The sequence below is a fragment of the Teleopsis dalmanni genome, chromosome 1 (assembly GCF_002237135.1).
Source record: "Teleopsis dalmanni isolate 2A chromosome 1, ASM223713v2, whole genome shotgun sequence".
NCBI classification, from domain to species: domain Eukaryota; kingdom Metazoa; phylum Arthropoda; class Insecta; order Diptera; family Diopsidae; genus Teleopsis; species Teleopsis dalmanni.
In genome coordinates this window covers 68,153,522-68,282,453 of record NC_051846.1, presented here as the reverse complement: position 1 = coordinate 68,282,453, position 128,932 = coordinate 68,153,522, and the positions used below count along the sequence as shown (strand labels likewise).

The following is a 128,932-nucleotide window of genomic DNA, read 5'->3' as shown; positions in this document are numbered from 1 at the left end:
ACAAAAAGATCTTAAATGGTGGTCAAATAATCATGGCGTGAATATGGCAATGAACTGGCCTGCATTTATTGTAAATATAATTATTTTAAACACTAAATATAGTTGTGCTTTAATATAATAATAACATTTCTCTTTTGTCATTCAAATTTAGGAATATACTGAAGAATTCCGAGATATAGCGAAAGGTAGCAAATCAAAAGAAGCTCTTCCAGCAGCACCAATAATGCTCATCAATCAACGACCTGTAGCTGAGGATGTGCATGTAAATATAGTCTATTTATATATTATTATTAAGTTTATAGGATTCGACTTCTATGATTTATGTCTCAATTTCATACCTCTTTAGGAGTATCAAACAACAAATAGTCTCAAGAAGAATACATCGAACAAATCTAGTGGAAAAACCGTTCAACAGCAACAAGAATCATCCACAGTTACAACAACCGTTGGAAGTAACAAAAGCGCTGGTGCAAATGCAACGGCGGCGGCAGCTTCTAGTAATCGTAATTCAGGCGTAACGTAAGTGAAAATTGTTAGAACGTTTAACAATAAACCATTGAAGTGTGAAATTCTTCATATGCAAATACATATATGCTTGTATTCCGTATATATATTTAATCTTCATCCATTCCGCACCCACTTTTTATTAATAATAACTAATGTTGATAAATTCTTTACAGTAATGGTAATGGCAAAGCCGATCCCAATCCATTTGAAGAGGAAGAGGAATGGGATGATACTGATAATGTTTTGGTTGATAATGGTGAACCAGGTGTGCCTGTAAAAGCTCTATATGACTATGAAGGCGCTGAAAGTGATGAACTATCGTTTAAACAAGGTATTGAAAAGTTAATTAATTGATATTTATAATTTATAAGAGAAAAAATAAATGTGTATATAGCATATATATATAAACATAAAATAATTATATGCTGCGATGAAAAACCCTACTACTTCGTATCGTTAAAAATTAACGATAATATTAAAAATCTACGTAATTAATCTTGTTAATCTAGACTATTATTTTTTTTTGTGTATTGGTTACACAGCTAGTGACATACGTATTTACTGTCAGACAGTTGATCGTGACAGTTGAAGACGTGAATTAATATGTTTGGACATTTTTTATGTGGCAAAACACCGGATCCGAGAGTTTGTGTGGAATAGAAATTAAATGCAACAAATTATTGAAAATGTTAAAAAAAAGTATTTAACAACGACAATATAACAACAATCGCGAGTTTTTGAATGATAAATGTGCTTTCAAAAAAGCCTAAAAGTTATTGCACATGACATGAAATCCAGGTTGCAACCATGTGCGTCAAAATAAAAAATAAAAGTATGGAAAAAACTTAAACATATTAATTTTAAAAATTAAATAGGACGATAGTTATGTATATTATTGCCACGAAACAAGAATCAGCAAAATGATAAAAAATTAGTTGCATTATAATTCGCGATAAAACATAATATCAATGGAACCACCCTATTCTGCACACGTAGAAGCCGTGGCATTATTCTATTTCTCAAACTCAGAAAGATACTCAGAAAATATTTTTCAAAAATAAATACCAAGAAGGCGAAGCCGCAGTTCTTAAAAAATTAAAAAAATATTTATTAAAAGAATTAAAAATGCTCACTACTTTTTGATATATAATGGACTATTTATTTACATAAAAATACATTGCATTGTTTTTCAGTGTTGCCTCTCTTCCCAAGCCACAATATAGTTTACGATTGACAAGGTATTTTCTATGCCTTTTTTAGGTCTTTTCTAGAAGTTTAATTAACATATCATTACTGGAAACATAGACGTTGTCTAAAATCAAATATTCTCAAAAACTTTTTCTATTTTTATTTATTATTAACTTGGCCATCCTCATCAACAAGATCAGAACTACCGTTAAATTTGAATAAAACTCCAATATATTGTTTATATTCTATTCTATTCTATTCAATTCTATTCTATTTTATTCTATTCTATTCTATTCTATTATATTCTATTCTATTCTATTCTACTCTATTCTGTTCTATTCTATTCTATTCTATTCTATTCTATTCTATTCTATTCATTATATTTTATTCTCTTCTCTATTTATAAAAGATAAATTCTACATTTTATTCTATTTATATAATATTTTATATATATATATTATATATTTATATTTATCTTTATACTAATTTTGTTTTTTAAACCGGCTAATTGGTCAATACTTAAATACTTTAGAAAAAAATTTCTTTTGTTTTTTAAAAAGATTTTATTTAAGCCAATATTTCGACTATATATTATAGTCATATTCAGGGTTGGTACAACAAAACACAAATTGAAGACGCGTATAGCTGGACATAAACACAACGTAAAGTATAAAAATAATATGAAGTAAAGGGTTACACCAAGAAAATAATTAACGAAAACGCTCTTTCCTGAAAATCTTTATATTCTATAAACGTCAGACTCAATTATAATACTGATATACAACAACTTTCAACAAATCTTGAAGAGGATAAATATATTAATTCTTTATAAATGTATTTTATATTTTATTGTCAATGTATTTTATATTTATTCTCTCTATATTATTATTCATGTTTTGATGTTAATGTATAAGAACATTTTACTAGCCTAAAGATAACTGTTGAATATAGTCGAAATATTGATTCAAATGAAATCTTTTTAAAAAACAAAAACTTCTATAACTCGAATTTTCTATAACTCAAACTAAATAAAGTGCAAGAGGGTTTAGAGAGAGGTATACAGTTACAATAAAATTGTTTAACTCGAAGTCTCCATAAGTCAAACCTATTCTTTACAAAATGGTACTTCGAGTGATGAAACTTTGACTATATTTATATTTATGTTTATGTATATGTTTATATATATGTTTATATATATGTTTATATATATGTTTATATATATGTTTATATATATGTTTATATATATGTTTATATATATGTTTATATTTATATTTATGTTTCATTTATATTTATATATATATTTACATTTATATTTATTTTTATTTTTATATTTATATTTATATTTATATTTATATTTATATTTATATTTATATTTATATTTATATTTATATTTATATTTATATTTATATTTATATTTACATTTATATTTATATTTATATTTATATTATATTTTTATATATTTTATTTTGCTGCATTATAATATATAAAATAAAATACCATAAAATATATAATTTTTTTTCCATTTTAGGTGATATTTTCGAAAAACTCGAGGATGAAGATGAACAAGGTTGGTGCAAAGGGCGTATGAATGGTCGTGTCGGTTTATATCCAGCTAACTATGTGGAACCAATGAGTACGTAAGAAAATATGGTCGAAACTTGCAAAAAAATATAAATGTGAGAACATCAAGAACAACACCAACCACTATAAGCTGCAGCATTTAATTTCAACAATAATTTATAAACTAAAAAATAAAGCAAATGTAACAAAAGCAAAAGCTATAATTTTAAAAAAATAGCTTAAAATACAATATTATTTTTATTTTCTTAAGTATTTATAGAATAAAAATCTGAAGCAAAAACCAAACCGAATTATTGACAAACAATTTCTGAGCCTCTAAAGTGTTGAAAGCAGAGAATTGTTGCATAAATAAAATATATATATAATATAAAAAGAAAAAATTAAACTGAAAACCAAAATTTTTAGGGAAACAAAAAATCTAATTTATAATAATAAAAAAGGGCACAAGCGGCTTAAAGAATATTAAACTATTTTAAAATACTTTGTTTAAACAATTTATACAATAAAAAAAGCGATGCGATATTGTTCGTGTTCCAAAGTTTAATTAAGTTTAAATTAAAATAAAAGCAATATTAGTGAACAAAAATTTGTTTTAAAAGAATATTTGTTTAAAGTAAACTGAACAAGGAAGGAATAGTAAGAATACATAAATAAAATGAAATAAATAATATGCCCTCAATACAAAAATAATTTTAATTGTTAATTAATAAAAATATAAATTAGAGAAAGTAATAATATTGAGAACTGCATAATCATACATTTTTGAAATGAAAAAAAAATTATTTTAAATGAGAAATGTTATAAGTAGCCTGTTAAATGAGTTAAGAAACAAAAAATCACCAATTGTTATACATTAAAAGAAGCGATATTTACGTTTTTTTTTCTATAAAGATTTAAATATAAAAAAGGAATAATGTAAAAAATTTTGTAGGCATTGCTTGTTTACAAAACAATGTAGTATTTATTTATTTAATTTATATAATTTATATAATTTATATATATTGTTTTATAAAAAATCGCTTACTACAATTTCTTTTCGCTCAGTTGTTTTGTTTTTATACAATGCATAATATACAAAGTTTATTATATGATATTGAACATTTTCCACTTTATACTGTGTGAAAAAGAATGAAAATAAAGTAATTTTTAATTTTAAATCAATAAGCAAAAATTATTTTTGTATTTTTTTATTTTTGGATATTTTTAAATAAGTGCTTTAACTGGGTTAATAATATATTAAGAAATTAAATCCATGTAAATAGAAAAAAATTAAAGCAATACTAACAGTTTTGGTAAATGTGGTATAACACAAAGCAACACATTACTCAATAAGTCGTGTGATTGATACACAGATGGCGCTGCCATTGTCAAATCCATATGACGTTTATGAAGTACCAACATTCAAAATACTATGTGTAAAATTTCATGACATTTCGATTGGTTAGAAAACAATGGATTCAAAACAATTTCGTGTGTTAATTTATCATTGCTTCTTGATAAAAAAAATACTGTACAAGTTTAGCAATGGCTTCAAAAGTGTTATCCGGACTCTGCTCCATCGAAAAAAAACATTTGTTATTGGTTTGCTGAATTTAAACGTGGTCGTACATACTAGTGCTGTTCATATTCGAATTTACGAAGTATTCGAAGAAATTCGAATATTCGAATAGTAAACGAAGTCTTCGAAGTTGAAAAAAACTTCGAAGTTTTTGTGAGTTTTTGTTCTCGAAGTCTTCGAAGTTTAAATGTAGTGAAAAACTTCGAAGACTTCGGAAGCAAAAGGTGAAGTGAGAGCGCAAAATGCAAACAAACGTGCATCACACAAATTATTTGAGGGATGAAAGCATTTGCTTCGTTTGTACGTTTTTGTTTTTTTTTTTTGGTGTTCTATGCAGAAAATTAAAAACATGTTTTTTTGTTTTATTTTATTACATAAAATTTATTTTATTAGTAAATATGTATTATAATATATATTATTATTAAATATGTTATTATTAAATATTTTTTATATTCTATTCTATTCTATTTTATTCTATTCTATTCTATTCTATTATATTCTATTCTATTCTATTCTACTCTATTCTGTTCTATTCTATTCTATTCTATTCTATTCTATTCTATTCTATTCTATTCATTATATTTTATTCTCTTCTCTATTTATAAAAGATAAATTCTACATTTTATTCTATTTATATAATATTTTATATATATATATTATATATTTATATTTATCTTTATACTAATTTTGTTTTTTAAACCGGCTAATTGGTCAATACTTAAATACTTTAGAAAAAAATTTCTTTTGTTTTTTAAAAAGATTTTATTTAAGCCAATATTTCGACTATATATTATAGTCATATTCAGGGTTGGTACAACAAAACACAAATTGAAGACGCGTATAGCTGGACATAAACACAACGTAAAGTATAAAAATAATATGAAGTAAAGGGTTACACCAAGAAAATAATTAACGAAAACGCTCTTTCCTGAAAATCTTTATATTCTATAAACGTCAGACTCAATTATAATACTGATATACAACAACTTTCAACAAATCTTGAAGAGGATAAATATATTAATTCTTTATAAATGTATTTTATATTTTATTGTCAATGTATTTTATATTTATTCTCTCTATATTATTATTCATGTTTTGATGTTAATGTATAAGAACATTTTACTAGCCTAAAGATAACTGTTGAATATAGTCGAAATATTGATTCAAATGAAATCTTTTTAAAAAACAAAAACTTCTATAACTCGAATTTTCTATAACTCAAACTAAATAAAGTGCAAGAGGGTTTAGAGAGAGGTATACAGTTACAATAAAATTGTTTAACTCGAAGTCTCCATAAGTCAAACCTATTCTTTACAAAATGGTACTTCGAGTGATGAAACTTTGACTATATTTATATTTATGTTTATGTATATGTTTATATATATGTTTATATATATGTTTATATATATGTTTATATATATGTTTATATATATGTTTATATATATGTTTATATATATGTTTATATTTATATTTATGTTTCATTTATATTTATATATATATTTACATTTATATTTATTTTTATTTTTATATTTATATTTATATTTATATTTATATTTATATTTATATTTATATTTATATTTATATTTATATTTATATTTATATTTATATTATATTTATATTATATTTATATATTTATATTTTATTTATATTTATATTTATATTTATATTTATATTTATATTTATATTTATATTTATATTTATATTTATATTTATATTTACATTTATATTTATATTTATATTTATATTATATTTTTATATATTTTATTTTGCTGCATTATAATATATAAAATAAAATACCATAAAATATATAATTTTTTTTCCATTTTAGGTGATATTTTCGAAAAACTCGAGGATGAAGATGAACAAGGTTGGTGCAAAGGGCGTATGAATGGTCGTGTCGGTTTATATCCAGCTAACTATGTGGAACCAATGAGTACGTAAGAAAATATGGTCGAAACTTGCAAAAAAATATAAATGTGAGAACATCAAGAACAACACCAACCACTATAAGCTGCAGCATTTAATTTCAACAATAATTTATAAACTAAAAAATAAAGCAAATGTAACAAAAGCAAAAGCTATAATTTTAAAAAAATAGCTTAAAATACAATATTATTTTTATTTTCTTAAGTATTTATAGAATAAAAATCTGAAGCAAAAACCAAACCGAATTATTGACAAACAATTTCTGAGCCTCTAAAGTGTTGAAAGCAGAGAATTGTTGCATAAATAAAATATATATATAATATAAAAAGAAAAAATTAAACTGAAAACCAAAATTTTTAGGGAAACAAAAAATCTAATTTATAATAATAAAAAAGGGCACAAGCGGCTTAAAGAATATTAAACTATTTTAAAATACTTTGTTTAAACAATTTATACAATAAAAAAAGCGATGCGATATTGTTCGTGTTCCAAAGTTTAATTAAGTTTAAATTAAAATAAAAGCAATATTAGTGAACAAAAATTTGTTTTAAAAGAATATTTGTTTAAAGTAAACTGAACAAGGAAGGAATAGTAAGAATACATAAATAAAATGAAATAAATAATATGCCCTCAATACAAAAATAATTTTAATTGTTAATTAATAAAAATATAAATTAGAGAAAGTAATAATATTGAGAACTGCATAATCATACATTTTTGAAATGAAAAAAAAATTATTTTAAATGAGAAATGTTATAAGTAGCCTGTTAAATGAGTTAAGAAACAAAAAATCACCAATTGTTATACATTAAAAGAAGCGATATTTACGTTTTTTTTTCTATAAAGATTTAAATATAAAAAAGGAATAATGTAAAAAATTTTGTAGGCATTGCTTGTTTACAAAACAATGTAGTATTTATTTATTTAATTTATATAATTTATATAATTTATATATATTGTTTTATAAAAAATCGCTTACTACAATTTCTTTTCGCTCAGTTGTTTTGTTTTTATACAATGCATAATATACAAAGTTTATTATATGATATTGAACATTTTCCACTTTATACTGTGTGAAAAAGAATGAAAATAAAGTAATTTTTAATTTTAAATCAATAAGCAAAAATTATTTTTGTATTTTTTTATTTTTGGATATTTTTAAATAAGTGCTTTAACTGGGTTAATAATATATTAAGAAATTAAATCCATGTAAATAGAAAAAAATTAAAGCAATACTAACAGTTTTGGTAAATGTGGTATAACACAAAGCAACACATTACTCAATAAGTCGTGTGATTGATACACAGATGGCGCTGCCATTGTCAAATCCATATGACGTTTATGAAGTACCAACATTCAAAATACTATGTGTAAAATTTCATGACATTTCGATTGGTTAGAAAACAATGGATTCAAAACAATTTCGTGTGTTAATTTATCATTGCTTCTTGATAAAAAAAATACTGTACAAGTTTAGCAATGGCTTCAAAAGTGTTATCCGGACTCTGCTCCATCGAAAAAAAACATTTGTTATTGGTTTGCTGAATTTAAACGTGGTCGTACATACTAGTGCTGTTCATATTCGAATTTACGAAGTATTCGAAGAAATTCGAATATTCGAATAGTAAACGAAGTCTTCGAAGTTGAAAAAAACTTCGAAGTTTTTGTGAGTTTTTGTTCTCGAAGTCTTCGAAGTTTAAATGTAGTGAAAAACTTCGAAGACTTCGGAAGCAAAAGGTGAAGTGAGAGCGCAAAATGCAAACAAACGTGCATCACACAAATTATTTGAGGGATGAAAGCATTTGCTTCGTTTGTACGTTTTTGTATTTTTTTTTTTGGTGTTCTATGCAGAAAATTAAAAACATGTTTTTTTGTTTTATTTTATTACATAAAATTTATTTTATTAGTAAAATATGTATTATAATATATATTATTATTAAATATGTTATTATTAAATATTATTTATATTAAATAAAAAATTTACATTTTAAATAACTTATATTTATTATTTATATTTAAAAAATCATATTTGAGAAAATTTTTAATATAATATAAAATATATACGTAATAATATGAAAATATTGATATTGATGGATTTTATTAGTAATGGAATTTTATAAAAATTTTCATTTTCCTTTAAAAAGAAAATCACAAATTAAAACCTTGAAAATTAGTTATGGAAAAATGAGTTTCGCTCATTAATGCCTAATTATTTGACCTGTATGAGCTGTGATGATCACGCAGGTAAGCGCAAATTTATTTTTGCATTATAAAATTTTGAATGTTTTGTTGTAGTTACAGTTATTTTACTGTTTATGGAAAATTTTTAAATCCCTTATTCTAGGAAAAGAAATACATAATATTATAAGGAAGTATCTAAATAAAATGTAAATTAGTGTATAAGCAAAATTGTATAAAAGAAATTCCATCAAATTTTCATGTATTTTATATTATATTAAAAATTTTCATAAATATAATTTTTTAAATATAAAAAATAAATATAAGTTATTTAAAATGTGAATTTTTTATTTAATATAAAAAATATTTAATAATAACATATTTAAAAATAATATATATTATAATACATATTTAATAATAAAATAATAAAATAAATTTTATGTAATAAAATAAAACAAAAAAACATGTTTTTAATTTTCTGCATAGAATAACAACAAAAAACATAAAACCGTACAAACAAAGCAAACGCTTTCATCCCTCAAATAATTTGTGTGATGCACGTTTGTTTGCATTGTGCGCTCTCACTTCACCTTTTGCTTACGAAGTCTTCGAAGTCTTCGAAGTTTTTCACTACATTTAAACTTCGAAGACTTCGAGAACAAAAATTCACAAAAACTTCGAAGTTTTTTCCAACTTCGAAGACTTCGTTGAAATGCGAATATTCGAATATTCGAAGAACTTCGAATTTTTAAAAACTTCGAATAATGTGAACAGCACTAGTACATACACCGATGGTGGTGAACATTCTGGTCGTTCAATTGAGGTGGTTACTCCAGAAAACATCAAAAAGTCCAGAAATTGGTTATAACTGATCGTCAATTGAAATTGCATGAGATAGCTGAGACCGTAAATATATCAGAAAGTAGTGTGTTTACAATTATGCATGAACATTTGACCACGAGAAAGCTCTTTTCAAAGTGGGAGCCGCTTTTACTCAAAGTCAATCAAAAACAGCAACGTGTTGATGATTCAGAGCAGTGTTTGGAAGCAGAAATTGTAAAAAAACGACCGCATGTGGCGAAAAAAAAAATTTTGTTTCACCAAGACAATGCACCATGTCACAAGACAATAAAAATGATGGCAAAATTGCACGAATTGCACTTTGCTCATCCGCCGTATAGTCCAGATCTGGCCCCAGCGACTACTGGCTATTCGCTGATCTCAAAAAAATGCTCGCCGGTAAGAAATTCATCTCAATTTCAATTTCCAAGCTAAGGCTGTTGTCAGATTATTTGACGAATCACCATCGTCTAAGAATTGTGTTTAGTAATAAAGCTCATTTCTGATTAAATGGCTATGTCAATAATGAAAATTGCTATATATGAAGTGAAGATAAGGCATCAAACCGTGAACGAATGACCATTTCATCTAATAAAATTGATTGTTTAGTTTACTGGTGCGGTTTACACGCTGGTGGCATCAATTAGTTAAACCTTGATGACATTTGGTTCGACAGATATTGTCATACAGCGCAGTTAACAATCGATATATTTGGTAATCGAACACTTTATTTTCAAAAGTTAATCTGTTAATTGGCCACCTCATTCGTGCGATTTATCGCCTCTCGATTATTTTTTATGCGGTTATGTTAAGTAATTGGTTTATGCCTACAACCGACAAACCAGTAACACTTAAAGCATTGGAACCCAATGCTCATGCCACCATTGACACCATACGGCCACATTTATTGCAAAAAATAGGCAAAAATTTGACTGATCGAATGGATCACGTAACTTGTAACTGCGGCGTATTTAGTATTTAGCCAGAAAGTATTGTTTGAGAGTATTCACCGTTACTTGCTAAACAAAATCATACATTGCAACATTAACTTTTTTATTGTTCAAGAAATACTTGCGTAACTATTGCATAAATGTAGACATTGGCATGAGATTTCACTTAGATGCCAATGTCAATACAACCAACCTAAATCGATAAGCCCGAAATTAAAAACTAAACCTTATTATTTAATCACAGTAGTATATAACAGTGCTTCAAACCGGAATTTTTTCCTTTCTGGTTTTTGTTTCGGTTCAAAAGAAAAAAAATATATTGGTTCGGTTTTGGTTGTCGTTCCTGCAAAAGCATCGGTTTTTTTCGGTTCGGTTCCGGTTCGAAGCCCAGTTATATAAAATGATAAAGTTGATGTCATGCTTATATCAGTAACAAAATGTAATTTTTTTTTACAAGGAAAACTGTTAATATATTTATAAAATCTTCGTTAACACTAACATTTATAAAACATTTAAAATACATTTAATTCTTTAACATTATTTACTTAATTTATCATAATCTGCTTTATTGTAATATAAATACCATAAACATTGTTCGGCGCGATTATAATTTCGTAGCATATATCGTTTATTCTGCCACAGCCAACGTTCGTTATCATCATAATGATATATGCGACTGGCACAACATGGTACGCTTAAATAATACTGTGCAATATAGCTTAACTTTTTATAACTTAAGCAATTCTCTTGCCACCAATTTAAAGGACAACAGCCTAAGTCTAAAACCGGCTCACATCTATACTTATCGAATTCAATTTCTATACTAGATTTTCTCATTATGGACCTATTGTTCAAGCTGCCGGTTGAATTAGTACCATTAAATGTTGAATGAAAAAAGGATTTTAAACCTGAAAAAAGAAAATCAAGTCAATAAATTAATGTTTTTATAAATGCACAATGAATAATATTACCACTTTTGCGTTTATTACACTCAACATCGACTGTGGATGTATCAGGTACATTGTCATTTGTACTTTCAATAAATGACTTAAAACGATTGAAAATCCTTTCTTTTACAACCCCTCTATCATTTATTCCTGAATTGATAAAATCCTGCTGGAAGCGCCCATCAAGAAACATTGCTTCACTTAAAAATTTATTGTCTAAAATTCTTTTAAGCATAAAATAATAAATAGTAAAATTAAATTATATTATTAATTATATATTTTGTACAACATACCTTTTAGATACATCAGTACTAAGAATATTATGTGCTTCTATTAGGTATTGATTTTTTATATTATAAGTTAGAAAGTGATCTTTAAATAATTTCATTATAAATGGACGCATCATTGTACAAAAGGGAAATGGCTCTTCAACTAAAGCATTTAATATTAACTAAAAATAGTTAAAATTAATAAAAATTATTTAAAAATATATTTACAAAAACTATAGTTTATTTTTACTATACCTTAAGTGGTTTTAGAAATTCTGCGAAAGTACTCATTTCATTCAGTAACTCAGTCTCATAAGGTGCATTGCATAAATCAATCTCTTCAAAAAAATATAACAAAAAATTCAACTTCGACCAAGGACAAGGATAAAAGAGTTCCGGAATATTCTAATAAAATATATTTTTGATATTAACATGTCAATAACAAAATATATATATGTATATAAACAAATTATTGTAATCATACCTTCAAATCATCTTTCAAATAATGTTTTTGTATCACTTTATATAAATTACTAAAGGCTGATGATATGATTGATATATTAAAAATCTTGGTTAAACATTCCGTTAACTCCGCATAAAGACATTTGAAAGCTGGTATATCTGAAATTATATGATAATTATTTATTTAAAATTTAAATACCTTAAAATGAATAATTTAATAGAAAATAACTTAAGCTTAACATAACTTAAATAAGTTTTTTAACGATCTCGTTAATTTAACTAGAAAATTTAGAAAATATATTATTTATGCATAAATTGAAAATGTAATTAACTCAAAATATTTTACACATAATCCTATAAGCTTAACATATCTCATAGAAGTAATGATATATAATAGTAGTTACCATATTTTGCCACAAAACTAGTGACATCCGATGTCCAAGAATTAGTAATAATAGCTGCACAATTATTTAATTCTAAATCATTAAATAAATGAATTGAGGCAAAATTGGAAGCTTCAACACAATAATATAATATATTAGATAGTTCACTGGAATCCTTGTTGTAGTAGTTAAAATATATACTTAATATATTTAGTTTCTCCACATTTTCCATATATTCGAAGCTAAGTGAGTATGTAGTTTTTTGAGATATTTTTTGAATGTGACTAGAAATGACTGCGAACATTTTGTCATAACTTTCACACAATCTGTTCATAATCTGAAATAGAAAATATAAAAATATTATTGAATATGTTAATTATATTTCTGTTTTTGTATATTACTATTATATCATTTAAATTCTCTGTATATATCTATGATGGGTTCAATAATATTAATTACAATTAAGTTTCAGAAACTGAACCTATTCAATTTCAAACCAACTTTAATCTGACTTATTTTGGGTTGAAAAAAGGTTGTAAAAATGTCGAATTAAAATTAATGAACTAGAATATAAACACGTCAGTCTTACTTTAAATCGGAGTACATCTCCAACAATTTTACTAAATAACATTCCCATATCACAACGTACTTAGGTATTCACCTTGACAGATGACTAACTTGGCGCAAGCATACTGAAGCCAAAAAAATTCAGATGAAACTCCAAGCCTCTAAGTTGCACCGGATCATTAATAACAGATCTTCGATGTGCCTAGAGTATAAAGTACTCTTGTATAACAGCATCCAGAGTCACACCTCACAAAAGGACTTCAGAAGTATGTCCCAGAGGATTACAACAACAACAACAACCTATTTAAGCAATGAAGTATCGCTCTCTCATTCCAATAACGACAAAAGTAGGAGGCATCATCGGTTTATGAAAACAACTTTAGAAGCATTATAGAGGCATAAAAAATCTTGCCAATATGTTTTGATTACTTTATAATACTGTTGTAGATTTGTATATTTTATATATTGTTATAAATGAAAAGGGTAAAATATATTACATATTAAAATATATTACATATTAAAATATATTAATAAAATATGTTGTCTGTTCCTTCTTTATATAACATATCATACAAGTTTTAACGATATATGTTATAGAATTAAATAAACTGTTAAACATCTATTGAACTATTGAACTTAAATTTCGAATTATAATAGATTCACACGAAAGTTTTGTTTATAATTTTAGCTGTCAATTATTGTTGTTTTCAATGCAAAATGAAAATTTTTGACAGCTAAAACTACAAACAAAACTCTAGTGTGAATCCAGTATTACTTTGTGATATGAAAACCAACTAGTGAAGAACTAATTCGTTAAATGAACTAAAGTGCAGAATTTGGATACTACTAAATAAATGCATATATAGGTTTCAATAATATATTTTTTGATTATACTGATCGAGATTCTAAACAAATTGAAAACCATTTCTCTGAAGAGAGAGAGAGAGAGAGAGAGAGAGAGAGAGAGAGAGAGTGAAAGCTTCTTATATTGAACTTCAAAATAGTTAGTGTATAAGCAAAAGTGTTTTTAATTTGATTTATGAGTCCTAAGATATTAGTATAAATTCTTAAATTTAGTATGACAAAATTAGGGACAATGAATTATAGTGTTATATTTTATATATATATATATAATTTTATATATAGTGTTATATGATAAAAAACACTAGTTTACAGCCAAAAATTTCCAAAGACGAGACCTACATTTTCTATAGTAAAATTTTCGGCAAAATTTGAAAATCAATGATTTATTTTTACTAGTGTACCGTCTTCCCGTTATTTGTGAAAAACCGTTACTTTAATTTTTCTCAAAACATCACTCTGCGTATGCCCCATACCGTGTTTTTGGGAAATTATCTATTATAGATATGTTCCAGGGGCTACTCAAGTAAGACATAAGTAAAGTAAAAATTGAGAGCGTAACACAAATAAAGTGCCAAATTACGCTCTTTACACAACTTTTCATGGAACTTTTCATGGAAAGCTTTGTGTAAAGTTTGGAGAGAACACAAATGCCGCAAAAATAAACAATACAAAAATTTAAATTCAAACCAAAACAGCTGATTTACACAAATTTTACTTGAAATAAATTGTAAGAGTAAAGTTTGTGTAGCATTTTCAAATTTCAATAGGGATATTACGCTCTCTTAGATGCTCTCATTTACTTGAAAATTTGCTGGTGGAAAGTATTTGTTATATATAGTTTTACTCAAAGTTACTACGAGTAGCTCGTGGAACAGACTTTATATATAGTAGTAGTATTAGGACTCTGGCAGAAATATTATTTATATATATATATATTTATATATTTATATATATTATATTATAAATTTTCTACTCACCAAATTATTGTCGATATCTTCTATATCAGCGATTAATTGCTTTATACCCTGCCCTCTAATCACATCAATGGGTAATAGATCAGTAACTAACATATTCACAATTCTGTCCAGGCCACTAGTATCATCATTTTTAGAAGCTAATGATTTGACTTCAGTCAGTATGAAAGGTTCCACAATTTCCATTTTGCCAGTGTTTACACTGTCGTTTTCATTTAGAACACTAACATGAAACTCGTGCAAATGTACATTGTCCATGTTAGAAAATTGCAAACACTTTTTCTCATTAGTGTCCATATAAATAATATCATTAGCTTCAACACTGGGTGTGCTAAGTTGGTTATTCAAGATTGTCTCATCTTCCAAAATATAGTCAACTCCGGCACTTTCATCAATAGAACTGTCGTCTTCGCAAGCTACAACCACATGCGTTTCACTGTCATTGCCCAAAAATGAATGTCTCCCATTTTCATCAAGATGTTCTTTATCTAGTTGCATATCCGTTTTTTTTGCTCTGATGCGAATCTGGAGTTCCTGTTGCAATTTCTCGGGATGCTTTGCAATGAGATGAGTACGCAGATTTGAAGTATTTTTATTATATGCAATCGCTGCGTTGCAGAGTGTGCAAATTATTTTTTTTCGTGTTAGAATATTATTTGAATTATCCGAAGGGAAACCAAAATATTTCCAAAATGGACTGCGCATCGTCGAGGGAACAATTGTGCGAGTGTACACAATATTATCTTCATCCATGTTTTTTAAATATATTGCTATTAATTATTAAAAATTAATATTAATTATTGTTATTAATTAAAATTAATTTGTTATTTACTTGCTTTTTATGTTCAAATTCTTAATAATATATTTACGAAAGAAACGCACATAAAATGTCAAAAAATATTAGTGATGCAAAATTTTAATGGTTACTTTCATGATTTTTTCATATTAAAGTAACGAATTATAAAATGTATATGTAAAACGATAGAAAAATAATTAAAATTCAATTATTAATTTAATTAAAATAATTTAAAATACATTAAATATATATTAAATGTGAATATTAAAGTAGTTACGGTATTTAAGCATTTGAGGCAATTAATATATAAAATTATTACATGTTTTACACAAACGACGAATAATAATCACTAGACTTTAGCCTGAATTACGGCTCTATAAGTTACCGTAAATTGGAAATAGTGCTTATTTTTTTTTATTAAAATCTGTTTTGTTTTTTAAGAATGTTAACTTTTATTTCGTGCGTTATTTTTTAGTATAATTCTATACGTATTTCGGCAAATTCGCTTTTGCCTTCATCAGGAGGATTCCTAATATTAAAAACATCTATGCAACTTACAAGCTATTTATACTTATTACAGGTCTTATAATTTAAATCTAATTGGTAGGGTTATTGTTGTTTTTGTCCTTGAGGGTGTTAGGTAAAAAATGGTGGGATGGGTTAGTTTTTGTTGTTCAGGCTTAATCATGCGCAGGTAGTTCGGTCAACTGGTTGGATTTGTTTTTTGGGATGTATTTGAAAAGCCATGATGATACGTTTCCCTTATCGCCGTTGAGTAACGATGTTGCCTGATGTTTGTGTATTTCGATGCTCTCTGCCGTTTCTAATTTCCAGGTATCCCTTACGTTTTTAATTATTTGGGCATTCTCTTTGTTGATGTGGTGTTTTTCCGTTATTATATGTCTGGCGACATTTGATTTTATGTGAGGGTTTATTTTTTTCAGTGCTTCCCTCGCTTCTTTTAGGTGTTCTTCGAGCCTTACCGATAAGGGTCTTTTTGTTTGTCCGATGTACACTTTGTTGCAGGAGCCGCAGTTGATCTTGTATACCCCGCATTTTTCTAAGGAGTCGATTGGGTCTTTTGTGGATGGTAATAAACTTTCGAGTTGGTGTGGTGCTTATTTATCATAGAGTACATGCAATGCAAAACAATATAAAAACACAAACAACACATGCTTAATCCGATCACAAAATACTATGCAGACAAAGAAACGCAATGTAATTGCTCTATTTTTATATCAGCTGATTTAAAATTACTATATTGGAGTCATGAGAACAAATTGTAATTGCATCTAAATTAATTCAGTCTTGGATTAGTCGTGATGAAAATGTGGTAAAGAGAGAGAGGCGTACTGAGCCTCGTCACGTTGGTCAAAACAATGTTTTTATTTTGGTTCAAATCCAGGAAAAATCTTCTAAAAATATAAATGGTCCGTACGATTTGTATGCCCGATTCATGCCCAACTCTTTCAGTCATATATGCCTAAAAAGTTCCTATATTATTAGCTTAAAATCCTGGAGCTCCCTACTGTACGACCAGTTAAGGTAGTCTTTCACAGGGCAGGTTATTTAGCATGCTTTCACTCTGATTGCGTGATATGTATTTTGTCCGTTTTAACAATGTTTATTGTTCTAGAGATTATGCACTTGTAAAGACTCCAGTTTTCTGTGCTTGTCAACATCTGCTTTACTATAGAAGAAGCGTTGGCTTACCCGATTAGTGTCTCTAGATGTTATTCGGTATCTACGAATTTTATATAGTCTCTAATTATATGGGCGGGACTCTCAATTTTATCTGGACAAAACTGGCAGTATGGATTACTTGCAAGCCTAAACCGATATACCATAAGTGTTCACGGAAGCATCCATGCCCCGTAAGAAACTGTCAACTGTTAATTGAAATTTCAAGTCTCCAGTACCTCGATTAACCCAAACTTTTATGTTCGGAAGTAGCGAGTGCGTTCATCATAATTTTTTGGAATGATCCCACCAATGTTGCTATTTATTAAGAATTTTGTCTCTTATTTCTAGATAAGAATGTGAGCGCCTTAAGGTCTATTGATATACGTCCAACCACTAAACTCCCGCAGCGTCGTCCGTTACTGTACGCTAAGCACGCCAGATGCATAACTTTGACAGCCTGTGACCACTCAGCCTATGTGTGTTTTGAATCTCAGCTTACTACTTAGGCTAACACCGAAATATGTAAGTTGGTGGCAAGATGGTATGTCTACACCACCCACTTTAATTGATAGCTTTTCAATATTTTTGTTACTGCTGATTAACAGCTTCTCTGTTTTATTCTTAGCAAGCTCCAATCCACTGTATTGCAACCACGATTGAGCTACTACAATTGACCTACTACCACTTCATCTAAAGTTTTTTCCAACTACGTTTATTCCGTCCAGATTTTCGATTTGAAGAATACCATTGTACATGATATTCCATAGAATTGATCCTAAAATAAATCCTTGGGGAACCTACCCTTCCCCAACCTTATATGTTTTGGGTCCGGAGGCTGTATCATATAGTAGTAATCAATATTTAAAATATGATAAAATTATTTTCAAAAGATATTCCAGAACTCTTATTTTCATCAACTTTCAGTGTTACAGAGTACTAAATGTCAGAATTTTCGCCTATTAGGAGTAAATTTGTGCTTACATATCTACACAAAAAAATGAAGTTAAGGTAATAAATTGACAATTGTATTTTAAAATTGATCATATATGTTGTTAGTATAAAGAATAGGGGTATGATCAATATTTAGACTTTATTAGTTAACTCGGATGTCGGTTAGGTGATAAAATGACTGAATGCCTTTTTCCTATTCTTTCTCGGTAAAGTTGTTAAATGAAACTACCAAAGCAACTAATTTTTATATAGTTTGGTCTGTGGTTTAATTAAATTTTTTTAATTTTCAATAAATGAATTCCTTGGGCTGAACATACAGCTGTTTCGGATACCGCTAACATCCATAATCACTCTCTCTTAGGAAACCTCCAATATTAAACAAATATTAATTGTCCGTGTACAATTTTTTGACTGCAAGTGTCAGAAATTAAACTCTGTCAGTTAAATCGCCAACCCATATGTTAACACAAAAAATCAGAGTACACGGATTTATGAAGATATTCCGCGGCTATAACAGGGGTGAATAGAAATAAATAAATTATATAGCGCTTACCTATTGTATGCTAGGTCTGGGTAAGAACGCAAAAAGAGTTACCTTTGTTCTGTCACTAGGAAAAGTCATGAGCTGTTTGTATACCAGTGGTATTTTGTCAGTCATATGTTCCGATGCGACTTTTGCCACTTAAACACTTTAAAGCTAGCTTCCCAAATAACGAGGTCTAGAGTAAAGTTGAAGTTTTTCAAAATATCAAACTTGGATATTACATATATGAAAAGATTAATATATGTTAAATCTATTGAAGTAGACGTCTCTAATGCACCATTAATAATTTTAAACTCTTCAATGTAAATCGTTCCATTTCTGTGTTGAAATATGTCTTATATCAGAAATTACTGAAAAAGAAGTGCAGCTAAGACAACTGTAACTAAAAGTATTATCTAATATAATTTAGATCGTTGAGATGAAGCGCGCTAAGAAATATCATTAGTCTACACATACTCGTTTTCATAATACCTATTATACAATATTATATCAAAAATTGAATGAAAGTAAAAAATCTGTTTTTGAATGCTACTTAATTTATTAAATTTTGTGAAACATAATTGAAATCTTTTTGACTTGCTTTTGCTGCTAATTTTAAATATTGTAGATATGCGTATATCGTTTATCGAAAGAAATGATTAAATAAATTTTTTCTACTTATGAGAATCAATTTAATTTCTTCGAGCAGGACAATTATAGACATCACGCTTACGACGACATTCGCGCAACTCGTAATCAAACCATTGTCCTGCTTGACAACGAAGATGTTGCACTCTACGGTTTTGGCATACAAAATAACGGCGACAATGTCTTGGATGGAGTAAGAATGTACCATCGCTTAATGTTGCACAGTCATTGGGACTTCGTAAGATACGTGGGTTTATAGTGGGATTAGCAGTAGTAGAAGTTGTAGTACATGTTGTTGTGTAACACGGTGGAGTACATGGTGTGGTGCAAGGTGGAGTGCATGGAGTTGTACAGGGTGTTGTGTAACACGGTGGAGTACATGGTGTGGTGCAAGGTGGAGTGCATGTAGTTGTACGGGGTGTTGGAGGATGCTGCCAGATCGGTGGATGTTGCCAAATTGGAGGCAGTTGGTGATGTGGTCCAATTGGTTTTTGCTGATGATAGTGAATGGTTGGTGGAGCACAGGGAGTTGTGCAAGGTGGAGTGCACGGAGTTGTGCAAGGTGGAGTGCACGGAGTTGTGCAAGGTGGAGTGCACGGAGTTGTGCAAGGTGGAGTGCACGGAGTTGTGCAAGGTGGAGTGCACGGAGCTGTGGAAGTTGTTGTACATGGAGTTGTGCAAGGAGTAGGAGGCTGATGCCAGATTGAAGGCTGTTGATAGATTGGAGGATGTTGCCAAACTGGAGCATGTTGCCAGATTGGAGGATGTTGCCAGACTGGAGGCGGTTGTGTAGTTTGAGGGCAAGGTGTTGGTGAACAGGGTTGTTGGGTCGGTATACATGGTGTTGGTGTACAAGGCTGCTCAGTTGGTATGCATGGTGTTGGGGTACAAGGTTGTTCAGTTGGTATACATGGTGTTGGGGTACAAGGCTGCTCAGTTGGTATGCATGGTGTTGGCGTACAAGGCTGCTCAGTTGGTATGCATGGTGTTGGCGTACAAGGCTGTTCAGTCGGTATACATGGTGTTGGAGTACAAGGCTGTTGTGTTGTATAACATGGTGTTGGTTGAACCGTGGTAATACATGGAGTCACTAGTCTGTGAGGAGATGGTGGATGACGATAGGATGCCCATTGATTTTGTTGTGGAGGCTGATAATGAGATGGTGGTTGTTGGTACGATAGTTGGGCGTGATATTGTGGTTGATAATGGTATTGTGGTTGCGGAGCTGGAGCTGGAGGACAGGGAGTTGGAGTGCACGGCTGTTCTGTCGTTATACATGGTGTTGGTGTGCAAGGCTGTTGCGTTTGCGGGCATGGAGTTGGCCAAACTATTATTGAACATGGAGCTGGTGTTTGTACACAAGCTGTTGTTTCACAAGGCCGAGGTGGTGGAGGACACGGTGTTGTTTGGCATGGTGGTGGTGTTTGTGGACACGGAGTTGGTGCGCAAGGTTGAGGTGATGATGGCCACTCAATTATTTCGCATGGTGGTGGAGTTGGTGGACATGGTGTAGGTTGCCAAATAATATGGGCGTTTAATAATTGAGGTCCCAATAATATTGAAAAAAGTAGCAAGTAATCTGAAAATATAGTAAATAACTTCTATTATATTAAGCTTTACTAGGTGATATTATGCACACTTACAGGATTGCATAGTTATAAAGTATACAAATATGGTTACTCTATGGAACTCTTTTACCTTTCTACTGATTTGTACCACAAAATTAAACGACTTTTATACTATTTGTTGAATTTTAGTTATTTGGCAAATGTCTACATAAGTTAAGTACTTCCCATTTACAAGAAGTTCTCCAATTACTTAACTCACTTGAAATTCTTGTATGTTTAAGTATTTCATTATATTTAAAAATCATAATATCGGAAATGCAATTTCAATTATTTGTTTAATATATTTAAATTGGTAATAAGGTGAAGTTCGGAATGTTGTTAAAGTCATAAAAAAACATGGGTTATTAATAAGTTAAAATGTTTAAAATATATGTAAACAATAATAAAAAAAAAGTAAAATATTTGAGACATATGAACAAAGAGGAAATAATTTATTTTAAAACTATTAATATTGTATTTTTCCACAATGAAGTTGTGCTCAAAAATAATCCTCTATCAAAACCCCTCCTCACTGTCAAAATATCTCATTTTGTGATACATGAGACAAATACCATTTAAAATGAATCTGTGAACTAATTTATCAAATTGATTGAAATCTAAAGTGATATCTTGACATATAATCTTGTACATGATATACAGCTTAGAAAATGATACAAATATTATTACCTTTAAATTCTAGACAAAACATCCTTGTTAGTAATTTCGTTAACTAACTGCAAAGACCGCATAGATTTGCATAGATCCCGGTAAGGACACATCACTTTTTTTTATACTAAAAGATATAATAGTTTGTTCAGCAGCCAATTTCACAGGATTTCTTGAATAACTATTTCTACTTTTTTGTGTACTAAGACAACATCTAAGGAAATTGTAAATATTCAATGTGGAAATTGTGCACCATACGAATATAATTTGAGTATTCAAAGAGACAATTCGAAATTAGGACAAGTGACTGACTTCGGAGAAAATGTACAATGAAATTATAAAACAGTACAAACCTCAACTGAGCTCAGTGATTGGATTGCACAATATCCTTGATCTGAGATCTAGGCATCAAGGAGGGGCTAGGATGTGAAAAATCTAATTTAATATAGCTGAGCTACAATTGATCAAAAATGAATATCGTGCTAAACAGAATCAAAATCAAAATGTCAAAACCAATGGTGTATGTGGTCACCTGTGTTAAAGAATTTGGCGTCCCGTTTGACTAAGTATCCAGGTGTTGCAGGATAGAAAAATAAAAAGGTGAAGAGTCTGTGCAAATTCTCCCGCCATACTATTAGGAGATTAGATTTCTCATTTCTTAAGTATTTCGGAAATCTGTGAAAACACCTTGTGCCTTTAAAAATACGTAATTAGTGTCAAATAGAATATGAAGAAAATGTGTTATCGCTTGTGACCCTCTCCATCTAGTTTTGGAGATTCTCGACTAGATACTTTTCTGTAGAGGACGAAAGTCGAACCGACTATTTGAGCATGTCCGGTGAAGTCTAAAATTGGTGAAGTTCTAAAATTATCCCAGGAAGTGAGTGCTGCTTAATTGGGCTTGAATATAGTGGTTGTATTGCAAATATTAAGAAGAAATTAGCACGATTATTTATTCAAATTGTAACTGATAACCGAAAAGAGACGCGTACACTCTCTTTTCTATATTTTCTTTAAAAATTTTATAAAAATTAATTTTACAAGTACGACCCAGAAACGGGAGAACAGTCGATGGTGTGCTAATCCACCTTTCAAAGCCAGGCAACGAAGGTCAATAACAAAAGAAGTGATATTATTTTACTTTACCGTTTAAAATTGAGTTTTCGTTAGAAAATGGAATTAAAGCGAGAAAATTTTCCAGCGATGATTTAATACTACTTTCGACGTGGATTACGAGTATCAAGAGAAGAGTGCATCGATCAAGTGGCGATGAAGCTCCATCCATTCCCGCTGTGAAACGCTAATACAATGATTTTAATCGTGACCGCACTTTGCACACTAACGGTGACCGTAATTCGTGAAAGTCGTCCAAAATCAGTTGTTGTGCCAGAAAACATTGATGCTGTGCAAAAACTGATACTCGTAATGGAAGATCGCCATGCGACATACTATGAGATTGAGGTTGAGGTCGAACCCTAGGCATTAGTTTCACTAGCATATATAAAATTTGTACGAAAAAATTTTGTGAAAAACGTTTGTTCTCTTTGAATCCCCATCATCTGACGCATCTCAAATACTCACACAAATAATCAAGAACACAATGGCAATGCTTCAAAAGACGATACTTGTATAAGATTGTAACAGGTGACAGGTGAAGAATCATGAATATGTGCATATGAGCCGGAACGTAAACAGTAGTCGACTGTGTGAGTGCTTCAAGATGAACCAAATCCAACAAAAGTGGTTCGCACTTGAAACACTTCGAAACAAATGATTGCTTGTTTTTTCGGGAAAACTGGTCATGTGGCAACTATATTCGTACCATTGCAATAACGTAAACGGTCAATTTCAAATGGTATACAACCATTTGTTTTCCGGAAATTTTCAATGAAATATGGAAAACAAACAAGCGCTGTCGGATCATTCTTCATGGCATTAAGACAATGCGAGTGCTCACACATCTGTCCTGATTTAATATCCAATGAGTGCTGGACAACGATTTTTGTCGGCGGAAGAAACCGTTATTGCATTTAAAAAGCATGCTTAGGAGGTGTCTGAAGAAGATTTAAAGAAATGCTTTGACAAATGGTTCTAAGGCATGCAAAAGTGTATTAATCATAAAGAAGAATACTTTAAGAAACAATAAAGTAATTTTCAACGAGAAGTTAATATTTTTTCATTATTATGCTCAAAATATAAATAGTGACGACGATCCAGTAAATTATAAATGTACTATATATTTCTGTTCAATTTGACGAGGTGAATTAGTTAAGTTACGTCTGGTAAAAATTTTTTATAACTGTCATATATATTTGATAACGGGACGGACACAGATAATGTGCCTTCTACCAAAATCTTGCATGAAAGTTATTTGATTTATAGTTTAAATAATTATATATAAGTAAATTTTTAATCAAAAAAATGGAATGACTCTGTCCTGTCATAAGGCACCCCATATTCAAATCCTTTTTGAATGCAATTTCCTCCAAAAAGCCTATTTCCGAGAAGGTGAAAAAACACTGGAATGTCGTGAAAGTGAGTGTGTGAGTTTCAAAATACTAAAAGAAATCAGAACTCAGACCTTTCATTTGTCAGTGACATATCAAACAATTCTTATAGATACACATCAAATTTAATTTTTATGTATAAATACAGTATTTTAGAATAAATTTAAATATTTTAATTACATCAATACTTTGAATATTAAATCAAAGTCATTTATCAATGTTAAATTTTAATTTAATATCTTCGTACGGGGCAATTATAGACATCAAGCTTAATCAAACGATTGACATCCTTGACACCGAAGATGTTGCACTCTACAGTTTTGTTGTATAAAATAACGGCGACAATGTCTTGGATGGAGTAAGAATGTACCATCGCTTAATGTTGCGCAGTCATTGGGACTTTACTTGACATTGACTTTGACACCGTTGTGATGATGTACAAGGTTATTGGTGCTAGGGTACGAGGCTGTTGTGTTCTATAACATGGAGTTGGTGGAATTGTAGTAATGCAGATCACTGGTGTGTGTGTAGATTGTGGATGGTAATAGGATGCCCGTTGATGTTGTTGTGAATACTAATATTGAGAAGGTGATTGTTGGTACGAAAGCTATTGGTGAGATTGTGGTAAATGATGCTGTTGTGGTTGTGGAGCTGGAGGACAGGGAGTAGGAGTACATGGCTGTTGTGTTGTATAACATGGAGTTGGTTGAACCGTGGTAATGCAAGGAGTCACTAGTCTGTGCGAAGATTGTGGATGGCGATGGGATGCCCATTGATGTTGTTGTGGAGTTTGATATTTAGGAGGTGGTTGTTGGTACGATAGTTGAGCGTGATATTGTGGTTGATGATGGTATTGCGGTTGCGGAGCTGGAGCACAGGGAGTTTGAGTAGACGGCTGTTGTGTAGGTATACATGGTGTTGGTGTACAAGGTTGTTGTGTTGTATAACATGGCATTGGTTGATCCGTGGTAATGCAGGAAGTCACTGGTCTATGCGAAGATTGTGGATGACGATGATGTTGTTGTAGAGGTTGATATTGAGGAGGTGGTTGTTGGTATGATAGTTGGGCGTGATATTGTGGTTGATAATGGTATTGCGGTTGCGGGGCTGGAGGACAGGGAGTTTGAGTAGACGGCTGTTGTGTCGGTATACATGGTGTTGGTGTACACGGCTTTTGAGTTGATATACATGGTGTTGGCGTACAAGGTTGTTGGGTCGGTGTACATGGTGTTGGTGTACAAGGCTGCTCAGTTGGAATGCATGGTGTTGGTGTACAAGGCTGCTGTGTTGTACATGGTGTTGGCGTACAAGGTTGTTGGGTCGGTATACATGTTATTGGTCTGTGCGAAGATTGTGGATGACGATGGGATGCCCATTGATGTTGTTGTGGAGGCTGATAATTAGATAGTGGTTGTTGGTACGATAGTTGAGCGTGATATTGTGGTTGATGATGGTATTGCGGTTGCGGGGCTGGAGGACAGGAAGTTTGAGTAGACGGCTGTTGTGTCGGTATACATGGTGTTGGTGTGCAAGGCTGTACAGTTAATATACACGGTGTTGGTGTGCAAGGTTGTTGAGTTGATATACATGGTGTTGGCGTACAAGGTTGTTGGGTCGGTGTACATGGTGTTGGTGTACAAGGCTGCTCAGTTGGAATGCATGGTGTTGGTGTACAAGGCTGTTCAGTCGGTATACAAGGTGTTGGTGTGCAAGGCTGTACAGTTAATATACACGGTGTTGGTGTGCAAGGCTGTACAGTTAATATACACGGTGTTGGTGTGCAAGGCTGTTGGGTCAGTATACATGGTGTTGGTGTGCAAGGCTGTTCAGTTAGTATACATGGTGTTGACGTACAGGATTGTTGTGTTGTATAACATGGAGTTGGTGTGCAAGGTTGTTGGGTTAGTATACAGGGTGTTGGCGTACAAGGCTGCTGTGTTGTGTAACATGGAGTTGGTGGAACCATAGTGATGCAGGGAGTCATTGGCCTATGAGGAGACAGTGGATGATGATGGGATGCCCATTGGATCAATGGTTGAGGATGATATTGGTATGGCGGCTGTGGAACTGAAGGACAAGGTGTTGGTGTGCAAGGCCGTTGTATCGGTAATTGTGGACATGGTTTCGGTAAATAATGTCGCCAATATGGTATATGTAGTAAAGGTGATTGGGTTGTTTCACGCTGAACTACCTTTCTTGATTGCATTGTAGTTGTAACTGTTGTAGTTGTAACTGTTGTAGTTGTAACTGTTGTAGTTGTAACTGTTGTAGTTTCTTCAACTGCATCAACTTGATTTAAATCACAACTAACTTCTGATGCCACATTACAATGGAACTTTGTGCTGTCAAACAAAAGCCCAGTGGCGCATTCTTGAGGAATTGGTTCTCCATCAATGCACATATAAAAACTTGAGCAGCTTGTAGGATCTGGTATAAATGCTCCATTTGCGAATCTAGAGCAGTCTGGTATTTCTCTGTAAAATATTGGCTGCTTGCTAAAGCGTCGACGAGTTATATGACGAAATTTTTGGTAAAAATTTTTATTACGATAGGCATCTATTAATTGAGGTCCCAATAAAAGGGTTAATAGTAGCAAGTAATCTAAATTTTTTAAGGAATTCATTTGAATTAGTTTGCTTATTTTCATTGTATTTTTACTTACAGGTTCGCATAGTTGTAATTGAGAACAGTTATTACTCTATGGATCTGTCTTACCTTTCTACTGATTTTTACTTCAAAAAATCACAATTTTTATACATTTATTTGATTTTATATATTGTCAAATATTTGCATAAGTGTAATTTTTTCAACTTACTTATGCATTACTGTTTTCATTACTTAAATCACTTGAAATATCTTGTTTTTTCAAGTTTTACATGATTTGCCAAAATCTTGTTGTCACATAATGGAATCTACTTACAACAATTTCAATTCTATATATTATAATTAGTAATATTTTTAATTATATAAACTTTCGTTTGTTGTATCAACAATCAGAAATATTAGTTAATAGTATTAACAAATACTATTTTTTTTTGTGTGTAAACAAGAATACTATTATATTACTACTACAGTAGTATATTATATTATACTTTTATAAAACTATTACTAATATTAATAGTTCCAGCATATCTTGATCGTTAGTTAAATCAATTCATTCTTACGCCTTCTTTACTATAGCTATCATTTCTGAAATAATTTATTTTATAATTGAACCAATTCTTTTATGCAACTACCTATTGCGGTCTTCTATAAACGGACTGCCATTCACGTAGTAATAAGAACTCTAAAAATGAATCTAACTTAAACATTATTAGCAAGCTCTGGTACATTAAGGTTTCATATGGTTAAACCATTTCTTTCTATTAATCACGATACTCTAGTTACATTTTCGTAAAAGAATGAAGTAAATAAGATATGAATTACTGTACAATTATTGTACTAGCACGGCTAGGAACACCGATAGAATAATGACTCTATCAAAAGCATTCCCCGCTCTCAAATCTCAAATCGCGTAGGATATAACTTACAAGATTATATCCAAATTTAATGTGGTATGTATTTATATTTTAAATGTGATTTATACAAAAATGAATTAAAATTAAAGAGCTTCATTATTATAACATCATATTATTAGTATTTTATTTAACAATAAATGCAACAAAACTCCAAGCTATTTTCTTTCATAAAAGTTAGCGAAACTGATAAAATTTAAAGTGTTTAGTTAGAAATTTTGCAAAACTATTTTTAGGTCAACTTGATTGTAAATAAATTAATCTACTTCAACTTCACAATGGATTTGAAAGAGTAAATAATTGTCATAATCTGTTTAATAGAAGAAGCCTATAAAGCAATCACGCCAAGGAATGGCAATTAGTAATTGTTATTTATTGACAGTAAGAAGTCATAAAATATATATATTTTATTAATTATTTTAACTAACTGATTTTATAATGAAAAAAGGTATTTGAATGATATTTAGATTTATTGTTGGAGTATATAAATAAAATCCATGCCCAGTATTTCTTTTTTTCATAACGGCACCATTGCTGAAATTATTATGTGGTGAACAAATTATTGAACAAATACCCGGTGATTTCAATGAGAATAGATTGAATTTGTGGCCGAAAACTCAATGCAGCGATCAAGAAAATGGTCGGAAATTCATTGATGAAACGGATTGTACGGCATATATTCAGTGTTGGAACAATAAATTAATATTGCATTATTGCGCTTCTGGAACAAAATTTGACATGGACGCACAAAATTGTGTAGTCGGAAAATGTCCACCATGTCATTGCTCTATTGTAACTACAACACCTACTCCAACAACCACAACTGATCCAACAACAACAGATGATCCATACAAAACGTGCCAAAATCATGAACATGGTTATCGTTTTCCAAATAAAGATCATTGCCGCTTATTTTGGATTTGTGTGGAAGGAACACCCGTACAACAATTTTGCCAAATTGGAATGTGGTATGACAGGGAAAAATTTGTGTGCGATTTTCCTAAAAATGTACGCAATTGTCCTGCTAACAAGGACTAAGTTTTTAATACAGAAAGAAGCGTTAAACTTTATTCATTAAATGTATTACTCCATATTTATATGGAGTATATATATTTTGTAGTTTACCTGAAGTGACCATACGTTATAAACTTAAAAATAAAATTTAATAAAACAAAAAATGTTTTTAAGCTGAAATTAATTAATATTTTATTTTTTAATATAGTTTTTAATTTTTTTTCATATATTGAAACAAAAATTTAATTACATTGTGCAGGACAATTGTGCACTTCGAATTTTGGTCGACATTTTTGTGCTTCGTAATCGAACCATTCGCCAGATGAACATCGTAGACGATGCACTCTTCGATTTTTACACACATAATACCGCTGACAATGTCTGGGATGGAGTAAGAAAGTCCCATCTGCTAAAGTTGAGCAATCTCTTGAATTATGCAATATACGTATTTTCTGCTTTATTGTTTCTGGCTTAGGAGTCGTAGCAGAAGGAGCTTTAGTAGTACATGGTACAGGTGTACAAGGCGGTGTACATGGAGACGTGCATGGAGGTGATTCATATACTGGTATATGTGGTGGGATATACGTATATGTTGGTATATATGGATGCACAATATATGGAGCTTCAGTGCAAGGTGGTGCAATGTATATTGGAGCAGTATATGATGGTTCTTGACAAGGTGGTGGACAAGGTGTCGTGCACGGTTGTTGTGGGCAAGGTGTTGTACAAGGTCTTTGTGGGCAAGGCGTTGTACAAGGTAGTTGTGGACAAGCTGTTGTACAAGGTCGTTGTGGGCAAGGCGTTGTACATGGTAGTTGTGGACAAGGTGTTGTACAAGGTCGTTGTGGGCAAGGCGTTGTACATGGTAATTGTGGGCAAGGAGTTGTACAAGGTCGTTGCGAGCAAGGTGTTGTACAAGGCAGCCGTGAACAAGGTGTTGTACAAGGTAGCTGTGGATAAGATGATGTACAAGGCAACTGTTGATAAGATGATGTACAAGGTAGCTGCGGGCACGGCGTTGAAAGACATGGAGGAGGACATGGTGTTGTATAGCATGAACCAGAATGAGAATAATGACGATATGGTCTTATTAACCTTCTACTATGTGTTGTTGTAGTTGTTGTTTCAGTTGTTTCAGTTGTTGTGTCAGCTAGCGGTGAAGGTGTGGTATCACTATCATCGTCATCTAAATCACAATCAACAAGTGCGGCAAGATTGCAAATATACTTCGTACTATCAAATAAAAGTCCTGATGCACATTGACGTTTTACCGCCTTTCCATTAACACACATATAATAAGATGAACAACTTGATGGATCTGGAAGAAAGGCTCCATCGGTGTAAAGAGAACAATCTGGTATTGTCAAGAATACTATTGGATGCTTAATTAAAAGTTTTCGAACCAGTGGACCATTTATTTTTGTTAAAGTTTTGATGCGGGCAGCGTTAGCGCAATGCAACAAAAACCAAATCGTTAATAATAAGAAAAAATCTAAAAAAAAAATTATGTATTATTGAGAAATTTTATGGTCCTGGTAGTACTTACAAGATTTCATTTTTATACTAAGGCCACAAGTTGAGCTTGAGTTCGAAATTCTTCTATTTCTCAACTAATTCTTCAACAGAAAAGATGTGAAGTTTATATATTTTTGGAGTTTCGCCGAATATTAACGAATTTGACACCTCTTCAAAACTTACATATCAATTATTTTAACCTCTTCAATATGCTTGTTTATGTATGTTTTCGTAGAATTTCATGTAATAGTCATTTTGTGAACAAAGATGTGAACAAAGTATTTTATAGACACTTCAACACATGTTCTGTTGAAAATGTTAAAACATGGATTTGATACTTTTACTTGTAAAACAAGTGAACAATTAACCATTGGTTATTCACGTAATTTAACATGAGTAATTATTTCATTAATTAATTTACATATGTAAACAGTTTTTTAAGTGATGAAAATAATACAACCAACTAAGGAGTAGTGCAAAGTACTACGCTATATCAGACTCTGCTCATATATTTAAAGGGAACTTAACATGCTCACATTTATAAAAACTAGGCTCGCCAGTGTTCGAAATTATACCAATAGAAAATACAATTTATTAACAATGTTAAAGTAATTCTATATTTTATATTACAAAGTTCTCAAAAGTTCAGTGTAAACAATATTTTTCGTAAACAGCCTTTTATCATTAGTCAAATGACCTTGTCCACCTTCGTTACTGACATAAAATTTAATTTTAATTTAAAAACAGGTCTTCCCAACAATATTTCAACTCTATCAAATGTATGTCCTTGGGATTTCTTGATGACTGGTAACTGTGTTCTTTGAAAATTAAGTCGCATTGCAGTCCCTGAACACGTCAAGTGTAAGCGTGGAATCAAAATACGTTTTCCGCGAGCAACTTCAGTGAGCACTTTTATGTTATTATGCATTGCTTTGACTCGTTTTCTCGTCCCATTCCCATTCACCAACCAAAGTCTCCATTTGGAAATAGTAAAGGATATGCCAATGGATCCAAAGCAGAATATAATACTGATACATTCTTAACCACACCCTTTGTGCGGTATCATATTTCATATCATATCATCATATCATATTTATCATATATTTCTCTGAAATGGTGGTTCATCATCTACAGTTGTAAATATTACCGCAATATCAGTTCAAGTTGCGTCATTATATCTTCGTATATCTGTATCACGATTTACTGTAATTGCCATATAAATCTCATTCTGTACATTGTATACTCTACCTCAATGTTCCTTCATTGTACGAAATGAAAGAATAAATGGATAGAATTAGAAGCCTTAGAAGTCTCTCGGTGTTAAAAATCTATTTCTTAGGTGTGAAAAGAATTCAGAAAACTGCCATTCGGATTTAATATGACGAGAAGAACAGTGTATTCTACGAATAGTTATCAGAAGCATGTATTGAACTACAATGAATGCGGTTTCTACAGTAACGGTTTCTACACAGTGACGATTGCTCTAAGGTGCGGAGGTGTGCGGTGAACACCCTAACATAATTTGCAAAATGTCAAATAACATAGGTCTATAAATTTATTAGGTATCTTCACATCAGGTGTGCTCATATATTTGCAGCTCAAATCACAGAACATTTCTATTTTATTTCGTCTCTCCCCTTTGTGTGCAAAGAAGTTGGCCGCACATTCATACGTTGCATATGAACAAAATAATGTGCGTGTGCTCCCATTCGTAATATCAGAGATAGAGATTTATATAGTGGGAATTGTATGAGAGTAAATTTTTGTTGTATTCGAATATCAACTGCATGCATACGAATCCAACATTATGATTTGCCAAAGTAGTTGCATGAGCTGCTGAAGTTTGCAGCTCATCTCACCATACATTTCTATCACATTTCGTCTCTCCCCTTTTAACAGCAGCACCCACGAATTTCTGTTCTTATGGTGCGGGGTACTTGTGCGCACATTGCAAGTGGTTTCGATTTTGTTTGATCACTGCACAAACATGTATGTTTCTAAGTACAAACTCTTTTGTTTGAAAAAAGTTGGTTTGATGTTACAAGTATATGAAAAGTTTTGTTTTTTCCATATTGATATATATTAAATTTATATATAAATTATTAATTTAATTTGTTTAATATGTTATTTTGTTAATGAATTGTTAATATAATATTGCGAATATATTGTTGCCTAATATACAAGGTGAGATGAAAAAACTGCAACAAAGTAAAACGCCATAATTTTTTCATTTTTTTTAAATTTTATTGAATGAAAGCAAAAAATGTCGGAAATAACATCAAATTTGAGAATCGGTTTAGATTTGTTCGAATTGGCCACCTTTGCTGCCCGAAAGTGGCTCTGCGGTATTTTGTCCCATTCTCGGCGAAGCGCTTGCTTGAGATGATCGACACTTTGGTATTTTTTAGTTCCAACCTTGCTTTCCAAAATACCCCAGGCACAATAGTCCAACGGATTGGCATCCGGAGATTTTGGTGGCCATTGTGCGGTGGAAATGAAGCGAGGAACCTCATTTCTTAACCATTCTTGGATGGCGCGTGCTGAGTGCGATGGTGCTGAGTCCTGTTGGAATGTCCAAGGTCTGCGGCCGAAATGTTTGCGTGCCCAGGGCTTCAGAACTCCCTCCAAAATATTTTCGCGATAGATTTGCGCATTTAATTTGACACCACGGTCGATGAATACGAGCGGCGAGCGACCATCGGCTGTTATGGCGGCCCACACCATCACCATGGCCGGCTTTTGAGTTGTGATGGCCAACCGAAGTTGCAAATTTTCAGCTGACCTCTCTGGCAAGTAAACACGATCATTTTGTTTGTTTACAAACTGCTGGATAACGAATGGTTTCTCATCGGAGAAAACCAAATTCGGCAGTTCACCACTTTCGGCCAAGCGAAACAACTCTTTAGCTTTTTCGAGTCTAACTTTTTTTTGCGCATCAGTAAGATCTTGCACTTTTTGGAACTTGAATGGCTTTAGTCCAAGCTCATTTTTCAATATTTGCCGAATGGCATATTGCGATATGTTCAGCTCACGAGCCATTTTTCGTCCACTGCGACGCGGATTTCGTTCAATTCGCTTTTTCACTTTTCGAACCATTTCTGCCGATGTTGCTGTTTTTTTTCGTCCACTTCCTTGACGTCGGGCTACGCTACCAGTATCATGGTAACGAGCGATGGTACGAGACACAAAACATTTATTCACTTCTAAATGCTGGAGGGCTCTAACGATAGCCACTTGTGGTTTTCCAGCCAAATGCAAAGCAATCACACTATCACGCTTGAATTCCATCACAAATAACTTTTTTTTTGAAAAATTCCCACCAAAATGCTTTTGTGCGCTTGTAAACAATATAATGAGCTGTCACTAGAATAAATCTGACAGCTGTGGGACGAGCGGTTTAGAAATGACAGCAGTCTGAAGTTGGTTGCAGTTTTTTCATCTCACCTTGTAATATGGTTATTATTAATAAAACATCTCATATATTTTAATTTAAGTGGTACATGTAAAAAAAACATTAAAGAAGAGCCGCACACCCTTCCAAATAGGGCACGCGTCGTCAAATTCTACAGTATCCTAAACTAATACACCGATTTAGTTGTCACGAATTGTCAAAAAAAAAACAGGTTTTGGATTGGTAGTGTTTCGATTAGCGACGTTTTTTTATACATGCGTACAGAGTGAAATCCGATTTTATTTCATGTAGGTCAAATTTTTTAAAACCTAATTTACATGTACCTTATGCTCAAAAAGTATCAAAGATTTTGTTGTTTGTTAACTACTCCTTAAGTAATAGACCTTTTTCAAAAATTTTTTTTTTGTTATGGGTGTACCAAACCCTTTCTTGACATATGATACAAATTTAAGCGCCATCTGTCAATTAGTTAATGTGAGACTACCTCATTCTTGTTGTACGTGATTTTTTGACCAAACATGGCACCACTATCATCACTCAGGCACCATATTTGCCAGATCTGGATCCGTGCGACTTTTTCCTGTTCCCGAAACTCAAATTGAGCCTTCGTGGTAAGCGTTTTGAGTCGATTGACTCAATCGGTAAAAGAGAATTCGCTGAAGGAACTAAAAGCCATACCTTCACGGGCCTACGAAAAGTGTATGGAAGATTGGGTTAAGCGTTGGCATATGTGTATCGCTTCAAAAGGAACATAAATTTGGAATAAAATTTAAATTTGTGTGTTTTATTTACAAAATCCGGGTACTTTTTGAGCAGAAGGTATTAAGTTTTTATGTAAAACTTGTCAGTTTACATATGTGTGGTGAAGTAGAAAGTTAAATTTTTGCTTTATAAAGTATAAAAATGAGTCGAAAACAAAATTACTTGCAACAAAAGTTAAACATTTCAAATTTAGAGAAAAACCTGCTACTGTAAGAACAATTTGTAATCGAGATGTGGATAAGATAAAGGATTATGGAAAAGCTGACACACATTTTCAGGCCAAATAAGTTATAATAACTAGAAGTTTATTGATTCTAATAATGGAATCCCTTCTATCCAGTAGTATAGAAAACCAGAAGAAGAATGTCATTGATTCAGGATAATGTTATGTCGATATTTAATGTGCTAAAAGGTAATTTTCAAGTGTTAAAAACGCAGAATATTTCTGAACATTAAATATGTGGACAGATGTGATTCGATTTGCGTTTCATTTTGTCAGTCCCAATTAACGATGCAAATCCGGGTAATAGTGTTTTATATTTTTTATAAGTATTCATTCAGATCTGAATGTTGGGTGTTATATACTCTTTGAAACAGGTTATTTTCGCAGCACTCGACTGGGTGGTTGAATACTTAACGCTTTCGATTTTCGTGTTGACCTTGATGCCATGATTTAAAAACATCAATCGTTGACCAGACGTCTATTCAAACTATCTTAATGGATTGTTTTTGGTGCTTGTCTTTTTGTGGTGCTTATTGGAGTATCTAAATTTTCATATCACTTCACATTTAAGTAACTTCGATTGTTTGTTATGAACTGCTCAAATAGAGGCTTAATTTTGTCTATTGCTAAAATAATGAACTGAGACGTCGATATTAAATGGCTTGCGAAAAAAAGAATGAATTGAAAACTCGAAATTTAATTTTAAAATATTCTAATGAAAGCTAATATAAAATGGTGTGGATTTTAGTTCAAAGTAGCAAATAGATTTCGCTGCGTTAATATAATGTTTTATAAAACTTAATAATCTTTACCTTAAAAAATATTAAACAAATATTCAACTTATAGATTTTTTAATATAATTTTTTTACAACAATCATTGTAACTAAAATAGTCATAATTATACTTATAATTTAAAATAATGTAATCCAACGAAATTATTATATATGCCACACTGTGACGAGTTTTAGAATCTCGTCACAAACAAACATTGAATAAGGCAGAGAAAAATTACACCACTACTGAGAAGGAATGCCTCGCAATCATTTGGGGAGTAAGAAAGATGCGACAATATTTAGAAGGTTACCGGTTTACAGTGATAACAGACCATCTCGCTCTGAAATGGCTAAATTCAATTAATAACCCCTCTGGACGCATCGCTCGATGGGCCCTGGAGCTACAACAATATACCTTCGACATAGAATATCGGAAGGGCAAACAAAATATAATTGCAGATGCCTTGTCACGACAACCACTACCATTATTCGCACAAGCAGTTGTACAAGAGACAAAACCTACCTCATGCATTTGGTTGCAAAGACGGATAAACGAAGTACAAGGAGACCCAGAAAAACACCCAGACTACACCATCGAGAATGGCAACTTATACCGGCGGATATTATGCAGCAACCTAGACAATGATTCCCCTGCTTGGAAACTCTGTGTTCCAACCGAAATACGACAACGAGTGATGGAGGAATGCCACGATAAACCAACTGCCGGACATCTTGGGATTAAGAAAACTATTCTTCGCGTGATATCAAAGTATTATTGGCCTGGAATTTTCCGGGATATAAGGAAGTACGTGCAAAACTGTAGCTCATGTCAGCAGTATAAAATAAGCCAACTAAAACCTGCCGGGAAAATGTTAACAGAAATACCAAATGAACCGTGGGCAGTACTCTGTGCTGATTTCATTGGGCCGCTACCTCGATCATACAAAGGAAATACAGTAGCATTGGTTCTTCTGGATAAATTCAGTAAATGGACCGAAGTTATCCCACTCAAATCTGCTACAACAAATGGAGTAAAAAGAGCGTTACGAGAAAACATAATATCTAGAGTTGGAGTCCCAAAGGTACTACTCACAGACAATGGATCACAATTCAATAGCAGAGCATTGAGAAAATTTCTTGAAGATCTTGGAATTCGTCATCAATTCACAGCACCATACACTCCCCAAGAGAATCCGGTAGAACGCACCAATCGAACGTTAAAAACAATAATTGCACAAGTATCAGAACAGGAACAGCGAAAATGGGACGAGCATCTACCTGAAATAATGTTAGCACTCAACTCCAGCGTATCCACATCTACGGGTTACAGTCCAGCTTATATTATACACGGAAGAACCCCCAGACTCCCAAGTGCACTCTTCGATGAAACCACACTTGGAACAAACTGCGCACCGATACCCCTTGAAACCAAGCAACACGAAATGCAAGAAATACAACAAATTGTGAAACTTAACCTACAGTCAGCTTCCCAAGACCAAGCCAAGCACTATAATTTACGACATAGGGCATGGAAACCACAGATTGGCGATATGGTTTTAGTTAAAACGCATCCTCTATCCAACGCTCAGGCTCATTTTGCTGCAAAACTGGCACCTAAGTTCTCCGGACCCTATCAGGTGGTCAATTTTATATCGCCAGTCATTATCAAACTCAAGCATATGCAAACACATAAAGAGAGTAGAGCTCATGTTAGCGAACTTAAAACATATTACCATAAATAAATCAAAATACCGAATGTACTGCAGCAGGAGTAACGGGATCTACTTAATAAAAAATTCCTATAAAATGCGAAGACAATTATAGGAGGATTGAGTTGAATAGTATACAGCAACGGAGCAAGATGAAAGTCAAACAACGGATCAGCAATTGCCCATTAGAATACACTACTCTAAAACCAAGTACAGTAGTAGTAAGTCATCCCGAACAAAATAAGAAGCTCACCACCAGCATTCAAAAATATCGAAAGCGGCTCGAAACAATTGAACGAGCCAAGCCCAGGGCCAAGTTTTTAAAGGAGCCAATTCCAGTAAAACCAAGGTGTAAAAAACGAGTAGAAACCAAGCGGCCAGTGGTTAGTCCGCCAACCAAACCTAAAAAAGACACCGATTTCTTGGATATTACAGCCGCGGAAGACCTGATGAAAGAGTTACAGGAAATATGCCAGCTGCGACCAATGTCACCACTAGCCCCAGAACCAACACATGCAGAACTGTGGGAGAAAATAAAAAAGGACGCGGAAAAGCTAAAACGAGGTCGTCGCCATACATTTTTTGTACTAAGCGGTGCAACGAAGCATAAGGTGCTCATAGCTAATTCTGGTGCCATTCGGGTCGTTCCCCCTTTCCAATGAAGGGAGGGAGTGTGACGAGTTTTAGAATCTCGTCACAAACAAACAACAAGAAAATAAAATAAACAAAACAACAATAGAATTAAGGTATTATTAAGTTAGTATATAAAATCAGTATCATTAAGTTAATATTAATTTAATAAAAATTAAAAGCAATTCCTTTTAAAATATAAATTAAGTAATAACACACCTTTTTGTTTGAGGGTAACTATTTTGTAAAATTTTAAATGTGCAGCAACAGTAAGCATACCAAACGCAGACACTTAGAATGGACAATAACAAAGCTGTACAAAGTGCACTCAACAATTAGAAGTCCCGTTTCCAGAATTTATATAAAAAGAGGAATTTTTTAATAGAAAGGCACTCTATGGCAGGCCACGAAGCAGAACACTTGACAGAGCCAGATCAAGTGTATAAACAGGTAATTAAAAATATTTAAATAACATTTTCCTAGTCCATCAGTGTAGCCCAATCGGTAACACTGCTCCTAAGCAACGCAGCCTTGTCGGTAGCGTTGGTTCCAAGCTCATCAGTGTAGCCTAATCGGTAACACTGTTCCTAAGCAACGCAGCCTTGTCGGTAGCGTTGGTTCCAAGCTCATCAGTGTAGCCCTATCGGTAACACTGCTCCTAAGCAACGCAGCCTTGTCGGTAGCGTTGGTTCCAAGCTCATCAGTGTAGCCCTATCGGTAACACTGCTCCTAAGCAACGCAGCCTTGTCGGTAGCGTTGGTTCCAAGCTCATCAGTGTAGCCCTATCGGTAACACTGCTCCTAAGCAACGCAGCCTTGTCGGTAGCGTTGGTTCCAAGCTCATCAGTGTAGCCCTATCGGTAACACTGCTCCTAAGCAACGCAGCCTTGTCGGTAGCGTTGGTTCCAAGCTCATCAGTGTAGCCCTATCGGTAACACTGTTCCTAAGCAACACAGCCTTGTCGGTAGTGTTGGTTCCAAATCCACCATTAATTAAAAATTCTTATTATAATTCTTAATATGTATTATATATTTATTAGCAAATAAGTTATAAATATTGTAAAATAAATTCCGAAAACTAATAAAGAAATTAAAAAAAAATTAAGTGGCTTGAAAATTATTATACGAACGATTCAGGGTTACAGAGAAAAAATATTCTTGTAACGACTCTGGGATCCGGCGAGAAAAACCCCGGCATAAGAAAAAAGGTTCTTTACAACACTTAAAAAAATACCCCAACCCATAAAATGATTAAGCTATGCACTATAACTCGTATATGAAATTTAATTAAATTTCATTAAGAATAATGTTTTTTATTAGATAAGCTTTAATTGTATGTATAGATAAGCTTAAAGAATATTGAAACATAATAGTAAGATATAACTGATGAAATTCTATATAAAAACGGGTACTAATTATAATTACTTTTAGTAGATATTTCCGCGCGGACTACATAAAAGTTTTAAGTACGAAAGAATGTTTCGCAAAAGTTTGGTGACTATTTTATTAATTTTTGTAATTGGAAGTGTGGAAGTTAACAGTAAAATTATAGCAGAATGTGGAAATCAATCCGGTTTTATTCCCAATCCTGATGAAAATTGTGAATATACATGGATAAATTGTGACGGTGAAAATTCACAATATTGTAATACGGAATGCGAAGACTCATTCGATTGTAATCAAGGAGTAACAACATCAAATCCAACAACTGTTACCGCAACAACTGTTGCTGCTACAACTGTTGCTGCTACAACTGTTACTGCTACAACTGTTACTGCTACAACTGTAACTCCTACAACACCTATACTAACTCAGAGTACAACAAATATCCCTACAATAGTAACCGAACCCACAACAACAACAACATTGATATCAACAACTACAGTTTTTAATGTTAGAGATGAATGCCAGCCTGGAGTTGATGATACTTACCCATATTTAGATAACACAAATTATTATTATAGATGCCTAAATGGATATTTGCTTATATATCAATGTCCAATCGGATATAATTACGATCCTATTTTGAAATCTTGTAGAAAAAGTTAATATGTAATAAACTGTAACAAGTTTTTAAATTATTTTATGAATTTTATAGTTTAAACTAAATGTGTAGCCTCAATAGCGAAAAGAATAAATGTACAACCTTATATATTACAAAAGTTATTTATTGATCAAACTGTATCTCTAATGGAATGGTTACTAAGATATATGAGAATTGACACTAAACCTCTAAAACAGTGAAGCCCATCACTTCCTAAAGCGTGAAATCAAGTCAATGCATGAAAAAAGATTATGCCAACTTCGGAGTAAAAAAGCCTACCAAAATGAAGACTTCATTCCGTATGAACATTAAAAAAGTAGTTGCAACTACAATTGAATTATGTTAAACCAATTATGATCTTAATTTGTATTTTGGCTTTAAAAAAAATTACTGCTCGTTGCAACTTCACAAGACGTGCTTCACACTGATTAAAACATCTAGAAATAATTAATATCAATTTTTTTTTTTGACAGTAGGTGGATGCATCGAAAGCCACCGTGTGAGATGGAGAAGATTTCCAAAGCATTGCGAAAACTTCATTCAAGTAATCAGGGGAGAGAGCAGAAAAAATAGACTTAGTACTAGCGAGCTAAATTTATCTAAGCCAGAAAGCAAGGGCGTACATTAAGGAAATTGGGTTATAGAGAAGGGAGTGTGGTTAGAGCAGATGAGCGGGGGCTTGGTTAGCGGTAAACTTTGTGACTGGGATCACGAAAGCCGTGGTTATATAAGGGAATGGAGTGGAGGTTACGGTCCCATTCATCGAGATAGTGGGATAGGTATTGGGGAGGTTTAAAGCGCAAGGCTACAACAGATATTCAGTAAGGGTAATAGGAATAGAGACGTCAGGGGGGAGGTCATGGAGTCGGGTGAGGTACCTACGAGCGCGTTTCAAAAGGTACCTGTCAATGCGAGTGATCTTGGAATTGTCGTAAAGGAGAGAGATGGGGAAGTGCTTGCCGTCAGGCTTGCGATTATAGTTGGTGCAATCACGAAGAAATTTCCGCTCAAACAGGCGGATTCTTTCCATTTGGGCGCAAAATCAAAAATTTTTTATAGGGATAAAAATTTGAACAAAAGTTGTTTTGTTAGTGTTGTTATGTACAAACATTACTTCGCATAATGCATATAAAAATTTCGTTTGCCTTTGCACAACCATAAGACACTGTAATGTGTTAAAAATATGCAAAAAAAAATAATATAAATTAGTTTGTAAATAAAACATAAAATCCATATAAAATTTTTTTAAAATAATTGAAAAAGCGACGTCGACATTTTAAAAAGTAGCACAAATGCAAGGTCTATTCGGAAAGTAGAGCTCTTATTCAATAAAAGAAATTTACACTTTCTAGGTTAATGATCCTAACTGTGATTCTGCATATCGGAGAAGTATGATTGTTATTACAGAATGATGAAGCAGCAATGAGAGTTTACGAGGAAAAAGTTTCCATAAATTGTTTGGTTTTCAACGGGTTTGCGACGGCCACCACATCCACAAGAACCATGAGCTGTACGAACTTTATCACGATGTCGATATGATTCAGCGATTTAACATCCAGTGGCTAGACTGGTTTGGGCATGTCATGAAAATGGATGAAGACGCTCCAGCGATAAAGGTATTTGAAGCGTACATTAACGTAATCCAGTTGACGTACGAGACTGAAGAAAGCGCGTACGCAACAGAGGCGCCTAGAGAGACATACTACGGCAGGCCGAAACTCGGTAACGGGTTGTTATGGCCAAATAAGTAAACTAAGTCATTCTAGTTTCTGTTCCAGTTTAATTTAAAATATATACATACATAGGTTTCTATATTCATACCAACAAAAATAACAATTTATTCTATTTTTGATTTAGGCCGAGAAAATATCCACTTCGTAAACATTGGATAGTACCCGATTTATGCATTATGTCCATACATATTGCAGTAGATAATTTTTTCAAAGAGATATTTTTTTTAATCCCTGTCTATTTATTTACCGCCACAATTGTACGCCCATCTTGGTAGCGCATGGAGCTCTTCAAGCAAATAATATATGATGCGTATTATATTTATATATATATTATAATATATATTATATATATATTATATATATATTATATATTATATTCAATTAATAATTAATATCTGAGTATTAGATATTTGTTGATATACAAAATATTACATTGAAGATAATTACTCCAACTTACGTTTGAAGCTGTCGATATAAAAAAAAATACTCTATTATCTCTATGGATTTTTATTTAAGAATTTTGCATAAATCTATTTTAGTTATAGATATAGTAAAAAGAAAACAATTATTAATCCTTATACTCTATATTATATATTATTAGTTTAAATATTTCTTTTTAATTGTTACAATTCTTAACGAATTGTTTATTTTTACATATAAACTGCTCATTATCAAACCAATGCCCTGATTCACAATAGTGAGTTAGGGGTTGGCCATTAAAACAAACGTAATATTTTGCACAAAGTTCCGGATCTCTTATGTATGAGCCATTCGGTAAGTTTAAACATTTCACTGTATTTTCACATTGGGGACTTGGATAATCATTTGATGTTCCATAATTTTTCATATCAACCAAGTTTGCATAGTTGCAAACTAGTAACTGTGTATCAAAATGGAAACCAGGCGCGCAATATTCGGGTACAGCAAGTCCACTTACACATACATAGTATTTATTAAAATCGTATGTATCTCGGATAAGAGCACCATTTCGGTACATAGAACAGTCAGGAGTAGTTTCTTTATAAGAGTTAAGAGGGTTATCGGTACACTTTACTGGGCAAGAAGTAGGCTTACAAGTTACAGTTTGTGTAACTAAGCAAGTTGAGGTTTTTTCAGTGGTAGTTGTTTGTGTGGTTGGAGTTGTTGTTGTACTAGAACAAGACGTAGAATGGCTGGTGGTTGTTGTAGATTTAGTTGTTATAAGCCCAGTTGTTGTGAGTATTGTAGTTGTACCAGTTGTAATTGATTCAGTAGTACTTTGAAGCGTTGTAGTCTGAGTACTGGTCACAGCACTACAGGTAGTAGTACTTTTTGTAGTAGTAGTTTTAGTGCATGGCTTTATGGTACTAGTGCTAGTTGTTGTTAAAGAAGAACATGGAGTTTTATTTGTTGTTGTGCTTAATTTTGTAGTCGTTGGAAATGTTACAGAAACTGTGGTTGTACTGCAAGGCGTAGTACTGCTGGATGTTACGGATATTGTTGTTGTTTCAATTGTAGGGGTACTAGTGGTCAGTGAAGTAGAACTACTAGTAGTTGTTGATGTTGTAGTGGTTTTAGTTGTTGTTGTAAGTTTAGTTGTAATAGAAGTTGTAGTTGATAATGTTGTAGAAGCACTTATTGTGGTGGAAGAGGCAGCAGTACTGGTGGTTATTACTTCAGTTGTAGTTTTAGAGCACGGTCTAGCACTGCTGGTACTGGCTGTAGTAGAAGTTGTACTGGTCAATGATGTGCAACTACTCGTAGTTGTAGATATAGTGGTAGTTTTGGTTGTGGTGGATGTTGTAATTGTTTTACTTGTTGTAGTGGAAGAGGCAGCAGTACTGGTGGTTACTACTTCAGTTGTAGTTTTAGAGCATGGTCTTGCACTGCTGGTACTGGCTGTAGTAAAAGAATTACTGGTCAATGGTGTGCAACTACTCGTAGTTGTAGATATAGTAGTAGTTTTGATTGTGGTGGGTGTTGTGATTGTACCACTTGTTGTAGTAGAGAGAGTCGTTGATTCAGTTGTTGATATTGTTGTAGAAACACTGGTTTCAGAGCAGGGAACAACAGTGCTGGTGCTGGTAATAGTAGAAACTGTACTAGTGAATGAAGAAGAACTACTGTTAGTCGTAGTTCTTGGCGTTGTTGTGGCCTGAGTTGTTGTAGCTGAAGTTGTGCTTGATTTAGAAGTGGTTGGGATTATAATGGAATCGGTGGTAGTACTGCAAGTGGTAGTACTACCAACATTGGAAGAAGTACTCGTACAAGAAGAGGAACTAGTACTAACTGTTGATGTTGTTGTTGTTTTAGTAGTTTCAGTTGATGTTGTTGGTGTTGTATTTACTTTAGTTGTTGTAGTAGACACTGTAGTTGCTTCAGTAGAAGTGGGAACTGTTGTACCTGGCGTTGTAGAAATGGAGTATGTTGTAGAACATTCAGTAAGATGTGTATGTAATGTATTTAAAGTTGTTGGTTGTGTTATTGCGCATACTGTCGTCGATTCCAAGCAATGTTTTCTTATGTTAATTTTCTTTTTATTACAATTACAAGGTGTTTGTGTATAAAATGGCAAAAATGCAATAGGCAACCAAGTTATGCTTCCTATAACTGGGTATAAATTCGCTGAGCATGAGCAAGAATGTAAGTCTAATTGACTTTTTTGATTAGTAGTTATTACGCAGCGTTGTTGATTTATATTGAAAATGTATCCATCCTCACAATATTCAACAAATTTTCCAAGTTTTCCTAAGCAAACATAATACCCCTGTGCATTTACAGGATCCTGTACTTTTTGTCCAAAGTCAGTACTGGTGCATATATCTACAGCAGTTATGACAGGCAATAATAAAATGCAACTGAATAATAAAAGACCTAAAAATAAATCATTATTAAGTTTTAAGTCTTCATTTTTTAAAAAAATTTTACTTACTAAGGCGCATTTTTTTCAAGTGACGAACTTATCTTATTCTTACTTACCAATACACAAATGCATACCTTGAACTTGAATTTTTCCACCTTATATAGAAAATATTCATCACTTAATGTATTACTAATTGTTTAATATTAATTAAGTAAATGACTTCTGTTCTTCTTGTTTTACATTGACATGTTAAAAATATTATGAAAACAGAAAATTGTACTACGGTTTGATGTTTTTAGTATTGTACAGCTTTGCAATACATCTGCGTATGCTTAATAATTTACAGAGATATAAATAAATCATATGATTAAACAAAATCGTTGGGTAGTATTGAATATTGGTTTTCGAAATATATTTTATGTTTGTTACAATTTAAAATATTGAAATTTCATTACTAAATTAAACAGTATAAATCAGTATTTAAAAAAACTGTTTCGTGAATTGCAAGACTGAAGTTGCGACATATAGTTTTCTTTGTTTGCTAAGTAAATAAGAATCCAAATTAAATTTTGCTTTTATTTCTGATTTTTCATTATTGGTTTTACTAACTTACTTATTAACATAAATGACCATAACAACCAGTTAGAGTTTCGATCTGACTTCTTTCCAGGCACCTTTGTTGTGTCTCCACTGGAGACTCTCCAATGTTCTACATATGGTGTTTTTAGTGCTTCATCAACTTGATCACTACACCGGAGACACGGACTATTTTCTTGTCTTCTTCTTTCGACTATCGCTCACACACCTTTTCCGCTGATCATCGTCATCCATTCTTATGACATGACCAAGTCAACGCAGTCGGTGAACGTTCATTTGCTGAAAAATATCAATATTGTGATAAAAATCGAATAGCTCGTGGTCTATTTAAATACAGTAGTCGTCACCAACTCGCATATGTTCAAAGACCTTACAAAAAACTTTTCTCTCGAAAGCTCCCAACGCAGCTTCATTATTTTCTGTGCCATACAAAAGCTGTAGAATGGATGATCTATAGCGCGAAAACTTTGTCTGTTTTATACCGCTTAAAACTTCAAATGTTTAATAGTCGACAAAATATGTTTAGGTAATGATGTTATGTTTGTGAGCTCATTCCACAATTTGTTGCAGTGTGAACCTCTGATCAATAGTAGAGCGACCAGATCGAGACACAAATTAAGGTCTAATCTGAGTTGGCATGTGGCTTGAATCTTCCAGATAGTGAAGTTGAAAGGAACTTGTACGCAACAAGTATTAAATTGATCCTGCGATAGATGGTGCCAATCGTCGGATCATATTTTTTTTTGATCATCTTTTCCGTTTTTGATAAATAAACGGAAGAAGTACCTAGGTGCCTACCTCACATCTCACATCTGATTAATAAGTGAAGCTCTGTAATATAGGTTCCACACTATAATTTACATATGAAGTTGGATTTGTAGAAATACTTTAAATCAATGAATTAACCTTTTTTTGAACTAAAGTTATTTGTAGTTTTTTGGACTTATTCCTAACCTTAACACCAAATATATTCAGGTCTGTACATATAACACATGTATTTTATTTTAAGCAGTGTATTTATCCGTTCTTGAGAAACGGCGGTACCAATATAGATGAAAATTAGAAGTGATTTACTTTGTCGAAGCATGTAATTATCAATAACTGATGCCTGCACAAAACATTATGCTTAAAAACTCTGGTTTGCTTTTAAATATTCTTTATGGAAGGTTATTTAAAAAATTCCGGTAAAAATGACAGTGTTGTTCACGATTTTAAAACAATTAGAGCTTTATAAAAATATAAATAGTATTTATTATTTAAAATAGTGTTTTTTATTAATAAAATATTTTTGTTTTCTTTCTTAATATTTTGGACAGTAAAAATAAGACTTGGTTAAAGTTACTTAATATTAGAATATACAGCAGATTGTACTCTGTATGCTAAACTTTATATAAATGTAAGTTTTAATAAAGACAGTTAGTTAATTTAAATAAATTAACATTTTTGAAATGAGTAAAAGGCATTGCCAAAGTCTAAACTAACAGGAAACGGAAAACTATTTATGAAAATTTTACTAATGTTAAATATTAAATAAAGTGTATTATAATTATTATTATTAAACTGCGTTTTTTATTGTTTTGAAAAGCAAACGCGCAGAACCTTAGGATAAAGTAAGGTAAGTTAAAATTTTGAAATAGTAGGTAAGCGTTTTAGCACTGAAATTATCGATCAAAAATTTATAAAAGTAAGTTACCAGTTTAGCAGTTACCCTCAATGACACTTGTTAATGTGATTCACTTTTTCTTTCAACATATCTACGCTTATTACCATTCCTGAATTTACTGCTGAGATACTTTCATTTTTTTTTTTCAACCAGTCAAACGTGGATAAACTCATACATACTTATATTCATAATTATATAAGTATATAATATGATTATATTCATATATATTTTATTATATTCATAATTATTTTTTATAATTTATTTAAAATATATTTTTCAAATTCGAGTAGATAACATCTATTACATTCCCCACTTGCTACGCCACTGCTTGTAGATAAAAATAGTAAGTTACTTACCTTTCGTTGGCACATTTAACATAAGTCATACGTGCATACTCTATTGCAGATTGAGTGTGAAGAATTATTTTGGTGAATTTCGATATAAATCCAATATACATAAATCTACTACTATGTAGAGATTTTATATATTTTTTAACATTTAAAATAATATTAAAATTACATATAAAATTTTGCATAAAAAACTGTATAATCACACATCACTATTTTTAAAATGGCGTTCAATTTCATTTTTCTACTTTTACGAAATAAATATTTTGTACGAATTATTTAAAAAAATAAATATATTTATATATATAAATATATTTTTTTTAACTATATTATATATCTCACAAGTATACATTTAAAATATTATTAAAATCACATATAAAATTTTGCATAAAAAACTTTAAAATCACACATCACTATTTTCAAAATGGTGTTCAATTTCATTTTTCTACTTGCACAAAATTAATATAGAGTTGTAACAGTTGTAATTTTTCTTTATTTTCCCGGTTTTATTAAAGTCAATTGTTATTGATATTTATTTCAAAAAAATGTCAGTTTTTCGTAATCTCAACTTTATCTTTTGCTTTTTTCTTAAGTATAGTTTATCTTACGCATAGTTGCATTTGAAATGTCCCTTGATTTCAGCCTTCGTTTCAGCGAAGTTAAGGCCATTTTTCTTAATTTCGTTCTAACTGAAAACTGAAATTTGTATGGAAAAAACAACTTAATTTCGTTGAAACGAAGATGAAATTGATTTTTGCAAAAATAAGATGTGTCTGAACATAGTATTAGAAATAATAAGTCTTTATATAAAAAGCAGTACTTAAAAAATTTGTCTAAAATTTTATTCATTTTATATACAAATTAATTGAAATTTTAAATACTCATATAGTAAGATTGATACAAATAATTTATATACGTATATAGTTACATATGATTAAAAATAATTTTTATATGGTGTTATTTACTTATTATATTAAATTATGAAATTAGAAGAAATATTTTATTTAAAATATATATAAAATAAAAAGTATTTTTTAAAACTTTTGCAATACATGCAATAGTTCACAATTTAACAAAAGATTTTATTTATATTTCCGTAATTCTCATTTCAAATGGACAATGTCAATATTGTTAATATTATTATTGCTCTTCAGTGGTGGTGTTCTTAGGTTGAGATGTCAAGCAACAGGTTTACATATGTTTGTCATTAGTTAATTAGACTTCTGATAATATTTTATATGTATATATGAATTGTGAAATACAAATTGTTTTGGAATGACAAATTCTGGTAAAAATACCTTATCAACAAAAATTACTTAATATATGTTTTGGTACAATGATTGCAATACAAATGTGATTGGTATATATGTATGTCACGTTATGTACCAACTGGTAAGTCGCTTGTCAGTACATGAGATATGTACACTGTATTGTAAATTGTCTTCTTAAAGATAAAAAAAAACGATAACTAATAAAAATGGCAATGAATGATAAAATTTGTTTTATTTTTTCAAAATTTATTTGGCGTTATTATAGCATTTTGCTTGCGATAATTGAACGCAAGAACGACGTTCAATGTCCCATCCATAGTAGAAAGGACACTGCTGAACTGTTAAGAATCCTTTAATGCAATAATAAAAATAATTGCATTTTTCCGGATGTGGAAAGAAATCCGTCACGTGAGGTAAACATTTATTGGCATTTGGACGATTGATCTGAAATAATAATTAAAAAAAAATAAATTATTAATATTTTTTTATTATTAATTTCAATTGCTTTTTATTTCTGCTTAAAAACTTAAAATATATTATAGTATTATAGATAAAATCTTTAAATAATATACTACATATATTAAGTTGAGAAAATTTTAAACTAAACAATAAAAATACTTGATTTTAATTTTTAAAGAATAAATATACTTAATATTTTATTTCATTTATAAGTACTATTATAAATTTTCATTTAAAATATTTCTATAAATTATATTCTTATATAGTTATTATTATAATTATTATATATACTATATTATATTTAACTTGTTCGATATATACGTTTTTGAAAGTAAACCCTAAGATCATATGGTCTTATTCTCATCAGAGTTAATAGTAATAAAGGCTTTACCTAGCTTTCCTTGAGCGTGCTAATACCAACGTAAATTATAATATTCTGCTTCATTATCTTTAAATTATTATTATTTTATTGTTAATTTTATTACTTATTTAATTATTAATTTTATAATTAATTTTATTAATTATTTTATTAATTATTTAATTATTATTATTACTATTTTGTTATTTAATAATAGTTAACATATTTCAGGAGTCGAAGGATTCTGCCACCAGTATTTTCTAGTTCTTTTTATATTTTAGTTTGGTATATCTATGTGAAAAATAAATAACATAAATAAAATAAATAAATAATTAATTGTTTTATTGATCAAATATTTTTAATAAAAATTTGTTTTTTAAAATCACGATATTACCCTGATGATGACTAAGAAGTATCAGTTTAAATAAGATTTTTTAAAAACAAAAAACAATTTTTTTAAAAATTGCGTTATTTAGCCTGTTAAAAAACAAAATTATTATTAAAATAAATAAATAAAATGAATAAATAAAATAAATAAATAAAATAAATAAGTAAAATAAATAAATAAATAAGTTAAAAAAATAAATATATAAAATAAAATAAGTAAATCAAATAAATTGATAAAATAAATAAATAAAATAAACAAATAAATAAAATTAAATAAACTAAATTAATAAAATAAATAAATAAATAAAATTCTAGAGAAATTCATAAAATTATCACTAACAAACTTCCAATCGAATATAATACCAGTATATAGAGTTAAACAATTTTTTTTTATTATAAATTTGCCTTAAATTAAGTACAACAAAATCAGAGAAATTATAAAGAAAAACTCTTAAAGAAGTAATAAATAGTAAATAAAATAAATATTATGAGTAAGATCATTTATTGGATATAACATGCATTAATGGGTCAACCTTCACTGATGTACATAGCAACTAAACAATAAGAAGTGATGGTACTTGTGTATAATATATGCGTCAGACAGGATCATTTTTATAGGGAGATAAATTGAACGATCTATATAGGTGTTAACAGATTTAATAACAAGTTTTTTTTTTGTTTTATGTCGACCGGGGGAATAATTGACAAGAATCTCACCCCAAAACTGACATACCGAAACTGCCATTGTGCCATGCTATGTTAGCTATCCAAAACCACAACAACACTATCAAGGCTAACATAAGATAACAGCTACTAAGTAAACTTAAAATATTCAACTACTGTAACTAGTGACTGTTCCTTCTAAATCAACAGCTTAATAGTATTTTAATAATATTAGGGCATATTTCTTAAACACTTACCGCACATTGTACATATTCCGGGAAATCACACTTCCCAGTATTCGCATTGAAATGTAAATGATTTGTACAATGCATTTCAATGGCATGTCCATGGTAACACATATAGTAATCTGAGCATGATTGACTGCTTGCCATTAATACAATCTGACTGGGATCATCCACATTTGGGCATGTATCCAATATAACAGGTGGTATACTCAATGGATCAAATGTTGTTTCTATTGGATTGGCAGGTGTTGTCGTTGTCGTTGTTGCTGCAGTAGTAGTAGTAATTGGTTCTTCTTCTTCTTCGTCCTCTTCTTCACCTTCCTCATCTTCCTCTTCTTCGTCACCCTCTTCATCTAGAAAACAAGGCACAACATTGGCGTCATCGCAGCCTTGCGATTCTGCATCAAAATATTCATCTTCAGCGCATTCACCCATCATTGACTCCTCACCCAGGCAATAGATGTAAGCATTACAGCTACTTGAACTTGCAACAAATGTTTCTTCATCAACACCATCACATTCCGCAAATGTTTCAGCATTAACAGTATTTAATACTCGTAAGGTTAGAAAAATTAAAACATATATAATGTTAAACTTATTTGTCATTTTTATATTAAAGGCAAATTATTTTTATATTAAATTTTTTCTATTATTTTATTAAATTGTTTACACAATATAGGTTTGTTCACTAACACGGTACTTCAGCAATTAAATTTGGATCCAATGAGTTGAGACATTTTATGAATAAAAATTTTTGACTGTCTGTTTGTATATTTTTCACAAAATTAAAACATTTAAATCATTTTATTATAATTAGTTTTGATTTGATATCTCTTCGATATCAAAAATGATATTTTCAGAAATGCTAACATTGAAGATATTCCAGTTCTTTCGAACATTTATCTATAAGAGCCATATCTATTCCAGTCAGGGTTTTTTTTCCCCTTTTTTTTTACTGGAAGTACCATATATGTATATTACATATTCGAAGATAGTGCTTAAAATTTTATAGTATATTTGAAGATAAGTTTCGAAACTGTGGAGCATTGTTAAGATTAGGTAAGATCTTAAACATATTTTTTCATTTCAAACTATTCTTACTTAATAGAAATTATTCTTAATAGTGGAGAATCTTAATTTATTGTCCCCATCTTTTTGTAAAACTTTTTTGTCAATTGTAAAAGAATTTAGTTGAATCTGTGAGAATAGCGAATCTGCATTTTTGAAGAGCCTTCTACTCTTCACTAACGTCACATAAGGGAAATATTTGCCATAGCATCATTTCTAATTAGCTCAAGTTTACTTTTTTCTTGACTCTGTTTACTTTCAATAACTTCATCACAATACGATCATGCTAACAATCTAAATAAGTAGGTTTGCAGACCTTCCTACGGATATAAATTTATAGACTGCAGCGAAACTATTGAAAAATTCTGTATATTAAAAAAACCATACCCATGTACGTCGATCAGTCTCTGTCTCTGAATTAACCTATAATCATTGGCGCATAAACAGCATTTTTTTCATCTATTTTTTACCTATTACTAAAATAGATATAAGATTTATAATCATTGCAGTCTATTTTTTAAAATTAAGTAAAGAGAACTATGTTACTGAAAGCATTAAAGCCTAAGCTCATATTTATATTTAAATAATTTTTTATTAAACATATAGTACAATGCTCATATTAATATATTGATCTATTTTGAAACTGAGAAGTTGTAACTGCAACATTGAATGGATTAATTATATGCGTAGCTATCCGACAATATAGCAAAATGGAATTATCCGCTATATATGGATAATTACAAGAAGAAATGCGTGAAAAGAGGATGAAAACATTTTGGCTCCTCCGCTAGTAACTTAAATAAACCAATTATAACAGGCAACTTAATCAATTATCATGTTACCACTGCAGTTAAAATTACTTACGTTAATGAAATTAAGATTTAGTCGTTTCTATTGATATAAGCTGATTTATGCATGTGTAATAGCTTGTTTGTTTACATTATAATAATTTCCTTTGTGGGAACTTTGTTTTAATGGTTGCTTAAATTATCCTTATTAGCGGCCTTAATGAGCAAAACTTCCTAATGAGACAAGTGGAAACATGGTACATGAGTACAGATTGAAATCATAAAGAAAATCTCGTAAATCTGGATGACCAGGCCTGTAAATAAAACTAAGATATATGAAATTACAGTTGACACTGTTTAGATGGTTTAAAAACAAACTTTTTGATAGATAAATAAGTAACCGAAATGAAAGAAAAAAAATACAAAATAACAAAGATAACAAGGAAACAAAAGAAAAAATGTTTATAACTGTAACTCACATTGATAAGCTAGAATAAATAAATTGAAAACATTTCGGTGTTTACCTTCAAAATTATACTAGTTAGTTCTGATCTGTAAAAAATTATGAGTCACAAATATTTAAAACTTTATAAATATTACTCTTAAACAGAATCATTCTTTATTGATCTATCAACTCTACAATTTGATTTAAAAGTAGAAATTGTTAGATCAAATGTTCACAGAAACTAGATTTAGGACAGACGTGCATCATTTAAACTTCATTAGGATATGCTACGATAATCCGTAATACTGAAATGAGATTGCTTAATATGTTCATTCATTACAAAAGTATAGTCTAAAATGTACGATAATCTTAACTCAAATATAAATTGGATTTAATTTCTTTACCTGACACGGATTTAATAAGTTATCGTTATAAAAGTCATAATATAAAATTTTGACCCATACCTTGATAACAACAGTATGTGACACTGTTTTCAGAGATTTATTACAAATGACAGTTCTGCTGTTATTACTGAGCGTATATCCTGAATTCAGAGAAAGTGCATAGTGCTAACTACACACGGTACCTTTATCTAAAACTTGTTCCAAAGTCTATTCAGTACTCTTATCTGAGCCGAATTAAGTATATTAAACATTGCGCAGAATTATAAGTGATAATGTATTCAATATCTTGAGCCTTTAGGTTATATCAATTTTAGTTAATTGGTATACAAAATTTATGTTACTAAATTTTGTACTATTGGCAAATTCAAATTATATGTGGTAACTAGATAAAATATCGAATCTAAAAATCATAATTTATTTCGGTAATGGTGATCATATATTTGTCACTTGAATTGATATAACCAGCGCTGACACTATATGGTTTTAATAGGGAGAATATTATAATTGCAAAATATTCAATTATATTTCTACATATATAAAATTTATATTCAGAGTCAAAGTAAAATATTTAACTTGTACTAGATATGCTAAATTAATTATATGATCCGCATTAAAGTAATCATGATATTTCAGGAATATATCTGGCAATAACGTGTAAGTATAACAATATTTCTCGTACGATCTTCCATATTATATCCTGGAAAAATGTTTAGTTGGACAATTGAGCAGATTCAATTAATCAAATTAGCTTAAATTGAAAACCAATAAAAAATCAAAACCAATAAGACTGTGTAATCACATACAATGTCACAAGTTATACTGTCTTCCTCTAGAACAGGGCTATCCAAACTACACCGTTGCCTAATGTTTCTATGACTTGCGACATGTTTTTAAACTATCACAATTACTCAAACTTTCTTTTGATGTACTGGTAAAACTACATTATTTTATTTTTATGGTATACCAAATAAATGAAGTTAAATTAATAAAACTAAATTTAACATTATATATAACAACAACGACCCTCCAATCTGTACAGTGATTTTTAATGGTCCACGATCGCATCTGATCTGGATAGCCCTGCTATAGGGCTATGATGATTCTTTATGTATGTTAGTTAAGCTTACTGATGATATGACTGTCATATATCTAATAGTTATATATATTGTTTTATATACTCACAAAGCCTGTTTTAAAAAAAACTCTAATTTTATACATCTAGATAAGAAAATATATATTTGTGAATATATATAAAAATGTCTCTTGCTAATAAAAATTTCTTCTTAATTTTTTTTTTAAACTCACTGAAGTAGAACTTAAGAACTAGTATACAAATATCTTTAAAAATTTTATAGAACCAAACTGCTGTAAAAATGTAATTAACAAAATAACAATCTTTTTTTTGGAAAATTATCTGACTTCAAATTTGTCACTAAAACTCTAATTAAAAATGTGTAAAAAAATTTTAATCAAAAAATAAAAGATAAAATGTTAATTTTTGGGTAAATTATTCACACTCGAAGAAAATATCCAAAGAGATAATGATTGAGGTTAATAAATTTGGGTGTACAGTCTGATAAAATACATGATTTAGTTTTCTAAAGAATTAGTTTAGCCCAAGACACCGAAGAATACAATTACGACAAAATTGCGGGACCGATTTTTTAATAAAAAAATATAAAAATTTAAAATTAATGATACAAAATATGCAACTTCCAATTCTGTTAGTAATTCTTTCCATAAGTATTGGATTTGTAAAGTGTGATATATTCGTAGAATGTAATAATGTCGAGATAAATACATATATAGCAAGTACAACTAGTTGCCGTGAATACATATTTTGTAATAATGAGGATTCTTTCATGGGTGAATGCGGCGAGGGAGACTACTTTGATCAAATCTATCAAACTTGCGATCCAGAGGAATTAGTTGATTGCCAAATAGATAACAATGAAGCAAATAATACGTTAACAGTCTCATCAACAACATCAGTACCAATAATAACTCCACCAATACCCTTTGCGACGGAAACCACAATAACAACTGCATCCACTGCAACAGGTACAAGGGAAACAACAATAATTGATACTTCCATACCTACTCAAACCGCCAGACCCAACTTTAGTCAATTTACATTTCCCACAATACCAACAACTGTAGAGACGCAAAATGTATTTCCTGGTATTGGTAATGAAATAAATAAGATTGTGATATTATCTGAATGCCCAGCTGTGGACAATCGAGAAGTGGTGGGTCTCATACCACATCCAAAATCATGTTCGGATTACTTTGTTTGCTTTCATGGAAATCCTCTTCCAATGCATTGCTCAGCAATGCTACATTTTAATACCAGAACAGGAAGATGCGACTACCCTGAAAATGCAAAGTGTAGGGTAAGTGTGAATATGTGAAAGATGCGATTAATTTATATATTTATTTATTTTTATAAATATTTCAGCTTGATTTCGTTACTGCAAAAGAGCAGTGTCAAAGACATACCACAGATGTTTATCCACATCCAGTAAATTGTAATTATTTCTATCATTGCAAAGTTGGATTTCTCCTACTACAACAGTGCCCCTTCTTTTATGGATGGGACATTGAACGACGTACCTGCCTTCCGATAGGTCAAGCTAAATGTTTCAACAATCAAAGAAGAATTTAATTCTTAATTGCAATACTAATAATATCTGTAAAGAAATAATTAAAAAAACATTGTAAATATTTTTTATTGATATCATAACTATATTTTTTTTAATCTTCTGTTTCGTAACTTAAGTCCAATATTTATGGTTCTTATTTATTTTTTATAATTTTGTGTGTAATTTATTTTCAAAATATTTTTGATGACTCTGTTCAAGTTTTCACTAGTCTGTGAAAGGTTAAGAAATTCTACTTTAACCACTTTACTCTCTTAACTGAATATTTTGACCTTTTCCACCTCGAAAATCCTCCACACCATCCTTAATTATTTCTATGTGGACTTATAAAAATTGATTCTAAAAGTATACTGTATATATACCATCAAAAGCCTGATATACCTAATTCAAAAACTGTGTATTCCTTGATATCTCATAGCTAAATTATGGATGGTACTTATATATTTGACTTTAAAAATCGCCATTAATGCTCGCATCGCATATATCCTTTTAAGTAATTCACTTGTACTAAATTGTTTTCCGATAAAATATTATTGTGTTGTTACTTATTCCCATACGAACATAACAAAGGTGAGCACCTCGCCTCTCCTGGCAAAATCTTTAAGGAAATCACAATGGGCAATATATGCCCCCAAGTGGAAGTGCATCTCTTTTAAGTTGCAAACATGAACTCGGCAAAGTAATTGATCACAAATTAAAGCCACTTTCACACTTGATATCGGTGGTGCCAGATAATGAAACTTATAAGAAACTAGCAGCAGTTAGTTAAACCGCATAAATTACAGAATGGTTCGTTGCAAATTAAATTCAAAATCATTGAAGTATACAAAGACCCTGTGTAATGATAAATAAGAGGAAACATAAAAAAGATCTATGACTATCTAAAAGATTTTAGAAGTAAAAATTCTTACTGTTGACTGCCTGCTCTCCTACCTCAATGAAGTTTGTGTTGTCTTTCAACAAGCAGTTTACTGTAGGACTAAGTCTTCTGTTAAAAAAGTATTCAATACTGTTTAAATTGAAGATCTGGTTGACAAATTCTACCAACTCAGTGTTCCTATGACACTGTGTATTGTCGAACTCTTATCTGATTGAATCTTTCAAGTTTGAGCTAGTTTTTCTCTTTTTTGCGACTTCTCTGCATTGCTGACGTCGTTTAAGATTAATTATTTCAAATCAACGTTGTTTTGTTTTCTAACCGAAAGAAAAGTAATTATAACTGAATTCTAAGGTAGTTATACTAACTGAGTTAAAAAAGATTAATCTAAGATTAATTAAACCGTCTCTGATCCTTGTATAAGTATTAGATAATTTTCTAAGATTGTATGAACTTCATTTGACAGCATTTGGAAAATATTACTCAATACAATGTTCCCACTGCAGCCAAATTACTTTATGTTAATCTAATTAAGATTCGGTCGTTTCCATTCGGTCATTGATATAAGTTAATTTATGTAGATAAAAAACTTTTATGTGTCAGAAAATTTTGTGAAAATTTCAGGAGAGCTTTTCTTTGTTCACAATTTAATTGTAAGCAAATGATATTTAGTGTTATATTATTAGCAGAAATTAATAAATTAGTCATGAAAAACTCAGAAAATATAAACAATTTAATCTACAATGTATGTGATCATTATAAATCGCCCTCCATACCATAAGTGACGATAAACCAAATAAACTGCTTTAACGAAGATAATGGGAACATACCGTGAGGATTCAGACATATGGAATTTGCATGCATTTAATATACCGCATTTATTGAACTTAGCCCAAAAACGGAATAATTTAAACATTTCCAAGGTACTGTTAGATCTATTTATACTGGATTCACACGAGAGTTTTGTTTATAATTTTAGTTGTCATGTTTGTAATTTTAACTATCAATTGTTATTGCTTTCAATGCAAAATGATAAAATTTTTGACAACTAAAATTACAAATATGACAGCTAAGATTACAAACAAAACACTCAATAAATGTTTCTACTTGTAAAACAAAGAAAAGGTACACAAAGGAAAGGTACTGTGTCTCAGTAGTTATCAAGACTAAAATTCAGAAAATGCATTTCAAATTGATTTATCACATGAGTTTATTTACGATCTCTAGACCTCAGTCATTATTTTTTGTTTTTAAGGTTAAAAGTTCAGTTCGGATGATCATTTACTTGACTAATATATTATAGATTTTTTAAGATATTCAGAATATGCACAATTTAAAGAGGTTGAAAAATTTGAAGTATTATTGAGAAAAATTTATCTCAAAAATATATTATATTATTGTCAAGATGATATTATATTATCTTCAACTGCGGGAAATTTAAAAGTATTTCTTACTATGTAGGATGCAAGAATTTTTGAACACCTTAACTATCAAATTTTTGTAAGCGTAATACTATGTTCAGACAGCCAAATTTCCTTAATTTCGTAAAAAAAAAATTACGTTAATTTCAAAAGTGTTTTTACTGCCCCAAATTAAGCAAAGCATATGTTTTTTGTTTACTAAGCGAATGTTAAAAATTATACGCTCCAAACACTATTTGTATCTGGGAAATTTTAAAAGTTGACTATTACAACTATAAAGAATATTATTCAGTACTTTTATTAGCTTTAGTGGATTTCAAGTATGCGAATTATTCTTTTTCACTTTATTTTAAATTAATAGCAGTTGTAGTTTTTTTTCTATATTCAAATTTAAAAATTTGTACTACTTTTAAAATATTTTCCCGGTTTTCGTTCCAACGAAATTAAAGCCATTTTCCTTAATTTAAAAAAAAAACATACTTAGTATCCGACACTATAATTATTTGTTTTTTTCTAAATGAAGCAATATGTAGCTATATTTGATGAAACCACTGTCTTACTTTCTACATTGTCAATAAATCGATCGTAAGATCATTTCTCAAGAACAAATTTTTAATCGTAATAATTAATAAATAATGTTATTAATACTATTTAATCAATGTGTATATTGATATAACAGATATTTTTCACTTTAATTAGAAATAGGAAAACCTTCACAGATAGTACAATATACACTTATCGATCCCAAAATTTTGAACTCCAACAAAATAGGTCATGGCAAGTAGTAGCAAATTATTTGTGCGTTTTTTCTATTATCAAATATTTCATATAAAAATGCTTTAGTTAAAAAAGCTTAAGTAACATAATAAATAAAATTTTATTTTTTTTTTCGTCTTCACAATATATTGTACTATAACCTCACGTATAAATAATACATATTTTTTTTTTTTTTGCAATCAGCAAGTTTTTGAGAATAATGGAGATCAATAACAGATGATAAAGACGGAAATTAAAATGTTAGCTAATTTGCGTATAATTTTATTGTGAATCACAAAATGTCACTGAGATAATGAAGCATATATGAAGAGATATTCTTCAAAGATTTAATTTAACAGAGTTATCGCATTTGCTTTCTAAGAAAGACGTATTTAGAGAAGACGCAATATACTTATATACTATATAAGTGATCAGGATTAATTTAAAACTGTTACAATGAGGATTATAAGAGGTATTTTTTTACTTATTAATTATTTATTAATTATAAAAATTTATAAAGTAGATTTTTTTAAAAAAATAATTGTTTACGATAAGAAATTTGTGATTATTTGTAGCACAATATTAATAGACTGTTATATAGACTAAAGAACAAAACCTTGCCACAAATAATGGACTAATTTCCCTATAATGGTAATTTAGCCACATTTGGAAATGTAAAAACCAATCAATAAAGACCATTATTAATTACTACGCAATAACGATTACAATAAACTGTAGTGAAAAAGATAATATAATATTAACTGGTGTAAAAAATAATAGATGCCATAATCAAGGATCACAATGATTAATTCATTAAAACAAATTGAATTATTAGCTAAATTTCTTTGTCTATTTTATCATTTACCTATAAATCAGAATATTTTTTTTTTCGATTGTAGTTAATGTATAATAAAACTCAGAGTATTTGACAAGGCATGCATTTTTGGATTTATTGGATTCTTGAAGATGAAAAAAAGACTATTAAATTATAAACGTTTTCAATTGATACATCTGGATTCAATCCAGATTTACTCTCGATCTGTCATATTTTGTTGCCAAATCGAATACTTTTAGAGTCATTTAACATTTTTGTAGTACACATACACATCCACACATCCCATATCAAATCATATAAAACAGCTGTTAATTTCAGGGTAATTTTGTTACACTGGCAAAATATCTAGAGTTTTATAATTTGAACTCGAGTGTTGTAAATTTCAGTCGAGATTTACGAATGAAAAATAAAACTGTACTAAAAGTGAAAAACGATTGCAAAAGTTACTCCAGATTTACCAATCGAAAACGGCATTAAGTTAAATATTTTGTGAAAAACTTAAATGAATTGGAGATGAATTAGAGTGAATACTAATTGAAAAAGTTACCCCACATTTACCAATAGAAAATGGCATTAAGTCAAATCTTGTGTGAAAAACTTGAATGAAATGCATAATGAAGAATTGATTTGTGTTAAGCTAGTCAAATTTGTGAATTAGTTTTTTAACTTAAAAAACTATATAATTAAATTTAAACTACTAATTGATATTAATATAGAATAGAAGACCGAGAATAGATATAATTTTAAAAACAGAATTTGAAGCTTTCTTCATGGTATGAAGAAGAAGCTTCAAATATATAAAAAAAATACATTATAATGATCATTCTTTAGACGAATAATTCAAAGTATTTATCTTTGATTCATCAAGATTTATGCTTTAAATTCTTAAAGACACAAAATTCGTACCTTCTGAAATAAAACCTTTTTTCAAAACATAATATTTAAATTTTAATTCGTTATCACTAGATACACAAAAGTGGGAAAAAACGGGTTGTTGATTTAGGTTCACTAATTTAAATATTTTTTTTTATTGCAATAGATCGAAAGCCATGGCGTAAAAGTTGACCTATTGAAACCACCTCTTAGGAATGAATGGAAAAGATTTCCATAACAATGTGGAAACTTCAATCCAGTAATCATGAGAGAGAGATGGGAGCAAATAGGCTTAATACATAGTGGGTTAGATTCATCTAAGCCAGAAAACAAGGGCATAATATAAGGAGATTGGGTGATAATGAAGGGGATGGGGTTATAGCTCAAGCGCGGGAGTGAGTTAGCGGTAAACTTTGTGATCAGGTTTGCGAAAGCCACGGTTATAAAGGGAGATGTCGTGAGGATTTCGGTCCCACTTATTAAAGTAAAGGGATAGGTATTGGGGGATTTAAAGCGCATAAGTTACTCGTCACCACAAGTGATCGTGGCATTGTCATAAAGGACTGAGACGAAGAAGAGCTTGCGGTTGTAGTTGGTGCAACCTCGAAAAAGCATCCGCTAAAATAGGGAGATTTAGAGTAGCTTAACTGTGCAGTTAAACTGGTTGTGTCTTCAAAGTACATTTTTGAGTTGAATATGCCTAAACCAGGCGTATTCAAATTAAACTAAAATCATTAAAAAATCAGATAAGAGTATATAATATCGCACACTATTTTATATATATTCGGTTCCTTCATCCTTTTTCAACACATCACAGCAGTGGTGTATTATATATTTCATATTTTTTTTGTTACAATGCATTCTTTTTCAAACCTAATATTACAACTGTTCCACCTATCGAGTAGGCGCGATTTCTTTTTTTTTACTTTCGATAACTTATTTAGCCTTAATAGGTGCTTAGCAGTCCTCCCGCAAATTGCAACAGAGGAAGGACCTATAGATTTAAGGATCGTTAGAATAAGTGTATTAAAATTAAAAGAGATTATAATTAAAAATGAAGTGATGTTCAAAACTATTAATCTTATATAGCTATATATATAAAGCTTTCATATATTTATATATGACATTTTGATAATTTCAGAAACCAACTGATTTATTTGCTTTTAATTATATTAATTATAAATAATACATACAATTGGAAATAATTGGAAAAAGTATATTTTAGTTTATTTTAGTGCATTCCTGGTATACCTTCTGCAGTCCACTAATACTTATGGGTTTTCATTGGTTAGCTATTCAAATAAAATATTTACTAAACGACAAAGTAGCGTTTGTGCCAATCACTCATTCGGAGACTTCGTTCAACATCCTGACGACTGTAAATTATTTTATCTTTGTGTCGAAAATGGTGATGCTGTTGAAGCAGCTTGTCCTCCAACAATGTTATTTAATGCAGAAAGTAAACTATGCGATATGCCAAATAATGTGAAGTGTTTAAACAGTTCGGATAACGAAGAAGTTCCAGATATTCCTGTTAATAGTCCGAACAATGAAATAGTGGATGCATTTCGTTATTGTGCCAGTCTATCGCAACTAGAAAACCAAAATCAGATTACTTTTGTTGGGAGTTCCAATAATTGCCAACGTTATTATATGTGCTATTATGGACAGGCTTTACTACAAGAATGTAGTGCCAATTTACATTGGAATCCAAACATAGGAAAATGCGATCTACCACAAAATGCTAACTGTAGAATTGGTAGCAATTCTGTAGTACAAAATGAGATCACAGTAAACAATAACCAACCTAATGTAGTCTCTAATAGTAACACAAACACTGCTACCAACGATCTGATTAATTGCCCTACTTATGGACAACACATATTTCCTCACATGGAGCGCTGTAACTCCTTTATTTATTGCGTCAAAGGACATGCAATTCCACAACAGTGTACATTCTTCAATCATTTCGACGTCATATCAAAAAGCTGTAAATGGAGAACCTCAGCCTTATGTGTGAAAGATTTAAATATAAATTTTCGGTATTCATAGTTAAAAAATAAGTCGGCAATTATAATTATCTATATATGAATATATGTATGTATTCATCCATATGCAGCATAGATTTGAAGTTAAAAAACAAGATACTATTTGTTGAAAAAAAAAATTATATATAATAATATTATAATTATGTTTAATATTTTAGTTTATTATGTTCAAATAAATTAAATAAATAAATGTGAAACTATTAAATTTATTTACTGATAATATTGTTTTATATTTCTCTAAAATTTAGTCAACATTATATGTAATTATATGTTATATGTAATATAAAACTTTTTAGAATTATATGGCGTTTACATTGGCCGAAAATGGCTCATTTTGGTCAAAAATCGAAAATGAGTATCGAATGGCTCATTCTTGCATATAAAAATTTCAAGCACAAAAATGAGCAATTTTCTCACATTCTGTATGAATGACGTTCGAATGCATTCCACATACGTTCCAAATGCAAAGGATTACATTGAACACACCCTAAATGAAAGCTCTTCATGACATTTTGACAGTTTGAAAAAGCTGTTTTTAACATATTTACAAAAAAAGGTAAACAAATGTTTGGTGGTTGCATTTTCTTGAAAACGATTTACTGCTTTTTAGAACTTTTACTTCCCAAAAAGTAATTAATCGAAGTTAAAAATATGTTTTAAGTTTCTAATGTAAGGTTTGAAGGCATATTTAACCTTCATGCAAAATTTTTTTGGCACAGGTCAAAAATCAAATCAACATGCAAGTTGAAAAATCAGCTGTTGAAATGAGAACAAATGAAATAGAACGAATGTAAACACTTTCAAATGGCTCATTCAAAATGAGCCATTTTCGGCCAATGTAAACACCGTATAAGGTTTCAAGGAATATTTAACATTTATCCAACTTTTTTTTTGGCGCAGGACAAAAATCAAATCAATAGGGAAGCTTAAAATCAGCTGAGAACAAATGAATTACAACGAATGTAAACACTTTCAAATCACTCATTTAAAATGAATCGTTTCGGCCGGTGTAAACCTGAAATTCACTAAAGCTAATAAAACTACTGAATGCCACACTTTATAGTTATAATAATCAACTTTTTAAATTTCCCAGATACAAATAGTGTTCGGAGCATTTAATTTTTTATATTTGATTTGTAAACAAAAACATATGTTTTCCTTAATTTGAGACAGTATGAACATTTTCGAAATTAACTTAAATGCATTTTTACGAAATTAACGAAATTTGACTGTCTGCACATAATATTATTATGCTATCTTTTAAATCTTATATTATTATTTTTTAATAAAAAATTATTAATACGGAAAAGCATGATAAATTTAGTAATTTAATAAAATAATATTAAAGAAACTAAATTTTTGTAACATAAACAAAACGCATTATCATTTTTTTAAATATAACAATGATGGCATATACAATTATAAATTTGGTCGTTATAAATTTATAGTAATTTATTACTTAAAATAATTTTAATATTATAAAATTTAGTATAAACAAAAGAAGACATTTATGAGCGAAACTGTTCTAAACTCAATTGCTCTTTGTATAAAAAATCTTTGCTGCAAAAATGCGAAATTATTTTTAACCGGTTACTTAACTAATCTGCATGCATTGATTACACAACACTAATTTCGGTTGAAAACAACATTACTGCATCTGATGTTATTTTTTTGCAAGGAAAGAAAATTATTCTAGAAGAAATCGTTAACAGACAAAGAAGTGTTATTCTTAATAGAAAAAAGTGAAGTTAGAAAAACTAAATAAACTAAAATATGGGAAAGAAAAATAGTGAGTGAGGGTTAAATTAAGATTGCTAAATTTTCTGATGAAATTATTACAGAGAAGAAGCCCGAGGCTGATGGCAAAAAGCCAGAGGAACAGGCGTCCACTTCGCAAGGAACGGCACAAACACAAAGCGGTAAATATATATTTATATACCTATACGTTTATATAGATAATGATTAGAAGTGCATTAAAAAGAAGTTAAATGCGTTATATACACGTCATCTATTAAAATCACTCACTTGGATTCTTCTGTAATTTGGTGGAATAATGTTAAAAATCATATATTATATAAAAATCTGTATAATCTTGGGTTTAGCATTTTATAAAATTTTCAATTTCGCAAGTGAGCGAAATGCATATATATATGTGTATATTTATATGATGTTTGCTATAGAGCGTAAAAATCAAACGTAAATTTTATTAAAAAACAAATTTTTTTAAATCAATTTTATTTTTTATTAGTTTTTATTCACTATCTTCATTTTAAGCTAAAACTTATTTCTAACAGATTAGTAGCAAAATTATAATAATTAAAAATGTAAAAAATCAACGCTATCGGTTGCAAAAAAAGTCTGCGTACAAAACATAAAAAGGGGAATTCCCGAACTTTTGACAATATAACTTTGGCGTGCTTTATGTTCCACCGAACCAGTATATCATAATACACAGAGCAGTATTATTATTGGTCTATGAAAAAAAAAGCAAAATAAAAAATCGAAATTGGTCAAATTGTTAAGCGGTCACATTCTTCTATCCAAAGAGTAGTGAACTACTTAATTATTGACCTCGAAGCTGAGATCTAAGCCTCCATCCAAGCTGTCAACAAAAGAAACCCGCAGCATTATTAATTCAATGAAAAATAATCCTCGTCTAACTGGATTTCAATTAAAGAACTATATTGAGCAGACATTCCAGAAGCAAATTCTATATACTATATATATATACTGTTCTATTCTATATATACTATATAATTCTATATATACTATATACTGTACGCAAAATATTAAAAAAATACAACTAACATGGCCGGATTTAACGAAAGATGCCGCTTATCTCCAAAGCTAATATAAAGTAGCGTTAAGCATTCGCAAGGAGGTTTTTAAATAAGTTTCCAGAATTTTGGAAACGCATAAGTTTTTCAGACGAAAGCAAATTTTGTCTCCTTAGCATCAAAGGTTATATGACGAAAAACGGGTACTGCCTTTAAGAATAAAAATTTGTATCCAACAATAAAACGCCGTAGTGGAGGACTGATAGTGCGGGAGTGTATGGCGAGTAATGGAGTTAGAAAAATTAATTTTATTGTGTGTGTATCGATAATGAATAAAGTTGATTATTTAAATATCTTAAAATGCAATTTAAATTTAAAATTTAATGAAATAAATTGGCAGAAGTTGTAAAGTTTTGGTTGCTTTATAATGTACCTAAGCAAATGAAAACGCCACCATAATCGCCATTTTTGAATCCTATAGAACATTTTTAGGATTTACTGGAGCGTCAGATACGTGAACACAATATAACCCCTAAAAAAATGCTAAAGAACGTGATAGTCGCGGAATGGGGCAAAATAAGCAGCGATGAGACTGCGAAGCTGGTTAATTCGATACCAAAGCGATTTATGGAGGTTATAAATAGGTAATGTTATCCAACAAGTTACTGAAAACGTAAAATGCTTTAAAAAATAATATAGCTTAATATAGAGCTTTTTCAAGTCTTGACTTGCAGATTTTTTCTGTAACCGATAGCGCTGATTTTTTATATTTTTAATTATTATAATTTTTCTACTAATCTGTTAGAAATAAGTTTTGACTTAAAATGAAGATAACGAATAAAAGTACTAAAAAAAATAAAATTTATTTATTTAATAATTTTTTTAGGTTAAAACTTTCTGTACGCAGAGTTTTTCTGCTCAGTGTATATAGTTTAAATTTTACGAGGTGTGCTCATAATGTAACTATAATTTTAAACATTTCCAACAGACCATTTAGTCCTAAATATTTATTCCAATCTCTTCACAATAGTTGTTCATTAATATTAAGACCATTGTTATTTCTGGTTTGATAAAAAAAAATCGAGGGTATTCCAATCTTTTTAAAAATACATCATTAAAGTGTCATCTTAAATTTGAGAATAAGAAAATAGACAAAGTGTGTCATATTTAAAAAATAGGGTCGTTGTGACATTACTATAATATTATATTTCATCACAAAAATACTGGATAAACAGCAAACATATATAACATTTTAATTACTTTAGCAACAGAATGATAATCTCTATATTAGCAATCGTAATCTATTTGATATTCTCCACATTTTATTTAATGAAGACGTGTTGCTCTTGCGATAGGCAAGCACAATGAAAACCTGTTAATAACCACGCAGAAAATTGGCAGAACAACCAATACGTAAAAACAGACTCAACTAGATAAACAAAATAAAGCGCTTAATTTCAAGATTCTTGTTACTTATAGATTACATCCAATATAAATATTAAATTCTTATTATTTATTATTATTTGTCAATATAAGCTGATAGTAAAAACAAACAAGAACAGAAATTAGAGCAACAAAAGTTACCGCAAAAACTAATTCAAAAAAGTAGTGTTGTTGTACAGCAGCTACAACAAAAAGAAGCACACAACGGTGCTGAGTCTCAAAAGTTAAGACATCAAGAGTCACAACAACAACTTCCACAACGGTCAAAAGATCGCGATCAGGTAAAATGTCTAGTACAATGCAAATTTCAAAAACAAGTCGTAGGCTCTGAAGTTCAACAACAAATATGTGTCGCTGGTCAATTTAAAGGTCTAGAACATCAAAAATTTAAACAATTGTCGCAACAGAAACAGCTGAAAGAAATTGTTCAGTCCAAGGATCTTACACAACAGACAGACTGCTCTGTTTTACGAGAGCAAAACCGCATAGATGATCAATTTAAAGATACAAGAATAAATCAAAAATCACAACAACAATTTCTAGAACAAAAGCAGTGGAAAGACAATGGTGAGTTAAAATCTCCAATAAAACAAAAATCTCAACGAAAATTTCGTGAACAAGCAGTAGATCTTGACATACAAAAACAACAAAAAAGTGATTCTGATCAATATAAAAATCCAAAACAGCAAGATTCACAGCAATTGCTACAACAAAAACAATGGAAAGAAAGTGGTCCGTCAAAAGGTTTTGAACAACAACAACAAAGTCAGGCTGAAAAAAGAGACGCTAATTATCGACAGCAACAGCAACAAATACACATTGGTAATCAATCTAAAGGGCTCAGACCTCAAGAATCACAACAAAAATTAAAACAACAGTGGCAAGTAAATGGTAAGTAAAGAGATTTGAGGCATTAAAAATCTCAATGACAATTCAGAAGCAGGAAAAGCTATGTGGTTCACAACAGCGACAGTATTAAAAATCCGATGTTGGTCAATCCGAATGCCCAAAATTACTGCATTCATTACAGCAATAATGTGCACTATTAAAAACATATAAAGTTTTATTGTATTCCATGCCTTTCTTACTCAACTGATGATCCGCGTCTAAAAAATTTGTCTAATTTTTAATACAAAAAAATGTTTTTGACCTTTCTATTAAAGTTAAAACTGCCAAAGATTTCAATCTTGAAATTTAATTTTAATTTCAAAAAACAATGTTATAAGGCCTTTTCTTTTGTAAACATATTACAAAAGAACAACTGCTTATCTTAAAAATAACATATGAAACAACAACACTGCTAGCTTATTTAGTCCAACCTTTTTGAAATTGCTTAACGAATAAGCAGCTCAAATCACATGGTTGCCAAAACTAAAAATTCGTCTATTGTGAACGATTTTTGGAAGTACATACGAAATTTCCAGTTATCTGGCAACGAATGATTTCGTTAATTATTCGCATTTCGTATCGTCATTGTTCGTAACAAATACGATCTTTTTTCTATTTATTATTTTACTGTTAAAAGGCACGAAAAATTTATTTTTTATTCAGAATCATGTAAAAAAAAATATTCTCATCAATAATTGCAAAAAATTATTATTCATTTTCGAAACACAACTTTAAGTTTTATTACGTGTTTTGCACATATAAGCCTAACAAAATCTCCATTTTGTCCACAGTTTCCAACGAAAGTAGTGCTTATTTTATTTGGTCTTTTTCGACATGCTTACAAAAGAAAAGGCCTTTAGTCAAATATTTCTTTAAAAAATTTCATTTGCAACGAAAGAAAAATAAACCAAAAATTAATCGTAAAAGATTCGAAATTAATTTAAATTAAAGGTTTTATATATTGTTTACCAGTTGCGACGAGTGCACTATCTGGAAGGATGTACGGTTCTTCCACAATAAGTTTTTTCTTTTGTAAGCATATCGCAAAAGAACAACATAAAATAAGCACTACTTTTAATGGTAACTCTGGAAGAACAACAAATTTCGAAAATGAATAATAATTCTTTGCAATTATGGGTAAAAATGTTTTATTTTTTACATGATTGTGAAAAAAATTTGTATATTCAGAAACTTTAACAGAAAAAAGTAGTAAATTAAAAATAATTAAATATTATTTGTCAAATGTTTGTTGACAGTTAACTGAAGATTTTGTACGCACTTTTAAAAACCGTTCACAATAGAAGAATTTTTAGTCTTGGCAGCCATGCGATTTGAGCTGCTTCTTAGTCAAACGGTTTCAAAAAAGTTGGACTAAATAAGCCAGCAGTGTTGTTGTTTCATATGTTTTTTTTTAAATACGCAGTTGTTCTTTTGTAATATGCTTACAAATGCTTACAAAAGAAAAGGCCTAATGTTGTTTTCACATATACCGGTTAAATCAAAAATGATCAATTAAAATAGATGAGATGTTTTATTAACAATAACTATATTATATTGGGCAACAATATATACACAACATTTAACAATTCATTAACTAAATAATTAATTTTTATACATACCATATATATGTATAAGTTTAATATTATATCAATATAGAATAAAAATACAACTTTTCACATACTTCTCACAATATCAAAGCAACTTTTTTCAAACAGAAGAGTCTGTACTCAAAACCATGCATGTTTATGCAGTGATCAAACAAAATCAAAGGCATTTGCAACGTATTAATGTGCGGCTAACTACTGCGCACAACTAGCGGGTGAAATTCGTTTGTGGTAATACTAAAATGGAAGAGGCGAAAATTAATAAAAATGTACGGTGATGTGTGAGCTGCAAACTTTACCGCACGTCTAACATGTTGGCAAATCAACATGTTTAATTCATATGCATACAGTTCATATTCGAATAGAACAGAATAATTACTCTCATACATTTCTTACTATAAAGATCTTTATTTCTCATATTTTATGCGAGAGCACACACGAAAGATGAAAGACGAAATATAATATAAATGTTCTGCGATTTGACCTGCAAAGTTATGAACACATATAACAACTACAGTTTTTTTAGACAATTCTACTTAATTGTCTTTACTAATACTTTAATCTTTAAAAATATGTTTATATATTATATGTAATAAATTATATTAATTTTGAATGTAAAGCTATTTTAATGAATTTATATATTAATATATTAATGAATATATATTAATATATATATATATGTATATATTAATGAATTTATATATTTTATTTGACATTTTGTAAATTATGTTAAGGCGTGCGCCGCATAGAGCAGTCTTCACTGTTGCTTACATATAAACATTTTTTAGATATGCATTTATTTTAAACATAATCTTATTTATTTCATTAACTTTATATAAGATGATGCCAAAGCTAAACAAAAACCACAACAACAACAAAAGAAACCAGAAAAGCAGCCTGCAGAAAGTGTTTCTACTCAACGGCAACAGGAAAAACGCGATTCTGATCAGTCAACACAGGTGCCACAGCAACAACAAAAACAACAACAGCAACAGCGGCAAGATGGTGGTCAGTCAAAAGGAGCAAGACCAAAACAACAGCAATCTCAACAACAACCGAAGCAGGAAGTTGGATTTGATCAACGACAACAACAACAACGGCAAGAAGGTGGTGAGTCAAAAGGGGCATGGGCAAAACAACAGCAGTCTCAACAACAGCCGAAGCAGGAAGTTGGACTTGATCAACAAAAACAACAAGAGCAACAGCGACCACAACAACAGAGGCCACAACAACAGCAACAGCGGCCGCAGCAACAGCGACCGCAACAACAGCAACAGCGGCCGCAACAACAGCAACAGTGGCCGCAGCAACAGCGACAAGATAGTGGTCAATCCAAAGGACCATGGCAACAACAGAGTAGAGAAGGTAGCGTCGATCAACGACAACAACAGCGACCACAGCAACAGCAACAGTGGTCGCAGCAACAGCGACCGCAACAACAGCAACAGAGACCGCAGCAACAGCAACAGCGGCAAGATGGTGGTCAATCCAAAGGACCATGGCAACAACAGAGTAGAGAAGGTAGCGTCGATCAGCGACAACAACAGCGACCACAGCAACAGCAACAGTGGTCGCAGCAACAGAGACCGCAGCAACAGCGGCAAGATAGTGGTCAATCCAAAGGACCATGGCAACAACAGAGTAGAGAAGGTAGCGTCGGTCAAGGACAACAACAGCGACCACAGCAACAGCAACAGTGGTCGCAGCAACAGCGACCGCAACAACAGCAACAGCGGCAAGATAGTGGTCAATCCAAAGGACCATGGCAACAACAGAGTAGAGAAGGTGGCGTCGATCAACGACAACAACAATATAGAGGATCTAAACCGCAAGAATCCCAACAACAATATCAACAGAGAGAAAAGGGTGGCTATTATGAAGATCGACGACCGCAGCAAGCACAGGCACAACGTCCTTCAGAACAACAGCTGATGCAGCAATTTGGACCTCAAAAAGAAATACCTACAACTTCTTATATTCCACGCGGAACTGCTGGTAAATCTTCAACAGTTGAAACAAATTATTTGAGGATTGATATGGAAAAAATGCCTAGTGTGGCATATCATTATGACGTGTCTTTTAATCCAGATCGGCCCAAAAAGTTCTTAAGACAAGTATTTAGGGCATATAATGTTGCATATTTTCCAAACAACTTAATGGCATTTGATGGATCCAAGTCGTTTTATACTGCAAAAAAGTTGGAATGCGACAAACATGAAGGCGATGTAGAGGTACATTTAAAAACTTTATCCATTCAAGTAATGTATAATATATGAAAGTAATTTTTCATTAGATTCACGATTCAGTTGGCAAAGTAATGAAATTTAAGTTGACCATTAAAGAAACTGCTGATATGGAAATTGATTTAACCTGTTTAAAAACGTAAATTTTAGATTAAATTTTTCATTTTTACTTTTTATACGATTTATTATCCATTTCAGATACACAACTGAGAGAGTATTCGATAAACCAATGAGAGCTCTTCAGTGTTTGGACGTCGTGCTTGCAAGTGCGTGTGAAGCTGGTGTTCGTGCTGGTCGCTCGTTTTATGCGCCATCCAGTAATAGACAATATGATTTAGATGATGGATATGAAATGTGGTTAGGGCTTTATCAAGCTATGGTGTTAGGCGATGTACCACTTCTAAACGTTGACGTCAGTCATAAATCATTCCCTAAGGAGTTTCATATGATCGATTATTTAAGACAAGTGCTTAATATAAACAATCTGGATGCAAATCTTGATAGATACAATTTATACGACTTGAGTGATTTTTTAAAAAATATTAATATTGTTTACACACCGCCAAAATGTTTTGGAGCATTGCCCAAAATGTATAAATGTTTAGGAGTTTCAGACAAATCCGCTTTGAATGCTACTTTTGATAAGGATGGCGAAATAATGACAATTGATGCATACTTCAAATCACGCGACTATAAAATAAATTATCCCCAACTTAATTTACTAATTGTTGGATCATCTGTACGTAGTATTTTGTTGCCTATGGAATTATGCTCAATTCCAGCTGGGCAAGCAATAAATGTAAGCATTTACTTTGTGCTATTATGTATATGAAATATAAAATATTTTTTTGTGTTTCAGAAAAAGAATAGTTCAAGACAAATACAAAAATTAATCAGATATGCAGCAACATCGACTAACGAACGTAAGGAGAGAATAATGGACCTATTGACTCGTTATCAACACAACGCTAATTCAATTATAACAGCATTTGGAATTAAAATAGATCCACGTTTCATTGTTGTATCTATGCGAATATTAAATGCTCCTAAATTAGAATATTTCCAAAAAGAAACTGTCAGCTGCTTCAAAGGGGCTTGGAGGGCTGATAAAGAACAATTCATTATAACTGGTATGCGTCCAAAAGGACATAGTTATGCTATTTTGTATTATCAGGAGGGTGCGAGAGCAAGTGTTCAACGTGGGAGTCTTGAAGAATTGGCAAGAATGGTGAGCTAACAAAACAAATAAAATATTTTAACAAACTAAACATAGTTTTTTCTCTGTTGTTCTAGTTGTGTAGCGGAGCAGAGAGGAAAAATCTACAATTGGCTAAACCGGATATTGCTCCATTCAAAAGAATTGAAGACAAATTATTAGATATAAAAAACAATGGATATGATTTCATAATTGTAGTGATTCCGGATAGAAATGTCACTTATTCTGACATTAAAAAAGCCGCCGAATTAAAATATGGTCTTTTAACTCAATGTATTAAAGCTGGTACTTTTAGGCGGTTGAATTCGCAACTAATAGATAACATTCTATTAAAAATTAATGCTAAACTAAATGGTACTAATCACATAATATCTGCTGCAACACATGTAAAACTAGAAGACGTTATGTATATGGGAGCTGATGTTACACATCCATCACCAGATCAAAGACACATACCAAGTGTTGTTGGAGTAGTAGGTTCTCATGACATTAATGGAGCTAATTACAATATGCAATACCGTTTGCAAAGCTCAAAAAAAGAAGTTATTGAGGACATGGAGGGTATTTTCACTAATCTTATTTCAGTATATTTTAAACATCAAAAGAAATATCCCAAACACGTAATATACTTTCGTGATGGTGTATCCGATGGCCAATTTCCGCAAATTGAAAAAGAGGAAATACGCGAAATTCGTATCGCTTGTAAGAAACTACGTATATGTCCTAAAATTACGTGTATTATTGTTATAAAACGTCATCACACACGATTTTATCCCCAACGTCCAGCAAACGATCGTGACAAATTTAACAATGTTGAACCTGGTAGTGTAGTAGATAGAACAATTGTACATCCAAATGAGATACAATTTTTCTTATGCAGTCATCAAGCCATACAAGGTACTGCAAAACCTGGTCGTTATAATGTGATTGTCGATGATGCAAAAATGAATATAGATGATATACAAAAAATGTGCTACAATATGTGCCATCTATTTCCTCGATGCAATCGCGCAGTCTCATATCCAGCACCAGCCTATTTGTCACATTTAGTTGCATTTCGCGGACGCGTATATTTAGAAAAGTAAGTATTGTCAAATTTTACACGATTATTCGTAGATTATCTTATGTGACTTTTGTAAACTGATAGACAATTTTTTATAATTTATATTTCATATAATTTATTTTTATTTTTTATAATTTATATTTATTTTTTATAATTTATTTTTATTTTTTATAATTAATATTTATTTATTTTAATTTATATTTATTTATTATAATTTATATTTATTTTATATAATTTATATTTATTTTTTATAATTTATATTTATTTTTTATAATTTGTATTTATTTTTTATAATTTATATTTATTTTTTATATTTTATTTTTATTTTTTATAATTAATATTTATTTTTTATAAATTATATTTATTTTTTTTAATTTATATTTATTTTTTAAAATTTATATATATTTTTTATAATTTATATTTATTTTTTATAACTTATATTTATTTTTTATAATTAATATTTATTTTTATAAAATTTTATTTTATTTTTTATAAATTATATTTATTTTTTTTAATTTATATTTATTTTTTATAATTACTACCTTTTTAAAGTTTATTTGCCACTCTATTAGAACGAATTATGATAAAAAAAAATTAAAAACTAACAAATAGTTTTTTTTAATCATTTATAAATAATTTTAAAAACAATTGATTATTAATTATATAAATACAAAAATTTTATTTAAAAGTAAATGGATTGCAATAATATTTTGAGTTTACAATTGTAAATTATACTTTTTAAACGATTCTTTAATGTCATAATTTATCAATTTTTTTATAACCTTATCATATTAATTTAATATTCATATTAATAATTTGTCTAATTTTAGCGTTCATAAATTTGGGGACTTAAAAACGGAATATAAAAAGCGAGAAGTAATGAAACAAATTATGGATAATAATCCAATGTTTTTCGTTTAAATTTATTTATTTTATAATTATACAAAAAATTTATAAAAATAATAATAATAATAAAAATAATAATTATAATAATAATAGCATTTTCTTGGTATAAGACGTGAATATCACTCACAGACTGTTAGACACTCAAATAATAATAATGTAAGTATTAAAATTTCCTTTTGATTTTTAAAATTTCCTTTTCATTTTTAAAATTGCATTTTAAAAATAATATATATACATATATATATGTTTAATAACTTAATATTTAAAACTTTTATTATTAGGAACATTGCTGCACTTATCAAATCCTTATAAATCAATAATCCTAATAACATCAATAATAGGACTAATATGACAGCAGCAATATTTACAACACAATAAACATAAATTGGCACGACCAGAATAATATCAATTTATGTCGTCACCATATTATACTTTAATTTTATATAATATCATAACACAAATTATTTACACAATTTATTAATTTAAAATTATTTTATACATTTTTTTATTGTAATATTAAATTATATATTAATTATATTATATTATATAATATTATATATTATGTAGTATTATATATTATATAATATTATATATTATGTAGTATTATATATTATATATATTATTATATTATATAATATTATATATTATGTAGTATTATATATTATATAATATTATATTGTATATTTATTATATTAAATTCTATATTATATCATAACACACATTATACATTTTATTATTGTTATATTAAATTATATATTAATTATATTATATTATTATATATTATATTGTATATTATATTATATATTATATAATATTATATTATGTATTTATTATATTATATATTATATTATATTGCAATATATTATAGTTTAATAAAATTTTTTAATATAATAATAATAAAAATTATTGCTCGTTTTTATTGGTTATTAAAAAATATGTGATTGTTAGAAATATTTAATAATAATCTATCTATTATAAACAAAAGTAATATATTTAATAATATTGCTAAAGTAACACTGTAAATCAGTGTTATTTTTGCATTTATGACGTCATCATACTCGCACTGCAGTGCAGTCTTATTTTTATTAGGAACAAATTCAGTAAATTGACCAAACATTATTATTTTATTTAATTTAAAATACAGTCAAACTTCCATAACTCGAACCAAAAACAGTGCACGAAGATTTTAGAGAGCTCGAACTTCTATAACTCGAATTTGTGTATACTCGAACAAAAATTTTGTTTCGTGCCGATGAGAATATGGGGAAAGTGCATTCTATAAGTCGAATTTTTGTTTTAAGTATAAATGCATTTTGCGGTTAGGGGAAGTCCCTTTTTCCAAATCAAATGTTTAATTTCTTCTTTCTTATGTCAAGCTTTCCTTCAGGTGACGATATTATTGAGCACTATAGCTCTTAACTACTGGATCCAATTCTAAGCGCAAAGGAAAGTGATGATGAGGGTTCGGTGGATGTAATTGTTCATCAGCCTTCCAAAAATGAAGTAAAAGACTCATTCAAAATTCTGAATTTATATTTGCCAACGAATGATACTACAACTGATCATCACTATAAGAGTATGAATAAAGTGGAATCTCTTTTTACTGAAAATAAGAAAAAAATTAAAGTCTCAAACCCTAATTTCTGAATATTTTACTTCTGTAGTTTATTTGATTGCAAATAAATAAATATCTCAAAATGTAATTATAGTTTCTTTTAAAAATAAAAAAAGTAAATAATTCTCTAACTCGAAGTCTCCATAAGTCGAACCATTTCTTTGCCAAATTGGACTTCGAGTTATGGAAGTTTAACTGTACGTCGATTTTTGGCTATTCAATGATATATATACTAATTCAAAATAATATACGGATCTGTAGCATATATTAGTCATTCTGGATTAATACGAATGTCGTGCCTAAAAATCGGTTGCTCTTTAAATAATTAAGACCAGATAAATAAAGGTCTATTAATGGGAATTAGGAGTGGAATAGTTGTATTATCTCTTGAATATAGTGAATATTGCAGATCATCCTTTTATAATATTTAAATAAATGTTAATTAATTAATTAGTGGTATATAATATAAATAAATATGTGTTATGGTTTTTTTTTGTAGTACAACGGATCCCAGAACAGAAGTACATAAAAGGATGAATGACAAGACGTATGCTAAATGAGTGGGAGAGGATTGATAGAAAAATTATGTAAAATAAGTTTTCCCCCAGTTAGTCTGAGCAAGAGAACCCAAGTTTCTATACTTGTATACAGAATTCAAAGGAGAACCATGAGTCGATTAAGTTCAATTCGGTATATAAGCTGGGGCAAGTGAGCACATAAGCAATATAAAAAAGGTGGATAAAAAAATCTTAGTAAAAATAAGTTCCAGTTAAAAATTATGGGATAAAAAAGTGCCTTAATGATTTCGCTTACTCTTAACTTTACTAAGTTTATTTTATTTAAAATCATTACAGTCTCATATGATACATAGATCTGATAATCAATCGACTTTCTTAATAAGAGTTCTTTTACCGTAATTTTATTTAGAAATGTGCTTTAAACATCGACACTTTTAGAATCCAGCCGTATCTACACCTCAAACCCAACTTGTTTTTGCTGTATATATATTTAATTTTTAAAAGAAATATTTGCTCTTTAATGCAATATATTGTACTAAATTTTTATAGTATGAAATTGTATTAATTAATTTATATGGTGCCTGATCGAGATGCGTCGAGAACTTTTCTGACGGAATATATTAAGTTATTAGTTCTATTGTTTTTGTAACTTAATATCAACAACATACAAATGTATTTCCATCTCCAACTACTGACAACGATTTTGAAAGTTCTAAAAATGTCTTTTCCAGCCGAAGTAAATCCACTTCATGATTTGTTCTCTAAGAACAAGTGCATTTGTTTATTTTATAAGGATTATTTTGCATAAGGAAGAGTTTCACAATAACCGAGATAGACAACTTTGTGAACATACTTATTACCGTTTACACAAACCTTAGACCGTGAGATTGGTTCTGCTATTATAAATGATAACAATTTTAATTTCTATGAAAAAAGATTTTTATATTGCTATCGTAAAAAATGTCTAAGCTTAATATAAAATTTCGATATTAACCGAGTACAAATGTCTATGTTTTAGTTAAAAGTCAGTTATGATTCGTTGGAATCGCGTGGTGATGGCTTAAATGTATTGTGCGCTACATCATTCAGTCCTTCACGATTTCGTGCTATTTCAATGGCTAAGAACTGTATGCGCACAACTAATAATGCATTTTCTGGACAAAACCGATCTTTTGCATCTGCACGTAGTAGTGTACCATATGAATAATCTTCTAATTTACTGAATTTTTGTGAGAATTGCCTCCAGCGATTTTTTGCATCAGTCGACTTAAGAATATCATCTGTTAATACATCAATTTTAAGATCGGGAAAATCTTGTCGAAATGTTTGATAAATTTGATCATCAAATGGTGTGAGCCGTATGCACGAAGGATGTACACTGACGAGTAACTGGAAAGAAAAAATATTTATATTTTAATTGAAAATATACAATTAATACAATTAATTAATATACAATTAATTTAAATTAAAAATATTTTATGTATAAAAAAAAAGGTTTTATCTATTATGATATAAAATTGGTTCAAAGAACGGTCGGGTCTACATCCTGGAGCCACTCGTCGCCAGCGACAACCAAATGCCGTTCAACACCACCCAAAGGGACTCCACAAGCAGGTCCTAGTGGGTTACAACAACAATATGATATGAAATTAGCTACCGCCCTCAATAAAAATACGATTATTTAGGTTGATACCAAATTTTAATATTTAGAATGTCCTTCTATTCACCACTGTTACAGCAGTTGATGTTTATAGAAGTCGGAGGTCACCAACTGCAGGAATCCTTTACTCAAAAATATTAGAATATTAGAAAATATTAGAAACAAATGCAAACATTAGATTGATTGGCTTAAATGTATGAAGTTATAAATTTTGATTTTATATTTGATGAAATGAAAACGGAAATAATCTCAAGACCTTTTTCGGTAGTCAATCAGCTTATAGAGTTTAGCAACTTTTGTCAAATTTCGAGAAAAATATATTAAGACTAAATCTAATATATTTTGTGGAGGATAATGATTTTATACTAACATAGCTCACACCTATTGAAAACTATCTATTTTGCTGTTCCAAAATATACCTAACGTTACACTAGAAGTTGAATAATTAGAAGATGAAATAAGTAAAATAAATTTAAGAATTTTTAAGGTGATTGGCCGTATAAATAAAAAAAATATCATCGTGTTAGAAATTTAAGTTCATGACAATAAGGAAACACTAAATTATATCAGCACCAAAGTAGCTTAAGTCAACTGTTAACTTCTAATTAGTGCCAGAAACAGCCGCCTACACACTTTCTTGCAAATATTAGTCTTGTCAGTGTACCAAATGCCGCTTCCTCTTAATAGAAATTCTACAAGCTTTTTCTTAATTGACTTACAACAAAAACAATCAAGTTTTAATAGACAACAGATTTGTGGTTGTATGCCATATAGCTCGTTACTTTTTCACTATTTCCAGCTTTTATTTTACGCTCAAATACAGGTTTATATATTTTAAAATATATACGGTGTAAATATTTTGTTATAACTTTACGCTTACATTAAAATGTACTTCTGCGTGCTCCATTGCCTTTACGGCCCACATTTCTTCCACCAACGAATCATTGCCAAACTCCTCCGCTGGACGTGATAGTAAAGAAGCAGCTTCCTAAATAAAGATTTAATAATTTCTATTTTTCAAGTTTTATTTTGATTGCATACCAGCATTTCCATTTTTTATATTTTATAATACAATCTAGTATTATTATTTATTTATGGAATTTTTACTAAATTAATTTAAAGGCACGTGCCAAATTATTTGTTTAAAACATATCCAAATACTATTTTGACAAATAAAATTGCAACTGTCAAATATGTTTACCAGTGTTGTAAGCCGTAAGTTGGTATCAATGCATTGCACTATTGTTAGATTATAGTTTTAATATAACAGGGATATTCAGAATGTCTGTGAATTATTGCAAACTCAAAAAAATAATTTTTGTTTACTTATTTATTTACTTATAAATTATAACTCATTGTTGGACCTTATTATTGGTCCACTTTTTGTTGCTTAATTTCCAAATATTTTTGGCCACCAGCTCCGACATTGTAGGACGTTAAATAAATACAAAATCAAACAATTGCACAAAATTGAAAAATGATAATCTCAAAAAACAGTTTCGCTATGGTATTGCCCAGCGAACAATAAAAAAAGTAATATCATTCACAATAGAGTCTTGAAAATCAAATACGCAAGAGGTAATTGGTGCTGAAAATATTTATTATTTATTAATTATTATTATTTATTAATTATAAGGGAATTGTTTTTGTAAAATTAAATAATTTTGAACATACAACGATGCACAGACATCCTGAGTATCCCTAATTTTTTTTTTTGTACTTGAGTTTATGCGCTTTAAATGAGTTTACCCCAGCTCGAAAAGATCTAAAATATTTTAAAGCAATTATTATATAAATGAATCTAGGTATTTTGCAAAGCAAACAAGGTTAATGGAAAATTGCTTTACATCATATTAATTAGCGCAATTATTGTGAAGCAATTAGTCGCACTTTTCATATTAAAATATTCGAGAAAGCTAAGTCTAAATAGTTTAATTATTTAATGATAAGAATGTTGTCCTGTAAGACTTTAGTGTGGCAATATAATAACGAATAACATTGATTAAAATTATAAATTTCACAAAAAAAAAAATATAAATATCACACAAAAAAAAATAAATTTCCCAAAAAAAAAATTTCAATAAAAATAAAATTTGCGAAATTAAAAATAATATGGATTATAAATTAAATTATAAATAATATGGATTAGTTTTATTATAATATTTAATCCGTTATTTGCCACTTCTTTCCCTTTTGTTTTATATTCACTTATTGTGTAGTAGTGTAAACACTAAATTACGCCATTATTACTAATTTTAAGTGTAACCGAGAAGCTTACCTGCAACCTCTTTATATACTAGTTATTTGGTAAAAATAAAAAGAATATAGAAATCTCATAAGTTTATACTATTGTAGACTGCAAGGCAAATACTGAAATTGTAATTCTAAAGGTACGTTTGCAGATGCAATAAAAATGAATACTATTGATGACTCCTACTAATATTAACTACATCTCGTATCCCTTGTTATTATTGTACTACTAAATTTGTTTTGTGGTTACTTCGTTATCTAATGATTGGAGCAATTCAATTAGATTTAAAACAACGAAATAACATTATGCGATATCTGCTCACTTCACTCCATAAAGGATGCAATTGATTCCTTGGACTCGACAGATTTATGTAAATCAAACAAAAAAACTATAACATATATAAAAAGAATAGATATTGTAAGAAATTCTTTTTCTTTATTTTAAAGAAATAAATTTTGATATTTTTTTTTATAAAATACCAGAACAGAAGGAAAAGGTGTTTCGCACCGTCTGTACACTTAGAATAAAAATTGTATATTGTAATGGTAGACTAATTATGCATTTATGCAGTCTCCATTGGTTGCGCCGCAGTTTCTTCTGTGTATTTGCCCTTGTCCTTGCCCAAAGCAGCCAAGCGTCCCTTAGCACGGCGATCCAAAATTGCCTTACGATCCTTATCCAATTTCAATTTAACAATTAAACACTTGGATGGATGTATACCAACATAAACGTTTGTGCCATTGGCATTTTCACGTTGAATCTTTTCGATATAAACGACAAATTTTTTACGATAGGATTGTACAACTTTACCAACTTGGTTGCCTTTGAAATGACCACGTACTACTTGCACTTCATCATCTTTACGTATGGGCATTGAACGTACGTTATATTTTTGACGCAATTCCTTTGAGAGAGGAGATGACATCAAACGACGACGAATATGGGATGGAGCTTGGAAATGACGCTTACGATTCTTCCTGCGTGAAGATGAAACGAATCTGTTTGTTTTCATATTGTGGCGTTGTGTTCTCTATAAAAATGAATAATGGAAATTAATATAAAAAAAATATAAACATATTTTTTAAAACATATTATGTGAAATTTATGTATTATTGCAAGTATGTAAATTTACAAAAGAATCAATTTTCAGAATTTTCAACTTTAGTTAAAAGTATTATTTTAATGTAATATCAAAATCATCGAATAGTTGAATTTTGATATGCAGTCTCTATTTTATGATAAGTATTGTGATTTTGTAATATTAAAAAAAAATTAATGAAAAGATATAATAAATAAAATAAATATAAAAATAAAATATATACAAAAAATAAACACAATAAAAAAACAAGAATATTTTAAAAAATATATTATAAAAAAAAAACAAAAATTGACAAATATATAATTAAATATAAAATATAACAAAAGAAAAACAAAAAATATAATATAAGGACAAAAAGTAACAAAATTGTATATATAAAAAAATAAGTAATCAAAATATATAAAAATTAACAGAACAGAATAATAAATAAATAAATTACCAAATTTAAGTAAGAAAAATTAACGAACAAAAACAAATTTACAAAATAAAAAATAAAATTAACAAAACGGAATAAAAAAAATAAAATTAACAAAACGGAATAAAAAAAATAAAATTAACAAAAAAGAATAAAAAAATAAAACTAACAAAAACAATTTAAAAAAAATATTAACAAAACAAAAAAAAAACAAATTACGGAAAACAAATAAAAAATAAACAGATTAATAAAAAAAAAAAATAAATTAATAAAAAAAAAAAATAAATTAATAAAAAATAAATAAAAACCAATTAATAAAACTGAATAAAGAGTAAACATAAATATATACATAAAAAAATAATATTAACAAAAATAAATAAAAAACAAACAAAAATAAATTAACAAATAAAAAAATAAATAAAGAATTAACAAAAAAAATTATTAACAATAAAAAAATGAACAAAAGCAAATAAAACAAATAAAATGAACAGAAAAAAATTAACAAAAATCAAAAAAAATAAATAAATTTACAAGACTAAAAAAAAAAATAAACTATAAATTAAAAAAAATATGTTTAAAAAATAAGTTAACAAAAATAAATTAAAAATAAAGGATAAATTGAAAATAGTAAAGAATAAATTAAGAAAAAAAGTAAAGGATAAGTTGAAAATAGTAAAGAATAAATTAAGAAAAAGTTAAGAAAAAAAAGAATATGTTAACAAAAACAAGTAAAAGCAAATAAATTAACAAAGTAAAAAAATAATATTAAATCAAAAAAAAAAATAATATTAAATAAAAATAATAATATTAAATAAAAAAAAAGTACTAAAAAAAAAATATTAAATAAAATAAAAGATAATATTAAATAAAAAAAAATATTGAAAAAAAATATTAATAAAAACAATATTAAATAAATAAATAACATTAAAAATAAAAGAAAATAAATAACATTAAAAATAAAAAAAATTAAATAAAATAACAAATATACATGTAAAGATAAATAATTGGTGTTTCTCTACTTATATCCATAGATATATGGAATCCATACTATACTATATACTTAAACTCGAAAAAAACGCGACTTAAAAAACACTAAGTCTTAAGCCGGCAAAGAAACTATTGAAACCATTGCAAGTAAAGTGGTTTCCTCAGATTTAAGAGAACATTTAAGTCGGTTCCACTAGTAATCACGAATTATGACATTTGATGAAAGCAAGCACGAAATTTAAGAAATAGACGGAAAATTATAAATTGAATACATATTTAGATATTTTTATTCATAAATGCATGCCTCCAACCTTTCATTCTACATATAAAAAACATTACGTCCACATTTTTTAGATAGAATTGCAAAATATGGTGTCCATTATAGGATTTAATTTATTTTTGTTTTAAATATCAGAAAGAAGAAAAATGGCGTTTCAACCACTTCAAATACACATATTAAACCTTATACTGTAATAAATTACAATAATGTTTTTAAAGTCTAGCTTGAGATTCTGAACACTGTAACGCATATGTTACCAAAGATTGATCTGGAACTCAAAAGTTCACCAATATTTAAAGTTTTTATTCATATGAATAGTTTTAATGCCCAGAAGTCATTGTGTTGTTGCACTACTTGAAGACAAATTATTGGTCTTAATATAAGTGGTTGCGACAGCATTGAAGTCTTGTTGTAGAAATGATTTGTCAAAGGAATTCGCTATTTAATTTTTATAACCAGTCTTTTATTTGAGGCAGCACTGGGCATACTCATCTGAAGTGATAAGAGATTCACAGTTATTCGCAACTTTTTTTAATGCAAAAATAAGATTTGTTTTAAAGGCGACTTCTCAGCGATTTGTATCAGAAAACCACAAATGAACAATATTTCAACTTTGATTCATTGACACATGAAATTCTTCTACATATCTTCAGTTGATTATATTGTGTGGTGTTTACTGCAGAAAACGATGGTATACAACGTATCATTATAATAAAATGAATAAAGCCGCATCCACAAAATCTGTTTCAACGTGTCTCTAGTCTTGAAAAAAACCATGGAGATTTTGTGATCGTGAAGCAAATAAAGGGCAATAAATCCTTGATACCTTTGGAGTAATTGAGCAAACTGCAATAAAATGAACAAAAATTAAGACATGTTTAAAAGAAAGATATTTGGTTACTTGTTGGTAAAATATTAAACTTGTTAGCATTTTTTTAATATTGGTGATAACATCACATTAATACGCTTGCCATTGATTTATAGCTCATCATTCAAAATAATGGTTCCTGATTCTTGCGGTGCCCAACAACAAAAGTGTACATATTTTATAGCGACAACAAAAGGATGTGCTTTAGATTAATTATATTGACGACTTCTACTTCATGTAGTAAAGATATCTAATATTCTTAAGGGTTAGATTTTCTATTTCCATTTTATATAAAAGATAACATAAAAACTCCAAACAACTTGACTTTGCCGCTTCAGCTACACGCACAAATTTGTCAATTTACAACTTGTAATATACATATGATATAAGCACTTATTCGTCATTATTTCACTTATTCTAATAATTTCAATTAATTCAATAATGATTTCGCGTTATTTCACATAATTTATTTTAACATAAAACTCGATGTTTGGCGATTAAAAATTTAGCAGAGAAAAACTTACACCAAACAACTATCGTAAAAACAACGAAAAAGAAGGAATTTGACAGTTCACACGTCGGAAGTAGCTGACAAATGTGTCAGGCTATGACATTCAGCGGAATATCGCTGACAAAGTGTTAAGTTGGTTGCGCTTCATTTCATTAAAAAAGGGTTTAAAATTGTGAAAATAGAAAATTGGTGAAGAATATTTAACATTATTATGTTTAGATATTTAGGCCGTGTGGGAATTCGGGTAAATTAATGGCAAACTGGAGGAAATAGTAAATTATGTCGAAATGGCAGCAAATGTTGGTATTTACCGGAATTTGGAGTAGGGTAAATTAAATAAAAATTAGGTAAATTAGGTGTTACCATTGTGAACATTTTATAAGATGTATAATAAATAAATAAATAAATTTGAAAACCTTGAACCAAAAATAATAAATAAATGCAATAAATACATTAATAAATATTTACATAAGTGCAGTGCAAAAAGTCCTTACTTTACTTTAATTACTTTACTTCAATTTATTCGAACTCGCGCACGGCCTTATAAGTGCATATGCATACCTTTTTGTTTAAAATTAAACAAAATTAATTTTGGTTTATTAAATTAAAAACCAATTATAAATTTATAATACAAACCTGTGAGCTCGTATCTATTTTCTTTATTGATATGGAATTGAAATGCACAAGTAAATATATTTTGTGAAATAGAATATGATATTGTATAAAGATATAATATATATATTTGATATATAAACTCATTTATATATTCTTATATATCAATTAAATATCACATTTATACAACACACATATTTTAAATTTTTATTTTTAGTTTGATTGACTTGTTAATTTTTTCTTTATTTACATTTTGTTTCATTTGTCAAACTTCGATAATTTCCCGTGTGAAAAATTTATTCTTTTCATTTATTCTTAATTAAATTAAAAAACACGGTAACTTCTTGTATTGTTATTGTTTCGAAAGTGATCATACTGTCCCAAATTAAGGAATTCATATGTTTCTGTTTCTGTTTACAAATCAAATGTTAAAAATTATATGCTCCAAACAGCATTTGCATCTGGCAAATTTTAAAAGTTGATTATTATAACTATAAAGGATAGTATTCAGTAGTTTTATTAGTTTTAATAGATTTTAAGTATGTGAATTATTAAAATTCATAACAGTTACAGTTCTTTGTCTATATTCAAATTTAAAAATTTGGACTGCTTTCAAAATATTTCTCAGTTTTATTAAAATAAATTGTCACTAACATTTATTTAAAAAAATGTCGCTATTTCGTTATCTCAACTTTATATTTTGCTTAAAACTTATCTTACGCATAGTTGCATTTGAAATTTCCCTCAATTTATCATCAATTTACTCGAACTCGCACACGTCCTAAATATAATTATTAACAAAATTACGAGTAAAGTGAAACTATTTTACTGAGTTAATACGGTTACTAACTGATACATTAGTGATTTAATGATGATTATTTCAAATTAATTAACAAAAAAAAACGGTTATTATTATTAACTGGATATCATACCTTTAATCTGTCATTGACTTATTATAGTAAATCGAAACATCACTGCGTTAGAAGTAGATCTTTCAGATGTTTATTTTGATTTATGAAATAATTTTTAATAAAAATAATGTATAACTTTTATTTTTATTTTTAATTTATTTCTATATACAATCCTGATCTGTGTCAAACAAATTAGATTTAATGAATTATTACGTTTCTCGCAATTCAAGTCATACATTTATTTAGGTCGTGTGCGAGTTAGGCTAAGTTGATGCTAAACCAAATGGGAGATTTTTTGGGATTTTTTGCACTGCACACGTTTTGCCATTTTTCAACACGTATCGACTCATCAATACATTATCGACACAACTTAGAATTTCCCTCATTTAGAACGCAACTTAGCCTAACTCGCACACGACCTTAGTGTAAAAATGATAATATCCCACTATTATTTTTTAACAATCTTTTCCAACACTTACGTTGGCATTTGTGAAGACTTTCATTCATAAATATTTAAATATTTTTAAAACTATTTCCTTCAATTTACCATCAATTTACACGAACTCGCACACGGCCTAAGCATTGAATTGAACCCTTAAAAATAAAAGTGTCATGGACTACCATTAATTTTATTTACAAGTTTAGCTAAACTTTAATGTATTTAAAGCTTATAAATTGAATTAAAAAATAAAATTAATTAAAGTTAGTTTAATTTAGTTTAAATAAATTAAAATTAATTTAAGTTAGTTTAAATTAATTTAAATTAAATTAAAGCAAATGAAAGCGCATGGCATTCTTTCCAGTTTCGGCAGCTTTGCAAACTTGCTCCACCATCGCTGTTTATACTTACACACGCACACAACTTTTGGATGCTACAATGTACCCAGCGGCACCATTATGCCAGCGCTGAAAAAGTAAGCGAGGAGGTAATAGCTCTTCGTTTTTATTTTTCTTTGTTTTCGACATTTGTGTTTGACATAGGCAATTTCGGGGTTGAAATTATAAAAGAATGAAGAAGAAAAGCATATGAGTTAAGAATTTCTTGTTTTGCCTACATTGTATACATTTAGTCTGCTTTTGATTTTAGTGAAGTGCGAACAGTGAACAATTTTTAATTTTTAAAATCAAATAAAAAACAAAAATTTAAATAAAATATAATTTGTAATTTCACATAAACTCACTGTAAGTATATGGAAAATTAAGTAAATATATTTAAAATGATAATTGTAATTTTTGTTTTGTATTATGTAGAAGCTACTGCGTCAAGAACGATTAATTGACCAATGTGCTGCGAATGCAGTCATTCTAAAGCAAGGGGTAATCAGCTGTAGTCATGTAGTCAGCTGTTTCAATTGGAAAATTTTACAATTCAAACTGAGGAGGATTTAATTCAATTTAATGAAGAAATCACTGCAGTTGAAGTAGTTGTAAGTTAAATTATATATGTTTTCTTACTTTCAATTTCAACTTATTAATATATTCACATGTAACAATTTTACTAATTCATACATTTCTTTTCATCTATTACGTTATTTATAGACTGCATCAATGAGACGCGTTATTAAAAAACAATCAATTACGCGAAAAATTTCCTGGAATTTTGGAGAATGGTACCCAAGGCAAGAAGTCCTTAAGAGCGTTAGAGAATGTGACAGCAGCACTTTTTGGTATGGTATATTGTACATAATTAACTTTAGCGTATACAATAACATACTTTTGTATTTACAGATGCTTTAAGTACAGATGGTAAGCCGGAACAAGTGATCAAGTCGAGTCTGGAAATCTCTTCAAGGTGTTAGTAACAATTTCCAGAAAAATATTCATCTATATAAGTATGTTATATTTTTTTATGTTAATATTAATATTTTAATTGTATAAAACATAAATATAAAATATAATTTATTCAAAAAAATTTATAGTATTTTATTTAAAAATTAATAGCATAGGTAAAATTGAAAATTTAAGCGAACATATCAGCGCTGATATGTTGCATTACAAATTCGAAAAGGTAAGCTAACATGTCAGCGCTGATATGTTCCATTACAAATTCGAAAAAGTAAGCGAACATGTCAGCGCTGATATGTTGCATTACAAATTCGAAAAGGTAAGCGAGCATGTCAGCGCTGAAATGTTGCATTACAAATTTGAAAAGGTAATCGAACGATTCAGCGCTTGCCCGCAATGACATGCACGTGTTAAAGTAATTAGGAGTTTCATTTGAATAATCAGCGCTAGGCATTACCATTCAGCGCTGAGGGAATCGATTCCCTCAGCGCTGAAAGTCCCGCTGGGTAAATACAGTGAGTGGATGTAATTGTGTATGAGTAGTAGGTTGTGGAAGGTAAAGCACAACGTTCGAAGCTTATAACAAGGCGATCTGATTGCCTACACAACGCTTGCTGCTTGTTGCTTTTTGAATGTTTATTGTTTTTGGATTTTGTGTTCTGTGTTTTGGATTATATGCTTTGCTCAGCACTTATGCGGTATGTTGGTCTGGAAGATCTTTCACAATCAGTCGTACGTGTGGAGTCGACAGTGGCTGTGTGCAAATTGGAGCTTTGAGGCAGAAAATATTTGCTATTTGATATTTTGAATTGTTTTTTTTTTGTATTTTTATTAATTAATTAAAAAGGAGAAGAAAATGAATTGCTTAAAAAAACTGCCCATGCGTTTGGTAAATTCAAAGTTATATATTAATTAATTAAATTTATTACTCTTATTGTGGTCCAAATAATTATTTTAATTTAAAAACAATGGAAATTTTTTGGGTTATTTATTAAAAAAAATTTTTTTTTATTGGATTTAGATCGCTAACGCCGTACAACGTCAGCAACAATGTATGTCCACTGGCGCTGGTTCCATGCCTCCACTAACCTTCTTGACTGACGATGAGAAGATGATGAAGGAAACCGGTAAGTGGGATGAAACCTGATTTGATAAGTAGAACTTAGAGAGTGGGGGTTGGGGATTGTTAGGTGTGGAGTTCAAGAATTAATAACTTTTTAAAGTGATTTTTCCAACTCAGCAATTTGTGGACAGAATGTTTTGTACACGTTAGCAATTTTTTATTAAAAAAAATTGTTCTAATATTTTTTTAAGCATTTAAGCATATCAGTCCGTCCACCTGTTAGAAGTTACGTAATCAGCATTTAGCGACGATGTTTTTGTTAAATAAACTTAACTAAATTTGATAAGCAATTTTGAAAAAAAATACTCAATGGCAATGAAATGATAAAAGGATTTTCATGAAAATAATGTAAAAGACAAATAAAAATAATTATAATTTATGTAAAATTAAATAATATATAATAAGCATATATACCTAAGAGTATATAATATATAATGTATTATAATATAAAGCAAACTTTAGGTCAAATTTTTTTTGCAAGAACTGAGTAAATGACGTGGTTACTGCGCAAAATGCTCACTAGACCCTAACTAACCTCTTAAAGGACTTTAAGTAGCAAAAAAAAATTTATATTAAAATTTTATTTAAAATATCTCTCACAAATGTTATATCAGAAAAATTTTAATTCTTACCAAAGAGGATTCCTAATATAGGATTAAATTTCTCAAGGATATGCGTATCTAAGAAAAATAACTCATGTCATCCTTTGATTGTTAGGATTCTTTTTTTTTAACTAGGATTATTTGCTATTTAATTAATTTTTTAAAATATTTATAATATAATATATATTATCAAAAATATGTGATTTACGTAATATTAAATACAGTGTGATAAAATTTCGACGTGAGTGAATTGAAACTGAAATGTGCTATCAAGCCTGTATCGCCAGGATGTAAAGGATGTGAATACTATATGTATAAAAAATATATCGTAAGATTAAATTTTAATAATTTAAATTTTAATCAATTAATAACTAAATAATACTAACAATTTTTTGATTTTTTTCATAAATAAATGAAGCTTCCCATAATTTAACGAAAATGTAATTTTTAAAGCAAAGTGTAGGGCGTGGCGATACCTAATAATCTTATAAAGAAAAAATCTGACTTAATTTAGGTAAAAACTAAAAAAAAATTAACTTTTTTATAAAATAATGAATTCAAATGTGAAATATAACGGACGTGGCAAAATTCTTAGGATAGTGACGAATGTTTAGTATTAAAATTTTCAAGTCCAAGCAAATAAATATTGCTTGTACTAAACTCAGGCTTATTGTTTATTAATATCCTTTAATTTTTATAGTAATTAGCAATGTGAACACTAATATGTGCTTTAAGATTTAAAGGACCTCAAAGAATTTAATTTATATGATAGTTAAAGAAAAGTTACACACACATACGTACACACATACATTAATATGTGCATTCTACTTCGATGAAATAAAAGAATAAAATGGCGTGATATATATAGGGTGTTCTCTAAGTAAATGGCATAAATGTGGGAATTAGTTCCTTGGTACGCTTAGATTAAATGAAGGATAAAGGCATATACATAGGGAGATGCAAGAGATGATCTCTTGGTTGATTTCGATCAAATTGAAGAATAGAGTGACATAATATGGATTGCAATACAGGGTGTTTACTAAATAAATTGTATGTAAGAATGTAAGAAATTATTCCTTAGTTCATTTTGATGAAATTAACCAATGGAGTGACATGATGTGTGTGCTATATAGTGTTCTTTCTAACTGATTCGTATATATGTAGGAGATTTTAGTTTGATCCATTTGTCTATATTCGAAAAATCGACCACTTTTTTCAATATAATAAAAAACACAAACTTATCTAAGTCTATTAGTATTAATAAAAAAATTCTTGCGTTCCATTTTAAAAAGTAGAAGACACTCATGACGAGAGAAAGATAAAAAAAAATATATATAGAAAAAATGTCTATGAAGAATATAAAATTTATATATTATAAGTTATATATAAAGAAAAAATATTATATAAAGAAAAGCAACTTTGGAAATTAATAAGGCTTTATATACAAAAATTCAGAATTAAAAAATTTTCACACACACACACACTGGATCTCACATAACTAATATCATCTAAAAATTTAACAAAACTTCAAAAAAAAATTAATTTCACACCAACGAAGTATTTGGACCTATACGAGTATATAGACATATCTGATACCAATTTAAATTATGTTTAATGGATTATCATTAAATTAAATATTTAAATTATGGGTTAAACTATTTGGATAAAGCATGTTTGCTTTATCTTAGGCTTAGGGGGTTAGCTGGTAGGGTTTTGTATTTTGTTCAAGGTGCGCATAGGTGACTTCTTTTGCCTATCATCGGTTATAAAAATTGAAGTGATAAAAAATTATAAAGTCAACCTTCGTTGACATAGGAGATTAGCGTTTAAAGATTTATGTTCTTTCATATGATTCCTTAGCTCAAGATTAAGTGGCCATGTGATTTAAAGATATCTTTGATTAGTTCAATCTTTGACAGCCTTTATATCGACCAATATTAAAAAATCACGACCCTCTCATGAATAACTATTCAAAGTAAATAACTTTAAAATATAACACCCAGTATATGTGTATAAATATAAACATAAAATATCTAAAGAAATTTTAATATTTATTTTTATTTATTTAACAAATTTTTGCATAGTAATGATGTTATGTAAGCATCATTCTAGTAATCAGAAACACGCGATAATAAACACAATATTATTTATTGTTAACAACTTATAATAATAAGTTTATTATTGACCACTTGGATTATGGATTACTTGAGGCAGCGTGTCAAGTAATCCATAGGATTCATGGGAATTACTTTCTTCAGTTTTTTGAATTTCCTGGATATATTTAACTTTTAACTTTTATATATTATATAGCATATATATTATGTACACATGTGTATTAATGGGAAGTTATGTAATAGAATATATATAGCATTTATGGAAGTAATCTCGTATTATTACTCTTATTTATATTTATATAACTAGATAAAACTTTTTTTATATTAATGTATTATATTATAAATAACATTTTGCAAATGTTGAGATATATACCAGCTATTATTATTAATAACTGTTTTTTGTGCGGACAATTTTTCTAAAATCAATTTTTCAGCATTTATGAGATCAATATAGTCCCATTTGGGGTCGCATAGCTCTCTTAAACGAGTGAACATTGGGTAAAGATCACCTTTTAAACCGGCATAATTTTATTATAATAAAAAACTTGATTATTATGTTGAAGCTGTTTTGAGCTAGTGCACTTAAGCACTTATACTCTTTTTTAACTCGAGGTATTTTCAAAACCCCTTTTTACACCTTGACTAGATCATTGTTTATCAATAATAAACAGAATTGAACTATGCTCAATAGTATAAATATAATTGTCATATATTATGGTTGCAATAAGTATTTATATTTACAAGTTATATATATGTATAAAGACAATTTTCTAAGACTTTTAATAATTTTAACCCCTTTGCTACGAAACCCTAAATTTGTGTCCATAAAAATCTTATCTATTATTTTTTGTAGTCTGAGTGATCGTATTTCAGTCTTGACATCTTTAAAATCAAGTTCTCTATGGAAATATAGACTTATGTATATATAAATATATTGCTACATAAATATATACACAGAAATTTATATATATTTTATAGACATTGTTTACAATGTTTGTTGTTAGAGTAAACTTATTCGCCAATTATTATTCATTTAGAATAATTGAACGTGACAAACTAACAACAGGCCCGGCTACAAAATGCTTTATGTAAATATTAATTGATAAACACTCATTTTTCTTTATATTATTATCGTTAGAATATTTTTATTTGTTCAGAAACATAGAATGTATATGAAGTAGTAAAAAAAAAATTTAAATATTTATGGATAGAAATGTGTGCTTTATGAGATACATAAACAATTATTGATTTATGACTATCGAGGTGATAATAACTAGAAATGTCAAACACTTTTTTGTTTGCCTTATGTTATTCTATTAACCGAATGATGTGAGTTCCTTCAATCCATTTATGTTATTATATAGATTATATTTCCTTCAAACTTTTAAAATAGGGCGTACTTTATAATTTTGAGCCCGAGTGTGGTGAGAAGTTTTAATTCATTAAAACTATCTCTTAGAAATGAATAATGAAGATTCCAGCCTTTGACTTTGAACGTAATGGTGCTGGAAATTTGATTCGAGTAGTAAAGGGAGAGTTAGGGGGTGAACAGACTTAGTACTTTGCAAACCAAGTTCATTTAAGTCAGAAAACATGACGAATAATTAAGGACGAAATAGGTTGATACGCTATTTATAGAGTCTATAACCGGGATCGCGAAAGCCACTATTATAGAACGGGATGTTGGGACCAGCTGAATGTAATCGAATTATAATGAAAGATATTGCGGGGTCTTATACCTCATGACAAATAAATTCATGAATTTATAATATGATACTTCATAGTTATCTGCAAACCATTTATAATTTATTCATAATATATTTATTAATTTATCAATTAATAATTTATTTTATTTTATTTATGAATTTAAAAATTAACAGCAAAGTTTCTGAATTGTTCGAATTATTTTTTTTAGTATTTGAACTATTTGATAAAAAAATGGATATTCTTTTATTCGAATTATTTGATGCAAATGTGAATATGCAGTCAAACTTTTATAACTTGAAGTACCATTTTGCAAATAAATGGTTCGACTTATGGAGACTTCGAGTTAAAAAATATTTTTTTTATTTTTGAAAGAAACTAGAATTAAATTTTAAGATATTTATTTATTTGAAATCAAATACAGCACAGAAGTTATAGTGAAGTAAAATATTCAGAAATAAGGGTTTGGAATATTAATTTTTTTTTGTTTTTTTTAGTAAAAAGAGCCTTTTTCAAAGCCTTATAGTGATCCTCAGTTATGCTAACATTCGTTTGCAAATAAAAATTAAGAATTTTGAATGAGTCTTCTACTTGATTCTTGGAAGGCTAATGAACAATTTCATCCACCAAATCCTGATTATCACTTTCCGTTGCGCTTAGAATCGTATCTACAAATTCAGAGCTATAATGCTCAATAATATCGTCATTTGTAGAAAAGCTTGATCTACAAATTTCATTGTCAAGCTCAATATAATTTAATGATTAAGAGTAGTATATTGGAAGTTAATTTATTTACTTTACTTTTACTTTACTTTTATATCAATTCCGGGCTTGATCAATGTTATTCAAGAAAATTAAAGAAACGTCGCTTTGTTCGTTCCATGTAGAAAATTGGCCAGATCTAGCTTTTTTAAAGTAGTACAATATCGTTTGTTTACCGTGACTGGCATTTGTACAAAGAAGCAAAATAAGATTTAAAGACAAGTAAGATTTAAAGTAAGACAAAATTTAAACATTTGGTTTGGAAAAAGAGACTTCCCCTAACACTAAAAGGGATTTATACTATATCACATGACAATATTTTTGTTCGAGTTATAGAAAATTCGAGTTATGGAAGTTTGACTGTGTATATATGTTTGGTGAATGGTTTAAATATATAAATTAAAAATTATTAATTTTTATTGTTAATATGAATATATGTATCTCTTAAAGTCTATTAAGATTTAAATATAGTTGTTATTTTCAGTTATTTAAAAATTAATTTTTTTTTATGAGTAAATATGACAGAGTAAAATTTAACCATTCAAATTAGTCTGTCTGTCTTGACTGACTGTAGCGTACTTGAATACTTTGAATTCATAAAATATAGTAACCATAATAATTGATTTCTTTATAATAGAGACGACTAAAAAATTATCTAAAGTATACAACAATTTTATAATTTAAATATTACTTTTTTATTTTTTATATTATTTATATTTTATTTTTCCTCTTGTCAAAGTTGTCGTTCTCTCAATAATTGTTTTAGTTTTTGCTTGCTTCTCTTCTTCTCTTTCCTCTCATTGAAATTAAAAGTCAACACACAATAAATTTAAATGTTAAACAAGCTGAAAGCTACACGTGCACTGCTTCGGTCAAGTGTGCTGAGCTGCGTACTTTATGACGTCTGATATGATTTTGAAGGTACACAGTTCGAAGCTCGGGTGGGGAGGATTTTTAATGAATTGTTTGTTATGTTATTTAAAAATATTTAATGGTCTTACATTTGCTTACATATTAAGATTCTATAATATTCACAAGATAGTCAGCAGTTTAGTTTTCATTTAATGAACTTGACGGCGTTACACTTGTGAGAAATCAAATTTCGAGCATTTCGAATTGCGCGCCTAGACCTTCACTGTTCTAGTGAAACTTGGTGCGTGGTTCTCTTGTTCGGTGCTTTCCTAGAGAGTTGATTTGAGCCGTTCGAGCATTTAAAGTTCATTTAAGTGCTTGGAAAAAATATAACTCAAATCTTAGTTGGGAAGTGAACAAAATTTTTACAAATTGATTTTTAATGAAAAATTATAAAATTAAATAAAATAATTAATAAAAAAATTTGTACATGCAGGAAAAAATATTATTTTTTACCAAAAAAGTAAATTTATTACATATTTTGAATTTATAGAATTTATTAATTTTTACTTAAAAAAATATTAAATATTTCAACTAAATTTTCTCAACAATTTTTTTCAAATTTTTCAATTTGAAAAATTGAATTGGATTGGATGCTGTGTATCACACCATCCATTGCATTAGATCTGATGCTTCATCATCCAAAAATCTCATAGAGTTGCTCCGCAGAGATATGTCTTTTGGTAGGTTAACTTACAGGTCATTGTATGTTAGATTAGGAAACTATACCAGAATATTAAATTTCCACTTCAATCATACCTGTAGAAAGATCGTTGAAAGTGCCACTCATCTATTCTGTCTGTGCCCAGCTGATGCACGAATGCAACTTCACATTTTAGGCACTATTTTCCCTAAGGATCTTGAACAATTACAAGACCTTCCACTAAACAGCATTTTAAGCTTCGCAAAGGTTCTAGGTAGTTTTAAACACTGAGTTTCTTCACTACACGGTAATACAACGGGCCAATAGGCTTAAGTCAATAGCCTAAGGATCGCCGGTATAACCTAACCTAAGCGTATATTGAAATGGTTACACTGCATATGTACATCCCCACTTAATTTAATTCATATCAATTAGGAAGTCAATATCTTTTACCTATATATGCAGCTCTCAATTTAGCTCAAATATGAACATTAAGAGCTATGTTATACAAAGAGTCATATCAATACCAAAAGTCGACACCACGATCAATTTTTAATAAAAAGTCATTTCTTTCAGTGAAATTTCGATTAAGTTTGACATTACCAAGACTATCTAGCTAACATGATTCTAATATGGCCTAAAGATAAATTATGGTAAAAGAGATAGGTATACTTATCTTTACTACAGAAGTACAATGCGGCAACATCATTATACATTACAAAGCCGGTTTTATCAATTAATATGTAATTTGTTGTTGCTTAGTAGCCACAAAAATGTTAAAAAAATAAAAATATATTAGCAATAATATAAATACAAAAGTGCCAGCTAATGGCACTAAAAACTAGAAGATATAAAGTAATAATAGAATAATATATGTAAACATTTAAATATTAGTTTTAAAAAAACATCAACAACTCGTTGTTAGTTGACATTAATATTATTATTGGTATTATGGCTTATTTTATTTTATGATGTCGAGTTTATAATAGGTTAATCTATACACATGGTAACAATTTATAGCGGTTATAAAAAAAAAAAATTCAAGTAAAAATTTTTATTGCACTTGGTTTGCATTGCTACTGTGGTTCTCGTTTCCCGAACTCGTTACTCGGGGGTGCTAATATTTATATATTATATATACATAAACACCTAAGCAAGATGAATTAATCTAACCATACCTTTCTATCTGTTTACATGAGCTCCACTCTTTTAATTTTTGAGCTAGATAAGCAAACAAAGGAATATATAAATGTGAAGGTGTCACATCTAACCGCAATTAGCGTTTTTTATGCAATTAAAATGAAGTGTTTATACTTTGGTGATTTATTTAGCGAACAGTGAAATAAATGAATATATAAAAACTGTTTTTAATTTGTTAGAACTATTGATTTTACACTATATATGATACTCCTATTAAAAATAAAATGAATTAGTTCATATTTGAATAGAGAGTTGTACCAGCCGATTGTTTATTGTGAGTAAAACTATTTCTGGTTTAAAAATATATGGACACATTTGAGTTAACTACAATCAAACATTAATAGGAAGGGTACTGAGTCCCAAATTAAACAACTATTTTTGCCGGAGCATAAAGTAGAAACGAATCGAAAAAAACGTATCGGTACCTTCAATTCATTACTCATTCAATTCATTACTACTTATACAACACATTAGCTATATTAAAAACATATTAGAAATATAAGAATATTTTTTATTATTCATATTCGAAAATGATAATTTTTCAAAAAAAATAATATAATGAAAAAAAAAAAAACTTGTTTCTAATACGATTACATACATTACTAGAATCTTTAAACCGAAAAGAATAAATATTTTTATAGAAGTGGAAATCGGAACCGTATGGATGTGTTGTTTTAGAATTGAACCTGGAGAAAAAAATGTCGTGTTCCTGATCGTATCCATTAGTTTAGAATTAAATACTTATATCTATCATATAAACGTACTATCTACCATATAAACAAAATCTGATTTGTTAATGACCTACCCCTGTGTGAAGTATATTGCAGTTCCAAAACAAACCTCTTTTCTTATTTTCTTTTTCATTCAACGGTTTTTATGCAGATGTTTTCTATAAAAAATTCCAAGCCTTGTGCCCAACGCACGATTAAGCTACAATCGCAGGCTACAGTATTCCCTATTATTGGGTTGCGAGTCTTCAACGTAGCGAACGACTGCAGTTCAATCATGTGTTGGGAATAAAGGTTTATAAATATTTGAATATTTTATTTAATTTTAGAACTTTATCGTATGCTTCAAATATCAATTGATATATGTGTGTTATGGTTGCTAAATGAAATAATCTTTCTAACGTCTTCAATATATTACAGACTAATTTAATTTCTGTTGCTGCAATATATACTGACTGCACTTTTACCCGTGTTTTTAAAACACATCATATATCAATTATTGTAATTATTTTCAATCAATAAAATCAATGGATTAAGATTATTTTGACAGGTTCAATGCCAATTTTTATCTCTCTAATAACTATAATTTTATTTTTATAATCAATTTATTATTTCAATTTTTATTTATAATTTTTGAAAATTTATATTCTCTGCATTTGAGAATTTAACATTTATTTTTTACTTTTATTATTGACTTAATTATTATTGATAAACAAATTATTGATTAGATACAATTCTTAACTTAGCATAGTTGTGTTAATTAATTGAAGTAAATAAACTAATAAAAATAAAAGGAGTGCAGCACTTACTTGAATTCAGATATTTTAACACTATAGAACATTTTTAAAAAAATATTTTTTATTTTATTTGTATAATAATTTTTTATTTATATATTTATTTACATATTTTTTTTTTTACATTATTTTATATTTTATCCTTATTAATTGTTTCTGGGGGAATAAGTACAATAACCTCAAGAATGATAGGCTAAGAAGCATTCTGTGGTCTAGGTACTTTATCCATTGTTTGTTCATAACAAACAAGAGGAAAAAGAAAGAAAATTCTATTGGGAAAGGCTACCAAGACTTTCTCAATCTAAAATGCTGTAAGAGACTTACAACCTAAAGTTCATAGCATAATACATAGCACATTCAATGTTCCGTTGGGAGCTGGTGTCTTGTTTATTTCTATTCTATAAATTATAGAAAATAAAATAATATAAAAAAATGAAACTATATTTTAGCATTTAGTTATTTTCAATTAATTTCGTAGAAATTAGAATTCCTTTATTTTCAATATTTGATAATTTCTTTAGCAAATAATGTTATGATTTACTATTACTTATGTATTATAATATGATGGCAGTTTAACTTCTCAACTTTACCGAAAAAGATTTAAAGAGAGACGTTCTGACATTTATATTTATATTTCTTTACCGATTACCGAGTTCAAGAGATGCGTATATTTCTATCGTTTTTTTAAATTTTTGGTTTTTTTAATAAAAATAAAAATAATAATAAAATAATGTTAATAATAATAACGATTCATAATAATAAAAATAATACTAAGTTTCTACACAAAACCTTTCAATAGACATTTTCACTTTTTACAGTTTTAAATTAAATGATATAATATGATGAATGACACCCACAATATTAAAAAATAAATATTTTCAAACAATGTAATTTATTTAATTTTTAATAACATAAATAACTTAAGCCACTCTGACAATAAGAATTGTTCCGATATTGGGTTCCACACGAGGTGGCTTATCACTGCTGCAATGCTAATGAGAATATTTTAATAAAAACTTTTAGATAATATTTTATTAACAAATACAATTTCATATCTAATGGTGATAAACTAATAGAGAGATAAAGACATAGCTAAAGGGTTTCGTATAGATTCATTTTATTAAAATGAATTGTTCAAGTTTTAAGTCAATTTATTATTCCAAATTTATATTATTATAAATTATAATAATTTTATTATTTATTATATTAAATTTTGTTATTTTTAATAATTTTACTTAAAGTTTTTATTATACAATTTGACTTCATATATATATTTTTAAAGTAAATTTCATTATTTATTACTAATAACAAAATAGTATTTATATATAAACAATATTGTTTGGCAACAAAATCATATACGTAATATATATACATATATATATATATATATATATATATATATAGCACATATTTATGTATAATATATTTCAATTTTTTAATTTTTGTTCTTGTAATTTCTATTTTCTAAAAGTAGATAAAAATTAAGAAAATATTTTCCAAACAATTTGAGGAAATGTGGTATCGACTAGTAGAATATACATTTTTAATTATATATATATTTTGGTTTTTTAAGTTTGTTAAAACATGAATTGCGTATTCAAAAATTATTATTTTCATTTTGCACCCTATATTTGGTCTTTATGGTTGTACACATTATTGTTTGTTTCATTTGTTTGTTTATTTTATTAATTGAATTTAATTCTTTAAAGAATAGACCTCTGAAGAATAAAAGTTAATTATTTTTACTTAAAATTCATTAACTATCAGATTATTTAGACACTAATGATCCTTTGCTTAACACGGGATCCCACTTTTTTACTTTTAGGATAATAAAGTCGAATAAAGTCGTTGTGAATAAAGTCGAGAACTAAATCTAGAGAAGAGTTCCTAATATGTTTTAGTGACAAAAGTTCCATATGAAACAAGAGTCTTCTGAGCCTTGTTAAAGCTAGACAGTCACAAAGAATATGTATGGTAGTTTCCTCATCTTCGAAGCATAATCTGCATTTCGAATTAGAAAATAATTGTAGTTTATGAAGGTGTTATTTCAGTCCATAATGGCCTGTAAAGAAACCCGTTACAATCCTTAAGTTCACCTTATTTCCATCTACAGCTGAGTAGTTTCAGAAGAAGTATTCTATTGAAAATTGTACATTTACAATATTTTTTATAGAAGATAACTAATAGCTTAAGAGCGTGAGTACCAAATAACATGGGACCGTCCTATACAAGCCCTAACCTCAGAGTTGTCCTCTCTTGTTAGACTAAGTAAACCTCTTGATTTTTTTTAGGGATTTATTATAGACTGTATTAGGTTCGACGTTATACAAGTGCAAACCTCTGGATCTAGGTTACAAGTATATTGTTAATATAAATGTAAGAGTATTGTGTTTATATACACATATATTTGAATTCTAAGGCAAAAAGTTAAGAGAAGTATTGAATTTTACATATTTGACGTAGCTTTTTTTAAGCTTCTTATGATTATAAAATCGATTTTTCAACTTATAAATGAACAATGAAATATATATTATTTAATAATCTTTAGTAGCGAGGTTTCGATTTAGTAAAATAGTCACTTTCGTCATAACAATTTATAATTTTTAGTGCAATTATAGATTGTAATGAAAATGTTAGACCATTGATATAGTCATCTATCTACCTATCTTCTATGTAAATATTTGAATAAAAATTGGTTTAAGAAATGTGAAAACTAAACTATATTAAAGGAGTATAGTGTGTGTGACATGGTTCCGTGTCGTAATTCGATAATATTTTCCATGGTAATTTTAGATGAATTTGAGATTGTATTGTCGTAATAAACCTTTTAAATAATTTCTTGGAATCAAATGAAATAATTTTTAAAAAAAATTAATTGTATATATATATATGGCAGCATTTTCAAATATTGTATCTGAACAATTAATTTATGTAGCACTTTTTTTGTTCGATTATACCGTCGAAATTCTTCTTTATAGATTCTAAATCTATATTTATTTAGAGTATATAACAATTCGGTTACATTTAATATTCATTTCGTTTTAAACTTAATGTAATGACTGGTCTAGTCACTTGCCAAATTAAATTATAATATTACATATTCAATAGGTAACATATATATAAACCATATCTGAGATGTTTAGATTTTATTAGTTGATGGGTTTTTTTTTGGCTTATATTTCTTTTATATATTTTATCTTAGTTATTTTTGAATATGAGCTATAGAAAACAACCCGTACATTTATATTGCTTAGATACGGTAACCTTGTAAATACACATCTATAACATAGTATATACATAGATATATTAAAAACAGTTGTGCTGTTCTAGTTATTTAATCATCAGCAAATAATTGTAATTTACTATCTTAATAAAATTTTTTTGATAAGAAATATTTACATATATATTTCAATTACAACATCTGTTTTATGATTATACAGTTGACTCTCGGCATTACAAAACATATAATGTTAAGATATTATAATGTTCAATTATTATATAGAAAGTATAACGCTTTTTGAGACTTAACACTTTAAACTAAAACTTTTTTCTGTATATTTAATCCATATTTCTCTATTATTTGACAGCAAAACAATAATTTATACGCCTCTATTTAGTTAAAATCTGGAACTTTTAGATAATATCTTCAGTAGAATTATTTCATACTGACCAACATTATAAGGCCATATGGTTATATGGTCCCTTCATTGCAGATATAAAAATTTAATATTGCAGTTTTGTGGTTAGTTTTTGCTAAAATAGACTTCCTTTAGTTCGTTGTTGTCTTCCAAAGATTCTATGGATCTCTTAAGTGTACTTCACAATAATTCAGTTAAATGAGTTTACATACAATGTAATTACAAATTTTTAAATATATGGAAGATAATATCACATTTTATATACTAAACTCTCTTTTTAAAGGCAGCATTTTTGTATGTTCATTATTTGAAATATATAAAACAAGTATAAAACAAAGACCGTTCGTTGTTTAGAGGACTCGTTAAGTCGAGCGTCTACTGTAGTTTTCGCATATACGAGTATATAAAGATTAAACAGTTTGAAGATTGAACATTGGCAGTGAACTTATTTAATTGTATCTAAAACACGTTACTCTATGATCGGTTATATATGAAAGGATATGGAAAGACGATGTTCAAAATATAATTAATATATATGAGGTGGATATGAAAGATGTCTGATATAAGTAATTTTAGAACAAAGATTTTTATGTAAAATAGTTGATCTTTTATTGTAATTTGTTGTAATAAATGTTTTTTACCAATGTAATATATATATATATAAGCATATATATATATAATATATATAACCAACACACATGATTGTCTAATTACAGTAGAGTTTATCTTAAAAATATTTTCTGTCTATACCTAAATTTGAAGATTTCTCCATTTTGATGGGTTTTATTTGTCAAAGCCTAATATGGATACCTCAGCTAACAGCTGAATTAAAAACATTCAAATACATTACAATAAATAACTGAGGTTTTCATTCCAGCTTTAAGAATTTTTCAAGTAAAGCACATTGGGGTTCTTGATACAGCTGATAAAAATAGGAAGAAATTATAAAATTATTAAGATTTAGAATAGATATCTCCTTAACATAATAATTTTATTTGGATTAATAATTTGTATTTTATATTTAATATATATATGTTTGTTTTTATAATATAAGTAATTTACATTTTATATATATTTTTTCATTTTTAGTTGCTAAATTGGCTCAGGAACAAATTGCTCCATTGGTTAAGAAAATGGATGAAGAACACAAATTTGATCCATCCGTTGTAAAAGCAGTGTTTGAAAACGGTTTGATGGGTATTGAAATCGATTCCGAATTGGGTGGAAGTGGATGCAATTTCCTGACAACAATTTTGACTGTTGAAGAATTATCTAAAGTTGATCCTGCCGTTGCTGCTTTCGTAGATATTCACAATACATTGGTCAACTCTTTAATGATCAAAGTTGCCAGTAAAGCACAAAAGGAGAAATATTTACCAAAATTAGCTCAAGAATATGTAAGTGATAAAATGCATTGCTGTATTATATATATATTATTAAAAATAAAGTAATGTTTATTAAAATCTATGTAAAATGAATACAAAACTATTTTAAAAAATGTTAATATAAATAAATATTAATAAATGTATATAAGATTATTACACTTAAATTATATGTTTATAATCTTATAAAAACTATTATATTTTATTAATAATATTTTATTTTTTATAAAATCACAGGCTGGAAGTTTCGCTTTAACTGAACCTGGTGCAGGTTCTGATGCCTTTTCATTGAAGACTGTTGCCAAAAAAGATGGTGATCACTATGTGATAAATGGTACCAAAATGTGGATCTCCAATTCAGATGTAGCCGGAGTATTCTTAGTATTTGCCAATGCCAAACCTGAAGCTGTGAGTATTGTTACAAAATATTTTAAACATATATATATACAAATATATATTGATATGTATTAAACAATATATAATATTAAAATATATAGGTTTTAATTTCATTAATTTAAAGGGCATATATTTAAATATATATACTTGTTGCTCCAACGAACTAAAACCCTCTCTGAATTAAGTTAAGACTTTTTTGTTTTTATTATAAATTAAAATAGTGATAAAAAATAATAACTTTATGGCTTTTTAATCGTGTATAAAGTTATTTTTATATAGTGAACTTGGAACTTCCATCTAATTTCTATTCGATATTTATATATATTATCGTCCCCTCTCTTGTGAAATATATTTGGTTAGCCGTTATAAAGTATGTCTAAAATTCTAACTTTACTTAGTTCTGAAATATTTATAATGCTATAATCTAATATAAGGTTTCTTTCTTTCTTTCTTGCTTTCCTAAAATTTCTTTAGAGTAATTATTACTTGTCTAGAACAATCGTTCTTTTGGAACTCTAGTTCTTCTGGAACTCTACCTGGTTCGGTATATTATAGTGAAACTACAGTAAAAGGCTTTATGTATGGCAGCTTATAAATATTTCAGCTACTATTCTAACTAATGGAAGGTTCAAACTTTAGCTTTTTGTATGACAACTTATTAATATTTTAGCAACTATTTAGACCAATGAAATGTTTAAACAATTGCCAAGGTACAAATAGTATTAGAGATATACTTATATGATGATTTTAAACTTATGCTGAAATGTATAAATAACTGTTGAGATTGAATTACAAGAAGAGAATTAAAATAAACTGTACAGTACAAAATAGACTGCAATATTTAGATAAAATATTTAGTGTTTTGTTAGAAAACACTACGTGTATAGTATACTAAATAGAATGTTTTGTTAAAACATTAGCAAATTTTCAGTTTTTGTGTTTATCAATACTAAGTTGAGGTTGTTGTTGTTGTAAGCCACTGAAACCTGCTTGTATAGTCCCTTTGGGGACTATTCCGTTCAAGTATTTGGTCGTCGAGATTGACGAATGGCTACGGAACGCAGACCCGGACGTCACCATTGACGAATGGCTACGGAACGCCAACATTAAGTCAAATAGTGGTTCACTGTTTCCAGTATCTCAGTATCTCCCCAAAATTTTTAGTCTTTTTGTTACAAGCACAGTGGAGTGTTGTAGAGATTTTTTGAAGAATGTAGTGAACTTTTTAGTGGACTTAAAGTAATCAGTACATTATTTTAATATATTTAAAATTTATAAAAATATTATACATCTCTTATTCTTATTTATCTTTCTAATATAAAATAATAATTTTTTAAAAATACAGGGCTATCGCGGTATTACAACATTCATTGTTGATCGTGACACACCCGGTTTGGTGGTCAATAAACCAGAAGACAAATTGGGCATTCGTGCCTCTGGCACTTGTATGATCAATTTCGATAATGTGCGTATACCTGCAGAAAATCTTTTGGGAGAATTCGGTCATGGCTACAAATACGCAGCGGGTTTCCTTAATGAAGGCCGCATTGGTATTAGCGCTCAGATGCTTGGTTTGGCACAAGGTTGTTTCGATGCCACGATACCATATCTGTTGGAACGTAAACAATTTGGTTCAGAAATCTTTAATTTCCAATCAATGCAACATCAAATCGCCACTGTTGCCACTGAAATTGAAGCTGCTCGCTTATTAACATATAATGCAGCTCGTTTAGTTGAAGCAGGTATGGTTTTCAATATAAAAATCATAAATAAATTATTTATCTGAACTAACATATTATTTAATCTTTGTAGGTGCACCTTTCCATAAAGAAGCAGCCATGGCTAAATATTATGCTTCAGAAGTAGCACAACGTGCTACAATCAAATGTATTGACTGGATGGGAGGTGTTGGTTTCACACGCGATTTCCCACAAGAGAAATTCTACCGTGATGTTAAGATTGGCGCCATCTATGAAGGTACCACCAACATGCAATTGAGCACAATCGCTAAGCAAATCAAGAAAGATTATTCATCATAAGTGCTGGAAAATATCTGACAACTGAGCGAGTATTGTCGGTTTTGTATATAAAAAGCAAAATAATTTTAAAAGTTCTTCATAGTTTTGTATATCGTAACAGATACCAACAGTGCATTTATTAGATTGTCTATACGCCAATGTTTTTGAAATTATAGCCGCATTAGAGTTTAATTTTATTAAATTTTTTTTTCAATTTTTTGCATAACAATTTAGGCGTATATGCAATTTATTTTTATACTTTTTATTTTTTTTTTTCAAATAATTTAATTATTAAATTTTAAATGTATTTCTTTGTATAATTTTTATATAGTATATCTTTAAAATATATATGAAAGATTATAAATGATTTCTGTTTCTTTTTCTCGGGTATTCATTTACCAACATCTGTGGTCGTAAAAGCAGCAAGTAGAATATTTACGACGGTCACCATGAAGACACCACCAACTAGAAACTCATTGGTACGCACAAATCTTTTATCCCGTCCGCACTTCATACGTCGCTGAAATATGAAAAATATATACTATTATCACATGTTATATACGTATATGGAGTGTATGTTTTTTTATTGATTATTGAAATTTTTATTTACCCGAAATATAAGTACAATGCCTACTACTACTTGTAGGATAAGTGATAGTGCCACCAAACCCAGACTGATGTAGTATGTTGACGCCTCGTAATTATATTTCAATAAAAACCGCAACTGATTAGCATTTGCAGAAAGTAAGGCGATGTCCATTAAACCTTAAAAATGCGTATATTTTTGTAATATACATATATATACTATCTCTATTGTTTATATGAAAACAAAAAAAATATTTAGTCATTAAATATTTTTGTTTTGTTTGAAATTGTTTAGGATTGTGTATAAAATTCTAATTTTATAGCAATGACATACCTATACTTCTCATATAGATTATAGGGCATTCATTATCTTTTAGTAGATATTAAATACCATTTCAAATATGAAAACTGATCGTTTTATTTGATTAAACTTAATTCATTACAGACAAATAAACTATATCCCTATACATCGCTATATATTAGTTAGTTATATGGACTACAGATAAATATGAAAACTGATCGTTTTATTTGATTAAACTTAATTCATTACAGACAAATAAACTATATCCCTATACATCCCCTATATATTAGTTAGTTATATGGACTACAGATAAATGCGCAAAATAATTTAACAAAATGTAGGTATTTCAGTAAAAAGTTAGAAAGTCATATGTATATAAGAAAAGATAAGAGAAGTGATAGTCCATTTTTCTATTTAAGATTTTTTGGTAGTATTAAGAACTGATTAATGCTTCTTAACATACTACCACCAAATTAAATTAATAAAGATTCGTCAAAAATTTTTTTTATTGTTCACAAAATATGGCTGGACAATATAATATCAAAATTCTAGATAGACAAGTGATTATACCATAATGAGTTCCTAATAAATCAGAACATTATGACCAAAGGCATTCTTTTGTACCTACAACTAATCCTAATCGAAGAGACGGTACTTAGTGCTTGAGAATTGTTTCATATCAGAGGATAGTAATTATGTATGATGAAAAGCCTTATGCCTTTTTAGGTAGGAACAATATTTTGTTACCTAAGATAGGGATAATGTGTTGAGGTAGCTGATGGGCCTCTCTAATAATGTTAATGTTATTAACATTTATTATAAAAATTATTGTTGTCTCAAGACTATGGAAAAATCAAAATTTTTTAAATTATATTCATACATTGTGACCGAAAAGTTTCCGGTCATAAATAAATAAAACGCAAAATTCTTAATCTTCATCAATATTTATTTTATCTCCTTCAAATATGCTCCATTAGAAGCGATACACAAATGCCAACGTTTCTTCCAATCATCATCAAACATTTTTTATAGGCGCTTTCCGGTATGGCTTTGAGTTCCCTCTGCGAATTCTGTTTTACGTCTTCTATGGATTCAAAACGCGTTCCTCTGAGTGGTAATTTGAGGTTGGGAAACAGGAAAAAGTCACACGGTGCAAGATCAGGTGAATACGGTGGCTGTTCGATGGTATTTATTGAATGTTTGGCCTTAAAATCGTTGATAATGTTGAACAAATTGAGGTGAATCGGAACAAGCCGGGCGTTGACACGTCGCATACACAAATTGTCCACCAAAATCAAACGAGCCATCTCACGACCGATGCCTAGCTCTCGTGCTATCTCTCTAACACTCACATGAGGATTTTTGAACACGATTTCCTTTGCCTTTTCAATGTTTTCGTCGGTGGTAGAGGTCGAAGGTCGTCCAGAACGCGGCATGTCTTCGACGGTCGTACGACAGTCCTGAAAGGCTTTGTACCACTCATAAACTTGAGTTTTCGATAAAACTGATTCCCCATAAGCCTTTTGTAGCATTCGCAACGATTCTGCACACGAAATTTCGTTCGAAAAACAAAATTTGATGCAAACTCTTTGTTCAATATTTTTTTCCATTGTTTTTTTCGCAACGCACTACTGAGGTGAACTGGTTTCAACAGCTGCCGTAAACGAACTGTCCGACAGATCGCGCTCATTTTTGGCATAGTAATTAAGGACAGTGCTGCCAAACTACATAAACTTAAAATATCGAAAAATATACAGCGCGCGAATTTTAAATGAGAACCTCCGAAAACCTTTCGGTCACAATGTATAATTAGACTCATAAATATTTCTAAAGATTATTGATGGCGGATATTTGCTAATATAAATATAGTTGTATAGTCAAAAATTTACTTAATTAAAAATAGAGCTTTTGTTATAATAGTTTGAGCTTATATCCGTAAAAATTATTGTTGTTTGTGAAAATAATCGGAGTAAATATTAAAAAGGTATATACATAATTATAATTGAGTTAATTTATTAAAAATGCCAATTTATTCTTATTTATAATTGGAATCCTCAAAGATCGGTTTCGTTGCGATTCTAAAAGTGGGAGATAATGTAGGAGATATAGATAATGTATCTAGTTAATGGTACATTCTTTATATTATAATTAGACTTTTTATAAAATCGTAACCAATTATATTATTTTAGATAAAAAATATAATTAATAAGTCTTATTTTCTACTAAAACCAATTGCAACTTAAGAAGTTCTGTCTGTTTTGGTATGATTTTTTACACTTTTTAAAATTTTAATGATTTGATGATAAAATAGTAGTACGAATATGATTATCTAGGTTATTTCTATATATTTGGAAGAATATTAACATTTTTTAATTCACACTTTAACAAACAAAACTGGTTGAAAATTTATTCACTAAATTTGGAATTTAAGAATATTGAGATAATTAAAAAAAAACAATAAAAAAACCTTCGGCAACATTTTTATTATCAGCATAGCTATTGATATCTTTATTTCTACGACGACCATCTGTGCTATCATCTGTAATGGTTTTATCATCCGAATCTTTTGTGTTTTTTATATTTGAATTCTTTATATTAATTATTTCATAATTTTCTGCACAACAATTCGCGGCAGTTTCAAACTCGAAACTATCCACACTGACTATACTATCCGGAGAATCAATGTCTCGTAAAGGTTCTTTATGAGTTTTCGAAGTCATTTGAAAAATTTTTAATTTCTTAAATTGTTTATAACAAATATTCACTTAAAAATAATATAATTTTATTGTCCGTTCAATATGAAAATATCACGCGTACTAAAAATCAAATATTTCTGTATTTCAAGTTGAAATTGAATTTATTTTTATTTTTTAATTTAAATTGCGGTTGTGGTTAATTTTCTGATAAGGCAAATAAGTATGCATTATCTTCTAAAGACCAGTATTTGAATGTGCCTAAAAGAGTGCTTTAATATATTTTGTATTCCAATAATGTCTTAATAGCAACAACACTCAGTTTTGACCTAAATATATATATTTAGGTTTTTCGAATAGTAATGAAACAACAACAACAAAAATTTATTTTATATTATTTTAATTAATTGAATTTTTGGCTGACCAATTAGTGGTCTTGGAAATATATTCTTTTATTTAATTATTCATAAATAGTTTTTGGAGACTGCAAGTACCAGGAATCGAACTCTTGTCCTGCCAAATTGGAAGCTCAAAGTCAGCGCAACCTTAATCAACAGACTCAAAGCCGTAATTTACTTTGGCTTTGACATGATTAAGAAAAGTCACAGGTTAACTGAGTAGACTGGACGATCCCTACATTTCAATTTTCATGTTTTCTACGCTTTGGAAAGACATCAAACGTTGTAGGGCTATCAGTTTTAACGTATGCATCATAGAATAGCTAGAACCATTGCAGAAACTCAGTATGAGCACTGATTGCTCATTAGTTTTATTGTATCTGTATACCGGATATATGAACTCTGATTATGATGACAATAAAGTAAGAATGATCTGCTAATAAGATATGGTTTGAGCAATAGAAGTGAGGGTATGTGACAATGGGTAATGCTGTACAACAACCGAACTCACGTACAAGATGGATACGTACACGCTGACTGATGTTGTTAAGAACCTAGCAGTTTATGAATCGTGTCTTGTAGCTAATCAATTTAATGGTTCTAGAGGACTACAACATATGGCGTCATCTTTCTTACAGTTTGTAGTTCGTAGCGGAAAGTAGTGTATTCATCCCGTTCCGAAACAATATTTTGTTTTTAAAAATTTTACCTGTAATACTACTAAAAAATAAATATAAAATTTATTTTGTTCTATAAATTCTTTCTAAGTTTAATGCACTTCTAACATAAATACTAAATAAGCCAATAAGCAGTATGGTTTCACCCATATGCTCACTAACTGTGCCCTGATGTCCAAAATATAAATCAATGCAACTTTGTTAATTATACGTAGTGTGTTACATTTGTAGCTTCATATATATTATAATTGCAAATTTCGTATTACTTAAGTTTTGTAGAGAGGAAATTCGTTTATGAGCACTATTCTATATATTGCGCATGATTCTCTCTTTTTTTCTGTCATAACACGTGCTAGTGGTTATTTTGTGGAAGTCTAATTATAAGCAGTGAGAGAAGAAAATATGTTTAAGATATTATAATTACAGACGATACACGTTTCAGACCTTTTGGTGAAGTAGTTTAAGATATATTAAGTTTAAGTAAGTCAATGTTTATACATATTATATATATAACCAAAAACTCAATAGTTAAAGAAGAATTGTTTATGTAATTATTGAACGATATTTGGACTAAAGGGTTCAAATATTTTAAATTCTGGAAAAACATTCCACAGCATTTTCTTTTAGAAGAAATATTGCTTTAAGAACTGATAGACTTTTCATTCTGTTAGGCATTCTGTTTAGTAGTAATCAGGTGTAAACTAGTTGAGAAGACTAACAAATTTATAAATAAGCTACATTATGTTAAGATAATAAGATATCTGTACCTTAAAAATGATCTATAGACTCAAGTTCACCTTAATGAAATGAATAGTGTACTAATCAGAAAGGGAGCTGCAAATCAATTAATTAGCTCTGAATCATTCTGTGAAATATACAAAAACGTTATAAGTGACCTCATGAGGAACAAAGCTATTATTTTTAGTATATGAAATTGAAACAGTATGTCAGATCTAATAAATATTGAATTAAAGGATATAGCACCTAACATTAGGAAGGATAATTGTGGTTCAGTCAGTTTTAGAAAACGATTATAAGATGAAAGAGTGTCTTTCAAAACCAAGAAGTATGGAATGTCTGTACGAAACTTAAAGACACTAAAGTATCATGTACACAAATTACTATATCACTGATTTAGTATAGACTGATTTTATTCCCTTTCAGAAGTACAGAAGTAATATTGCATTCAATACAAAAACCTTATTTTGAAATATATTTTATCAATATTTGATGTAGAGTCATATTTGGTAACTGCATATAATCATTTCGTGAGCTTAACAAAACTTTCATCGAAAAATTAAACAGTAAATTTGATGTAGACTAGGTAAGAGTCTCATATATGAAGAAAGAAACCACCAAATTTTGGCAACCAATCATTTATGGTATCCAGTTACTGTATAAAACCTTAACAAAGATAATGTTGGTTGAAGATTTTAATATAGATTCGCTAGTATAAAATGCTAAGAAAAGTATAAAACTAGTATGAATGGATTAACAATGAAGTCTATCTTTCAAAACGAGCTATAATAATAGCTGGGAACTGCTAACACATTTGCTAAAAACCGTTCAATTTGGATTGTCCGAAGGAACATAAATTTTTTTGCTTGTAAAATTATTTGACTGATGAAAGAGCCGTTAGTATGAAATAATCTATAAATTGAGTTTTAGTATCTCGCTTTTACTACCGAATGTATGCAATTCTTGTTTAGGCAGAAGTAATGGCGGTTCATCATTGTTGCAGAATAGGTTTTATGATCTCTGTTGTGAATATCGCAATTTTCTCGGACAGGCATGATGATGTCAAATCCCTGGTAAGTACTATAGCTACATTCTTAACAATTTGAGAAGGTCAGGCTTCTTTTAACGAGCTAGCTAGGAGTGTCAGTGTCCAACTTAAATAGGTACCTTACATAGGATAACTGCAGCATAGATGAACTTGCCATTGCAGGCAGTCTATTTTTTGATTTTGATATTGGGATCGGTCAAACCGGCAATTAAATAAAAATATAGTACAATATACAACTTGGTTTGAAGAAAATTCATGTCACATAACAAGATCGATCTGTTTTCAACTGGGCAAGAAACACACCAGTCAAATGCTTCAACTAAAACATTACGGTATCAGTGCTGACAGTTCACTATGTATTAGGAAGATTTTCTATAAGACTAGGTTTTTTTTATAATGTGGTTGAATAGTTTAATGTGGCTGTCTTTATATTTATATTTGGATTTCATTAAGATTTCACTCTATAGAGAAAACTATTATTGTAGTTAAAAAAGTTTTATTGTCAATTTATTTCTTAAACATCAATCTACTCAAAAGCTGATCTTCATATTTTATTTTATTACGTATTTATTTAACTTATTATATATATTATATACATTTTCTAATTAAATGGAATAAATTTTTTCGATCTTATCTTTTATGGAATTATATGATTCAGTTTATATAAGGAGAATCGTTGTTAACTGATCTGAAAACAATATTATACAATGTTCTTTCGTTTTCACATGCAGTTCCAGAGTTTCTGATGTTTAGCATTTGAAGATATGGTGATGGTATATAATGGTAACTACTATATTGGTTGAAGAAATATATAAGTCTCATATTGGTTCTATAAGTCTCATATATAAATGAGTTCATAGTTTGCAATTAAGATTTTTCATTCACAATCTTAATTTTGAAAGATAGTTTACAATACTTGTCTGAAGCAAATGCATTGCAATTTACAATGTATTTAAGTTTTAATAAATATTTAATATAACGCAGATATATTTAGTACAATATATTTATTTTGTTTTGAAAGATTTGTTTACTTGTGTTTATATAATTTTAAATTTGTATATATTATTTTTTAAAAATAAACTGACATAATTTTTCGTTCCATTGGGTACTGGTATCGCACTGGCTTATCTGGGAAACTCAAATTGCGCTTGCGATACTTTTGTAGAAGAACAGAAGATGCGGAGAGCAAAATAAAAATGCAATATCGATGTATGAGGAAGAGTTCCGTATACAATAATTTTTACCCTAACATAGAATTCAGTTTTCGTCTGGAGTGCGCTCTTGCTACAAGCCAAGAGTTCAAGCACAGATTTTTTTTCGTTTGTTTACGAGTTTGTTTAAAAAAAAATTGATAATAATATTATTTATTCCAAAATTTGAATTAAAATATTAATTAAAAAAATAAATTAAACAGTGGAAAAAGTGAAAAGTAATGAAGTGTTAGAAACAAGCCCGAAAAACAATGGGAACTTCTAACTGAGTCACGAAAGTAAAATTAATATTATGTCCGGTATGTCTTTAAATGCATTGTGTGAAGTTCTAGACAACAAAAAAAATCATTTTTAGAGAAACATATATTATATCTTTTATTCAATAAATATTTTGCAAAATGCAGTACTGGGAAGAGAGAAGTAAGCTGAGAATGCAGAACGCTCAGAGCGGAGTGTAAAGCAAATGTGTGTTTGCGCCATTTGAGGTAAGTCCATGTGCTAAATGCCGGTTTCTGATACCTCATGAACTTCAAGTCACATAAACACTGCATCTAGATAATTATATGTATATAAATTTGTGACTGTGACGTCAATTGGTTTTATTTATATACACATTTATGCTGTCAACAAAAACAAAACGAAAATCTAAGAAAAAAAATTTAAGTATTTAGGTTTTTGTTTCTATAATTGGAGAGCGGCTGTGAATGTTATGAAATGCGAAGGAATTCCGCATTTTTTTATGCTAAAATGAAGGATAATTCCAATTAAAATTTTAAGTTAACAAAGAAGGATGCTTTTATATTCAAGTATTTCATGAATACTTAAAATATCTGTTGTTGAATATGCAAGTAAATTGAAGCCAGTCTTGCAAGACCTCGTTTAATTACTTATGAAGCTTACTTAATCGTCCTGAAAAAAATTGTCTGAAGAAATTTGTGTAAATTCAGTTTTATTATTTTGCTGATATTAAGTTGGGTAAAATATACTAAAGCTTTTAGTCAGCATGTTAAGATTTAACACTTTAACGCCTCACCAATTCATAGATACTCGTATATATTTGTATGAATAAGTAAATTACTTAACCTTTTATACTATAACCTCTCATATTCTCATATTGAAAACTAGTACGTGTATGTCTTTTAGCCATTATATAAAGAGCTTTCCCTCTACGCCTTATAACCTTGTGTTTAGTTTTTGCGTCTACAAAATGGTTTCCTTTCCGGGGAAGATGCATTTTCAAAACGATGAAAGTTACATGGTCCCTAATTAGACAAGGCCCTAATGATCGTCCTTATGTGTATATATCATTAGGGACGATGGCCCCCAAAGAGGTGATGCTTTAATAGGAGAGGAGGACAACAGTAAGTAAGTAATTAGGTGGATATGAGAAGTGGTTGACTTTCCCGACCCATGTAAATGCCAATAGTTTAACTTAGAAGTTACCAATCTTAATTTATAATGTTTTTGATGGATTTCTGAACCACTATTACATGCATGTGTAAATGTATAATAAATTCTTGTGAAACTGCTGTATGATATTTTTCTTTATAAAAATAAAGCCTAATAAACCCAGGGTCCCATATATTATTATTATTATTATTATAATTTAAGTGTAAAATCGCCCAACAGCAGGTACTGCAGCCAGAAGAGTCCTATTGTACCAGTTTCACTATTGATTACACAAAGCCCCTTAAAGTTAGGTGAATAAAGTCTAGAACTAAATCTAGAGAAGAGTTCTTAGTCTGTTCTGACGACAAAAGTTCCAAATGAAACAAGTTTCTTCTGCGCGTTATTAAAGCTGGGCATTCACAAAGAATATGCATGATAGTTTCCTCATCTTCGAGGCATAATCTGCATTCCGAATTAGCAGATAGTTGTAATTTATGAAGATGGTATTTCAGTCCATAATGAACTGTAAAGACACCCGTTAGCAACCTTAAATTTTATTTTGAGAATTTATGGATGTCTTTGTAGGAGTACGGTGATATCAGTGCTTTGCTTTGTCTTAGTTCTGGGAAGTTTTCTCAGTATGTGATTTCCCTATTGATTATTTGTTTTGCCAGTTTATCCCAGAAATGGATTTGCTTCAGACAAGTATTGTAACAGATGAGGGAACCATAGCACTTAATATTTCAAAGAACTAGACTTTGGAATTGTTCTAAGAAGTTAGGCTTCAATGTTTGTGTTAATTGGTGGTCGTTGATTTCCTCCAGTTGGTGTTTTTGAACCTTTACGGCGGATTAATACTAATGTCTCTTACGAAAAGAAAGATAATCTTAGTCCAGTGCAGTTCAATATATACATATGTAGGATTTAATAACTTATATTTGCAACTCCAGGGTATTTGCAATTTTTTTTCGGTGTAACAATTGTTGAAATATACAAAAAGAAAGAACGCGTGAATTGTATTGTATTGTATTTACGTAAAGGAATAAATATTTCGTAGGTCCACATTTATGGCGTATGTAAATTGTTTGTTGACTAATCCAGTGGCCTGGTCTGGGCTTAAGGTGGGCATATCAAAAATTCGATATAAGTTCAAAAAAATTAATTATTTACTAAAAATTTTTATCGTTTAATTAAATTAAATTTAATCAAATAAGAGAGTGTTTTGAAAAGTTTTGTAGTATTAACTACAATTTTTAACTATTATTTTTTAACTATTAAAAATAAAAATATAATTAAATAATTTAATTATTCTACAGCTGGTTTACGATTTCGTTATTATATAAACACAGCAAGTGAATTTGTTAATAAAACTTTCACTATAAAGTAACGAAACACCAGAAAAATGTGCGAACGTATAAGTTAAGTACGGCTTTGGGTCAGTTGATTAAGGTGCACTGACTCTGAGTTTAAATTTTGACAGGGCACAAGTTCGATTCCTTGTACCAGCAGTCTCAAAAAAAATTACTTACGAATAATTAAATACAAGAGGTATTTCCAAGATGGGCCAAAAATTCAATTTATTCAAATAATATAAAATAAATTTTTGTTGTTGTAATTCATTGATTTTCGAAAAACATCTTTAAGAATTTTAAATTGAATTCTATTAGCGTAGTTTTAAAGCTAATTTGACCACATTCAACTGTTTCTATATAATATAAACGAATTGTATTTATCATATATAATTGAATTTATCAGTTTTAAATTGTAAATTTTTCTGCAAAAAGTGACATTAATTTTGATTAATAAGTCTTATTATAATATGATTAATTATTATTATTATTATGTGGTTTTTTTTTTAAATCCATTTATTTTATTACAATCTGTCAGGTATAAATGACAATAAGTAATATATATTATTATTTATATATATATAATACTAATAACTAATATATATATATTAGTAATATATATGAATCGTAATAATAGTTATTAGGATCTGAAAAAGAAAGGCCCATAGAGACTATGCCCAGTGACATATCCATATATACTTAAAATAGAAGTGTGTGACCTAAATATACACATCTAAAACGTCTCTCGATGTTTTTATTCTCAACCTTGTAAAAGTGTTGGAATGGGACATCAGGTGTGCAACCAGCGGGTTTGGGTGCATATATATCCGATAAGTACAAATCTTTATAATACGAGATATTTTTTTCTTGATTGTCGGAACACATAGTTGCTTATGCAGCTGTTCATTCGTTATATACCAAGGTGCATTTGTGATCATTCGTAGTGTTTTGCCAGGTTTGAGTCTGCTGCAGTACCCCATACTTGGGCTCCATAACTTCTTATAGGTTTTAGTACAGTTTTGTGTATAAGCAGCTTATTGTCGAGTGATAGTTTGGAATTTTGGCTGAGGAACCAAAATAAGTTTCGCAATTTGAATCCCAAGGCTTAACGCTTTTTGAATATGTGTGGTTTCCAGGTTAGTTTATTATCCAGATATATGCCCAAGTATGTTGCTTTTACAGCTTGTGGTAATTGAGTATTGTTATATAATTATATAAATAATAAATGATAATGACAATAAATATTTAAAAATATATTTTTGACCTAATTGAACTTGAAGAAAAACAAACTAAAAATTTATAAAAATATTTTGCAATCAAACAGATATGGCAAAAATCAAATAAAAATTCTTAATTCATTTTTTATTTCATTTCTTCTTTAATTTTAAGTTTGTTTAATTGACAATTCACGATCATTTCAATTTTGTTTTACTCTAACACATACACTTGCATATTTTCACTTATTTTTTGTTTCTAATCAATATTTTATACCAATAAACTGAACAAGTATTTTGCCTCTTAAAGAAACCCCTTCAGCATATTTTATTTTTTCTTATCCAAAATGTAAACAGAAGCACATGACACGCAATACTTACTAACGAAAGTAAGGCAAAAACAAAATATTAACAATTGTAGTAAAAAGAAGACAATGTAAAAAGAAACATGTGTCCAAACGAGAGAGTAAGAGAAAACAACTAAAAAACATGCGTCTTGGCCAGAAAATTTACCGGTAACACACTCCAGACACTCTGGCTTATAACATTTAGATTGCATTTGAACTGTGAACAGAATAATATGGAGAAATGCAGAGAATGAAATTAACGCCGAGAGCGCGAATGAGAATGAGAATATATTCAAACACAGTACAAAATGTTAACGCATAAGAATTTCTTAAACTGTGCAGTAATAATATAAAAACCAACTCAACCCTCGCCCACCAAAGCAAGGAAAAAATTATTGACAGTTGACAATTGAAGCCAAGAGGCTCATTCTATTGCTTAGCGCTGCAGTTGTACATTTGTTGTTGTTATTGCTGGTTGGTGTTGTTGGTGTTGTTGTTCGTTTGCTTTCAGAGTTTATTTGTTAATACAAAAATTGTTTAAGTTCAGATTGAAGCTGTCGTTTCATTGCGAACGACGTGTATGAAGTGCAATAAAAGTGTTAATAAAAAAAATAAAACAAAATTAAAAAATTAATTAAAATATAAAAGTGAATTTCAGATTTTTCATATAAAAAATTAAAACGATTTACAGGATACGTTTTCATTGTGTTATGAATTGATTTTTTTCGTCCTTTTTGTGCTGATTATAATCTTTTTCCTTTTGTTTGTTCCAAAAGGAGTCTGTGTCTGTGTGTGTGTGTGTCGTCGTGTGTGCGCTGCTTGCATAGTAAAAAACAAAATGTAAAATACATAATTTGGCTCTTTTCGTGTTATTTTACCAATGCCTTTTAGTTGTTGTTTGTGTACGTAAAAGTGGCGTGAGCCTTTAAACCTTGTACTATATATTATATATTTATAGATATATATATATATATACTATATTTATGTGTATGTACGTATGTACTTTGTGCTGTTGGCATAAAATACCAATTGAAGTCTCACGTGTGCATAAAAACATTTGCAATTTTTCTTCAGAAACATTTTGGAACATTTTAAGTTTTCACATAACAAATAAAATTTGATAGAAACTCAATAGACTTTTCTATTATAAAACAAAACAAAAATTAAACCAAAATTAAACAATATTCCTTAAGGTTTCTTTAATAATAAAATAAACTAAAATAAGACTTAATTTTTGTTAAAATTTAAAAATTTATTAAAAAATCAATATTACACGCAATGACTAAAAGTTAGCAAAAATATATATTATATTTATTGCAGGTAAGGGAAATTATTGAAATTTAACAATTATTATTATTAATTAGAAAACAAAAAATAATTAGAAGATTATTAAAAATAATTTGATTTTTTTAATATAACTCACTCAACGTTTTTTTTATTATTATTGGGCTTATTATTAGGTCGTTCATTAAAAATTAAAATTCATTTAAAAAAATTAAAAAAAAAACAAATAAATAATAAAACAAATAAAAATTAAAAATGTTTTTTTCAATAAAAAATTACACTTATAAATTTGTGTTAAATATTTAATAATCCCAGTAATAATAAAAAAACATTTTCAATATTGATCGTAGTAACAATTTATTAATAATTCACTAAAATGTCTATAAATTAAATAAAAAATATATAAAAAAAAATTAAATTAAATTAAATACAAAAAACTTAAATAATTAGAAAATAATAAATAACTAGAAAATCATTAATAATAATTTAAATTATTAATATAATTAATTTCATAATAATTTATTAGCGGGCCAATGACCAACTATAAAAAAACTGTAATTTATTATATATATTTAAAAATAATTTATATTTTATTAAAATATTTTTTCGATATTTCGACTATCTTAGATAGTCATCCTCAGGGAAACTATATACCATATATAAATTGTTTTTAAATATGAATTATAAAGTATAGTTTTTCTATTTCTATTTATATAATCATTTAGTACGTTAATAAATTATTATATAATATTTTTGATCGCAAATATAAGAATGAAATATAATTTATTTCTTTAATTTTTACTTATAAGAAATTAGTAACTATTCTCTTTATAAATAAGAATAAATTAATTTTTATTAATAATTTTTATAAATAGTTTTTATTAATAATTTTTATTTAAAATGGTTTATAATATTTTATACTCATATATTTATTATCAATTAATATACATTAAATACATTCAAGTGTTGTAATTCCTTTAAAAAGGAATTTATCTATTAATTATATTTTAAGATATGGAGTCATTCATTTTGTGGTTCCGAAAGTCAACACAAAAAAAAACCATACTTGAATTTAAAATTTCGATTCCATATTTCTCTTTTAATATGTCACTCTTTTAATTATCACTTAATTATCACTTATATTAGGTACTAAATACAATATCAACCTATTTTTTTCACGAAACGTCTTTCAAAACCGTGTTCTTTTAAGATCATTTTCGATTACTTATTAGAACATAGCTGGTAATAGTTCGGTGATAATCTAAATAGAATCAAAAATGAACAGAATCCTTTACGAGCTTCCATTAAAAAAAAAACCTAGTGGTGACAAACAAAATGATCCTAGTGAAGCTATTACATCAAAAAAACTTGATGTAATCGCCACACGAAAATGTTTAGACTTTTTGTATAGACGCCAAACAAAAACTAATCGTACGATATACATTAAACTTCGACAGAATGTGTGTAATATGTTGCCAGCGTGAAAATAAAAAAAAATTTACCGATTGGATAAGCGCTGGCATTCAAAAATAGGCCTCTTGTTCTCTTGCCACACCACGAAGTAAGTGTAAATGTTAATAATGTAAAACTTTTTTTAGTATAACTATTTTACGATATAGTTCACTAATTTTCAAAACAGACTCCTAATAGAGAATCTAAAAAACAAATTCCTTGAAATATTTCAATGGTATGTACCTAACTATCAATGTGTGTATTATTATATTTATTATCACAGAAAATGATAGATCTATTAGTTAAATTTAAACGGATTGGGATTAACTGGTCTAGTTTAATGGTATTTATGAACATATTATGATAAGCAGTGGAAGAGTTTAACCAGTCGAGATCTATAACTCGATTTATATTTTATAATAAGAATTATAATAAGCCGTCTTGACGTCATTAACTGCGAGCCAATTCTTTCACATAAGCAGTATATCTTTATTGTAAAACCATCCAATAAAACATGACATTCAGATCTTGGAAACTTTTAATATTTATCACTTCACCTTTTGTATATAGATTTTAGCATTTTGTAACTTTTTTTTTGCATTTTGTAACTTAAACATTGTCTATAAAGCTACAACATTGTATAGTAAGACTAGTCGCTTGTATTGTCAACTTTCTATGACAGTGATAACATATTCATTAACTGTTAATGCAATGGTATGTGTAGAGAGCAGTAGACACCTTTTTATAACAATTCATTCTTATTAAAATTTTTTTCCGGTAATACATTGACTGATAAGTTATCCTATACCAATATCTTACTATTTCAATAGTATATTTTATATCAAAATTTGACTATACCTTCTGCTCAAAAAGTATCCGGATTTTGTTGTTTGTACTCCTTAAGTAATAGACCTTTTTCAAAAATTTTTTTTTGTTATGTTAGTACACCCTTTCTTGACATATGGTACAAATGCGCCATCTGTCAATTAGTTTGTTTATAGCAGCTGTTAATGTGAGACTACCTCAAGTGCATTAAGCGATTTTTACTATGAAAAATTCTTGTTGTACGTGATTTTTTGACCAAACACGGCATCACTGTCATCGCTCAAGCCCCATATTTGCCAGATCTGGATCCGTGCGACTTTTTCCTGTTCCCGAAACTCAAATTGTCCCTTCGTGGTAAGCGTTTTGAGTCGATTGACTCAATCGGTGAAGAGAATTCGCTAAAGGAACTAAAAGCCATACCTTCACGGGCCTACGAAAAGTTTATGGAAGATTGGGTTAAGCGTTGGCATATGTGTATCGCTTCAGAAGGAGCATAAATTTGGAATAAAATTTAAATTTGTGTGTTTTATTTACAAAATCCGTGTACTTTTTGAGCAGAAGGTATTCTTCAACGTAGTCTCCTTCAAGAGTAATACAATTTTTCCAGTGCATCTTCATTTTGAAACCAATCTTGTAGAATGATTTATCTTTGTCCTTAAAGTATGTCTCAGTTTCGGCGACGAGTTTTTAATCGGAGCTAAATCTCTTTTCCTAGACTATATTTTTTGAGGTTTGTGTACAGGTAGTAATCGCTGGAGACCAAATCTAGAGAATACGTTTGATGTGGAAGCAATTCGAAATATAATTGGTGCAATTTGGCCATAGTAGTCATTGACTTTTGCTACGACGTATTGTCTTGGTGTGAGGGGTTATGATTCCTATGTATGTAGTGCTTTCATTATAAATGAGCCTTTCATTCAGTATTTCTTTTTAAAATAGATCGAAAAAGCGTATTGTATAAATTATTGTATACAATTAGCAAACATTTTTTGTAAATATTTATAATCCAAAACATTAAAATAATATTATTTTAATAAACATTTAAATATGCAGTATAAAACACAAATTAATTTTAAATTATTCAAACATGTTGATAAGATTATTATGCCAGACGGTTATACTATATTTTTTTTATTGCGAATATAAAATATAATGCTAGTAACTAAATTGCACTTTGGACTGTATCAAAAGTCACTTCGGCTACTAAGTCATTAGAAATCTTATTGGAGGCAGTGAAAGAAAGGTACCAAGTGCGGTACTTTAACGTGCTGGTTTCTATACTTCTGTTGCATATATTCTCTATTTTAAATTCTATTTTTGGCATTAGTCGCTGACGTCATTTTATTGATAAGTTTCTAGAGTGGTTTCACTGATTTTTCTATTATTTAATATTTATATTTTATAAATAATTATTTATACGTATAATAATTTCTTTGTTGATTCATTTTTAAGTTACTTCTAATCGTGTCAATATGAATGCAATATATATATTTAATTTTTTGTAACGAACATTTAAGATAAATTGCTTAGATTATTGCAAGGGAGTTTTCATTTTTTTTATAAATAATATAAAATGTTAAAAAGGAATAATTTTTAAATTGAAAAAAAAAGTTGTTTAAATATTTATTTATTCTATCGTAAAGCTCACTGTTCTATTGTAAAGCAAACCGTGAAGTTACCTGATGTTTTTTGAGTGATAGATCACATTTATCTATGCATCTAAGAGGTTAATAGTTATATTTTATATTTATCGGCTCCATCACCACATCTAATTAAAATAACTCTGTTTTTGCTTCAGTAAATCTGTAATTAAATTATTTTTAGTCTCAACTAATAGACTGAAAGTATATTAGAAAGAATACAAGCAAAGTTAGATCTTTGCTTATAAATTCTATATCAATTTTTATTATTGAAATTTTCTGTAACGAATTAGATATATATTTATTTGTACAACAAATGCAGATTTTTTTATCTGACATTGCTACTGGAATATTGCATTTTCCCGCATTAATTTTATTTTCATAATATTTAGATAATTTTACAACTTGTATGAGGTTAATACTATAATATTAATATCTCAGAACTAAAATATATAAATATTTCCAACTATATCTTGTTGGAAAAAAAGTTCATAATTATCTATATTTCTTTTATTCATAATTGTTCTAAAATACAAAATCCTTAATTGTAATGCTCATATTAGCACCTTTTGATTCTATTAAAAAAAAAAGAAATTTTTGACTCACACCATTCGTTCGAATGGAGGATACAATAAAAAAAAAATTAAGAGAATTACCTTGAAAATTTTTGTAAAGATAATAGAAGTATTGCTGACAGTTTAGATGAAATTCTAACAGGATCATAATTAAAGACAGCTACAATATCGTGATAGATTGAAGCTCCAAGAAAAGTTTGGAGATTTTGAGAGTCAAGACTAATAATACGTCTCTCTTTTATTATTAAATAGTGAAGTCGGTGAAGATAAAATTAGATATGAATATTTCTGTAGTGCTTTGCCAAATGAAGGTGGAGTTAGGTATATGATGAGATAGTCTAGTATAAGAAAAGAAATATCGGAGTTTTGAAACTACTGTTGGGTGTGTCATACATTCATGAAAACTGTAAGTAGTGAGCTTCATAATGCTCCCGAATGGAGTTCTCAAGGTAACATTTCAGTAACCTGTGAAAAAGAACTACATATAGACAGATAGTTAGATAAATCAAATAATCGACTTAAACCGTAAGTCTGTGTTCAAAATATTTACGCAATATATATATCTTCGAAGGGTTCCGTGTGTTTTCCTTGAATATTCCGAGGTTGGCAGTTGGGAAATTGTCTTAATCACAATATATACTCCACAGACACTAATATTCATTATAGAAGAATACATTATCATTTATGGGCTGTTCGGAATGCATATTAACAAGTTTCCGAAAATAGTCAAAGTACGAAAAAATTTTGATTAAAGCTAGAAGTGGTTTACTAGATGTATTCTTCAGAGCATTGACAACTCATACGCTGTAGTATGTAGCATATGTAACACGGACGCTATTTAGAATACTAATGTAGTAGTAAGTGTTTGTCCTATCTATAAAGCTAAACGTAAAAGATACCTGGACTAAGGATTCCATTAGCAGAACAAACATTTGAATACTTCAAAAATACTGTTTTATACTTTAATGTAGCCAACAGAAAAAACTTCGATGGCTAACTTTAATTGGTCTGCAAAACTGATTTCATATAATAGATCTGTTTTTAATTTGTTATATTGGTACCTTTAATTGATATCAGTCGTTCCTGCAGAAATTGGTTAAATGAGATAGTTGTATCTTTTTCACAAGCATTGGAAGCTTGCTACTACTATAATCGAGCAAGGAATCTTCCACAATACGTTGGAGACATTGTGAATAACTATTCTATTTTTATTTTATTACTTGACGGTCATAGTGGAATTGGGTGTTTTTTTTTGAATGGTAAAGAAAAATCTGCGTTCCTCCGATTGTAATTAATAAAAGATTGTTGTTAAAGTAAACATATGTTTCTTCTTTCCAATATTATCAAACTAAATAAATGAAATATGAAATTATACACTCCGAGTAAATAATTCATAAATTAGTTAATTTATATATTTTCAAATTATAATTGAAGCCGTAGGACTGTTTACTTCATATGTTCTATATTCCAGAAAAAAGTATGTAATTAAGGCTTGACAAAAAGAGAAAACACCTGCTGTTGACTTAAGCTCTTCTATGTGGTTCTGTGCATTTGTCAGATACAAAGCCACTAATGACTTCCCTGGAGTTGTTTGTGGTTTTCTGTTCATAAGGTTTCAGGTTTATTTGTTTGTATAAATGAAAATTTAAAATAATTATGCAAATAATTATTTTGTTATTTTAACTGAAGCGGAAAAATTGTTTTCAAATTTTGGAGAAAGTAATTTGTGTACTGCTTCGATTTATATATAATTTTCAAAATAATTTGATTTAATTTGTTTACAAACACTTTCAAATCTTAGATAAGAAATTTTTAAATGTAGTAAAGTTAATGATGCATTAAATTTATTCATTTTTTATTTTGATAGCCGTTTCGGTATCAGAAGTTCATATCACTTTTTACTCATTGAATACCCTTCGGAATAGTAGATGACAGAACGTTTGCTTGTTGCCCTTAATTGACGTATTTGTACTTTTGGATCAATGCATGTAATATATTAAAATCATTGCATATACCCATAAAAATCAATCAATAATGGATCAACTAGAAGAGATTTTTATGATAAAGAAAAAAATATAGAATAATTAAAATTTTTTTGTGTATCAAAATTTACTATTATTCTCTGAATTTTTACATAAATATTTTTGACCAATACTCCTGCATTTTTAATATTTATTTATTATTCTTTCATACAATTCTAAATAAAGGTTATAATAGGTTTGAAGAGTATATTAATGTTAGATATTCTTAATCAGCAAGAAAAGATGAATCGGTTCAGGAATGTCTTTGTATCTGTATTTACTTATCTGCATAACGATAAACTATTGGGCTAATCAGTTTTTGGGCCAATAAAAGGAAACTTTGTACAGGAATTTTTGTTGAACTAGGCATATGAATACGAGAAATTAATAAAATTGGTTGATTCCTAATACAAAATAACTGTAAGAAATATTTAAATTAAAAATACAGCTAAATAAAAGTGGGTACATGTATATTAAATATTTATAGATTGTGATAACTATTTCTGTTTAGAATTTATGAATTAATTTTAATAATTTAACTTTATTTTATATTATTTTTCAGCATTGTTAGCATATTTGCTTGTGTATTATGTGTATATTTATTTTAATAATATACAAATACACGTGATATAATATGCATATACATTTGTTTATCACTTTAAAATCAAATATATTGCATATATAGAACTCATAATTATAATAATTATATGCTTTATATATGCCAGTGCTAAAAACCAATCTTCAATTGAATCATGTTGAACCATTATGGTCCTACGGAATCATAATAGTTCTCTGTGATTTTTACAGAGAACTGCTGGTGGAACGTTAGATAAACCATAGAACCTAACGACTTTAAAAATTGTTGCTGACTACAGAAATATTACATACGCATTACTATATATAGTATTCTATATCAATATAAAGATGGGTGAAAAGAAAAGTTCACCCAAAACAAAGTTAAAGATATTAAGAATAAACTATTGATAAACTTGAGTTTGTATGAGTTTTATCATTCCCTTAACCACGAAATCAACATCTTTATCGCCTGACCGATTTTTGTGTTAAAAGACTTTCAGAAAGTAAAAATTATATATTTGATGGATAGAATTATATCAATTTGGTCGTTACTGTATTATTCTCAAACTGCAGGTTTATTTCTGAATGGCTCTATATATTGTATAACAGGTGAACAACGGTATTGCGGTGCCGATGCGAAAACTAAGGTGGATACTCCCGTTTCAATCTTAGAGTTAATAGCAAATAAATCCCTGGTATTGTGTAGAACACCACAAGACTACGGTGCATAACCTCCGTGCTGTACTTTTTATTCAAGTGTTATTCGTAATTTATTCTCAAATTTTGTACTTTTGGTGTAATCAATATTTAGTAGTTGATATTAGAGAATTTTATTGAACTGTAATTATCATTAGTTATTAACGATTTTTATTTACATTAATTATATTGGTGTACTGCAAGTACACTATGTAATTAGTAAGTAATTGATAAAGCGCTATATTATTTTATCTGTAATATACAGTTGTACTCAGATTATAATATTAATATTGTAGGCTCATTTGGGAATGGGGCTCATTTCCTACCAAGTATATTTTTCCATATGTGTTATAGAGTTAATTGAAACGTTTGTGTTATTTTAATTTATATATAACTAAATGAAATATAATAAATTATTTGAAATATACTATAACATTTATGAAAAATACTACCATACGACGCTCAATTTCTTTGTTGGTTTTGTTTTGATTTGCAAAAAAAAATCGTTATTACTTGTTTAAATATAGATTACTTTATATTCAGCTACCTACCCATTACTTCATTACTACGTTCGGTCAACTATTCACTATTTTACGTACATATCTATGTTATCATATGTATTGTTTACACCACTTTATACCATTTTTTGAAAATCAGTTGTCAATATATCGCGTAGTTTTTAAAACTGGTGACAATTTTATGCGTCAACAAGTAGGGAATGGGCTCGTACTTCCTCTGCAGTCAGATCAAGGACTACATAGCCAATCTTTTCCAAACCTCTGACCTCTGACAGAAGGTAAAGCAAACCAGAAGTATCAAGGCTAATAAATCTAGGCTGTTTTAACAGGGGCGTACCCTATAGTGTCTCCTGCACCACATATTTACAGGCACTCGAGAAAAAGACACCAGAACACCTGCTAGTCTATGTCCTGGTTTATACAGAACCAGGTTTAAGGTTTTGTGTGCCCCCTTCTTTAACACATTCAGCGATATTTTCAGCACTAGCATTTACCAGACACTTACAGTTATCAAATCTTCTGACTGGTTTTAACTTGTACATTATTCTATTCATTATTATGAGGAATTGTGGAATCAAATAGGCTTAGCGAATTTAGGAGGTTTTGTTCCTACCTCCACTTGAAATAGCTAACTTTAAAAAACTAGTTGTATATATTTATGTGTGGATATCATCTATTTAAACATTTTTTTATCGAGAATAGTATAAAATATATTTTTACTGTTTGAACTCTGGTACACATTAGAGAACTTAAGGTTCTTAAGCATTTTCCAATGATTAAATCAAAGTCTATCATATGTGTTTTGGTTCTAGTACTT

General features: G+C 29.2%; 15 protein-coding genes across 21 annotated transcripts; 7 read left to right on the top strand and 8 right to left on the bottom strand.

Annotated features, from left to right (window-relative positions):
- Nucleotides 1–6: 6 nt before the first annotated feature.
- Nucleotides 7–3,680, top strand: LOC119668465 (antigen EM13-like). Its single transcript, XM_038077973.1, has 5 exons — nt 7–70; nt 152–262; nt 347–519; nt 681–838; nt 3,224–3,680. Exons 1-5 carry the CDS (start codon nt 44–46, stop codon nt 3,334–3,336), a joined length of 582 nt encoding a protein of 193 aa, XP_037933901.1. The 5' UTR covers nt 7–43; the 3' UTR covers nt 3,337–3,680.
- Nucleotides 3,681–11,186: 7,506 nt separating this feature from the next.
- Nucleotides 11,187–16,069, bottom strand: LOC119672971. The gene is made up of 8 exons (XM_038084160.1): nt 16,027–16,069; nt 15,198–15,964; nt 12,811–13,126; nt 12,429–12,565; nt 12,200–12,349; nt 11,969–12,126; nt 11,700–11,899; nt 11,187–11,636 (listed from the first exon to the last, which is right to left on the bottom strand). The coding sequence occupies exons 2-8, from the start codon at nt 15,945–15,947 to the stop codon at nt 11,266–11,268; spliced, it is 2,082 nt and encodes a 693-aa protein (XP_037940088.1). The 5' UTR covers nt 15,948–15,964; nt 16,027–16,069; the 3' UTR covers nt 11,187–11,265.
- A 3,613-nt stretch (nt 16,070–19,682) lies between these two features.
- On the bottom strand, nt 19,683–27,308 carry LOC119683760 (mucin-2-like). Its single transcript, XM_038097612.1, has 5 exons — nt 27,238–27,308; nt 25,184–27,176; nt 23,399–23,516; nt 21,439–21,526; nt 19,683–21,374 (listed from the first exon to the last, which is right to left on the bottom strand). The coding sequence occupies exons 1-5, from the start codon at nt 27,245–27,247 to the stop codon at nt 19,840–19,842; spliced, it is 3,744 nt and encodes a 1,247-aa protein (XP_037953540.1). The 5' UTR covers nt 27,248–27,308; the 3' UTR covers nt 19,683–19,839.
- A 1,291-nt stretch (nt 27,309–28,599) lies between these two features.
- On the top strand, nt 28,600–29,146 carry LOC119675193 (endochitinase). The gene has a single exon (XM_038086385.1). It carries the CDS (start codon nt 28,829–28,831, stop codon nt 29,126–29,128), a length of 300 nt encoding a protein of 99 aa, XP_037942313.1. The 5' UTR covers nt 28,600–28,828; the 3' UTR covers nt 29,129–29,146.
- Nucleotides 29,147–29,283: 137 nt separating this feature from the next.
- LOC119675159 (extensin-like) lies at nt 29,284–30,741 on the bottom strand. The gene is made up of 2 exons (XM_038086351.1): nt 30,651–30,741; nt 29,284–30,596 (listed from the first exon to the last, which is right to left on the bottom strand). The coding sequence occupies exons 1-2, from the start codon at nt 30,658–30,660 to the stop codon at nt 29,347–29,349; spliced, it is 1,260 nt and encodes a 419-aa protein (XP_037942279.1). The 5' UTR covers nt 30,661–30,741; the 3' UTR covers nt 29,284–29,346.
- An 8,835-nt stretch (nt 30,742–39,576) lies between these two features.
- On the top strand, nt 39,577–40,190 carry LOC119675187 (protein PRY2-like). The gene has a single exon (XM_038086379.1). It carries the CDS (start codon nt 39,603–39,605, stop codon nt 40,173–40,175), a length of 573 nt encoding a protein of 190 aa, XP_037942307.1. The 5' UTR covers nt 39,577–39,602; the 3' UTR covers nt 40,176–40,190.
- Nucleotides 40,191–42,417: 2,227 nt separating this feature from the next.
- On the bottom strand, nt 42,418–44,877 carry LOC119675150 (cell wall protein DAN4-like). Its single transcript, XM_038086341.1, has 2 exons — nt 44,815–44,877; nt 42,418–44,756 (listed from the first exon to the last, which is right to left on the bottom strand). Exons 1-2 carry the CDS (start codon nt 44,822–44,824, stop codon nt 42,520–42,522), a joined length of 2,247 nt encoding a protein of 748 aa, XP_037942269.1. The 5' UTR covers nt 44,825–44,877; the 3' UTR covers nt 42,418–42,519.
- Nucleotides 44,878–48,578: 3,701 nt separating this feature from the next.
- LOC119675178 (probable chitinase 10) lies at nt 48,579–51,348 on the bottom strand. Its single transcript, XM_038086369.1, has 2 exons — nt 50,748–51,348; nt 48,579–49,067 (listed from the first exon to the last, which is right to left on the bottom strand). Exons 1-2 carry the CDS (start codon nt 51,339–51,341, stop codon nt 48,870–48,872), a joined length of 792 nt encoding a protein of 263 aa, XP_037942297.1. The 5' UTR covers nt 51,342–51,348; the 3' UTR covers nt 48,579–48,869.
- Nucleotides 51,349–55,096: 3,748 nt separating this feature from the next.
- Nucleotides 55,097–56,110, top strand: LOC119675168 (probable chitinase 10). Its single transcript, XM_038086359.1, has 2 exons — nt 55,097–55,833; nt 55,899–56,110. Exons 1-2 carry the CDS (start codon nt 55,135–55,137, stop codon nt 56,103–56,105), a joined length of 906 nt encoding a protein of 301 aa, XP_037942287.1. The 5' UTR covers nt 55,097–55,134; the 3' UTR covers nt 56,106–56,110.
- Nucleotides 56,111–59,546: 3,436 nt separating this feature from the next.
- LOC119673256 (probable chitinase 10) lies at nt 59,547–62,925 on the top strand. The gene is made up of 2 exons (XM_038084511.1): nt 59,547–59,626; nt 62,088–62,925. Exons 1-2 carry the CDS (start codon nt 59,611–59,613, stop codon nt 62,912–62,914), a joined length of 843 nt encoding a protein of 280 aa, XP_037940439.1. The 5' UTR covers nt 59,547–59,610; the 3' UTR covers nt 62,915–62,925.
- Nucleotides 62,926–64,370: 1,445 nt separating this feature from the next.
- LOC119673007 (protein argonaute-2) lies at nt 64,371–77,390 on the top strand. Of its 7 annotated transcripts, none has more exons than XM_038084202.1 (11): nt 64,371–64,699; nt 64,752–64,829; nt 67,224–67,697; nt 67,752–68,021; nt 70,463–71,853; nt 71,916–72,004; nt 72,064–72,664; nt 72,725–73,093; nt 73,159–74,162; nt 74,975–75,206; nt 75,332–75,496. In XM_038084202.1, exons 1-10 carry the CDS (start codon nt 64,684–64,686, stop codon nt 75,063–75,065), a joined length of 4,383 nt encoding a protein of 1,460 aa, XP_037940130.1. In that variant the 5' UTR covers nt 64,371–64,683; the 3' UTR covers nt 75,066–75,206; nt 75,332–75,496. The 7 variants fall into 7 exon arrangements, with proteins under 7 accessions (XP_037940130.1, XP_037940132.1, XP_037940133.1 ...); XM_038084204.1 differs by having other exon boundaries at nt 67,224–68,021; nt 70,463–71,098; nt 71,363–71,853; XM_038084205.1 differs by having other exon boundaries at nt 67,224–68,021; nt 70,463–71,143; nt 71,408–71,853.
- A 711-nt stretch (nt 77,391–78,101) lies between these two features.
- Nucleotides 78,102–79,924, bottom strand: LOC119669283 (protein PBDC1). Its single transcript, XM_038079115.1, has 3 exons — nt 79,885–79,924; nt 79,724–79,831; nt 78,102–78,572 (listed from the first exon to the last, which is right to left on the bottom strand). Exons 1-3 carry the CDS (start codon nt 79,894–79,896, stop codon nt 78,213–78,215), a joined length of 480 nt encoding a protein of 159 aa, XP_037935043.1. The 5' UTR covers nt 79,897–79,924; the 3' UTR covers nt 78,102–78,212.
- A 1,583-nt stretch (nt 79,925–81,507) lies between these two features.
- LOC119672154 (60S ribosomal protein L26) lies at nt 81,508–85,366 on the bottom strand. The gene is made up of 2 exons (XM_038083132.1): nt 85,268–85,366; nt 81,508–82,124 (listed from the first exon to the last, which is right to left on the bottom strand). Exon 2 carries the CDS (start codon nt 82,104–82,106, stop codon nt 81,657–81,659), a length of 450 nt encoding a protein of 149 aa, XP_037939060.1. The 5' UTR covers nt 82,107–82,124; nt 85,268–85,366; the 3' UTR covers nt 81,508–81,656.
- A 3,916-nt stretch (nt 85,367–89,282) lies between these two features.
- Nucleotides 89,283–106,718, top strand: LOC119669866 (short/branched chain specific acyl-CoA dehydrogenase, mitochondrial). The gene is made up of 6 exons (XM_038079902.1): nt 89,283–89,451; nt 89,584–89,689; nt 103,872–104,179; nt 104,402–104,572; nt 105,906–106,302; nt 106,373–106,718. Exons 1-6 carry the CDS (start codon nt 89,419–89,421, stop codon nt 106,597–106,599), a joined length of 1,242 nt encoding a protein of 413 aa, XP_037935830.1. The 5' UTR covers nt 89,283–89,418; the 3' UTR covers nt 106,600–106,718.
- Nucleotides 106,719–106,969: 251 nt separating this feature from the next.
- On the bottom strand, nt 106,970–110,184 carry LOC119683750 (ninjurin-1). Its single transcript, XM_038097585.1, has 4 exons — nt 110,088–110,184; nt 109,932–110,027; nt 107,189–107,343; nt 106,970–107,098 (listed from the first exon to the last, which is right to left on the bottom strand). Exons 1-4 carry the CDS (start codon nt 110,182–110,184, stop codon nt 106,970–106,972), a joined length of 477 nt encoding a protein of 158 aa, XP_037953513.1.
- Nucleotides 110,185–128,932: the final 18,748 nt, after the last annotated feature.

Excerpts from the sequence above, each read along its gene's own strand:
- LOC119668465 (XM_038077973.1), top strand. The coding sequence starts at position 44 with ATGGCAATGAACTGGCCTGCATTTATT. Across the intron at positions 71-151 it reads TGAACTGGCCTGCATTTATT|GAATATACTGAAGAATTCCG; the intron begins GTAAATATAATT and ends ATTCAAATTTAG. Across the intron at positions 263-346 it reads CTGTAGCTGAGGATGTGCAT|GAGTATCAAACAACAAATAG; the intron begins GTAAATATAGTC and ends ATACCTCTTTAG.
- LOC119672971 (XM_038084160.1), bottom strand. The coding sequence starts at position 15,947 with ATGGATGAAGATAATATTGTGTACACTCGCACAATTGTTCCCTCGACG. Across the intron at positions 13,127-15,197 it reads AAGATATCGACAATAATTTG|ATTATGAACAGATTGTGTGA; the intron begins GTGAGTAGAAAA and ends TTTCTATTTCAG. Across the intron at positions 11,900-11,968 it reads AGTACTGATGTATCTAAAAG|AATTTTAGACAATAAATTTT; the intron begins GTATGTTGTACA and ends TATGCTTAAAAG.
- LOC119683760 (XM_038097612.1), bottom strand. Across the intron at positions 23,517-25,183 it reads TTACCACAATCTCACCAATA|TATGTCGCATGGCGATCTTC; the intron begins GCTTTCGTACCA and ends TCAATCTCATAG. Across the intron at positions 21,375-21,438 it reads CTTTATAACTATGCAATCCT|ATTACTTGCTACTTTTTTCA; the intron begins GTAAGTGTGCAT and ends CTATATTTTCAG.
- LOC119675193 (XM_038086385.1), top strand. The coding sequence starts at position 28,829 with ATGGACGCACAAAATTGTGTAGTCGGAAAATGTCCACCATGTCATTGC.
- LOC119675187 (XM_038086379.1), top strand. The coding sequence starts at position 39,603 with ATGTTTCGCAAAAGTTTGGTGACTATTTTATTAATTTTTGTAATTGGA.
- LOC119675178 (XM_038086369.1), bottom strand. The coding sequence starts at position 51,341 with ATGACAAATAAGTTTAACATTATATATGTTTTAATTTTTCTAACCTTA. Across the intron at positions 49,068-50,747 it reads CGGAATATGTACAATGTGCG|ATCAATCGTCCAAATGCCAA; the intron begins GTAAGTGTTTAA and ends TTATTATTTCAG.
- LOC119675168 (XM_038086359.1), top strand. The coding sequence starts at position 55,135 with ATGATACAAAATATGCAACTTCCAATTCTGTTAGTAATTCTTTCCATA. Across the intron at positions 55,834-55,898 it reads CTGAAAATGCAAAGTGTAGG|CTTGATTTCGTTACTGCAAA; the intron begins GTAAGTGTGAAT and ends TAAATATTTCAG.
- LOC119673007 (XM_038084201.1), top strand. Across the intron at positions 64,830-67,223 it reads AACGGCACAAACACAAAGCG|CTGATAGTAAAAACAAACAA; the intron begins GTAAATATATAT and ends TGTCAATATAAG. Across the intron at positions 72,665-72,724 it reads CAGCTGGGCAAGCAATAAAT|AAAAAGAATAGTTCAAGACA; the intron begins GTAAGCATTTAC and ends TTTGTGTTTCAG.
- LOC119669283 (XM_038079115.1), bottom strand. Across the intron at positions 78,573-79,723 it reads ACGCAGAAGTACATTTTAAT|TTACTCGTCAGTGTACATCC; the intron begins GTAAGCGTAAAG and ends TTTTCTTTCCAG.
- LOC119672154 (XM_038083132.1), bottom strand. The coding sequence starts at position 82,106 with ATGAAAACAAACAGATTCGTTTCATCTTCACGCAGGAAGAATCGTAAG.
- LOC119669866 (XM_038079902.1), top strand. The coding sequence starts at position 89,419 with ATGAATTGCTTAAAAAAACTGCCCATGCGTTTG. Across the intron at positions 104,180-104,401 it reads CAAAATTAGCTCAAGAATAT|GCTGGAAGTTTCGCTTTAAC; the intron begins GTAAGTGATAAA and ends ATAAAATCACAG. Across the intron at positions 106,303-106,372 it reads AGCTCGTTTAGTTGAAGCAG|GTGCACCTTTCCATAAAGAA; the intron begins GTATGGTTTTCA and ends TAATCTTTGTAG.
- LOC119683750 (XM_038097585.1), bottom strand. The coding sequence starts at position 110,184 with ATGACTTCGAAAACTCATAAAGAACCTTTACGAGACATTGATTCTCCG. Across the intron at positions 110,028-110,087 it reads GTTTGAAACTGCCGCGAATT|ATTCGGATGATAAAACCATT; the intron begins GTTGTGCAGAAA and ends AAAACACAAAAG. Across the intron at positions 107,099-107,188 it reads GCATTGTACTTATATTTCGG|CGACGTATGAAGTGCGGACG; the intron begins GTAAATAAAAAT and ends TTCATATTTCAG.